This window comes from Ahaetulla prasina, chromosome 3, assembly GCF_028640845.1.
Source record: "Ahaetulla prasina isolate Xishuangbanna chromosome 3, ASM2864084v1, whole genome shotgun sequence".
Lineage (NCBI taxonomy): Eukaryota > Metazoa > Chordata > Lepidosauria > Squamata > Colubridae > Ahaetulla > Ahaetulla prasina.
Genome location: NC_080541.1, coordinates 85,194,806 through 85,324,440, shown reverse-complemented (window position 1 = coordinate 85,324,440; position 129,635 = coordinate 85,194,806). Strand labels below are relative to the sequence as shown.

Below are 129,635 nucleotides of genomic sequence, written 5' to 3'. Positions count from 1 at the left end.
GCCATCTGAAGCCCACTCCTTCTGGTACAATTTGCTTGATAAAAATAATATTTCTTTCTCATTTCACGTACCTGTCTGGGAATCTGCCTCAGAATGGCTATCTCCCTGCCCCTATAAGTCAGTGCCCCACTCCTATGTTTTCTAAAAATTTCATCTCTCGTCTCTCTTTTCACAAATTTGACATGAACCTCTCTAGGAACTGCATGCGTGCGTGCATATTGTGAATTAACTCTATAAACTCGATCCACATCCCAATTCATAAAATCAACACCTCTCCCAAGAAATTCTCCCAACAGTTTAGTCACAACATCTCTCAAGTCTTCTTGGTCCACTTCTTCCAAATTTTGAAACCTAAGGAAATAAGACATTTTATCCATCTGTAGTCCAAGCACAGCATTGCTTGTCGTCTCCCTCTTTTCTGCACTGCCCGCATCTCACCCTCAGACCTTCCACTTTCTGCTTATTTTCTGCTGAGACTTGTTGAGTATCCTTTAAATCCTTTTGGATAGTCACAATTTCTGCTCTTATTTCATCCAGTTTCTTGTCCATATTAGATAACTTTTCCAGAATTCTCTCCATTTCTCCAGCAGTTGGTCTCTGACCTTTTGCCATTTAAAAAAAAAAATTTTTTAAAATCCTCAGGCAAGCACAGTATCCTTATAATTTCCTCCGGATCCACCAGGGGGCACTCACAGGAGCAACGAGTCCAGAGTACAGTTAGTCAACCAGGAAGCCGAAGGGAAGTGATGTCATCAAGATTCTCATAGTGAAGGCGGAAGCTGGACGCCACCATTGTTCCCCAGAGGGAGGGGGGGCCTCAAACCCTCCCTCCTAAATTTCTCCATCACCTCTTTCTCCAGAGCTCCACAAAACCGGTAATCTTGTTATTTTAAGTTCTCCTCTCTCCAAAGTGATTCGTACTCCTTCCAGTCGCAGGGGAGAAAAAAACCCCCCGCACTCCGGAGTACTCCACTCACATTTGCCGATATCCCCTTCCCTTCTTCATTCCTCAATTCTTCTCCGTTCCCTGTTCACCACCAGGCTGCTGCAATTATAAATCCAAAGCCCCGGTGTCACGAGCACAGCGGCCCAGGCGGCGACCAAAATAATGGCGCGGCCTGTGGCCTCGAACCCCGCCGAGCCTAGGACGCGCCAGCATCGGTCCCCCCAGTCCTGTATATCGGCTGGGAGACCCCTGGCGAGCCGTCCGTGCGGCAGGTGTCCTTTTCGGAACACCTGGCCCCTAAGGGCCTCGGCGGCGGCCGGATTCGGACACTGGAGGCAGGAGAAGCCTTCCAGACGTCCGTTGCCACCGGATACCGGAAGTCGTCTCGCAATTTGATATGATTGACAGCCATTTTACCCTCACACATAGGTTATCCATATTTTTTAAATGTTTATTATTCTTAACATGCAAACAATAATACGTTTTTAAAAGGTGAAATGTAAATAAGATCCAAACCCAGGAAAGCCTAGCTAGGAAATTCAAAGGGTTTTCAAGTTTTAGGATTGAAATAAAATGTGTTTAGACAGTAAGTGAGCAAACACTTTAAGCCAGATGTTCTTTTAAATTTGGATACTGTTTACATAATTTACGTACAATGTTATTTACCGCTGTTAAGAAGAAAAGACATTGTATTTATCTTTCTAGTAATTATTCTTACAACTCTGTTATCAGGTGCTTCATTTCAACCCAGCAGAAGGAAATAAAAAATGTTCATATATTGTGTAACAAAGCCAAAAACAAATAAAATAAAGGAAGAGAGTAATTCTGCCATAAACACTGTATATAAATAAAATGTGCATGTACAGAGCGCATGATTTGTTCTATTTTTCACAGTACTCTTCCTTATTTTTGACAATATATCAGCATTTTTTTAACCATAGGAAGAACCAAGCTAGCTCCATTAATGCTTCTTTAAAGTTATCATTTTCAATCAGTTGTGAAAAATGATTTTATTCTAGAATGATTTTATGTTGTACTGAACCTGAAAACTTTGTGTGTGATGGCAACAGCGAGGGTGGTGGGAGTGGATTTTGATTCATGTTTTTAGTCACTAGGAGTTTTTTCCATAAATGTTTCTAATTCTTGAAGGAACATAAAAAGCTAGGTACAGTCTGATAAGAGAATTGGTTCAAACCATCTTTTCATTCGCGTGGGGCTGGCTTGAATTTTATTGGTCTTTTAAATTTCTTAAATTTTTAATATCAATTTTAAATGGGATTTTAGTTTTTTATATATTTTAAAGTTTCGGGCTAATTATAATAAGTTTTTTAATTTACATTTTAAATTGTACATTGTATTGTCTTTTTTACTTCTGCCTGTACACCGCCCTGAGTCCTTCGGGAGAAGGGCGGTATAAAAATCAAATAAAATAAATAAAATAAATAAATAAACCATCCAGGATATTGACTTTCATTACTTGTAACCTCATTATGATATAAAGACCATACCTCCTGAATATGAAGATCAGCTTTAACAAGATTGATGTTACGGACAAGTAATCAGGAACAGGGGTTGGATTCAAAGCACTAAGAGGTTATTCTTGTCATCTATATGCAAGAATGTAAAGCTAAATTGGCGCTAGAAAAGGGTAAATGGAATTCAAGCAGGACTGGACTTGGGTCCCTCATGGCTGTGCAATGACCAAGCAAAACTGGCGCTACAATAAGGGTCAGTAAAATTCATGGGGAACTAAACTTGAGTCCCTTGAGACTTTTCAATGAGTCTAAACTGATTATGTGTTTAACTGCACCCTCCAGCTCAGCCTGTTCATCTCCTACCATCGTACTAAGAATGTCTATGGAGATTCACAGTCATCCAGGCGCTGGTTGTCCCAAAGGTGCTTTTTCAAAAGGCAACTGACCTTTGTTGTTCCCTGAAGTTCTTTCGCTTCTCATCCAAGAAACGTCTTCAGTTCAGTTACAGAACTGAAGACGTTTCTTGCTCATACTAAGAATATTATGGGATGCTGTGGTACAGGGTCACCAACCTTTCAGACCTCAGAAACCACTAAATTCATAATTTTAAATCCCAAGGACCAGTAATATGATCTGCCTAATGACTGGCTGGGTGCATGTGGTTAGGTAGTCATGTGACTGGGTGGGCATGGCCAGCTCGATGTCACTCATGTCAAGGGGAGCCTCACCAACCTCTACTCGCCTCCTTCCCAGCCACTCCTTGCTTGCCTGCCTGGGCTGCTTAGGGCCCCAACAGAAAGCAGTTGTTGGAGCTAAGCAGCCACCATGAGAAAGAGTTGGCAAAACAGCTGGCCCAGTTCAAATTGGATCTGACCAAGAAGGAGGCTCAGCAGAAGCACCTCACTGAGGATTACGATCATAGGCTTTCCAAGCAGAGGGAAGACCTGCGGGAGTGAAAGGCCAGGTACCAGTGCCTGGTGGCTTAGCAGGCTGAGATGGTCAGCCAGTTCCAGGCCATGAGGCAGTCCCACTGGAACAAGGCCCTCCAACTCTTCGCCACCAGTGGCACTTCCTTCCAGCCTTCACCCAAAGCCTTGTACTAGGAGGCTGAAGCAGACTTCAAGTTGGATTTTCTACCCTCCCCCCACCCGACCCACACAAAAAGGCCCTGAAGAAGGAGACTTTCTGCAGCAACACAAATATTCATTGCATGTATCTGGCCTAAGGACCAAGTTTGAGGACTCCTGATCTAGTGCAATGTAAAAATGCAAATAATTTTGCAGTGGAAAACTTATGACCACCAGTTGGTGACCCCTGCTGTGGTATGTTATATGCTACAAATTAGAGTTGTGGAGCATGTGTTCTCCATCAGAGATATGTCAAATGATATTAACCTATGAAAGAACTCACTCCAAACTCAATATGTTCGAATTATATATCAAGCGATTCTCTATCTTTTTAAGCTGCTCCTCTATTGGATGAGGAGCCCTCCTTGCTTGTATATATAAATAAAGAGTAAAGTTTACCTTTCTGGCTTAGGTTCTGTTTGTGCCAGGCACACCATGCTAATGGATCTGCTGACATTTACGGATAACACATGTGCATGTGCTGTTACTTGTGTATGTGCATCTGAGCATAAACAAAGTATTCATTCAGTTTTACTGAATGAATACTTTGTTTATGCTCAGATGCACATAAATGTAAACATAAACAAACAGAAAGCTTTTATAATAACATAACTAGTTTTGATGAGATCTTAACAGGTTGAGATGACAATGTAACGTTGTAATGTAATTGAATCAATCTGATGAGGTTTTTTTATGTTAAAAATAAATTTTAAAAATTCTCAAAAAAAAAAAAAGTACTCATTCAAATCAATTGATAGTGTGAAGACCAACACTGTCTCTGTACATAGAGTCAAACTTTAGGCAAGATGAAATCTTCTGTGTTCCAGGAACAGATCTCTAAAATCAATCAATCCCATACTTACTTGCTTAAAACTACCAGTAGCATCTATAAAGAAAAAACATTTTCATGTATTAATGTGAGTAGCATATTTTTCTGTAAATTGTATTATTTCATTTTAAATGCATTCAAAAGCCTAATCTCCAAGATTATTGGGGAAATCATTCTAAACTGCAAAATGGTGTCTTAAAGGAATTTTGGAGGTTGCATGTCAGAATATTCTAACCTCCTAAACAAAATTAGAAACGTGGGGACCAAGAAGACAAAGGATGCTTTGGAAAGGGCTTAGACAAAGGCCTTTATGTTCTCATTTTCCTTCCTGTACCTGTATGTGAGCAGTCTAAGTGTAGGCATCTCTCATGGAATGAGAGGCAGAACTGACTGTCCCTTCTCCTGACTTCTTAGTCTGCTCAATTGTTTAGAAATGGGGATTACAACACCCAGGAAGAATATCAGGTGCACGAAGGAACAGGGCTGGGAATCTCAACAAGAAGGTTCCTTGCATTAGCGAACTGGTGTAACTCTCTGCTTTCAGGAGGAAAGCATCTTTTGAATGCTGATCTAATTGAATTGGGCTTCCATTCTACCAAGAGATAGGCTCTACAAACTCCTGCAATAGCACTTAGTTTGTTATCCACAACTACAAAGGAGGGTTTTTTTTAGAAAAATGTAATAATAATAATAATAATAATAATAATATTTTAATTTGTATACCGCCCTTCTCCCGAAGGACTCAGGGCGGTGAACAGGCAGATAAAATACAAACATACACAATAGCTAAAAATAACCCTTAAAAGAATGATTTAAATTTGCCCAAAAATTTAAAATAACAATACACCCCACAAAATTACAAAAATTTAAAAACCCATCAAATTCAATTAAAATTAAGAATAAAATCAAGCTAGTCCAACCATACGAAATAAATAGGTTTTAAGTTCGCGGCGAAAGGTCCTAAGGTCAGATAGTTGTCGAAGCCCGAGGGGAAGTTCGTTCCACAGGGTCGGAGCCCCCACAGAGAAGGCCCTCCCCCTGGGGGCCGCCAGTCGACACTGTTTGGCTGACGGCACCCTGAGGAGTCCCTCTCTGTGGGAACGCACCGGACGATGGGAGATAGAGGCCGGCAGTAGACGGTCCCGTAAATAGCCCGGCCCTAAGCCATGGAGCGCTTTAAAGGTGGTAACCAATACCTTGAAGCGCACCAATACCTTGAAGCGCATGTATTAAGATTGACTGTTTGATTTATGAGAAGAAAAACGTTATTCACTATCTGATTTGCCACAGCCTCTCATTGTGCCTTTCAGGCTTCTAGTTTAGACATTTCATGACATTTTTTCCCTTCGCGAAGCTTGGGTGGGTGTGGCCTGTGAGTAACGCATCCAGACCGCAGACCGCCAGTTTTACACCCCTGCTCTACAAGTTATGCAGGAAGCTGGAGGAGGAAGAAGCCTAAAGTACATTTGGTGCCCTGAGTTATTTATAAAAAATAATAAAGGCGGAATAAAAATAATAAAGAATATATCCGTGTTAGGAAATGGCTATTTGTCTAACTAGTTAGTCAGGCAATATATAAACCAACTATGTATGTTTGGAGTAAGAAAGGTATTACATTGCTTTAAAACTGTATTGCATCATCATGCATCCTGATTGGTTGAGCTCTGTAGCCAATGTACTTAAGGAAAGCTAAATTATAGTTTGTGGGGACACTACACCATTGTTACCTGCTGATATGCTGAAACTCTATGTTTGAGCTCTATGCATGATCTTTGCTTGATCATGGCTATTAATTGATTCTTTAATATTTACTGACTGTTGTGTATTGCACTGTGTTCTTGAAAGAAACTAAAGAAGATCTGGTTTGTTGTCCAAGTCTACGATTGGTAGGAAGACTTGATATTTGAAATATCCCTGGACTGACTTTATATGTGCATCACTTGGATTGTTTTTGGACTATACTTTTGCTTTTCCCTAAAAGTAAAATATTATCAAACCCCAGTTTGTTTGTATATTAACTGTTATTGTCCACAATCATTCTCAGTCGTTTTCATGCGTAATCTCAAAGGGTATTCTGCTCAATAGTCCACAACATTTGGTTGTGAGCCAAGATTACCCTTAACAATCCATAGTAGAATCTAACTTCTGGATGGGAAGATCCATAGAGCTTCTTCGGCATAATGTACAAATGCTTCAAGCCCGCCTTCTTCCAGGATTTCCCAGTTCCCAATCCCAGAAGGATTCATTCTGCTTAACTTTTCAAGATTAGTCAAAATCTGCTAGGATACCTTTCCTGTTAGTCTCTGGACAGTGTGGCACTACTTTTAATAATTTAATTTGATATTTTTAAAGTTTAACCGCTTATATATAAAATTATGATTAGTACCTGCTGGCCTTCCCACAAACAATAGAATATAGACCGGACCAAATCAATGCACGCCAGCCTCTTACATTTTCCAGGATGGCCTGTGGGCCAGATCCAATCACATCGCAGGCCTTGTGTTTGACACCCCTGATATAGACCATCATTTGTCCATATGCAAATATCTAAATTGCTTTGGGCTTCCATTCGACCAACAAATAGGCTCTGCAAACTACTGCAATAGCACTTAGTTTGTTATCCACAACTACTTAGGAGTTTTGGTTTTTTTTAGAAAAAATGTATTAAGATTGAATGTTTGATTTATGAGAAGAAAAATGTTATTCATCATCTAATTTGCCACAGCCCTCTCATTGTGCCTTCAGGCTTCTAGTTTAGATTCTTCAGTGCACTGTGACCCATGTTCTGAGCTTCTCCATCACGGGTGTCAAACACATGGCGTCCCATTGCCGTCACGTGATGTTTTGTGACATTTTTTCCCTTCGCGGAGCTTCGGTAGGTGTGGCCTGTAAGTGACACATCCAGACCACAGACCGCCAGTTTTACACCCCTGCTCTACAAGTTATGCAGGAAGCTGGAGGAGGAAGAGGTCTAAAGTACATTTAGTACCCTGAGTTATTTATAAAAAATAATAAGTACAAATAGGTTTATTAAGATAGCTAGAAATTATGTTGCAATGGTGTATTTCTGTTTATGGAGTGCCAAGGGAGATTGTGACTGTTTAAAGGGCCACTCCCATGAAATTTAAAGTGATAGTCATAAATATCTGCCTCTCCGCGTCCAAATTCCTCTCCTGCCCTTCCAGCCATTTCCTTCTTCTCTAACCAGTGATCTCTATTGCTCGTGGAGAGGCAGAGTGCTTGGAAGCTGTTAAGTCAAACCAGGGAAGACAGTACCCCAAAAATGTTCATTTTCCATCTTTCAGGATTTGTGGCAGCTTTGTCAGTGTTTCTCTCCAGCCAGACATCTCCAGTAACTGCCTTACCAGCTCAGAACACTACCTCTTCAAGGTACAACCATTGTATGTTTTTCTCTGTCTTGTTCCTGCAGGTGGAACAGGTGAGATTGACATAGCCCCATTTTAGGGCCCCATCGACCGCTTGCTGTGGCTCCCTTAGTTGGGACTCGTTGTGTAAATACTTAGATGTTCTGGTGATAGAGCTTTTCTAATATGGAAGGTAGCTTCCAGTTTTTCCAAAGATTTGTTGATGACACTGTTTGCAGAGAAGAGAGATAGAAATTCTCTTGAACAACAGAAAAATAATAAAATTTAGCGGAAGCCACAATGGGAGGCAAAACTAAAGCATCTATAATTTCAGAGTCTCCTAAATGGTTCATTAGGCTAGAGTGAGATTAGGCACTTTTTCTAGAATCTATTACTTAAAAGACACCTTTATCTTCTCTTTACTGAATTCTTTTTAATCCTCTTTCTGTTTGTTTCTTCTTTTACCACAAATATCTGTTCGCGTAATATTTGAGTGAGCCTATTTATAGCAGGGTTGCTTTGAAACAGGGATTCATCTGAATTCACAGGAAGGAGTTGCACTGTCTGATTAGAAAGATGTTTCTATTTTCTTCTAATTTTCTTTTTAAATTAGCATTTACAGTACTTAATATATGTAATCTAATTATATTACATTAATCCAAAAAAGCCTCAAAAACAGGTAAAAAAAGCCTCAAAAATGGGCCGAAAGTAGCCTAGAAAATGAGCTGAAAACAGCCTCGAAAACAGCCTGAAAAACGGGCTGAAAAAAGCCTCAAAAACAGCCAAAAAAAGGTTAGAAAAGGCAAAAAAAGAGGTGAAAAAAGGGCCGAAAATTGCACATGCAGAGGCCAAAAACTTTTTTTTTGTTTTCCTCTTCTAAATTTAGGTGCATCTTATAGTCTGAAAAATTAGATAGATAGATAGATAGATAGATAGATAGATAGATAGATAGATAGATAGATAGATAGATAGATAGATAGATAGATAGATAGAAAGAAAGAAAGAAAGAAAGAAATAGATATAGATAGTTCCCTTATATTTTGTCACCTAGGTTCTGTAAATCATATTCCTTAAAGCAAGTAGAATAATTGTTCAAACAGAACAAAAACATAGTTGCGTGGATGGGATGTTTTTTGGTCATCTCATTATCTAGGCGTTAATCTATGGTTTCTCTTACTATCTTTGTTTTCTAGGCTCGAAAACATGGGCAGCTTTTCTGTGGCGAACACCATTTTTGCCCTCAACCTCTTCAAGAAGCTTAGTGCAAATGATCCTCCCAACAATTTGTTTTTTTCTCCTTTGAGTATCTCTTCTGCACTGCTAATGGTCTTGTTGGGTGCCAGAAATAACACACAAGCTCAGATGTTAAAGGTATATCAACATACAATTTATCAAAAAGAAAAAAGGGATTGGCTAGGAGGTGGTCCCCACCCCAAAGCCAATTATGACAACATCTATTTATTTATTTATTATTTATTTATTATTTAAATTTCTATACCGCCCTTCTCCCGAAGGACTCAGGGCGGTTCACAGCTAAATAAAATACACAATAATGTTACAATATAAACACAATTAAAATACAATTAAAAAACTTATTCAATTGGGCCGAAATTAAAAATTTAGAATAAATAATAAAAACCCAATTAAAACCCATAAATTTAAAAAACTAACCCAGTCCTGCGCAGATGAATAAATGCGTTTTAAGCTCGCGACGAAAGGTTCGGAGGTCCGGAAGTTGACGGAGTCCCGGGGGGAGTTCGTTCCAAAGGGCGGGAGCCCCCACAGAGAAGGCCCTTCCCCTGGGCGTCGCCAGACGACACTGACGCGCCGACGGCACCCTGAGGAGTCCCTCTCTGTGAGAGCGCACGGGTCGGTGGGAGGTATTCGGTAGCAGTAGGCGGTCCCGTAAATAGCCCGGCCCTATGCCATGGAGCGCTTTGAATTTGATGGGTTTTTAAATTTTTATAATTTTGTGGGGTGTATTGTTATTTTAAATTTTTGGGCAAATTTAAATCATTCTTTTAAGGCCACCAGTTTTACACCCCTGGTCTACAAGTTATGCAGGAAGCTGGAGGAGGAAGAGGCCTGAGTTATTTATAAAAAATAATAAATACAAATAGGTTTATTAAGATAGCTAGAAATTATGTTGCAATGGTGTATTTCTGTTTATGGAGTGCCAAGGGAGATTGTGACTGTTTAAAGGGCCACTCCCATGAAAGGGGCCACTCCCATTTAAAGTGATAGTCATGAACATCCGCCTCTCCGCGTCTGTTCTGTCCTCCTCCGCCTCTGTACGAATGATGGCTTAATTAGCCGGCACTATCAGCTCTGGCGGCAAAAGAGCCAGCGTCTGCCAAGAGCCCTCGTTATCTTCCACGACGCTGGTGAGTCACAAACTTCAGCTCTAGTCAATCAGTGGATTTGCCTGTTACAAAGAGACACACCAGCTCTCGCTGCCTTTTATATCCTGTGGGGTGTGGCTCCATGACTCAGCACTTCCTAGGCCTGCCCCACCCTTGCTTCTGTTGTTCCCTCCTCTCCTGCCTACAAAACCTAGGATTCAACCAAGCCTGATTGCTGTCAGCTGGGTCTGCAGGCGTGGCCGGGGGGGGGGGAAAGAGTCAGGGGAAGGAGGCCTCGTTATCTCTTTCACTTGGCCTGCTTCTGGCTCCTGGAGCTGATCCAGGGAGGCCGGTGCTTCCGAGGTAAGTCCTGATGGCCCTTCCCCCTCACTGTCCAAGTCATTCTCTGGCAGCAGGCTCGGCTACAAGTCACTTCCAGGCATGGGACAGGTTCGGGGGCTGGAGTCACAACAGCGTCCAAATTCCTCTCCTGCCCTTCCAGCCATTTCCTTCTTCTCTAACCAGTGATCTCTATTGCTCGTGGAGAGGCAGAGTGCTTGGAAGCTGTTAAGTCAAACCAGGGAAGACACTACCCCAAAAATGTTCGTTTTCCATCTTTCAGGATTTGTGGCAGCTTTGTCAGTGTTTCTCTCCAGCCAGACGTCTCCAGTAACTGCTCTACCAGCTCAGAACACTACCTCTTCAAGGTACAACCATTGTATATTTCTCTCTGTCTTGTTCTAATTCATGCAGGTGCAACAGATCAGATTGACATAGCCCCATTTTAGGGCTGATTGATTGCTTGCTGTGGCTCCCTTGGTTGGGACTCGTTGTATAAATACTTAGATGTTCTGGTTATAGAGCTTTTCTAATATGGAAGGTAGCTTCTAGTTTTTCCAAAGATTTCTTGACAACACTGTTTGCAGAAAAGAGAGATAAAAATTCTCTTGAACAACAGAAAAATAATAAAATTTAGTGGAAGCCATAGTGGACATATTGGGAGGCAAAATTAAAGCATCTATAATTTCAGAATCTCCTAAATGGTTCATAAGGCTAGAGTGAGATTAGGCAATTTTTCTAGAATCTATTACTTAAAAGACACCTTTATCTTCTCTTTACTGAATTTTTTGTAGTCCTCTTTCTGTTTGTTTCATCTTTTACCATAAATATCTGTTTGCTTAATATTTGAGTCAACCTATTTATAGCAGGGTTGCTTTGAAACAAGGATTCATCTGAGTTCACAGGAAGGAGTTGCACTGTCTGACTAGAAAGATGTCTGTTTCTCTATTTTCTTCTAATATATGTAACCTAATTACATTAATCCAAAAAAGCCTCAAAAATGGGTCAAAAAAGCCTCAAAAATGGGCTGAAAAAAGCCCCAAAAATGGCCAAAAAAGGTTGGAAAAGGCAAAAAAAAAGAGGCGAAAAAAGGGCCAAAAATTGTGTATGCAAAGGCAAAACCTTTTTTTGTTGTTGTTTTCCTCTTCTAAATTTAGATGCACCTTATAGTTTGATAAATACGATAGATAGATAGATAGATAGATAGATAGATAGATAGATAGATAGATAGATAGATAGATAGATAGATAGATAGATAGAAGATAGATAGATAGAAAGAAAGAAATAGATACAGATAGTTCCCTTATATTTTGTCACCTACGTTCTGTAAATCACATTCCTTAAAGCAAGTAGAATAATTGTTCAAGTAGAACAAAAAAATAAGTGCCTGGATGGGATGTTCTTTGGTCATCTCATTATCTAGGAATTAATCTATGGTTTCTTGTACTATCTTTGTTTTCTAGGCTCGAAAACATGGGCAGCTTTTCCGTGGCGAACACCATTTTTGCTCTCAACCTCTTCAAGAAGCTTAGTGCAAATGATCCTCCCAACAATTTGTTTTTTTCTCCTTTGAGAATCTCTTCTGCACTGCTAATGGTCTTGTTGGGTGCCAGAAATAACACACAAGCTCAGATGTTAAAGGTATATCAACATACAATTTATCAAAAAGAAAAAAGGTATTGGCTAGGAGGTGGTCCCCACCCCAAAGCCAATTATGACAACATCTATTTATTTATGAAGTTTATATGATGCCCATTTTGCAATCATGCCACTGTGGGCGGCTAATCATCTGCTCTAAAAGATTCCAAGTACACCCATCACCTTAACCTGGCTCCACTCTCAAGATGATGCTGTTCGTGCAATTGCCAACTGTTTGATTAGCTTTTGAAAAAATGCAGCAAGCACAAGAGATGACACTATTATCGAGTTTCTTTAATTCTCCTCCCAATTCTCATCCAGATTTGAGATTCTGTTTGCATGAGGATGGGAGCAGCTCCTATTTGCTTGGAATGTAAACAGCATGCATAGAAAGTCTGATTGGGGTTCAGCTCTCTGTGCTTGACTTCTTCAAAGCCATTACGGCAATTGCTAATTATGGAAATAGCAATAGCACTCAGATTTATATACTACTTCATAGTGCTTTACAGCCCCCTCTAAGCAGTTTACAGAGTCAGCATATTGCCCCCAATAATCTGGGTCCTCATTTTACCCACCTCAGAAGGATGGAAGGCTGAGAAATCTTGAGCCGTTCAGAATCGAACTCCTGAAGTGAATGCAGCCTGCAGCACTGCATTCTAACCACTGTGCCATCACGGCTCTTAGCAAATAGTATTTTTTTGGACAAAAGTCCTTAACTTGAAGTCCCAGGATTTGAAAAATCATTTTTGTGGATCCTAGAGATGCCCTTTACCACAATTACCCCCAAATCAGGACAATTTAATGATATGCTGTGATAGAAAAAACATGCCACCTCCAGTTTAAGTCCTAAAACTGACTTCATTTTCTTTTAAATAAAAGGAACTCTGAAACGGGGGAATGGAGAGATCGACACAGAATCCTGGTTCTGGTACATGTTTGTGCTTCAATCCAGGATAGCCATCGCATTCATTTATTTCTCAAATATATAGACCGACCACCCAAAATCAAAACAGGTTTAATACAGTAAAAAAAACAAAAGACAATAATACAGGCTAACCAACAGAATCCACTCAAGGTGGATGCTTCTTAGCTTAGCATCTAAGGAAAAAAGCCAGTCCTTCAAGGCCCATTTGAAGGATGGTCAGGGGAACTTGAATCTCTGAGGCGAAATGGTTTCAAAGAGCAAATATTGTGACAGAGAAGGCAAAACATGGCACTGTTTTAAAGATGGCTCCTATAGCAAGTACAAGAACATTCCTTTTGCTTCTTAAAAAAATATTTTATACATGGAGGGGTTGCTCTTTATGATTTTGAAATCTATTTTTCTAGGAAAGGAACATTTGTGAAAATCCTCTATCTCTCTTGCTTCTCAGTCAAATTGATTTTCAAAGGAGATCAGTGACTAGGACTTTCGAAAATGAAGAAGTCCAAACATGGGCAGGAAAGTGAGGTCAAGCTTAACTTTTAGGACCTTTATGGACACCCGTACTGTATCAGTTTCCTTGGCAACAGTAAGGAATCATTTTCCTTTAAGGAAGGGTTTTTTAAAAAACAAATGTCAGCCTCCTATGTAAGCTTGGGATTCAAGCACTACCCAAATATTAACTAGGCCAAACACTGTTTGACTTTCATTAGCCATTAACTTTAAAAGCTATACATCTGCAGGTAATCCTTCAAAAAATTTACCTCCAAAATATGTAGAGATCATTTGAAATGTGTAAGGTTTCCCAGGGTCTGCTATTGTGGTATTACATTTTGAATTGATGTTAAACTTAATTTGATTAACCATATATCATTTATAGGTGTTATCTCTACCAAAAGATGGAGAGGTTCACCAAAGATTTGAGAAACTTATTTCTGATATCAACAAACCAGATGCCAATTATAGCCTCAGTCAGGTCAACCAGCTCTTCGGAGAAACATCGTATGATTTTCTTGCAGTAAGTGACATACATGTTGGAGAACTGGTTGGAAACAATCATAAATGCTTTGTTTGTTCTAATGTTTGTCTCTCATTGTAATTGCAGCTTGTCTCTAATAAAGTACCATATGTTCCTAGAGCTTTACTTGGTCCATTGAGTTATCTAAAGGGGAAATTTAAAAGTCTAGCTGCTTTTACTTGGAATGTTACAGGAACACTCAGTAAGGTGTTCCTAAATATAGAACTTTCAAATAAAAGTCATAAATAGAACCATGTGACCCATAATTGCCAGCTATACTCTTGAATAAACTATGTTATAGTTTATTCCATATAGTTCCTAATAGGATAATTCCATATAATTCCTAATATACTCTGATATACTTTTTCTAGACTATATTAATTATCCAATGCCATTGGTTGGTTTTAGGTAACATTCAGTGAAATAAAATAATGTTTCCAAATTGTTAGTTCATAGAAAAATGAGACAAAATCAATTTGTGTTTTTATTATTGCTTCTGTTATTAAGATGTCATTGTTTCTTTAGTCTTTTATAGAATCCACTCAGAGATTCTACCATTCAGGTCTGGAGAAACTTAACTTCAAACAAGGTTCAGAAGATTCAAGAAGACATATAAATGCCTGGGTAGAAGAAAAAACCTCAGGTGAGAATGATAATAAGAGTTAATGAGTAGCTGCATTAGGTAAGACATGCAATATTGTATATGCATGTTTGAGAGACAGACAAGTTAGGCAAACCCATCATAATTAACCATTACTTGCTAGATAGACATCCACCAAACCACAGATGAAATTCTAGCAAAGAATAGATGATTGGTTTTATTGATGGACACATCTGAGCATATTTCCATTATTTAACCTGCCTCTTGTTTAACTTGAAAGTGTGTGGCAACCTTACTAAATAATGATATAAGATGGGTGGATGGATGGAGGGATAGGGTTGGACTGGCCCTGAGGAAGCAAAAGCTATATTCCATCCTCAGTCAGAGGAACTCTCTGGATGATCGCCTTGAGCTCTGAAAGGAGAATCAAGATAGAAATCTAATAATTAAATTAAAATGAATTTATTTTGGCTTACCTACAAACATGTTCATGTTTTATTAAGTATTTCAATGTTATTTGCAAGAGGGGGGAGGGAGAGAGATGGAGAGAGGGAGGGAGAGAGGTTAAGAAATAATAAATCTTAAGAAATAATAAATGTCAATTAAAGCAGTTTTTTTAAAAAAAAAACTTTCAAAGGAAAAATTCAGGATCTGCTTGTCCCGGGAATAATTGATTCGCTTACAAAACTGGTTTTGGTGAATGCTATCTATTTCAAGGGAAACTGGGAAAATAAATTCAATAAAAATCACACAGAAGAACAGCCATTCTGGATTAATAAGGTATTAACAGACATTTTGAATATTTTAAATTGTGTTATTTTGTATATATCTGAAGCAAGTGTGGAATTAATTTGAAACATTCCTGTAGCAAAGAAATTGCTTACTCCTTCCATTTTATTGATCTTCATGGAAATGGATGAATCATGAAGATCCGTCATCTTAAATCCTTCAGGCTTTGTGTGTAGCTTTTCTATCATTGGAACTTTGCACAGAGATTTTTAGTGCAGCACCACTTTCACTAAATGTATATGATTAACCTCAATAACTGCGGAGGGATTAGTGAATATATTTGCTGAGTACATGGATCTATTATGTATTATCACCTGGAAGTATTCAATGGAGGAGGAACAGGCACAATATGTTTCTATGTTGCTCTCCACAAAGAAGGCTTGTTTTGATATTATGAACATCTGTTCATTTGAGTAAACTGCTGATTGAAACCATTGACCTGTGGTTCATTGCATTCTTTTGCTTTCAGAATTGATAATTCTCTTTTCTAAAGGTCATAATCTTTGTTTTTTAATTCTAATCCTTAATATTCTAAAATTATTCAAATTCTGTGAAAAGTAAATTATCACTATGTATAAAGACTGGAAAATCTGGTGGATGGCTGAGACATGATAAATGCTCATATACTGTAAATGCTTAGTTTGATTTAAAAAGTCAAAGCAAAAGATGAAAGATTTAAGCAGAGGAAAAAAACTGCTAAGGCTAAGTACATGATAGAATTATTTGCATTTCCTATTTATTTGAAAGATTACTTCTAACATACATTTTCCCCATTCATAGAAAGAAAGGAAAACAGTGCAGATGATGTTCAGGAAAGGAGTATACAACACGACCTACATATCAGCCTATCGGATTTCTGTTCTTGAGATTCCATATGCTGGTAGTGAGTTGAGCATATTTTTTCTGCTCCCTAATGAAATTGAAGATAGTTCTACTGGATTGGAAAAGGTGAGTTTTTCTTTCATGAAACAGAATTTAAGCCCTTGTCCATCTCTGGTACTAGCTGTATGCTGTCCTTTTTAATATTGAAGCTTGGCTTTCTGCAATTATAGTTAGTACTATTGGGCTGACTTGTATTTTCCCTTATTTTGAAAAGATGGAAAAATAAAAAAGGGTCTAAAAACATTAGCGAATGCATATGTAATTCAAAGTATTGTATACAGGGAGGTTCCATCTGCAGCTGTTGTGTACAAGGCAGTTGATAAGGTTGCCAATAATGTACAGTATTTCTTCTGGCATTATTAATATACAAGGGATTCAGTTCTTGATTCCTCAATTTATACTGTTTCATGTTGAAATAGCTATCAAGATTCATAGCTTGAAGGAAAGAATAAACAAGTTCATATAGTGGAGGTATTCTTTTGGGTGGGTATATGCCTTCAAGAAAGCTTCTGGCAACTGTCTGGACAAATCCAAGTAGTTTATCTGGAAACATTTTCAGAAATTGTTTGCCCTTGCCTGCTTTCTAGAGCTAAGAGTTTGATTGGCCCCAAATTATGGTCATGTGACTGGGTGGGTGTGGCCAACTTGTAAAATGTGGTGAAACTTGCTTAGCAACCAAAATTTGGGGCACAGTTGTGGTCATAAGCTCCCTCCCTCCCTCCCTCCCTCCCTCTTTCTTTCTTTCTCTCTCTCTCTCTCTTGTCTCTCTCTCTCCCTTCCTCTTTCTTTCTCTTTCTCTTTCTCTCTCTCCCTTCCTCTTTCCTTCTTTTTCTGTCTGTCTCTCACTCTCTCACACACACGCAAACACACACAAAACCTGGTCTAAACATAGCCCTTCCCAGGGAGTTTTCCTGCCGGGACGCTCCTGGCAGCAGCAACAGTGGCAGTGCGGCAGCAGCAGAGCTTGCCTGGGCTCTCCCCCACAATCCCAGAACTGCGCTGCGCCGGGGAGTTCTCCCACGTGGATGTTCCCGGCTGCAGCAGCAGCGTCAGAGCTTGCCTGGGCTCCCACGCCATTCCAGAACTGCGCTGCATCGTGGAGTTTTCCTGTGCGGCCACGGTGCCAATGGTGGCGGCAGTGGCAGAGCAGGGACCCGAAGGTGGATGGCTTGGCCCAGAAGCGGCGCGCTCTCCATCATGGGCTGGATGTGGGGTGGGGGGGGGGAAGGCAAGTGGGCAGCAGTCAGCCAAAGGCTCCGCAGAAGCCAAGCGCAAAAGTCAAGCACGCCACGCCCAAAAGGCAAGCGAGCCTTGCAGGTCCCCCCTGAGGCTGAGTACAGTGGGTCTCCCTCTCCCCCAACCACGGCCAGCATTGGCTTACTTTATAGATCCTCTCCCTGCATGGCAGGGCTGCCTTCCACGTGGCCTTCCACTTGCCTGCCTTCACTCATGGCTGCGGGCCGCAGATTGGTTGGGGGGGGGGCGTGACCAGCTAGAGATTGCTATTGGCTCTCCGAACCAGCCCCAATCTCCGCTACCTACTCGGCCGATCTAGTAGCATTTCACCCCTGGTTTGACACCCTTGAACTAGTGACTCTGCCAGGTGGATCTGGCTTATATTCCACATGTTTGTTAATAATGTATTGAGTTAGAAATTGATGCACTTTGAATATAAAGCTACACTTATATTTCTACTTTTTCTCCTGGTTCTGTGGTCTACATTTGTGACTTCCAGGATTTTTCTATCATTGTGAACACCTGCATCATACTTGTGTTAGTATCAGGATAGGTCATAGTGTCATATAAGCAGGAATTTCTTTCTCCTTTAATGCTTTTCATTTTATTTTAGCTGGAGAGAGAAATTACATATGAGAAATTAATGGACTGGATCAATCCAAAAAAGATGTTCTCAAGAGAAACTGAGGTCTCCTTGCCCAAATTTAAACTGGAAGAAAAATATGACCTGAAGCCTGTTCTGAGAAGCATGGGAATGACGGATGCATTTGATGAGAGCAAGGCAGATTTCTCTGGAATGTCAACTAACAATGATTTAGTCATATCTGAAGTTGTTCACAAATCATTCATAGAAATCAACGAAGAAGGCACTGAGGCAGCTGCTGCCACTGCTGTAATAACGGTAATTAAGAGTACAATGATTGCCAAATTCAAAGTTGACCATCCCTTCTTCTTTTATATTATGAAGCGATCTACAAACAGCATCCTATTCTTGGGTAGATTTAGTTCTCCATAATGGGTGCATCCAGCATATGTTGGTACAATGGCTCTGTCCCTTAATCCCTCATCAGATTTGTTTAAATCGTGTGGTACTGAACTTTCACTACCACACTTACCATCTTTTCTGTAATTAGGGTAGAGATAATTCCTTCGTAATACTCCATAATACTGGATTTTAATTCTTTCTTTCCAGGATAGAATCATTTTTAATCAATTCAAGAAAATAAGTTTTTATACAAGTATTCTGACTGGTAGAAAAATACTGCAAAATTGCTTTGTTTATAGGAATGTGGGCTGTGAGGAAATAGTTGCTAAGCATGAATCAAGGTATTACAACACAGATGTAACTACCAATATGTATTTGCCCAGTATACATTTCCATGTGATGATACAAGTAGAGTGAGCTCAGCTTCCATTGTGACATCATGTTTTTTCATTTGAGTGACATCATGGCTAGCTGTAGATGCCGCTGCTTGACTTATAATAGCAAGTGTACACAGTTCTAGAATGAGCAAACATTTTTGTGATCATCACTTAAATAAGCAGTTTGATTCTGTGCAACTCAAATATTTACAAATGCTATCTACCTTATATAATTCTTATTTTGCTGCAGTCTTTCATGTAATCAAAACTGAAATAAAAGAGCATTTGATTATGTTGCTTTCAAATTTCTTTAACAGTTGGTATGGTGATAAGACTCTTATCATCAAGATCAAGTGTCCCCAATGCCTACTTTGTGGCTCCATATCGGTCCATGGTAACCATTGAAAACTGGACCACACAAGCGTCAGATGAGCACGGAAAGCTTCATTTTCATATGCACAGGATTAGATTGAATGCACACACGCTTCCCTTCCCTCCCCCACCGTTGATCCATGACTGTTGATCCATGTAGTCAAAAGGTGGGGACCACTGCACAAACTTAAAAAAAAAAACCAATTAAAAATCATGAATGAATGAATTCAGTAATACAGCCAAAGGGAAACCAATAAGCACTGTACATCCAGTTAACAGAATAAAATGGAATAGAAGAACCAGTAATGTAAAAGTAAGGAGACATAGTACAGTATTAGCACTGTGAGAGATGGATTATCACTTTTGCTGGTTACATTTTCAATCAATTTATTACAGTCTTAGACCAGAGACCAGAAGAAATAAAAGCGCTCAATAAATATACAGTTAAACATTCTAGGATAAACTAAGAAATCTATAACTAAAATCTATACATGGTCTAACTATACTACAATCACAATCCATAAATTGTGTGGCCCATTGTAGGTTCAATGCTAAAAGAGAAAAGACATTTGTTACATAATATCACTATGATGGGGAAGAGACATGTTTGCAATGAATCCCCAATGCTGCTACATAGAATCTGGCCACCTGCACTGTAGTTATGGACTGTTCATCCTTAACCACTGAAGATAGGTAGTATCAGAACAGCCAGGATACCTAGCAGTTATTAGCAGAATATATTTTTCCTAATCTCTGTGTAAAAGGAACATCTAAGGAGCATGTGACCCACAATATCCACCTCTCCTGAGCCACAGAAACAGAATCTTTCCGTCAATGGCATCCTTTTATACTTGCCATACAGAACGGCTGATAGAAGTGCAGGGCACTGAGAGAGCGAAAATGCTTTCCAGTGGTTTGCTGACTCCAACTGACTAAGATAGCTGACAGGAGCAACAACACATCCAACGGCACCTGGAGCCAGGAACAGTGGAGCTTTCCCCAAGTCCGCCTGGCTCTCGATGCCCTCCACCCTTTTTCGCAAGATTTGTTTTGCTAAGTTGTAGCCCCTCTTGAGTATTGAAGCTGGGGAGAAGCGTAATTTGGCAAGGTTGGACTCGAGGAGAATTTGTCTTGGAGGATTAATGGAGTGCTGGTTACATTGTCTAGAGCTATTTCACCATCCCACAAAAGTCTTCTCTCTTCTAGGCAGCAGAAGGTGTTCTGTCGTGTGTAAAAGGAATGAGCTGGTATTCACTGAAATGACTTGGAAATTTTGCATAATAGTAATAATACCCTAAAAATTCACAATATAGCAGGACATACGTTATTAATAGTAATACAAAAATCAATTATCACCTAGTAGTGAAACTGCAGAATAACTAGATTCTTTACAATATAAAATGGAGAATCAGATGGTTGGGGACAATACGCTGACTTTCTAAACTGCTTGGAGAGGGCATGAAACGTATGTACTGTAAGTCTAAGTGCTATTGCTATTAAAAGTCACATGATTCACTTAACTGCAGCAATTTGCTTAACAACCTGGGAAAAGAGGACATAAAATGTGACACACTTAACTGCCTTCTTTAACAACAAAAACTCTGGACCTAATTAAGGTTTTAAGTCGAGGACTACTAACAATATATGCTGGCTTCTTCTATTGTGAACTCTCCCTAGTTTTTATAATGTATATAACTCAAAGCAGCAATTATACCTAATATTTTTCCCTCCCATTTTTAGCAATTTGATATGATTGACAGCCATTTTACCCTCACACATAGGTTATACATATTTTTTAAATGTTTATTATTCTTAACATGCAAACAATAATACATTTTTAAAAACTGAAATATAAATAAGATCCTGGGAAGCATAGCTAGGAAATTCAAAGGGTTTTCAAGTTTTAGGATTGAAATAAAATGTGTTTAGACAGTAAGTGAGCAAACTCTTTAAGCCAGATGTTCTTTTAAATTTGGATATTGTTTACATAATTTACGTACAATGTTATTTACCGCTGTTAAGAAGAAAAGACATTGTATTTATCTTTTTAGTAATTATTCTTAGAACTCTGTTATCAGGTGCTTCATTTCAACCCAGCAGAAGGAAATAAAAAATATTCATATATTGTGTAACAAAGCCAAAAACAAATAAAATAAAGGAAGAGAGTAATTCTGCCATAAACACTGTATATAAATAAAATGTGCATGTACAGAGCGCATGATTATCTATTTCCTGTTTTGTTCTATTTTTCAAAGTACTATTCCTTATTTTTGACAATATATCAGCATTTTTTTAACCATAGGAAGAACCAAACTAGCTCCATTAATGCTTTTTTAAAGTTATCATTTTCAATCAGTTGTGATAAATTATTTTATTCTAGAATGATTTTATGCTGTACTGAACCTGAAAACTTTGTGTGTGATGGCAACAGCGAGGGTGGTGGGGGTGGATTTTGATTCATTTTTTCAGTCACTAGGAGTTTCTTCCATAAATGTTTCTAATTCTTGGAGGAACATAAAAAGCTAGGTACAGCCTGATAAGAGAATTGGTTCAAACCATCCAGGATATTGACTTTCATTACTTGTAAACTCATCATGATATAAAGACCACACCTCCTGAATATGAAGATCAGCTTTAACAAGATTGATGTTACGGACAAGTAATCAGGAACAGGGGTTGAATTCAAAGCACTAAGAGATTAATCTTGCAAGAATGTAAAGCTAAATTGGCGCTAGAAAAGGGTAAATGGAATTCAAGCAGGACTGGACTTGGGTCCCTCATGGCTGTGCAATGACCAAACAAAACTGGCGCTACAATAAGGGTCAGTAAAATTCATGGGGAACTAAACTTGAGTCCCTTGAGACTTTTCAATGACTCTAAACTGATTATGTGTTTAACTGCACCCTCCAGCTCAGCCTGTTCATCTCCTACCATCGTACTAAGAATGTCTATGGAGATTCACAGTCATCCAGGCGCTGGTTGTCCCAAAGGTGCTTTTTCAAAAGGCAACTGACCTTTGTTGTTCCCTGACGTTCTTTCGCTTCTCATCCAAGAAACGTCTTCAGTTCACTTACAGAACTGAAGACGTTTCTTGCTCATACTAAGAATATTATGGGATGCTGTGGTACAGGGTCACCAACCTTTCAGACCTCAGAGACCACTAAATTCATAATTTTAAATCCCAAGGACCAGTAATATGATCTGCCTAATGACTGGCTGGGTGCATGTGGTTAGGTAGTCATGTGACTGGGTGGGCATGGCCAGCTCGATGTCACTCATGTCAAGGGGAGCCTCACCAACCTCTACTCGCCCCTCCCTTCCCAGCCACTCCTTGCTTGCCTGCCTGGGCTCCTTAGGGCCCCAACAGAAAGCAGTTGTTGGAGCTAAGCAGCCACCATGAGAAAGAGTTGGCAAAACAGCTGGCCCAGTTCAAATTGGATCTGACCAAGAAGGAGGCTCAGCAGAAGCACCTCACTGAGGATTACGATCATAGGCTTTCCAAGCAGAGGGAAGACCTGCGGGAGTGAAAGGCCAGGTACCAGCGCCTGGTGGCTTAGCAGGCTGAGATGGTCAGCCAGTTCCAGGCCATGAGGCAGTCCCACTGGAACAAGGCCCTCCAACTCTTCGCCACCAGTGGCACTTCCTTCCAGCCTTCGCCCAAAGCCTTGTACTAGGAGGCTGAAGCAGACTTCAAGTTGGATTTTCTACCCTCCCCCCACCCGACCCACACAAAAAGGCCCTGAAGAAGGAGACTTTCTGCAGCAACACAAATATTCATTCCATGTATCTGGCCTAAGGACCAAGTTTGAGGACTCCTGATCTAGTGCAATGTAAAAATGCAAATAATTTTGCAGTGGAAAACTTATGACCACCAGTTGGTGACCCCTGCTGTGGTATGTTATATGCTACAAATTAGAGTTGTGGCGCATGTGTTCTCCATCAGAGATATGTCAAATGATATTAACCTATGAAAGAACTCACTCCAAACTCAATATGTTCGAATTGTATATCAAGCGATTCTCTATCTTTTTAAGCTGCTCCTCTATTGGATGAGGAGCCCTCCTTGCTTGTATATATAAATAAAGAGTAAAGTTTACCTTTCTGGCTTAGGTTCTGTTTGTGCCAGGCACATCATGCTAATGGATCTGCTGACATTTACGGATAACACATGTGCATGTGCTCTTACTTGTGTATGTGCATCTGAGCATAAACAAAGTATTCATTCAGTTTTACTGAATGAATACTTTGTTTATGCTCAGATGCACATAAATGTAAACATAAACAAACAGAAAGCTTTTATAATAACATAACTAGTTTTGATGAGATCTTAACAGGTTGAGATGACAATTTGATTAGGAAATTGTATGGATACTTATTAGAAGTGAAATTGGAGGAAGAACAAGTAAAAGAGACAATGATTCCTTGGGGGTAAAAATTTTGGTCATGGGATAGATCTTGAGGCTTGGCAGACATTGTGGATGTATAATTATAAAATGACAATGTCTACAGCATTTAAAGAGAATTTGTACAAGATGTTTTACAGGTGGCCTTTACCCCCGACAAGAATTGCTAGAATGTTCAAGGACAAATCCGAAAAATGCTGGAAGTGTCATCGGATACCTGGATCATACTACCACATATGGTAGACATGTGTCGAAGTGAAAAGATACTGGACTAAAATACACACGTGGTTGGAAAAAATGATCAAAAAACATATTGACTTTAAGCCAGAAGTCTTTCTGTTGGGAATTATACTAGAGATATATACTAGAGACGTAAAATATTTGATTGTGAACATTATTACAGCAGCTAGGATTGTGTTTGCTAAAAATTGGAAAAATGAGAAGTTACCTCCGCAAGATGAAATAATTAGAAAAATGATGGAATGTGCAGAGATGAGTAAATTAACATTTGAAATTAGAGAGCAAAAAGATAAGCAATACAATAAAATATGGCATTTATTTTACCATTGGTTAGATGGAAAGATATGTTATAAAAGACAAATATAAGATATATCTTTGAAAGAGATGTTTATTCTGTGAATGCACAAGAAGATATATTAACACCCATGCAGCACGTTGTAATGTAATTGAATCAATCTGATGAGGTTTTTTTATGTTAAAAATTAATTTTAAAAATTCTCAAAAAAAAAAAAGTACTCATTCAAATCAATTGATAGTGTGAAGACCAACACTGTCTCTGTACAAAGAGTCAAACTTTAGGCAAGATGAAATCTTCTGTGTTCCAGGAACAGATCTCTGAAATCAATCAATCCCATACTTACTTGCTTAAAACTACCAGTAGCATCTATAAAGAAAAAACATTTTCATGTATTAATGTGAGTAGCATATTTTTCTGTAAACTGTATTATTTCATTTTAAATGCATTCAAAAGCCTAATCTCCAAGATTATTGGGGAAATCATTCTAAACTGCAAAATGGTGTCTTAAAGGAATTTTGGAGGTTGCATGTCAGAATATTCTAACCTCCTAAACAAAATTAGAAACATGGGGACCAAGAAGACAAAGGATGCTTTGGAAAGGGCTTAGACAAAGGCCTTTATGTTCTCATTTTCCTTCCTGTACCTGTATGTGAGCAGTCTAAGTGTGGCATCTCTCATGGAATGAGAGGCAGAACTGACTGTCCCTTCTTCTGACTTCTCAGTCTGCTCAATTGTTTAGAAATGGGGATTACAACACCCAGGAAGAATATCAGGTGCACGAAGGAACAGGGCTGGGAATCTCAACAAGAAGGTTCCTTGCATTAGGGAACTGGTGTAACTCTCTGCTTTTAGGAGGAAAGCATCTTTTGAATGCTGATCTAATTGATTTGGGCTTCCATTCTACCAAGAGATAGGCTCTACAAACTCCTGCAATAGCACTTAGTTTGTTATCCACAACTACAAAGGAGGTTTTTTTTTTAGAAAAATGTATTAAGATTGACTGTTTGATTTATGAGAAGAAAAACGTTATTCACCATCTGATTTGCCACAGCCTCTCATTGTGCCTTCAGGCTTCTAGTTTAGACATTTCATGACATTTTTTCCCTTCGCGGAGCTTGGGTAGGTGTGGCTTGTGAGTAATAATAATAATAATAATAATAATAATAATAATAATAATAATAATAATAATAATAATAATAATAATAATAATAATAATAATAATAATAATAATATTTTAATTTGTATACCGGACTCAGGGCGGTGAACAGTAACGCATCCAGACCGCAGACCGCCAGTTTTACACCCCTGATCTACAAGTTATGCAGGAAGCTGGAGGAGGAAGAAGCCTAAAGTACATTTGGTGCCCTGAGTTATTTATAAAAAATAATAAAGGCGGAATAAAAATAATAAAGAATATATCCGTGTTAGGAAATGGCTATTTGTCTAACTAGTTAGTCAGGCAATATATAAACCAACTATGTATGTTTGGAGTAAGAAAGGTATTACATTGCTTTAAAACTGTATTGCATCATCATGCATCCTGATTGGTTGAGCTCTGTAGCCAATGTACTTAAGGAAAGCTAAATTATAGTTTGTGGGGACACTACACCATTGTTACCTGCTGATATGCTGAACTCTATGTTTGAGCTCTATGCATGATCATTGCTTGATCATGGCTATTAATTGATTCTTTAATATTTACTGACTGTTGTGTATTGCACTGTGTTCTTGAAAGAAACTAAAGAAGATCTGGTTTGTTGTCCAAGTCTACGATTGGTAGGAAGGCTTGATATTTGAAATATCCCTGGACTGACTTTATATGTGCATCACTTGGATTGTTTTTGGACTATACTTTTGCTTTTCCCTAAAAGTAAAATATTATCAAACCCCAGTTTGTTTGTATATTAACTGTTATTGTCCACAATCATTCTCAGTCGTTTTCATGCGTAATCTCAAAGGGTATTCTGCTCAATAGTCCGCAACATTTGGTTGTGAGCCAAGATTACCCTTAACAATCCATAGTAGAGTCTAACTTCTGGATGGGAAGATCCATGGAGATTCTTCGGCATAATGTACAAATGCTTCAAGCCCGCCTTCTTCCAGGATTTCCCAGTTCCCAATCCCAGAAGATTCATCCTGCTTAACTTTTCAAGATTAGTCAAAATCTGCTAGGATACCTTTCCTGTTAGTCTCTGGACAGTGTGGCACTACTTTTAATAATTTAATTTGATATTTTTTAAAGTTTAACCGCTTATATATAAAATTATGATTAGTACCTGCTGGCCTTCCCACAAACAATAGAATATAGACCGGACCAAATCAATGCACGCCAGCCTCTTACATTTTCCAGGATGGCCTGTGGGCCAGATCCAATCACATCGCAGGCCTTGTGTTTGACACCCCTGATATAGACCATCATTTGTCCATATGCAAATATCTAAATTGCTTTGGGCTTCCATTCGACCAACAAATAGGCTCTACAAACTACTGCAATAGCACTTAGTTTGTTATCCACAACTACTTAGGAGTTTTGGTTTTTTTTAGAAAAAATGAATTAAGATTGAATGTTTGATTTATGAGAAGAAAAATGTTATTCATCATCTAATTTGCCACAGCCCTCTCATTGTGCCTTCAGGCTTCTAGTTTAGATTCTTCAGTGCACTGTGACCCATGTTCTGAGCTTCTCCATCACGGGTGTCAAACACATGGCGTCCCATTGCCGTCACGTGACATTTTGTGACATTTTTTCCCTTCGCGGAGCTTCGATGGGTGTGGCCTGTAAGTGACACATCCAGACCGCAGGCCGCCAGTTTTACACCCCTGCTCTACAAGTTATGCAGGAAGCTGGAGGAGGAAGAGGCCTAAAGTACATTTAGTACCCTGAGTTATTTATAAAAAATAATAAATACAAATAGGTTTATTAAGATAGCTAGAAATTATGTTGCAATGGTGTATTTCTGTTTATGGAGTGCCAAGGGAGATTGTGACTGTTTAAAGGGCCACTCCCATGAAATTTAAAGTGATAGTCATGAACATCCGCCTCTCCGCGTCTGTTCTGTCCTCCTCCGCCTCTGTACGAATGATGGCTTAATTAGCCGGCACTATCAGCTTTGGCGGCAAAAGAGCCAGCGTCTGCCAAGAGCCCTCATTATCTTCCACGACGCTGGTGAGTCACAAACTTCAGCTCTAGTCAATCAGTGGATTTGCCTGTTACAAAGAGACACACCAGCTCTCGCTGCCTTTTATATCCTGTGGGGTGTGGCTCCATGACTCAGCACTTTCTAGGCCTGCCCCACCCTTGCTTCTGTTGTTCCCTCCTCTCCTGCCTACGAAACCTAGGATTCAACCAAGCCTGATTGCTGTCAGCTGGGTCTGCAGGCGTGGCCGGGGGTGGGGGGAAGAGTCAGGGGAAGGAGGCCTCGTTATCTCTTTCACTTGGCCTGCTTCTGGCTCCTGGAGCTGATCCAGGGAGGCCGGTGCTTCCGAGGTAAGTCCTGATGGCCCTTCCCCTCACTGTCCAAGTCATTCTCTGGCAGCAGGCTCGGCTCCAAGTCACTTCCGGGCATGGGACAGGTTCGGGGGCTGGAGTCACAACAGCGTCCAAATTCCTCTCCTGCCCTTCCAGACATTTCCTTCTTCTCTAACCAGTGATCTCCATCGCTCGTGGAGAGGCAGAGTGCCTGGAAGCTGTTAAGTCAAACCAGCGAAGACAGTACCCCAAAAATGTTCATTTTCCATCTTTCAGGATTTGTTGCAGCTTTGTCAGTGTTTCTCTCCAGCCAGACGTCTCCAGTAACTGCTCTACCAGCTCAGAACACTACCTCTTCAAGGTACAACCATTGTATATTTCTCTCTGTCTTGTTCTAATTCATGCAGGTGCAACAGATCAGATTGACATAGCCCCATTTTAGGGCTGATTGATTGCTTGCTGTGGCTCCCTTGGTTGGGACTCGTTGTATAAATACTTAGATGTTCTGGTTATAGAGCTTTTCTAATATGGAAGGTAGCTTCTAGTTTTTCCAAAGATTTCTTGACAACACTGTTTGCAGAAAAGAGAGATAAAAATTCTCTTGAACAACAGAAAAATAATAAAATTTAGTGGAAGCCATAGTGGACATATTGGGAGGCAAAATTAAAGCATCTATAATTTCAGAATCTCCTAAATGGTTCATTAGGCTAGAGTGAGATTAGGCAATTTTTCTAGAATCTATTACTTAAAAGACACCTTTATCTTCTCTTTACTGAATTTTTTGTAGTCCTCTTTCTGTTTGTTTCATCTTTTACCATAAATATCTGTTTGCTTAATATTTGGATCAGCCTATTTATAGCAGGGTTGCTTTGAAACAAGGATTCATCTGAGTTCACAGGAAGGAGTTGCACTGTCTGACTAGAAAGATGTCTGTTTCTCTATTTTCTTCTAATATATGTAACCTAATTACATTAATCCAAAAAAGCCTCAAAAATGGGTCAAAAAAGCCTCAAAAATGGGCTGAAAAAAGCCCCAAAAACGGCCAAAAAAGGTTGGAAAAGGCAAAAAAAAAGAGGCGAAAAAAGGGCCAAAAATTGTGTATGCAAAGGCAAAACCTTTTTTTTTTTGTTGTTTTCCTCTTCTAAATTTAGATGCACCTTATAGTTTGATAAATACGATAGATAGATAGATAGATAGATAGATAGATAGATAGATAGATAGATAGATAGATAGATAGATAGATAGAAGATAGATAGATAGAAAGAAAGAAATAGATACAGATAGTTCCCTTATATTTTGTCACCTACGTTCTGTAAATCACATTCCTTAAAGCAAGTAGAATAATTGTTCAAGTAGAACAAAAAAATAAGTGCCTGGATGGGATGTTCTTTGGTCATCTCATTATCTAGGAATTAATCTATGGTTTCTTGTACTATCTTTGTTTTCTAGGCTCGAAAACATGGGCAGCTTTTCCGTGGCGAACACCATTTTTGCTCTCAACCTCTTCAAGAAGCTTAGTGCAAATGATCCTCCCAACAATTTGTTTTTTTCTCCTTTGAGAATCTCTTCTGCACTGCTAATGGTCTTGTTGGGTGCCAGAAATAACACACAAGCTCAGATGTTAAAGGTATATCAACATACAATTTATCAAAAAGAAAAAAGGTATTGGCTAGGAGGTGGTCCCCACCCCAAAGCCAATTATGACAACATCTATTTATTTATGAAGTTTATATGATGCCCATTTTGCAATCATGCCACTGTGGGCGGCTAATCATCTGCTCTAAAAGAATCCAAGTACACCCATCACCTTAACCTGGCTACACTCTCAAGATGATGCTGTTCGTGCAATTGCCAACTGTTTGATTAGCTTTTGAAAAAATGCAGCAAGCACAAGAGATGACACTATTATCGAGTTTTTTTAATTCTCCTCCCAATTCTCATCCAGATTTGAGATTCTGTTTGCATGAGGATGGGAGCAGCTCCTATTTGCTTGGAATGTAAACAGCATGCATAGAAAGTCTGATTGGGGTTCAGCTCTCTGTGCTTGACTTCTTCAAAGCCATTACGGCAATTGCTAATTATGGAAATAGCAATAGCACTCAGATTTATATACTACTTCATAGTGCTTTACAGCCCCCTCTAAGCAGTTTACAGAGTCAGCATATTGCCCCCAATAATCTGGGTCCTCATTTTACCCACCTCAGAAGGATGGAAGGCTGAGAAATCTTGAGCCGTTCAGAATCGAACTCCTGAAGTGAATGCAGCCTGCAGCACTGCATTCTAACCACTGTGCCATCACGGCTCTTAGCAAATAGTATTTTTTTGGACAAAAGTCCTTAACTTGAAGTCCCAGGATTTGAAAAATCATTTTTGTGGATCCTAGAGATGCCCTTTACTACAATTACCCCCAAATCAGGACAATTTAATGATATGCTGTGATAGAAAAAACATGCCACCTCCAGTTTAAGTCCTAAAACTGACTTCATTTTCTTTTAAATAAAAGGAACTCTGAAACGGGGGAATGGAGAGATCGACACAGAATCCTGGTTCTGGTACATGTTTGTGCTTCAATCCAGGATAGCCATCGCATTCATTTATTTCTCAAATATATAGACCGACCACCCAAAATCAAAACAGGTTTAATACAGTAAAAAAAACAAAAGACAATAATACTGGCTAACCAACAGAATCCACTCAAGGTGGATGCTTCTTAGCTTAGCATCTAAGGAAAAAAGCCAGTCCTTCAAGGCCCATTTGAAGGATGGTCAGGGGAACTTGAATCTCTGAGGCAAAATGGTTTCAAAGAGCAAATATTGTGACAGAGAAGGCAAAACATGGCACTGTTTTAAAGATGGCTCCTATAGCAAGTACAAGAACATTCCTTTTGCTTCTTAAAAAAATATTTTATACATGGAGGGGTTGCTCTTTATGATTTTGAAATCTATTTTTCTAGGAAAGGAACATTTGTGAAAATCCTCTATCTCTCTTGCTTCTCAGTCAAATTGATTTTCAAAGGAGATCAATGACTAGGACTTTCGAAAATGAAGAAGTCCAAACATGGGCAGGAAAGTGAGGTCAAGCTTAACTTTTAGGACCTTTATGGACACCCGTACTGTATCAGTTTCCTTGGCAACAGTAAGGAATCATTTTCCTTTAAGGAAGGGTTTTTTAAAAAACAAATGTCAGCCTCCTATGTAAGCTTGGGATTCAAGCACTACCCAAATATTAACTAGGCCAAACACTGTTTGACTTTCATTAGCCATTAACTTTAAAAGCTATATATCTGCAGGTAATCCTTCAAAAAATTTACCTCCAAAATATGTAGAGATCATTTGAAATGTGTAAGGTTTCCCAGGGTCTGCTATTGTGGTATTACATTTTGAATTGATGTTAAACTTAATTTGATTAACCATATATCATTTATAGGTGTTATCTCTACCAAAAGATGGAGAGGTTCACCAAAGATTTGAGAAACTTATTTCTGATATCAACAAATCAGATGCCAATTATGGCCTCAGTCTGGTCAACCAGCTCTTTGGAGAAACATCGTATGATTTTCTTGCAGTAAGTGACATGCATGTTGGAGAACTGGTTAGAAACAATCATAAATGCTTTGTTTGTTCTAATGTTGTCTCTCATTGTAATTGCAGCTTGTCTCTAATAAAGTACCATATGTTCCTACAGCTTTACTTGGTCCATTGAGTTATCTAAAGGGGAAATTTAAAAGTCTAGCTGCTTTTACTTGGAATGTTACAGGAACACTCAGTAAGATGTTCCTAAATATAGAACTTTCAAATAAAAGTCATAAATAGAACCATGTGACCCATAATTGCCAGCTATATTCTTGAATAAACTATGTTATAGTTTATTCCATATAGTTCTTAATAGGATAATTCCATATAATTCCTAATATACTCTGATATACTTTTTCTAGACTATATTAATTATCCAATGCCATTGGTTGGTTTTAGGTAACATTCAGTGAAATAAATAATGTTTCCAAATTGTTAGTTCATAGAAAAATGAGACAAAATCAATTTGTGTTTTTATTATTGCTTCTGTTATTAAGATGTCATTGTTTCTTTAGTCTTTTATAGAATCCACTCAGAGATTCTACCATTCAGGTCTGGAGAAACTTAACTTCAAACAAGGTTCAGAAGATTCAAGAAGACATATAAATGCCTGGGTAGAAGAAAAAACCTCAGGTGAGAATGATAATAAGAGTTAATGAGTAGCTGCATTAGGTAAGACATGCAATATTGTATGTGCATGTTTGAGAGACAGACAAGTTAGGCAAACCCACTATAGTTAACCATTAGTTGCTAGATAGACATCCACCAAACCACCAAATTCTAGCAAAGAATAGATGATTGGTTTTATTGATGGACACATCTGAGCATATTTCCATTATTTAACCTGCCTCTTGTTTAACTTGAATGTGTGTGGCAACCTTACTAAATAATGATATAAGATGGGCAACTATATAAACGTTAAGGGAGGGAGGATGGGTGGCTGGACGGAGGAAGGGATAGAGGTTGGACCAGGGGTGAAATGCTCCCAGATCGGAGGGGATCATGCGATCCAGTAGCGATGGCGGCTACTGGCTCGGAGGACCGGTAGCAAAAATCCCTGGCCTGGCCCCCTGCCTCTGCTGAGCCGTACCATCTGCACAGGGTTTTTTTTTTAACTTTTAAAAGCCGGTTTTGCTTCAGCTGAAACAGACCTTTAAAAGTAAAAAACAGCAGAACCTTACTTGTACTCTTACTTGTAGAAAACATGTTTTCTACAAGTAAGAGTAGAGATTCTAAGGCACTTACCTGATTACTGATGAACGCATGGCCACAGCCCGAAAGCAGTTTCAGTTTCAGCCCAGACAGAATCAATCGCTCAGTTAATCTATTTCCTCGGTGATCAACTGGCTGGCTTTGCTGACTGAGAAACTCTGGGATTTGAAGTCCAAAATAAAATAAAATAAAATAAAATAAAATAAAATAAAATATTTGTGCAGCTTTCTGAGATTTGGTGTGTTTCTGTAGTGTTTCACTCTAACTACACAAACACACAAAATCTCAGAAAGCTGTATGTGGCATATTGTGTGTGTGTGTGTGTGTTAGTTGTGTGCGCGTAAAGTGTGAAAGTTGGTTTTTGAACTTTTTGTGGTTGTGTGAAGTGTGAAGTGCAGCTGCTTTTACACTGTGTGTGAATCAGTTGTGTTGTGTTGTGTGTATGTATAAAGTGTGAAAGTTGGTTTTTGAGCTTTTTGTGGCTGTGTGAAGTGTGAAGTGCAGCTGCTTTTACATTGTGTGTGAGTCTGTTGTGTTGTGTGTGTGTAAAGTGTGAAAGTTGGTTTTTGGTACCTCTTATTGTTTTTTTATACTTTGTTTATTATTTTTATTATTTATTGTTATTGGCCATGCCCACCAAGCCATCTGACCACCAAGCCACGCCCACCAATTAAGCCACGCCCACAGAACCGATAGGGAAAATTTTTAGATTTCACCCTTGGGTTGGACTAACCCTGAGGAAGCAATTCCATCCTCAATCAGAGGAACTCTCTGGATGCCTTGAGCTCTGAAAGGAGAATCAAGATAGAAATCTAATAATTAAATTAAAATGAATTTATTTTGGCTTACCTACAAACATGTCCATGATTTACTAAGTATTTCAATGTTATTTGCAAGAAAGAGGGAGGGGGAAGGGAGGGAGGGAGAGATCCCCGAAGAATTTTTCATGCAACATTATGCATATAAAAGTATCTATCAATTAAAACAGTTTTTTTTAAAAAAAATCTTTCAAAGGTAAAATTCAAGATCTGCTTGTCCCAGGAGTAATTGATTCGCTTACAAAGCTGGTTTTGGTGAATGCTATCTATTTCAAGGGAAACTGGGCAGATAAATTCAACAAAGATTATACAATGAATAAGCCATTCTGGATTAGCAAGGTATTCATTTATTAACACAGTAAAAGAGACATTCTAAATGTTTTAAATTATATTATTTTACATATAACTGAAGCAAGTGTGGGATTAATTTGAAATATTCCTGCAGTAAAGAAACTGCCTGCCCCTTACATTTTTATCGATCCTCATGGAGATAGATGAATCACGAGATCAGTCATCTTTGAGTCCTTCAGACTTTGTGTGTAGCAATTCAGGCTTTTCTGTCATTGAAACTTTGCACAGGGATTTCTAGTCCAGCACTACTACTAATTCTATGTGATCAACTACAATAACTACGGAGTGTTTAGTGAATATATTTGCTGAGCATATGGGTCTCTTATGCATTATCACCTGGAAGTATTCAATGGAGGAGGAACAGGCACAATATATTTCTATGTTGCTCTCCACAAAGAAGGCTGGTTTTGATATAATGAATAAATAATTCATAATTCATTTCTCAAATTCATTTGAGATAACTGCTGATTAAAACCATTGACCTGTGCTTCATTGCATTCTTTTGCTCACAGAATTGATAATTCACATTTCTAAGTCATAATCCTTATCTGTTTTTTAAATCTAATCCTTAATATTCTAAAATTAGTCAAATTTTGGGAAAAGTAAATTATCACTATAAGTTATAAGGACTAAAAAATCTGGTGGGTGGCTGAGACATGATAAATGCTCATATATATGCTCAGTTTGATTTTAAAAGTCAAAGCAAAAGATGAAAGATTTAAGCAGAGGGGAAAATCCCCTAAGGCTAAATAAGTGATAGAATTATTTGCATTTCGTATTTCTTTGAAAGATTTCTTCTAATGTACGTTTCCCCCACTTGTAGAATGAAAGGAAAACAGTGCAGATGATGTTCAGGAAAGGAGAATACAATATGGCCCACATATCAGCCTATCGTACTTCCGTTCTTGAGATTCCATATTTTGATAATGAGTTGAGCATGATTATTCTGCTTCCTGATGAAATTGAAGATAATTCTACTGGATTGGAAAAGGTGAGTTTTTCTTTCATGAAACAGAATTTAAGCCCTTGTCCATCTCTGGTACTAGCTGTACTCTGTCCTTTTTTATATTGAAGCTTGGCTTTCTGCAATTATAGTTAGCACTATTGGGTTGACTTCCCTTATTTTGAAAAGATGCAACAAAAAGTCTAAAGAACACCGGCGAATGCATTTATATCTCAAAGTATTGTATACACAGGGTGATTCCATCAGTAGCTGTTGTGTACAAGGCAATTGATAAGCTTGCCAATAATGTATCTGTCAGGGTAGTGATTTAAGAGCTGACCAGCTGCTACGATGCTAGAATGATGCACTGATGTAATGATGGGAATGAATCAGCAAGATTTTTAGCTGTTATCCCTTTAAGAACATGTATAATAAGAAGAGGCCTCTCTCTTATTGTTCTTCCCTGCTGTAATTTTCTGATTATTTGACTTCTGCTTATAGTACATGTATGTATAATATATATTCTTTTGTAGATGAAACCACTTATTTATTATATACCCGTTTGCTGTTATTGCTCCTAGGTTGTCTCATGTAGTAAAGTTGTGTACACTCTGACAGTACAATATTTCTTCCGATATTACTAAGACATTACTAAGGGGTTAAGATTCGGTTTTACATTCTTCAATTTATATTGTTTCATGTTGATACAGCTACCAAGATTTGTAGCTTGAAGGAAAAAATAAACAAGTTCATATAGCTGAGGTATTCTTTTGCGTGGGTATGTGCCTTCAAGTAAGGTTTATCTTCTGGCAACTGTCTGGACAAATCCAAGTAGTTTATTTGGCAACATTTTCAGAAGTTGTTTGCCCTTGCCTGCTTCCTAGGGCTAGTGTGACTGGCCCCAAATTACCAACTCTAGTAATTCATATCAAAGTGATGATTTATAATCCAGTGCTTTTAACCACTATACCAAACTATATCTCATTGTTTACTTTTCTTTTAACATTTCTTTTAGCATAATTGTAAATTATTGGGTTTTCTGGAAGAAAAATTGGTATAAAATTTAACACAAACATGAATAAATTATAAAAATATTTCTTATCAGCACACAAGTTTGCTGTTTACAAACACACACACACACTTGTCTAGTGACTCTGCTAGGTGGCTCTTGCTTATGTTCCATATATTTGTTAAAGAATGTAATTGAGTTAGAAATTTGTGCATAAGCGCACAAAACGTGCCTACCATTCCTGTCCTATTGTTTTTCTTTTCTTCTTCCTATATACATATATGCTTATACCTCCTTATATTTACCCATATATGTGTTTATATATTATATAATCTTTTTGTATGATACCTACATATATTGTTATGACAAAATAAAATAAATAAAAAAATAAATTAATGTACTTTGAATATAAAACTTTTTTTTTTCCTGGTTCTAAGGTCTACACCATTTTTGTGACTTAATTATTTTTCCTAGTGTTCTAGGAAATACAAGAATTTGCAACTGTTTGTAAGATTTCAGGATTTTTCTGTCATTGTGAACACCTGCATCATACTTGTATTAGAATATCAGGATATATCATAGTGTCACATATCCAGGAATTTCTTTCTCCTTTAATGCTTTTCATCTTATTTTAGCTGGAGAGAGAAACTCAGGAACTGGATCAATCCAGAGATGACGGACCTAAGAGAAGTTGAACTCTCCTTTCCCAAATTTAAACTGGAAGAAAAATATGACCTGAAGCCTGTTCTGACAAGCATGGGAATGATGGATGCATTTGATGAGAGCAAGGCAGACTTCTCTAGAATGTCAACTAACAATGATTTAGTCATATCTGAAGTTGTTCACAAATCATTCATAGAAATCAACAAAGAAGGCACTGAGGCAGCTGCTGCCACTGCTGTAATAACGGTAATTAAGAGTACAATAATTGCAGAATTCAAAGCTGACCATCCCTTCCTCTTTTATGTTATCAAACGATCTACAAACAGCATCCTGTTCTTTGGTAGATTTAGCTCTCCATAATGGGTGCATCCAGCATATGATGGCACAATGGCTCTGTCCCTTAATCCCTCATCAGATTTGTTTAAATCGTGTGGTACTGAACTTTCACTACCACACTTACCATCTTCTCTGTAATTAGGGTAGAGATAATTCCTTCGTAATACTCCATAATAGTGGATTTTAATTCTTTCTTTCCAGGACAGAATCATTTTTAATCAATTCAAGAAAATAAATTTTTATACAAGTATTCTGATTAGTAGATAAATACTGCAAAATTGCTTTGTTTATAGAAATGTGGGTTGTGGGGGAATCGTTGCTAAGTATGAACGAAGGTATTACAACACAGATGTAACTACCAGTATGTATTTGCACAGGATACACTTCCATGTGATAATACAAGTACAGTCAGCTCAGTTTCCATTGTGATGTCATGTTTTGTCATTTGCGTGATGTCATGGCTAGCTGTAGATGCCTCTCCTGGGCTTATAGCAAGTATACACAGTGCTAGAATGAGCACACATACATATCTCTGTGATCATCATTTAAATAAGCAGTTTGATTCTATGTTACTCAAATATTTTCAAATGATATTTATCTTATATAATTCTTATTTTGCTGCAGTCTTTCATGTAATCAAAACTGAAATAAAAGAGCATTTGATTAAATTTATTTAACAGCTGGTATGGTGATAAGACATTTTATACCAAGGGTCCCCAACCCCTAGTTCGCAGCCCCATACTTGTCCATGGTCCATTGAAAACTGGACCACACAAGTGTCAGATAAGCATGCAAAGGTTCATTTGTATATGCATGGCTTTAGATTGAGTGCACAAACCCTTCCCCTCCCTCACCACTGTCGATCCATGTAATCAAAAGGTGGGGACCCCTGGTTTATATTATTCAGTCCCATATCACTGACATTCATCAGTTAAATCCAAATTGTATTCAGGTAGTCCTTGACTGTAATTGACCCCAGAATTATAGTTGTATGTTTTTGCAATTATAAGTCATGTGACTTATATCATTGATATAAGTGATATCATGTGACCAGATTCTGTGATACGATAGTTATTATGATGGTCATTACGTAAACATGCAGTTGTTAAGGAAATCCATTTTCCCCAATGGGCATTTTTTGCTGGAACTGGAAGTGAAAGCTGGAAATTGGGGGGAAAAGGGCCTCTTGTGGCTCAACAGACTAATGCAGTCTGTTATTAACACAGCTGCCTGCAATTACTGCAGGTTCTAGTCCCACCAGGCCCAAGGTTGACTCAGCCTTCCATCCTTTATAAGGTAGGTAAAATGAGGACCCAGATTGTTGGGGGCAATAAGTTGACTTTGTATATAAATATACAAATAGGATGAAGACTATTGCTAACATAGTGTAAGCCGCCCTGAGTCTTCGAAGAAGGGCGGGATATAAATGCGAATTTTTTTTAAAAAGTTGCAAATTGTGGTTATGGGACCACGGGATGCTACAAATAGCCATAAAGGTGAGTTAGTTGCCAAGCGTGCAAAATACAATCACACAACCACAAGATGTGTGCCTGGCTACATTAAATCTGAAACCACATCATAAGTAGCTCTGGGGAGGATTCTTAGTAACTTCGTTAAGTTGGAAGTCAATGATGACTGTAGGATAAAAAAAATATTTATTGGATTAATAAATAATAATAGCACGGAATGGATATCCATTTAAGCCAAATGTCCACTAAATTAAATTCATTATTTTAATATTGAAAATGGCAAGGTGGATAAAAAGACTGGTGGGTGTTGCCTCCCCTCTCTCTCCATCACAGCATGGCATATCCCAATGATCCATCTAATTCAGGGATGTCAAATTCAAGGCCTGTGGGCCAGATCCAGCCCTCAGGGTACTTAATTCCAGCCCATGGAGCCAGGCTGGAAATAGCAAAGGACTGGCCTGTGGTGCCTCTGGCAGCCTACACGGGGGGAGGGGGGGCTGTGCCATTTTCAGCCTGGACAGCCTCCTGCAGCACTTTGCCAGCTAAAATGGTGCACAGGAGGTTTCAGCTGTCCAGGCCAAAAATTTTGGCTGGCAGGTTGCTGCAGGAGGCATCTGTCCCATCTCCACAACCTGCTGGCCCGCAGAGAACTACAATGCTGATCCAGCCCTCAAAAAATCCAATTTGACACCCTGATCTAATTCCTCTCAAATCTTAACAACTGTTACCCTTTCTTTTCTGGCTGCCACATCCTGAGGAAGGACTTTTATCTTGATTCATCTACCTATGAGAGAGTTGGGTGTAGTGGTTAATGCATCGGACTAGAAACTGGGAGACCAAATTCTAGTTGTGCCTTATACATAAAGCCAGCTGGGTGACCTTGGGTCAGGCGTACTTTCTCAGTCTTAGGAAAGAGGCAAAGATTTCTGAAATCTTTCCAACAAAACTGAAAGGATTAACGCAGGAGATTGTCAGGAGTTAGCACTTCTCAAAAGCACACACACACACACACGCACATAAAGATCTATCAATGAATACACTAATTGATTAAATGTCTTATTGGCAGTTATATGTATGAGACACTGAACAGTTGAAAAAAAGGATACTTAAATAATCAGTGTGCTCATTAATGCAAAATGTTTCATTTGCAAGTAGCACATGATGGTTTAGACAATGTATGCTAATTGAGCAATCTGAATTAAGGTGTCTGTGTATAGGGCAGAGTTTGTCAATATTAATTGGGTACCTGATAGTACACTTTCATAAAGAAGCAGATTGCATAAAGTGCCACAAGTACGTCCTCATTTATTTGAAAGTCATACATAGTTATAAGGAGTCTCATTTGCATAGTAACTATCTTTCCTTCTACACTTAGCATGAAGATCAAGTTCATAGCGATTAACATGTAGCCTTATTTACAAGGATGCTATCAACATCCTGTCAAAATGATTTACTGCAGGGGTGTCCAAACTACGGCCCGCGGGCCAACTGCGGCCCACGGGTCAGTTTTTATTGGCCCGCAGCAAATTCTGGAAGTATAATTTAATATGGCCCTTTTCGCGCTGCGAGGCTCGCGGCTCCTCCCCATGGGCGGGGAATAATGAAGGGAGGGGGCAGAGGAGGTGGCGAGCGGGAAAGAGGCTGCTGGCCGTGCCTGCCCCCAGCAGTTCTACCCTCGCCTTCCTCGGGCCGCCTGGCGAGGCTCCTCGCGCCTCCCCATGTCGGACACGCGTGGCGGCAGTGACAGCCATCGAGAAACAGGTGAGGAGGCGGCAGCGCGAAGAGGCTGCTGGCGTGCCCGGCCCAGCAGTTCTATCTCGCCTTCCTCGGGCAGGGAATAGCGAAGGAGGGGAGGAGGAGGCAAGCGCGAAGAGGCTGCTGGCGTGCCCGGCCCAGCAGTTCTATCCTTGCCTTCCTCGGGCAGGGAATAACGAAGGGAGGGGAGGAGGCGGCAAGCGCGAAGAGGCTGCTGGCGTGCCCGGCCCAGCAGTTCTATCCTCGCCTTCCTCGGGCAGGGAATAACGAAGGGAGGGGCAGAGGAGGTGGCGGCGGGAAAGAGGCTGCTGGCCGTGCCTGCCCCAGCAGTTCTACCTCGCCTTCCTCGGGCCGCCTGGCGAGGCTCTCGCGCCTCCCATGTCGGACACGCGTGGCGGCAGTGACAGCCATCGAGAAACAGGTGAGGAGGCGGCAAGCGAAGAGGCTGCTGGCGTGCCCGGCCCAGCAGTTCTATCTCGCCTTCCTCGGGCAGGGAATAGCGAAGGAGGGGAGGAGGCGGCGGCAAGCGAAGAGGCTGCTGGCGTGCCCGGCCCAGCAGTTCTATCCTCACCTTCCTCGGGCAGGGAATAGCGAAGGAGGGGAGGAGGCGGCAAGCGCGAAGAGGCTGCTGGCGTGCCCGGCAGCAGTTCTATCTCGCCTTCCTCGGGCAGGGAATAACGAGGGAGGAGGAGGCGGCGGCAAGCGCGAAAGAGGCTGCTGGCCGTGCCCGGCCCAGCAGTTCTATCCTCGCCTTCCTCGGGCAGGCAATAACGAAGGGAGGGGGGGGAGGCGGCGGCAAGCGCGAAGAGGCTGCTGGCCGTGCCCGGCCCAGCAGTTCTATCCTCGCCTTCCTCAGGCAGGAATAACGGCGAGGGGAGGAGGAGGAGGCGGCGGCAAGCGCGAAGAGGCTGCTGGCCGTGCCCGGCCCAGCAGTTCTATCTCGCCTTCCTCAGGCAGGAATAACGAAGGGAGGGGAGGAGGCGGCGCAAGCGCGAAGAGGCTGCTGGCGTGCCCGGCCCAGCAGTTCTATCTCGCCTTCCTCGGGCAGGAATAACGAAGGAGGGGAGGCGGCAAGCGCGAAGAGGCTGCTGGCGTGCCCGCCCAGCAGTTCTATCCTCGCCTTCCTCAGGCAGGGAATAACGAAGGGAGGAGGAGGCGGCGGCAAGCGCTGAAGAGGCTGCTGCCCGTGCCCGGCCCAGCACTCCTACCCTCGCCTTCCCCAGGCCCCCTGGTGAGGCTCCTCGCGCCTCCACCCCTTGGGCAGGGAATAACGAAGGGAGTTTCAAGTTCATACCAAATACAAAACAAAAGCCAAGATCAGGGTGTCAAACTTGGTCTCTTTAAGACTTGTGGACTTCAGTTCCCAGAGTTCCTCAGCCAGCTTTGCTGGCTGAGGACTCTGGGAGTTAATCCACAAGTCTTAAGGACAAGTTTGACACCTAACAAGATGAATGAATATGAAACATTTTCCCCCCTTAAATGAAGATGATATCCACATATTGTTGCTTTTTAGTAGACTGACTGTATCCATCTGTATTGTAATGTCCCAGGTTTTCAGGCCTCTAATATAGTCCTAAATATTTACCACGAGTCATCAGAAATGGCAGCACCGAAGAAATGCAAGATAGCAAGTGAGTGTAGAAGATTTCAAACACGGTGGGAAAATGAATATTTCTTTAAAGAAATCAACGGAAAGTGTGTCTGTTTGATTTGCAATGAAGATGTTGCCGTGATGAAAGAGTATAATGTCCGTCGGCACTATGAGACCAAGCATCAGAGCTACGCATCGTACACAGGTGCCAAACGAGCACAGAAATTCAAGCAAATGGCAGCTAGCCTGCAAGCTCAACAACAGTTTTATTTCGTGCTAACAAAATACAGGAAAAGCATACAGCAGCAAGCTATGAAGTCGTAAAACTTATTGCCCAGCATGGCAAACCGTTCTCAGACGGTGATTTCATAAAGCAGCGCCTCATCAAAGTCACAGAAGTAATGTGCCCGGAAAAAGTGCAGGATTTCAACAATGTGACCTTATCCAGAAATACAGTGGTGCGGAGAATCGAGGACTTGTCAGCTAACCTGAAACTTCAGCTGAGAGAGAAAGCTTGTGCTTTTGATTTTTACTCGATAGCATGCGATGAGAGCACAGACGCCACAGACACCGCACAGCTTTTAATTTTTTTGCGGGGAGTCGATGATAATTTTTGCTGTCCGGAGGAGCTGCTTGATATGATGAGCCTAAAAGGCACAACGACAGGTGGAAATATTTTTGACGCTGTGTCAGAGGCAGTTGAAAAGATGGGGCTTAAATGGGACAAGCTCTGTGGAGTAACAACGGATGGAGCTCCGGCCATGACGGGTGAGCGCAAAGGAATGGCATCCATGGTGTGCGTCAAGGTAAAAGAGAGCGGAGGTGAGGCTGTTAGGATGCACTGTATAATCCACCAAGAAGCACTGTGTGCCAAGACTGTGCAGCTGGGCAATGTGATGAACACTGTTGTAAAAACTGTCAACATAATTCGAGCTAGAGGACTGTACCGCAGGAATTTCAAGCTTTCTTATCTGAGGTGGATGCTGAATGCGGGGATGTACTCTACCACTCTGATGTGCGCTGGCTCAGCCGTGGCTCTGTGCTGCAGCGGTTTTATTCGCTGAGATCAGAAATCGACAATTTTTTGAAAGAGAAGGACCGACCTCTTCATGAACTGAGTGACCCTCTGTGGCTGGCAGACCTGGCATTTTAGTTGATCTTACTCATCATCTGAATACACTGAACAAGAACCTACAAGGCAAAGAACAGCTGGTATCACACCTGTATGCGCACATGAAAGCCTTCTGTGTAAAGCTCCGCCTGTTTGAGACACAACTCTGAAGCTTTAATGCTGTACACTTCCCTCGCTGTCTGAAATCAAGTCTGCTTTTCCAAAGGCAGACCTTTCTGCTAAAAAGGAGAAATATGTTTCTGTAATTACATCTCTCGTGACAGAATTCAACCAGCGTTTTCAAGATTTTTCTGTCATTGAAAAACAAATCAAGCTGTTCTCGACCCCCTTCCTGGTGGATGAAGAAGAAGTGGAGGAGAGTCTGCAGTTAGAACTGATTGAAATGCAATGTGATGATTCTCTGAAGAGTCAACATCAGCTTCTCTCCCTCCCTGACTTCTATCAGAATTTGGATCATGCCAAGTTTCCTCTGATGAGAAGCCATGCAAAAAGAATGATGAGCCTGTTCGGCTCAACATACATATGTGAACAAACATTTTCTCTGTTAAATCAGAACAAAAGCAGACTGAGATCCAGAATGACTGATAGCCATCTCTGTGAAGTCCTTCGTGTCTCAACCACCAAACTTTCTCCTGACATCCCAGCCATCCTTCAATCCAAAGGACAGCATCACTGCTCCCACTGAGAGCAATGTTCTTCACATTATAGGCGAGTTAGAAATACACACAGTAATCATGTGTCAATATGTCACCTCTTGTGTGTGGCCCGGGCCACACATGAATTTACTAGGCTTATATACTGTTTGTTGTCCAGCCGCATGCCTTTCTGAATAATTATATTTAAAAATATTACATTAAAATCAACATAACACAAACGCACACGTACACAAACATAGAGATACACATGCACATATATATAACTCACACACATATAGTATACTTAAGCCTAAACTGTGCATAGGGACTACCCAGACGGCTGAAAAAAGTGATTTCTGACAGGTTCTCACACTTTTGACTGGTCCTCACACGTACAACTATCTTTACATTTTGCACCCTATCTTGTAACCGTGGTGAAGAGAAGCAGTTGTGAAATGAGTGATATGGTTGTTAAAAATGCTGCAATGGGCATAAATGTGAGGATGGTCATAAGTGTGAGGACTGGTCAAAAATTACTTTTTTTAGCCCTCTGAGTAGTTTCTATGCCCATAGCCACATCCACTCAGTCACATGAGCAGTTAGCCACGCCCACCAGTCACATGACCACCAAGCCACACCCCAAAATAACCCACGCCCATTCCCCCCCCCCCGCCCGTGGCCCGGGCCTTTGCTTATTTTTCTGTATTTGGCCCTCACTCAAAAAAGTTTGGACACCCCTGATTTACTGCTTCCTTTTCCCCATGATTCCTAGCTAAACAGTGTGGCTAAATGAAGCTGTGATAAAAGGACATCCATGCATATTGTATCATGCAATGTTTGATATCAGCATTATTAAAAATAATTTTGGTTGGGATCATTACTTTTATTTGTTTATTAGATTTGTGGGCATCTCTGGTCATAGTAGATTGAATGGCATACAAACCCAAGATTGCAATTTAATTAAAAATAAATGAGGTAGTATGGTTGTGTTAATCCATTTACTATAAATTTCTATCGATGGACTTCTGGCAGTGACGTCAGCACGAGTGGAACTAGGGAACAGGGCTCCATTCCTGAAGCTCAAATTTTCCCAGCCAGGAAGCCTAAAATCGGCACAATCAATCCCGGAGAGATTGATTTAAAAAAAAGGAATCTTCGAGGACCTCAGGAAAAAAAGAAATTCCCCTTGAAGTTTCAAGAGAAACCTCTTAATTCTGGTGGGGAAGAAACCAGCCATTTTGGCTGGCCCAAAGCACTGACAGCCGAGGAGTAGGAAGCAAAGATTGAGAAAACAACAGAATCACACTCAGTTGGAGAGAAAAACCCAAACAGGAGGTATAATTATATTGAAAAACAATGGAGCAAAGATATTGAGACTCCAAAGCTTGAGGCAGAAACACTGCCAAATAAATGTGGCGACTAGGAGAATGAGGAATGGAAGGAACACTTTGACAAGCAGTGACTGCAAAAGGTGAGACCAGAGGAAAAGAAGAAAGGAAACTCTGGCTGGATACATTCTGAGAATTGAGTGAAGCGGTGACTATAAATTAAATATATCTATTTTATTAAGGTTATTTTCCATAGTACTGTTAAATTTACGGAAGAAGTTAGACTGAGAGACTAAAGTGGAATTCTGAGACGTGGCGGATAATGGAGGCATAGAAGGGACTGAAGCAGAAAACAACAGAATTGGGAATATCTAATTAAGGTGTTGTGCCTCGCTCGCCCCCCTCTCCGCAGCCGGGCCCCTCTCATCTCCTGCTATCTCAGCCAGAGACTGATAGTGCAGAAGAATGTCCTGGCATGCCTCCAGCCCCCAGCCCTGGCACCATGCCCGGACAAACCGAGCAAACAAACCTCCCCGCAATAGCATATGCGCCTGAAGCCAGCCACGAGCTGGAATTGCCGGCAGCTGGGGACGAAATGATGCAGTGGATAGATCCACGCTTCCAGAGAATGGAAAGGCGATGTCAGCAAAAGGAAGGGAGGGGCAGGCCTGGATAAGTGCTGAGTCATGGAGCCACACCCCATGGCCTATATAAAGGATCTGCTTTCTGGCATCTTTGAGTCAGGCAAAGTCTAATTTGGATTGCTGAAGTCACATCCTGGTCTCCTGCCTGCCCTGAGAACTCTGACAGAACTTTGGCAAAGCTGCAGAGGCTTTGCGGCCACGCTTGATACGGACTTCCCCGACCCGGCCATCAGAGGAGGAGTGGGACACAACATAAGGCTATTGAAATTGGACATTTTGGACATTTTTGGAGACTGATAATAAACTTTACAAGTGGAGAGAATCGAAGTGGAAGACAGGAGGGAAAAAAAGGGGGAGGACTAGACAGAGAATGATGCAAGATTGAGAGAAGAATATATGTAAGTAAAGAGCAAAGATACTTTCACCTTATAGAATATAATAAATATTAAGAGTTAAATATAAGATAAACAGTAAAATATACAAATTAATGAGTGTATAGAGTTTTGTACAGCTAAGCAATTATTGAATCATTGAATAAACTATTGAAATATATATGATTAGTGTTAGTAGAAAATGAATTATTAGTAATTGTTATTAACTATTGATATTTGATTATTGACTATTTGAAAATTAATTCTGTGTAGTTTATATTTATTTCCATATATTTTTATAACTATATATAGAAAGAGATACTATATTGAACATAAGTATATAAATTTATAGCTTCTCGTATAACTATATAGATAAGCAAACCATATATAGCCACAAATAAGTACACAGAAGTACAAAGAATATAGATATATAGAAAATAAGAATATTGATGCTATATAGATTAAATTTAAAAATTATATTAGGAAAGAGACTTGACGATTTTCAAAATTAATACGTTTGAAATTCCTATAATTAAATTATTGGACGATAATTTGGAAGAACTTACTTCAGATAGGAAAAATGAAAAGTACAGGTACAACAACAATAACCAAAATAAGTAAGAAAACAGCTCCAAACCCCACATCCATTACATCCTCACCAGCACAGCAGAGATAAATAGAAAGTATGCTTGGAGCAGATAAATCAGGTTCTACATCCAACATACAAAGCATCCAATCTACATTGCTGATGACACAGGAGGCAATGACTAAAACACAAAAAACCATTGTGAACAACCACGAGGAGACAAAAAAGAATCATGAGGATCTTAAATCATGATGGAAAAATGATGGAAAATATTTTAAAAAATGGATGATAAAATAGAAAAAATTCAACAGAACATTTCCAGAAACAAACAAAGGATTCAAACAGTGGAATTAAAAATGGAACAAATGGATAAGAAAATAGAGCTAATGGAACAAAAACAGGTACTAATTAGTAGAGATCTAGAAGAATCAATTGTGTTTCTGGAAATGGAGAAAGCATCATTTTATCTTAGATTTCAAAATATCACAGAAAACAAAGAAGACTTAGGGGAAATAATGATGGAAATCCTAGCAGAAGTGACACAAAGAGATAAGGAAGACATACGGAGAGACATTGACGAGGTGTATTATTATTATGCATTATAATTATTATTAAAATTATGCATGTAGGCACAAATTGCCAAAGGAAGTACATATTAGGTTCACCAAAAAAACAATAAAGGATGAAATTTATAAAAAAATGAGAAGAATCGATATTATACAAAGGAAATGAAATAATAACTCTTAAACGAATCCTAAGACAAGTAAGAGAAGAAATTACAACTTCCTCACATCACAATTGAATAAATATAAAATCATGTTCCAATGGCTAATATCTGAAGGTATCTTAATCTCCTGGCAGGAGAAAAAAATTAGGATAGACATATTAGACAAGGCCCAGGAGTTCTTTGAGCATCACTTTGCCTTAGAGGAAGAACAAGAGAGTAGGGAGGAAATCCAGAGCAAATATCAGGAAGAATATCAGCTGGAGAGAATGAAGGGGAACAAGAGGAAAAAAGAAAACTGGAAAAGGAACGATCGGAGAAAAAACAAAATTATTGATCTCAATTTATGCACCAAATAATAATCAAAATGAATTTTATAGAAAGATATATAACAAAGTAAAAGAATTAGAATATGAAAACATTTGCCTAATTGGTGACTTTAATGCGATTATGGATGTGAAAAAAGATTATCAAAGCGACAAGAAAAACAAAATTAAGAAAAAGACACTACCAGACACATTTCATGAGATGATACATGAATTAAGCCTTCAAGATACATGGAGGGAGATAAACAAAAAAAAAAAAAACAATGCACACATAGTCCATATTAATCATGGTCTAGAATAGATATGGTATGGATGACGACACAACTTAGAAATGATGTAGAAGAAGTGGAAATAATGACAAACATATGGGTGTATCGTAATCCATTAAGAGTAAAATGGAAAGGCCAAAGGAAAAGAAAAAGTTGGATGATGAATAAAGAAATATTAAAAGATAAAGAATATGTCCAAATGATTGAAAATGAAATGAATATATTTTTAGGATAAACACAAAAGAAGAAACATCACTCCAAAACCTTTGGGACACCGCAAAAGCATACATAAGAGGTCTATCAATTGCTTACACAGTGAAGAAAAATAAAAATAAAAAACAAGAATGAGACAATTTGATAAAAGAACTCAAAAAATGGGAGTCAATTCTGCAGAAGGAACCCCAAAACAAAAAGATTAAAGAAAAATAGATTTGATAAAACATAAAATTAATCTGACCACACAAACAGGTGGCACGGAAAATTAAATTTGCAAAGCAAAACCACTTTGAACATGCAAACAAACCGTGACAATGGCTGGCATACAAATTGAAAAAAAGAGAAAGAGAAAAAAAATGATACATCAATTACAGGACGAGAAAGGAGAGATACGTTACAGAAATAAAGACAAAAAAAACATAGCAAAAAAATTCTTTGAAAACCTATATGCACAAGAGAATATACCCGAAGTTGTTAAACGATATTTAGACAAGATAGATGTAATCAAATTAGAGGAGACACAGCGGGAGATATTAAATGGGACAATTAGCATGACTGTTGTGGTCCATCAGCAGCCTACGGAGCTGGCAATGGAGTCGGACAGTGACGAGGCTGAGGTGAGGCCAGGGCCATCGGGAAGTGAGGTGTGGACTACAGAGCCTCCAGAGACTGATAGTAGTGAGGCAGAGGAACAGGAGGAGCCTGTTCCTAATGCACTCATGAGAAGAGCTGCCAGAAGGCAAGAGCAGCTCAAGCAGAGAGGACAACTCGGGAATAGGGCCAAGAGATGATTGGCTCCTCCCATAAGGCTTAAAACAGCAGCACCGGCGTTGTTTTCCAGCACCGGCGTTTGAGCTTTGCTGGAAAACAACGTTGTAGCTGCATCTTTGTTTCGTCTTCTGCTTCGTCTAAGTCTTTGTTTTTGTGGCTTCTGGATGTTTGCCAGGAAGGGCCTTTGGCAGTTTGCCTAATTGGACTAAGGTTTGTGAGATAACTGAGATATTTGTGTTGGGAGGCATTTGTTTTACTTTGAGTTGAACGACGCTGGGAATGAAGTAATTCCCAGCTGTTCGAATAAAGTTTGTTTGTTTTTCCATGGACTAAGTTTATTACTACCTACTTCGGCCTGGGTCACAACAATGACAGAATTAATGGAGGCAAGGAAAAAACAGAAAAACAACAAAACACCAGGTCCAAAAGGATTCCCGGCAGAATTTTATAAGACCTGTCAACAACCATTAGATGAAATTTTACTAGAAATCTTTAATGAAACACTTTTGAAGGCCAGAATACCCAATTCATGGACAGAAGCCATTATTACGCTTATCCCAAAAGAAGAGACAGATCAACTCCAAATCAAAAACTATAGACCCATATCACTATTAGACGTACATTATAAATTATTTACATCAATAATTTCGGAAAGACTAAAAGTAATAAATGAATATATCCATCCTGACCAGAACAGCTTCATGACAAAAAGGCAAATGAAAAACAACATGAGAATTATTATAGATGTATTCGAATATTACAAAGGAAACAAATGGCATTAATATTCTTGGTTGCACAAAAAGCTTTTGACAATTTAAATTGGAGATTCCTGACTTTACAATTAGAAAACATGAAATTCGGAGATAAATTTACAAACATGGTAAAAAAACTATACTTAACAAATAGCAAAGATAGCAATAAAAGGAGATACGACTGAACAATTCACAATCACAAAAGGAGTGAGACAGGGATGCCCTTTATCCCCTTTATTGTTCATTTTAATACTAGAGATACTGTTAAATAAAATCAGAAGCGATAATGAAATAAAAGGATTGAAAGTAAAAAAAGAGGAATACAAACTGCAAGCTTTTGCTGACAACCTGGTCTTCATCTTAGAACAACCGATATTGACAGGACCCAAATTATTAATGCAAATAGAAGAATATGAGAAGGTAGCAGGACTTAAAATTAATAGGTTCAAAACAAAGGCATTAACAAAAAATCTTACAAAACAGCAGGAGAAAGAATTAGAAGACAGAATGAGTATACAAACGACAAAAAAAAAATCTAGGAATATGGCTAACAAATAAAGGTTCATCAATCAAAGAAGATAATTATAATAAACTAACACAGCAGATAAAGAAAGATTTGGAAACTTGGAGCAAATTACAATTACCGTATATACTCGAGTATAAGCCGAGTTTTTCAGCACGTTTTTTGTGCTGAAAAACGTCCCCTCGGCTTATACTCGAGTATATACGGCTTATACTCGAGTTTTTTTTTTTTTCGTTTTTTTCACATTATACCGGCCGGCGCGAACTTGGCGGGCTTTTGCTTTAGCGGGGGGGAGCCCTGCCGGTGCAGTGAGAGGCGGGCGGGAGCCGCCAGCCTTCTCGGCCGAGGGAGGGAGGGTTTCGCCGACCGGTAGGTGCCTCATTTCCCACCCTCGGCTTATACTCGAGTCCCCAGTTTACCCCAGTTTTTGGGGTAAAATTGGGGACCTCGGCTTATACTCGGATCGGCTTATATTCGAGTATATACGGTATCTTTTCTAGGGAAAATAGCATCAGTTAAAATAAATGTGCTACCAAGAATACTATTTCTATTCCAAGTAATACCTATAAAATTAGGGAAAAACTTTTTTAAAGACCTAAACAAACTAATAGCGAATTATATTTGGCAGGGGAAAAAATCAAGGCTCAAAATACAATCATTACAAAATAGTAGAGAAAGAGGAGGATTCGGACTTCCAGATTGGGAAACTTATTACTAAGCAACATCATTAATATGAATTAAGGATAGGATGGAATTAAAAAATAAAAGAATCTTAACATTAGAGGGACATGATCTACAAAGACAGTGGCACGTTTTTCTATGGGAGGGAAAAAGTAGACAACATGGATATTTTCAATAACATTTAATTAGAAAAGCACTGCTACAGATATGGCAAGGGATAAAAAAGAATCTCTATGATAAAATTCCGGAATGGTTATCCACAATGGAGGCACAAATCTAGCCAAACACATTAGACATTGACAAAATGAAAAGATATAAAGATTTGTTAAATAGTCAAGGGGAACTGAAAAAAGGCAGGAATTAAAAGAACTGAGTACAGACACTGATTGGTGGCTTTATATGCAAATTAAATTTAGATACAAGGTGGATTTGATAGAATACGGATTTCAAAAAGAAGTATATGAATTGGACTAAATTCTCCAAGGCACAGAAGTCAAATTGATAAAAAAAAATTATAATTATTTATTAAGATACAAATTGAAAGAGGAGATAGTCAAAGAAAATATGATAATTCGGGCAAAAAAATTTGGGTACAACATCAAATTGGACAAATGGGAGAAATTATGGAACAAAAATTATAAATTAACAATGTCTTTGCCCTATAAAGAAAATATGTACAAAATGTTCTATAGGTGGCATTTGCCACCAGCTAGATTGGCAAAGATGTTCCCCAATACCTCGCCATTATGTTGGAAATGCAAACAGCAAAAGGGAACATATGACCACATGTGGCGGTCCTGTCACAAAGCAAAACAACATTGGAGCAAAATTAAATCACAACTAGAAGAAATTATTAAACAAAATATAGAAATGAGGCCAGAAACATTTTTATTAGGAATACTTTCAGGGTCATATGAAAAAGAAATACGGTATTTAATTATTCATATAATTACCACAGCACCAATAGTTTACGCATATAATTGGGGAAAAAATAATATACCAACCGAAGATAATGTAATTAGAAAAATTTTGGAATGTGTGGAAATGGATAAGCTTATGAAGGAGATACAAGAAAAAGGGAAAATAGAATATTACCTAGTATGGGAGAAATGATATAAATGGTTGGAGGAAGGAAAAAAAAACAAGGAAAGATTAAATAATGGTTGAAATAGGAGTAGAAATATAAGAACAAATAGGAGGAAACAAAAATTGTTGAAAGGAAATTGTGTACACGTTTATGTATATGTATATATGTAAATAAAATAATTAATATTAGAAATATATGTATAAAAAATACATTAGGATTAGGGAGAAAAAAATGCATAAATATTGGTTACCGACGCAAAACAGTTGAAAAGAAAAAAGACAAGGAAAGATTAAATAATGGTTGAAATAGGAGTAGAAATATAAGAATAAATAGGAGGAAACAAAAATTGTTGAAAGGAAATTGTGTACACGTTTATATCTATGTATATATGTAAATAAAACAATATTAGAAATATATGTATAAAAGATACATTAGGATTAGGGAGAAAAAATGCATAAGTATTGGTTACCGATGCAAAACTTTTGAAAAGAAAAAAGTGTTAAAATTTCTTTTTGTTTTAAAAAAATGTTTAACAAAAATATTTTTTAAAAAACAATATTTTAAAAAAATACCGATGAACTAAAGCCAGTAGAAAGTTGCTGGCAGGATGAATAAACAGAAAGTAAATTGCTTTATGAGGTAGAGGGGCCTGAGAGAGAGTAACTGGCAAACAATCACCCAGTGAGATCTTTCTGATTCTATTTGGTTATCTGAACAATTGCACCACACTGCCACTTAGTGTTTACTTATATTAATATCTTACATTATACACTTTTACATTATTTGCATTTATTTACATTGTTACTTCTTTTAACACTTTGAAATACTTATTCCTTTCCTGAAAACAATAGTTTTCTTTCACATATACTCCATTCTGTGCTGACACAACTGCTTTCTGAAGAATTTTTTTTTCTCTCTCTCTCTAATGGTAGTGGAGAAATGAAGGATTTGTGACTGAAGTTGCAGTCTGTATCTACTTACAAAGAAATAAGCCTTGTAAGATTAGCGCAGTGGTGGCAAAACCTGGCATGTCAAAAATTTGGAAAATGCCTAACTTTGACTCTTCTGGTACGTTATCTCCCCAAACAAAAGAGAAACAATTTTCTGTCTCCCCACCATCTGAGATACCCTGAAGAGTGACATTTGGTGACAGTGCCAAGGCTGGTCCAAAAGTAGAGGTCCAGGCCTCGATTTTAGCTCTAGTGCCACCTCCGCCAGTCAAAAAGTCCACCTTGAGCCATTCTCCAAGGCTCGCAAACTTTGGGAAGCGGCGTAATTGCCCCATGACCCAATGCTCCAGAGGATTTGCTGCATGCTGTTTAACTTCAGAGCATTTTTTCTTTCTATTAACTGCCCATCCATTGTCTCCCAAGGCTGCTCAAAATCACATAAGGCCTTCGTTCTTGAAGCAGCTTCAGAGAATGCTTTTCTGTGGTCTCTGCAGCCTCTGCAAAACCTCACAAAAGCAAGTCCCATTCTTGTGTAATTGTCAGAGTACACAGGAGAGCATGCCTCTCTTGCAACTTCGGGAGGGTTTGGAAGCTGCACAAGAGCACAGCTGATTCTCACATAGCCTCTGCAGTCTCTGAAAATGTGAGAATGGCCATGCTTTCAAGAATAGCAGTTGTCAGGTGTTGGTAAAATGCTGTTGTGTCGCCCTAAATGTCACGCCATGTCACCTTTGGCATGCATGTCATAGATTTGCCAACACTAGATTAGGCTGTCGTATTTGGCTGCAAAAATCCAGACAGCCACTAGTAGGAAGAGTTAAGAGCTTTCTTTCTTTGTGGTCATTTAGGAACTACCTGTAGTTTTGGAGCTCAGATATAGTAGTGTATCAACCATATAAATATCCATAAGATTGTTAAATGAGTAAAGAAAGATCTATAAGAGTAATTATCACAATTTCAATATAGTATCCTAGATGACACTGAGACTTATTTCTGCGTACATAAAAGAACTTTCATTTTCTTTTTTTCCAAAATTTGTGTCACCTGCAGTTTGGGGGAAAGCTCATTGCTGCCATCCTTAATGAGGGAATGGCATGGATAAATCAGATATGCAAATTAAGTCTTTAGCTAAACTAAGAAAAAAAAACCAGAGTGGGCAGTGACAGTACTCCAACCTTCAACCAGAAAGCCTGTATCATACAATAAAATACTGAATTTTGAGGCTTCCGTTCTGACAGACTGCGTGCTCAAGCCCTAGCTTAGTACACTTTTACTATAATTTGCAAGAAGTAAGGATGCAATGGGTTATATTGAAGCGATAGCTTCTTTAGAGGTTTAGCCAGCCAATTTAGTCATGCAGAATTTGACTATGCCACAGCAATTAGGCTTGATGGCGTAGTTCAGGAGGGGGCAACTATGGCCCCTTTATAACCTGTAGATTGCAGCTCAGGTCATGAAACTCAGGAATTCTAAGGGTTGAAGTCCACAGGTCATAAAGGGGCCATAATTACCCATCCCTGGTGTAGTTGAACTTACAATTCTCCTTGTTGAACTGTTTCAGGGTAGTGTGATTGGTGGACTTCAGGGAAGCAAAGTCAACAGGACCCTCTTCTATTGTCTGAGTGGCTTTTAAATATTTCCTTCACTAAAAAAGAAAGCCTAATTACAGTTGAACTGGATTTTTCTTTCCCAAACAGATTTTGGATCCTAACTTTGAAATCAGTAAAGTACACACAGAAAAAAAGCATTTTTTTTTCCTCTTTTCCAAAACTGAAGGAAAAGGTGCAGTGGAAGAAGATCCCTTAATATAATGAATGGTGATCGAAAAAATATCAAGGATAACCACCGAACAGGATATTTGCCGAGGTGATTGATAGCACTAGGACATAACAGTTGGTCACAGTCAGTTGGTCGCACCAATTCATGGAAGTCACGGGGATCGATGGCTATTAGTCTCTATGACAGTGTGACTGTCTCGGAAAGACATGTGCTGAGGCTTCCTGGTGCAGCTAGTTGGCTGCTGGGCTAGATGGACCAAGGGCATTGCTTATTTTCTTAGGATTTATTCCAATACTGCCTTGATTCCTAATTTCAAGTTTCTCTTGCTGTAAGGAAGCCTGAGAAGGATCATTTTTAAGGTTAAGTTCAGAATAATTCCCAGAAATATCAGATATAGAATACTTGAAGGGTGCATGAAGAAGGAGAATTTCATTCATACAAAGCTGAAATAATGAAAACAATGGTCAATAAAGAACACCTAAATTAAAAAGGTAATGTTATAGAACAGGGGTGTCAAACTCAAGGCCCAGGGTCCCTTAGATCTGGCCTGTGGGGCCGCCCTGGAAACAGCAAATGACCGGCCTGTGGTGCTTCTGCCAGTGAAAACAGGTTCCTGAGCTCCGTTGTCACTGGCAGAGGGTTGCAGGAGGCTGTGGCAGTCGAAAATGGAGCTCGGGAGCCTGTTTTCGCTGGCAGAAGCACCAAAGAACACCACAGGTGCCTCCGACAGGATTAACGTTGAGCTGGCCACGTGCCCCCCCCTACCCCCTACCCCGAGAACAAAGACAACCCTGATGCCACCCTCAATGAAATCGAGTTTGACACCCCTGCTATAGAAGATACTATGGATGTGAACAAAAGATAATGTGACAATTTATCTGTCAAAAGGATTTACTATCTATTGTAAACCAAACTATCAATCTGCAACTGTCTTATTAAAATTAAATAATCGGTGATGTATTTGGTTTCCCTTGAGTCTTTCTAATAAGAAGTACTAGCCACAGTACTGCTTATATGAACTGAAGAGGAAAGATACCAGTTATTAATATACTCTGCTCTAAAGTTACAAATGTAAGCAGCACTAGAAATTATGGCACATTTTCCAGATGTCTTTGTTTTTTGCACTTTTAAATTGAAATGGATAAATATGAACCTGATTGGGGGGGAAGGGGTTCAAACACATAATTAATTTGACATGAATCTAGCAAACCACTTTGTTAAGCAACTCAAAACTTGACAAACGATGCTTTCTCTGTTACTGCACTTTGGGCATTCATAAATAAAATTGAAAAATCATTTGCCTTTTTAACTGGGCTGCTATGAACCTTTTACAGAGAGCTAGGTGAGACAGTCGCTATGTGACTTGGCTCCTGTATTACTCAACCTAGTGATCAGTGATCTCTTATACTGGTATCATTAAAATATTTGGGCAAACAGTGGGCTCATTTAAGATGAGTTCTAGTGAAATTCCTCTGGGTGCAGCAACCGCTGAGTCAGCCTAAGGAGTGAACAGTGCAATTGATCTTAAAGTAATCTTTGCACATAGACCATCATTTGTTCACATGCAAATATCTAAATTGCTTTGGGCTTCCATTCCACCAAAAAACAGGCTGTAGGAATTGCAGCAATAGTGTTATGTATTGATGTCTTGTACCTTTAAATATTTGGGCGGGAAACAAGCACGTTGCTGATTGGTTGAAGCCGCCAGTTGAACTGTATATAAGGAGAGGTTTTTCCCCAGTCACGCTGCTGGGTTCACCCTATATTAAAGAGCTGTTGTCACTACCCTGGTCTCCAGCCTCGTTACTTCCCGAACTTAACACTGGCGACGAAGGTGGGATCTCGAGGCTAAGGAGCACCAGAACCGAGCTGAAGCACGATAGAACCGAACCCAGCAACTCAGGGCAGAAAACGCGGAGATGGCCAGCTACACTCCGCCCGCACCGTTTGACCCAGCCAGAGAGAAATGGGGAACGTACATGACCCGTTTCGAAAGCTTCTTAGAAGCCAACGAACTGCAAGGAGTTCCAGATAACCGCAAAAGGGCTTATTTCTTGAGCCACTGCGGTCCCGAGGTCATCGACATTGCGGAAGCCCTGGCAGAGCCAACGCCGGTACAATCGGTATCGTGGCAAACTCTGCAAACCCTGCTTAAAAACCATTTCGCGCCGACGCCGTCCAAATACGTGCGGCGTTTTGAATTTGGTGAGCGCAGACAGCTAGAGGGCGAATCCCTCAGCGACTACATGGCCGCCCTGCGGAAAGCCTCCAAGGACTGTGGGTACCGAGACTTGGACGAGGCGCTGCTAGAGCAACTCATCCGTGGGGTCAGAGACATCCGTTTGCGAAGGCGGCTGCTATCAAAGAGCAACCTAACGCTGGCAAACGCTCTGGACGAAGCCAGAGCCCATGAGATGTCTACCCAAGCCGCGGAGACTCTGCAAAAGCCGCTCGCAACGAAGGCGAACACGAGACCAACCCCTGTACACGACGTACGTGAAGAGGCCCAGACCGATTCAGACGGTGGGGATGAGGAAGGGGTTTGTCGTACCGAGAAACGGGACAAAGGCGACAGAGAGGACTGCGGAAGTTGCGGAGGGCAACACCAGCGCCAACATTGCAAATTTAAGGACGCTACATGTCGGCGGTGCGAGAGGAAGGGGCATCTGGCTCAAGTCTGTCGAGCACCTCAACCTTCCCGCCGAAAATTCAAACCGGCCAATCAGAGCACGGGATCGGCAAGGCGACCCGTGATTGGCTCAAACAAGAAAGGCGCGAACTTGAATCGCACGACTGTAATCATAGGCCGCGCCGAAACCAAGGTGGAGAAGAAAATCTTCACCAAACCCAGAATAGAGGGAGTGCCGTGCCGACTAGAAGTAGACACCGGGTCAGCGATCACAATCATGTCCTGGGACACTTTTGCGAAAGCTTTGCCCAAGGTCGCAAAACGCCATCTGCAAAAGCAACGTCTACGAGTCCACGACTACCAAGGGAATCGCATCCCTGTTCGAGGGACCACCTCCGTCCGAGTCGAGTACGGACCACATAAGAAGACCCTGCCCATCACAATCGTCGAAGGAACCCTGCCGAGTTTGTTGGGGCTAGACTGGTTCCGCGCGTTGGGCATGGGAGTGACTGGCATCTACAGAAGTGTCGTTAATCTTAAAGATGCACTCATGAGTGAATACGAAGACATGTTCAAGGACTGCCTGGGCAAGTACAAGGGGACCCCTATTTCCTTTAAGTCCAGATCTCTCAACCACTGACCAGAGACAAAAATCAGGTCCAGAGTGCCACCCCAATGTGAGTAGGGCCATCAACTACTTGGGTCAGGTCCAAGGCCGTCATGGAAGCCATGAACTCCCGAGCTGCCGTCGATGACGAGCCGGACGAAGGCAAGTTAAAGTCCCCATGACTAAAAGTCTGGGGTCTCAACTGCCACCCGCCAGCATCTCCAGGAGCTCGGGCAGGGCGGCTGTCACGCAGCAAGGAGCCAGGTACGTGATCAGCAAACCCATCTGACACCTATGACCCCATCTCACAAAGAGGGATTCGCACCCGGCAATCTGAGGTACAGTGGTCTCCCTCGGTTCTAGACTCTCTCTAATCACAACCGCCACCCCCCCACCCCTACCCTGAGCCCTCGGCTGATGGAATGCACGGAAACCCGGCGGGCACATCTCCACAAGGGGCACACCCCCTTCCGTGCCCAGCCAGGTTTCCGTAACGCCTATAAGGTCCGCAGCGCCCCCCTGAATAAGGTTATAGTGGTTATAGAACAACATAATCTTCAAGGTTGACATTATATAGATTATGTAACAATCTTCAAGGTTGACATTATATAGATTATGTAACAATAAGCCTGGATCATTTTGACTGGGAGAATGGGAATGAGATATAAGAGGCATTTAATATTTGGCTTCCTTACCATCATAGCAGTTAATCCCTGGAGGGAGAAATGTGTCTGAGAATTTGTAAAACTAGAATAAACTGGAGAGTGGAATTACTCACTATCTCACCATGCCTTCCCTAATAGAATAAGGACATCAATAGGTAAATTGAGGAAGACCTTTCCCCCCTTCTAAATACAGGAAAACTGTGACAGATAAACTCGGTTTGAGTTAGAATTAGAGGCAGCATCAAGGGGTGACATGTAAATCTAGGTTAATCAAACAGTTCAGCCATGCTCTATTAATGTGCTAAAAGGCTTATTATCAGTACTTGAAAGGCTTGTTTAGCTGCCTCTTATATTAACTAATTAGCATATTACAAGCACAGAGGCAAAATGGTGCCTCTACCAGATAATGAAAAAATAAAAGCAAGGAGGGTACCCTTCGCTCTGAAGCCCAAGATTGATAGGGAGTTAGACAAGTTAATAAGGCAGGGGATATTGGTACCAGTAGACCATGCTAAATGGGAGACGCCAATCGTCACCCCTGTAAAACAAGACGGGTCAATTAGAATCTGCGCTGATTACAAGGCAACGTTAAACAAAGCCTTGCAAAAAAGCGCATACCCAGTTCCTGTGGTGCAACACTTGCTACACTCGTTGGGACAAGGGCAGGTTTTCGCTAAATTAGATTTAGCACAAGCCTTGCAGAGTCCTGCTCCACAAGGAAGTGGCAGCGGTGCGAGAGGAAGGGGCATCTGGCTCAAGTCTGTCGAGCACCTCAACCTTCCCGCCGAAAATTCAAACCGGCCAATCAGAGCACGGGATCGGCAAGGCGACCCGTGATTGGCTCAAACAAGAAAGGCGCGAACTTGAATCGCACGACAGTGATCATAGGCCGCGCCGGAACCCGGGTGGAGAAGAAAATTTTCACCAAACCCAGAATCGAGGGAGTGCCGTGCCGACTAGAAGTAGACACCGGGTCAGCGATCACAATCATGTCCTGGGACACTTTCGTGAAAGCTTTGCCCAAAGTCGCAAAACGCCATCTGCAAAAGCAATGCCTACGGGTCCACGATTACCAAGGGAATCGCATCCCTGTTCGAGGGACCACCTCCGTCCGAGTCGAGTACGGACCCCATAAGAAGACCCTGCCCATCACAATCGTCGAAGGAACCCTGCCGAGTTTGTTGGGACTAGACTGGTTCCGCGCGTTGGGCATGGGAGTGACTGGCATCTACAGAAGTGTCGTTAATCTTAAAGATGCACTCATGAGTGAATACGAAGACATGTTCAAGGACTGCCTGGGCAAGTACAAGGGGACCCCTATTTCCTTTAAGTCCAGATCTCTCAACCACTGACCTGAGACAAAAATCAGGTCCAGAGTGCCACCCCCAATGTGAGTAGGGCCATCAACTACTTGGGTCAGGTCCAAGGCCGTCATGGAAGCCATGAACTCCCGAGCTGCCGTCGGTGACGAGCCGGACGAAGGCAAGGTAAAGTCCCCATGACTAAAAGTCTGGGGTCTCAACTGCCACCCGCCAGCATCTCCAGGAGCTCGGGCAGGGCAGCTGTCACGCAGCAAGGAGCCAGTGCGTGATCAGCAAACCCATCTGACACCTATGACCCCATCTCACAAAGAGGGATTCGCACCCGGCAATCTGAGGTACAGTGGTCTCCCTCGGTTCTAGACTCTCTCTAATCACAACCGCCACCCCCCCACCCCTACCCTGAGCCCTCGGCTGATGGAATGCACGGGAACCCGGCGGGCACATCTCCACAAGGGGCACACCCCCTTCCGTGCCCAGCCAGGTTTCCGTAACGCCTATAAGGTCCGCAGCGCCCCCCTGAATAAGGTTATAGTGGTTATAGAACAACATAATCTTCAAGGTTGACATTATATAGATTATGTAACAATCTTCAAGGTTGACATTATATAGATTATGTAACAATAAGCCTGGATCATTTTGACTGGGAGAATGGGAATGAGATATAAGAGGCATTTAATATTTGGCTTCCTTACCATCATAGCAGTTAATCCCTGGAGGGAGAAATGTGTCTGAGAATTTGTAAAACTAGAATAAACTGGAGAGTGGAATTACTCACTATCTCACCATGCCTTCCCTAATAGAATAAGGACATCAATAGGTAAATTGAGGAAGACCTTTCCCCCCTTCTAAATACAGGAAAACTGTGACAGATAAACTCGGTTTGAGTTAGAATTAGAGGCAGCATCAAGGGGTGACATGTAAATCTAGGTTAATCAAACAGTTCAGCCATGCTCTATTAATGTGCTAAAAGGCTTATTATCAGTACTTGAAAGGCTTGTTTAGCTGCCTCTTATATTAACTAATTAGCATATTACAAGCACAGAGGCAAAATGGTGCCTCTACCAGATAATGAAAAAAATAAAAGCATGACCATATGAAAGCTTTTATTAGCAGAAACAATTACAAACCTGTAATGTCCAGTGGTAACAGAATCAGCAACAGACAACTGGCAGAACTTGGTTCCTTTTTACCAGTTTAAATCAGTTAAAGTGTGCTGGCTGAGGAATTCTGGGAGTTGAAGTCCGCACAGCTTAAAGTTGCCAAGGTTGAGAAACACTGTTCTAGACTGCTTTTTGAATAGAGGCCTGGCTCACTTTCAAAAATGCAGTAAACTAACATTTATCAGCAGCCTGCTAAGCACTTTTAAAAGTATTGGTCATTCATTATGCAGACAGATGTCACTGCAGAAACCAGCTTCCAACTTTCCCTTCACTTGAAGCCAAAATAATTTTGGAAGGAACTTTCTAGTTAGCAGGAGGGGCCTGGAGCAGCAGCTGAGAAATAAATCCCGCACCCCATCCTCCTCCTCCTTACTTCCCAAAAGTAAAGTGTGACTCAAAGTTTTGCAGGAAGAATTTGGTAAATTAGCCGATTCAGATAGAAAGCGTTCTGTAACTGCCTTCGCTGTGACCATACAGATCTTTATAGATCAAAATCAGCACTTACTATTGTATTCGGAAACCTATCACTGACCAATGTAGGGTCAAAAACATAGGTACACTGTGATACAGTACTAGCAGTAATGCCTGCCAGTAATTGAGCTGCTGCAATTTATCTCAGTTGCAGCTTTTGAATGATCTTCAAAAGTAGCTCCATGTAAAGTGTCTTGCAATAGTCCAATGGAGAAGTGATAAGAGCAAGGGGTCAGTGTTGAGAGATTCCTATCTCTTAGTAAAATGGCACTGCTTTCCAGGAATGTCTTCAAGGTTTGAGACAAAATTTCCAAACCTAGTTGTAGTTTCTGGATCTGTGTTCTGTTTCATAGAAGCTATGGCCATAATAAATGCCATATTCTTTTATGTGCAAAATATTTCATTGGTTTAGCATTCATATGTAGAGATATATGTTCTATATACAGTAAGTAATAAAGGAGGGGGCTTGGTGCTACATATGCCTTTTTGTCCCCGGGGTGAGTGTGGCACCAGGTCTGTTCCAAAACTTAATGGAGCGACTCCTGCAAGGGCTCCCCGGGGTAGTTCCCTATTTTGATGATGTGTTGGTGTCAGCAGAAAATTTAGAGGAACTTGGGGAGCGGTTGAAAAAAGTTCTGAGCATTTTCCGGTCAGCCGGACTAAAGCTTAAAGAGAAAAAATGCCAAATAGGGGTAGAATCCGTAGAGTTTCTGGGCTACAGAATAGACAAAGAAGGAATTCACCCCACCGAGAGCAAGGTTAAAGCAATCAGAAAGGCTCCAGCGCCCAAAAACAAAACAGAGCTACAGGCTTTCCTGGGTCTAGTGAACTTTTACGCGGTCTTTTTAAAAAATAAGGCAACCGTTGCCGAGCCGCTACATAAGTTGCTAGGAAAAAAGGCTGTTTGGTCCTGGGGAAAGTCAGAAGCCAGGGCTTTCGAAGCAGTAAAAAACCTACTCTCGAGTGATAGTCTGCTAATGCAGTACCACAGCAAAATGCCATTGGTTCTAGTATGTGACGCTTCCCCTTACGGAGTGGGGGCTGTGCTCAGCCACAGGCTCCCAAATGGCACAGAAGCCCCAATAGCATTCTATTCCAGAACAATGTCCCCAGACGAGAGGAACTATAGCCAGCTGGATAGGGAAGCCCTAGCTATAGTGTCTGGGGTAAAGAAGTTTCATGAATACGTGTTCGGCAGAAACTTCGAAATTGTGACTGACCATAGACCACTGCTAGGGCTATTGGCTGGCGACCGGCCCACGCCGGCGGCTCTCTCACCCCGGTTGACCAGGTGGACTATCTTTTTAGCTGCCTCTTATATTAACTAATTAGCATATTACAAGCACAGAGGCAAAATGGTGCCTCTACCAGATAATGAAAAAAATAAAAGCATGACCATATGAAAGCTTTTATTAGCAGAAACAATTACAAACCTGTAATGTCCAGTGGTAACAGAATCAGCAACAGACAACTGGCAGAACTTGGTTCCTTTTTACCAGTTTAAATCAGTTAAAGTGTGCTGGCTGAGGAATTCTGGGAGTTGAAGTCCGCACAGCTTAAAGTTGCCAAGGTTGAGAAACACTGTTCTAGACTGCTTTTTGAATAGAGGCCTGGCTCACTTTCAAAAATGCAGTAAACTAACATTTATCAGCAGCCTGCTAAGCACTTTTAAAAGTATTGGTCATTCATTATGCAGACAGATGTCACTGCAGAAACCAGCTTCCAACTTCCTTCACTTGAAGCCAAAATAATTTTGGAAGGAACTTTCTAGTTAGCAGGAGGGGCCTGGAGCAGCAGCTGAGAAATAAATCCCGCACCCCATCCTCCTCCTCCTTACTTCCCAAAAGTAAAGTGTGACTCAAAGTTTTGCAGGAAGAATTTGGTAAATTAGCCGATTCAGATAGAAAGCGTTCTGTAACTGCCTTCGCTGTGACCATACAGATCTTTATAGATCAAAATCAGCACTTACTATTGTATTCGGAAACCTATCACTGACCAATGTAGGGTCAAAAACATAGGTACACTGTGATACAGTACTAGCAGTAATGCCTGCCAGTAATTGAGCTGCTGCAATTTATCTCAGTTGCAGCTTTTGAATGATCTTCAAAAGTAGCTCCATGTAAAGTGTCTTGCAATAGTCCAATGGAGAAGTGATAAGAGCAAGGGGTCAGTGTTGAGAGATTCCTATCTCTTAGTAAAATGGCACTGCTTTCCAGGAATGTCTTCAAGGTTTGAGACAAAATTTCCAAACCTAGTTGTAGTTTCTGGATCTGTGTTCTGTTTCATAGAAGCTATGGCCATAATAAATGCCATATTCTTTTATGTGCAAAATATTTCATTGGTTTAGCATTCATATGTAGAGATATATGTTCTATATACAGTAAGTAATAAAGGAGGGGGCTTGGTGCTACATATGCCTTTTTGTCCCCGGCATTTACATTCCCACTGGTGCTACCCCAACTTCCTTCTTCAATGGAAGATAGAGGGTAAATTTTCTTATCCTGCTGGATGTGCTTAAAAACCTTTCCACAGCTGGGAATTTTGCATGGATAATTTTATTCCACTTTCAGATCCTCCTCAGAAAACTAGTTTGCATTTGTTGTTTTTAAAAAGCTGGCGGGAAAATGGGTTAGCACCAGGGGTGGGTTCTACTTACCTTTACTACCGTTATGCATCGTACCCGCACGCTTGCCTTGATCTCGCACACGTGCTCTTCTGCATATGCACAGAAGCTTCTGCGCATTTGCAGATCACCTATGATGACAAGAGGTCTGGAGCTGAAGGAATTTGTAAAAAAACGTGGGGAACTCTCGGCTCAAGGGGGGTGCCTGCTATGGGGCGATCGCGTGGTGATCCCGGAGAAATTGAGGGAAAAGGTATTGGACCTCCTCCACGAGGGTCACCCAGGGATCATAAGGATGAAAGGGCTAGCAAGAAGCTATGTTTGGTGGCCACTAATGGACTCAGAAATTGCTGAGAGGGTAGGGAAATGCCAGGCGTGCCAAGAGTCCAGACCTCTACCCCCAACGGCCCCAGTCAGGGAATGGGAAAAACCCCAAGGGCCCTGGTCGAGAATCCACATTGATTTTGCTGGCCCTTTTCACGGCCAAACTTTCCTAGTGGTAGTCGACGCTTTCTCTAAATGGTTGGAAATCATTCTCATGAGATCCATGACAGCCGAGGCAGTAATCGCAGCCCTGCGGCACCTATTCGCAACCCACGGGTTGCCTGACACCCTCGTATCCGACAATGGCCCGCAATTCACGGCAACCCAGTTTGAGGAATACCTGGCAGACGAGGGCATCCGACATGCCCTCTCTGCACCTTTCCACCCTGCGTCGAATGGCCTTGCAGAGCGTTCCGTCCGGAGCGCTAAGGAGGCATTGTCCAGACTCAAGCCAGGCGACTGGCAAACAAAGATAGATTTCTTCCTGGCCGTTCAGCATAGAACCCCCAGCACTGCTACAGGCAGAAGCCCCGCCGAATTATTGATGGAACGGAAACTCCGGTGCCCACTGGACCGGTTAAATCCCCATTACACACCAGAGGGTTACAAGGGGGAACTGGAAAAAACGAGAGAAATGGGCATAGGCGACCGAGTGTGGGCCCGCAACTATGGGGACGGCCCAAGTTGGCTAGCAGGGCAAATTATAAAAGCAACCGGTCCAAAATCATACTTAGTTGAGTTAATAGACAACCGCGTATGGAGGCGCCACATAGATCAGATAAGGAAACGAATAGCCGAACAACCCGAGCTAAATGAGACAGATCATGACCACTCATTATTTGAACCCACAGCTGACCAAAACCCGGGGGAGGCGCAAGACTTAGCTGAGTTCCCGGAGGTCCAGCGACGCCATCAGGTTCCCGATGGAAACAGCAGGGAAAACTCTGCAAGTAATCCAAGGCCGGATGGCCTAGAAAAAGAGTCTGCAAGTAATCCAGGGCCGGTTGGCCTAGAGAAAGAGCTAGGAGGAGCAAACAGCCCCTCCGACCAGCTCAACCCACTCCCAAAGACTGAACCGCGCAGGTCTGAACGAATCAGGAGACGCCCAGGTTATTTGCGTGACTACGTCGAAAAATAACATGTAAATAATATGTAAATAGAGGTAAAGTGTTTTCTGGGAGGGGAGGAGTGTTATGTATTGATGTCTTGTACCTTTAAATATTTGGGCGGGAAACAAGCACGTTGCTGATTGGTTGAAGCCGCCAGTTGAACTGTATATAAGGAGAGGTTTTTCCCCAGTCACGCTGCTGGGTTCACCCTATATTAAAGAGCTGTTGTCACTACCCTGGTCTCCAGCCTCGTTACTTCCCGAACTTAACAAATAGCACTTACCGGTACTTTGTTTTCCACAACTAGCTTGGGATTCTTTGTTGTTGTTGTTGTTTAGGAAAATATATTAACTTTAAATGGATGACTTGGGAGAAAACCGTTATTTATGTTTTTTCCACTGTCTGATTCGCCACAATCCCTCTGATTGTGTCCTCAGTTTAGATTCTAGTTGCATTTTAGACCCATGTTCTGAATCCCTACACGCCTGTGTGGGGAAAATTGGAATTGAAGTTGACGAAGAAGAATAAGGTACGTTTGCAGTCTTGAATTACTGATAAAACAAATAATAAAGATGGAATAAAAATCATAAAATAACCCATTAAGAGTCTTAAGATCTGGCTGGAAAGACTCATCCATCCTTGGCATAGTATACAAATACCTTCTCCCAGGACACTTCTCTCTCATTTCAGTCTATCCTTGCAGTTGGTCATAGGATTCATCCCGTTTAGTTTTGTAATTGTTAGCTGCGAAGTCCTGTCCGACCCATTGCGACCCCATGGACAACATTCCTCCAGGCATTCCTGTCCTCTACCATCCTCTGGAGTCCATTTAAGCTCACGCCTATTGTTTCAGTGACTCCATCCAGCCACCTCATTCTCTGTCATCCATTTCTTCTTTTGCCCTCAATCTTTCCCAGCATTAGGCTCTTCTCCAGTGAGTCCTTCCTTCTCATTAGGTGGCCAAAGTATTTTGAGTTTCATCTTCAGGATCTGACCTTCTAAGGAGCAGTCAGGGTTGATCTCCTCTAGGACTGACTGGTTTGTTCGCCTAGTTCAGGAGTCTGCAAACTTGGCTCCTTTAAGACTTGTGGACTTCAACTCCCAGAGTTCCTCAGCCAGCTTTGCTGGTTTGCAGACCCCTGGCCTATCTATCTATCTATCTATCTATCTATCTATCTATCTATCTATCTATCTATCTATCTATGTATTTATTTATTTGTCACAACAGTGTATTTAAGCATAAGTATGAAATAATTGTTGGAAGAAATATCCATCTGGGTTCAGTTCCAAGTGGGGACAAAGACACTGGAAACATGGAGGCTGCTTGGAAAGATGGTTTAATGGTGGCCAGGATCACATGGCTTGAGATCCTGAACAGAAAAAAACTGAGATCCTGTGTGCTCCTGGCTTTATGCTTTTTCTGAGCTTTGAACTTTCTGGGGCACAGGAAGAGTACCCTGATTGGCTGTCAGACTCCCAGGGGGTGGGGGTCTTAGCTCGCCTTGCTGGCTGATGTAATCTTCCCAGGTGCCATGTGGTGAGTTTCAGTTGCTATTGTGTTGCAAATGATGGTTGACAAAGGTGGGGGGAAATGAATGAGCTTGGTTGAGGCTTTAATGGCCCATTGACAAAGGTGGGGGGGAGTCAGGAAGCTGCTTTTTCTTTAAAACATGTTTCTCCATTTCTCATCCAGGGAAATATAATATTCTGCCTTTTTAAATATTTTCTAAAATATTTCATTCTTCTAGGAGGGGGGTGGGTGCTAAATTCCTACATAACTATACGATATATAAGCATATATATAATCATAAGTATGTAATAACTATATGAAATTGGATACAATCAAAGGGAACATTAGGACAGGAACGATAGGCACGTTGGTGCTCTTATGCACGCCCCTTACACGCCTAGTTTAATCAAAACCTGCCAGGAAGCCTTTATTGCAGGGATCTCCAACCTTGGCAACTTTAAGCCTGGAGGACTTCAACTCCCAGAATTCAGCTTTGCTGGCTGGGGAATTCTGGGAGTTGAAGTCCACCAGAGTTAAAGTTCCCAAGGTGGGAGACCCGTTTTATTGCTAATGTCTGGACAGTGTGATTAATAAAAAGAGCACACCACCTACAAGCCAGAGCGCCTTGAACACTTCTGCGAATCTCTCCGCATTTCTTTGCCAACCGTGACAAGGACACATTTCCAAGGAATCGTGGAACACTTTCCCTGCCAGCCATTCCCGCACCTGCTCAGTGCAAACGGTTAGGCAAGCTATCGCCCGGGGCTGGAAGCCCACGCCCTGGAGGTTCCCTTTTTAAAGGGATGGCGAAACCCGACCGCTCTTCCTCAACCGCCGGCTTAAGCAGCACATTCGCACTTCGTCCCCCCTCCTCCGCCTGGGAGGATATTGCAGAGAGGTAGGCGGAAGGGAGGAAGCTTGTACCAAGTGGCTGAAGCAATTTTGCTCCGGCCTGCAGATTGCAAATCCGAGAGAGAGAGAGACAGAGAGAGAGCTCTTTTAGGCCTCTTTCCAGGAAAGTTAGTTTAAATAAAAAAAAACTTTCCTCTAGGCCAAAAATAAAGAAGAAGAAGAAGAAGCAGCAGCTTTCACCCGCCGTTTGGAATTCAGAACTGCAGGGAAAGTCCAAAAGGCGTTCGCAGCTCGGCTGCCGGGTTGCTTTGCAGCCTTTAATTGAAACGAGGCGTGGATCAGTGGTTCGTAGCTGCAAAGGGAGGTTGTGACTTTAAATAAAGGCCTCTCCCAGGAAGTTTAAAGGGCTAGACGTGGAACATCTGCTTTTCCGCGCCTGGGTTCCTTTCCTGCCCTTCCTCCTTCCCTATTTCTCTCTCTCTCTCTCTTTCACACACACACACACACACTTAGAAGGGGCGGAGTGCAATTAGGCTGTTGAGTCAACCCAGGCTGGGAAGAATCTCAACGTTAAATCATTTTGCTTCTTCCAGGATATCTTGCAGGTCCGCCGGCGTTTCTCCCCAGCCAGACGTCTCCAGTAACTGCCCTACCAACCCAGAATACTACCTTTGTAACTCAGGTACGACCGTTGTACGTCTCTCTCTCTCTCTCTCTCCAGCAGGTGCCACAGGGTGAGATTGACATAAAGCGCCCGATATGGACAGTTTGCTGGGGCTCCCTTGGTGGGGAGCTTGATTGACAGTTTGCTGGGGCTCCCTTGATTGACACATTGTTGTATGAATGCTTAACGTAGGCAGGTGATAGAGTCGCCCTTGGCACCTTGGAAACACCTCACTAAAGAGAGGTGCGTTTCAGTCAGTTGTGGAGCCTAAGCCAGCTTTTGCACTTTGTAGGTGTAGTGTGCGGCTGTGCGTTTGGAGTTCCTTGTTGCATGGTATATAAATCGTCCCATGATGGGTTTCTTGTTGGATAGGAAGAGGAGAGAAGTTAGGGCTGCCCAGTTGGGATTCTCAATTCCCTATGTCCTGATATGACTGCTGTTTGTGAAGCTGTATTGTTGCATTGAGCAGAGGAGTTGCCACCCCCACCCCCCAATATCTGGCAGAATGAAAAACTTAATGGAATTTAATAAACTTGCTACTTTCCTACTCTTTATCTTACATATACTGGCATGGCCGGTTTATGATTGTTGCTTTGTTCCTTAATATGGAAGCTAACTTTTGATTTTTTTTCTAAAATTTCTTGACTACACTGCAGAAAAAACATTCTACTTTTTTTCTCCACATACCCTGTTGTTATCTTTGGGGTTATATATGAACCTTGAAGTGGGGTTTATAGTGTCCTTATATTTGGCCCACTAAGTTTTTTTTTTTTTTTTTTTTTTTTAATTTGCATTTATATCCCGCCCTTCTCCGAAGACTCAGGGCGGCTTACACTATGTCAAGCAATAGTCTTCATCCATTTGTATATTATATACAAAGTCAACTTATTGCCCCCAACAATCTGGGTCCTCATTTTACCTACCTTATAAAGGATGGAAGGCTGAGTCAACCTTGGGCCTGGTGGGACTTGAACCTGCAGTAATTGCAAGCAGCTGCTGTTAATAACAGACTGTCTTACCAGTCTGAGCCACCAGAGGCTGTTAGATCTGTTAGATCGTATTCCTTAAAGCAAGTAGAATGATTGCTCAAGTAGAACAAAAAAAAATTAGTTCCTTGGGTGGGGTGTTTCAGTCATTATCTAGGAGATAATCTGTGGTTTATTGTATATGTTCTCTAGGCTTGAAAACATGGACAATCTTTCTTCAGCAAACACCACCTTTGCCCTCAACCTCTTCAAGAAGCTTAGTGCAAATGATCCTACCAAGAACTTGTTTTTTTCCCCTTTGAGTATATCTTCTGCACTGCTTATGGTCTTGTTGGGTGCCAAAGGTAACACAGAAGCTCAGATGCTAAAGGTATATCAAGATACATTTTATTAAAAAAAAAGGGGGGGTTGGCTAAGAGGGGGTCCCTATCCTTGATAGCCAATTATGACAACAACTAATTTATTTATTAAATTTAAATGCAGCCTATTTTGCAGTCGTGCAACTTTAGGTGACTATGACCTGCTCGAGAAAGTTCCAAATGAACCTATCAACTTAAAAATTCCTAAGAAGAGGCTGTTTGTGCAGTTGCCAACTGTCTGATTAGCTTTTGAAAAATGCAGCATGCGGAAGGGGTACCATTGTTATCCGGACTCTTTAGCTCTGCTCCCAATGCAATTCTTATCCACATGTGGGATTCTTATTTGCATGAGGAGGGGAGCAGCTGCTGTTTGCTTAGAATGCAAATAGAATGGATAGGAAGTACAATAGGGATTCAGCCGCTCTAGGCCTAACTTTTTAAAAGCCACAGATGTTAACTATGTAAATAGTATTATTTGGGACAAAAGTCCTTAACTTGAAGTTCCAGGATTTGAAAATCCATTTTTGTGGATATTCTTCACCACAATAATCAAAAATCAGAAGGACAATTTACTGACATGCTGTGGTAGGAAAAACATCCTACCTCCAGTATAAGACCTAAAATTGACATTTAAAAAAAAAAATAGGAACTCTGAAGTTGGGGAGTTGGGAGATGGACAAAGAATCTTGGTTCGGGCACATGTTTATGCTTCAATCCAGGATACCCATAGCATTCATTTATTTCTCAAATTTATAGACTGCCCAGAGTCATTATTCATTATGAATTTTTAAAAATGCAAAATACAATAAAAAGAAAAAAGAAAAAAATGACACAGGCCTATGCAACACATTAACAGAATCCACCTAAGATACATGCTTCTTAGCTCTGTACCTGCAGGGAAAAACAGTTCTTCAAAGCCCATTGAAGCTTGGATGGCAAGCTTGGGCTATGGATGGCATAGTCAGGGGAACTTGAACCTCAAAGGGGAAATGGCTCCAGAGCACAAGTATGATGAAGAAGGCAAAACATGGCACTAAAGATGGGACCTGGAGAAACTCTGTCGTATCCTATTGAAACAATGGGAGACAGGTGGCTGTGGAACTAAATGCCATGTTATAGGTAGCAATCAACCTTGAATATCATTCAGACAGCTATGGGTAACTTGCACAGCTGGGGCAGCAGAGGTGTGCCTATACCTGCCTATATTGCTCCATTCTGGACCAGCTTCAGTTTCCAAGTGGCCTTCAAGAGTAGCTCTAAGAGGTGCTCTTTACAGCAGCCGACTTATGGAGTGAGTGACTGAGAGAAGGGATTCCCAGTCTAGGAAAAGGTGTGGTTTGTGCACCAGACAAATCTAGACAAAGCACCCTCCCAAGCCACTGCTGACACCTGCAATGACTATTGAGTCCAAGAAGATCCCAAATCATGCACAGGTTCTGTCTAAAGGAGCTCCACCCCATTCAGACTTAAAGTTGGAAAGTTCTGGTGCCAGGAGAACCAGAAACATGTAATCACTCAGTCTTGAGCTTAAGCCTGTTCCTGGCCATCCAAACCCCAGTGCTTATGTCAGGCACTGGGACATGACCTTGATAATGTCCACCTCACACCAGTCTTCCTAGAAGTATTCAAAAAGCATTTGCCTTCAAAAGTGCTGCCTACCATTACCCTAAGAAATACTTTCTATTATAAATTTGGGGTAAGGCTGCCCTTATACAATGATTCAATTTGCTCAAAAGTTTATATAAAGAGTAAAATTAGGTACAAGAGTGTTCCTTCTGCCTTTTAAAAATACTTTATGCATGGCAGCATACTCTTTGTGCTTTAAAAACCTTCTTTTCCAAGGAAGGGACATTTCTGAAAATCTTCTCTCTCTCTTGCTTGTCCATCAAATTGATTTCCAAAGGAGATCAATGACTAGACTTTCAAACTTGTGAAGTCCAAATATGTACAGTCAAGTCAAGTCAAGCTTTACTTTTAGGGACTTTATGGACACCTATACTGAATGAGTTTTCGTAGCAACTGCAGGGAAGTGGTTTCCTGTAAGGAAAGTTTTTTCTTCTTCTTGTACTCTACAAGCTTGGTGTTCAAACATTATCCAAATACTAAGTAGACTCAACCCTGATTAGCTTTGAAGCCTAGATCTGGTCGGCTATTAACTTAAAAAGCTATACATCTGCAAGCCAAAAGTTAGCTCCAAATTATATGGGAGACCATTTGTAAGTTTTTCCAAGGTTTGCTGTTGTTGCATTACATATTGAATTGATTTTAAACATAATTTGATCATCCATATATCTCTTATAGGTGCTCTCTGTATCCAAAGATAGAGAGGTTCACCAAAAATTTGAGAAACTTATTTCTGAAATCAACAAACCTGGTGCCAATTATATCCTCAGTCTAGCCAACCGGCTGTTTGGAGAAACATCATACAATTTTCTTGCAGTAAGTTACATACATGTTAAAGAATTGGCTGGAAATAAGCAAAAATGTTCTGTGTGTTCCAATGTTTGCTTATCTCATTGCAATTGCAGCTTGGCTCTATAAAGTATCTAATGCTCCTATAGCTATAACTTGGTCTATTGAGTTATCTGAAGGGGGAATTAAAAGGCCAGCTGCTTTTACTGGGAATGTTACAGGAATACCCAGTAAGATTTTAGCATCCTAAATATAGAACTCTCAGGAAAAGGCAACTGTGTGACCAATAATTGCCAGATACAGTTTTGAATAAGCAAACTGTATTAGCTATCCAATAGCACTGGTTATTTGTAAAGTGTATTCAGCCTAATAAATAATGTTTTCAGATTGTTAAGTTCATAGAAAAAAGAGACAAAATCAATTCTTGTTTTTATTACTGTTTCTGTTATTGAGATGTCATTGTTTCTTAAGTCATTTATAGAATCCACTGAGAAATTCTACCATGCAGGTCTGGAGAAACTTAACTTCAAACAAGCTTCAGAAGATTCGAGAAAACATATAAACGCCTGGGTGGAAGAAAAAACCTCAGGTGAGAATGATAATAAGAGTTAATTAGTAGCTGCATTAAGTAAGACATGCAATATTGTGTGTGCATGTGAGAGAGACAGACAAGTCAGGCAAAACCACAGTTAACCCTTTACTTGCTACGTAGAAGCCCATCAAACCTTTGACGAAATTCTAGCCAAGAATAGATTATTGGTTTTATTGATGGACACATCTGAACAGATTCCTGTTATTTAACTTGTCTGTTGTTTAATTTGTGTGTGTGTGTGGTAATCTTACTAAATAACGATATAAGATGGGTAATTATATAAATGTTAAGGGAGGGAGGAGGGAGGGAGGGAGGGAAGTAGATGGGTAGGTTGGACTGGCCCTGAGGAAGCAAAAGCTATATTTCATCCTCAGTCAGAGGAGCTCTCTAGGTGAACTCCTTGAGCTCCCGAAGGAGAATCAAGAGAGAAATCTAATAATTAAATAAAAATGGCTTTATTTTGGCTTACCTCCAAACATGTCCATGATTTACTAAGTACTAAATTTAGTAAGTTATTGCAGATAGATAGATAGATAGATAGACAGACAGACAGACCTTTAGAAACAATAAATCTTACAAGTGGCATCCTAAGATATTTTGTGCAATATTATCCATATAAAAGTATTTATCAATTTAAAAAGTTTTTTTTAAACTCTCAAAAAGGAAAAATTCAGGATCTGCTTGTCCCTGGAATAATTAATTCGCTTACAAGACTGGTTTTGGTGAATGCTATCTATTTCAAGGGAAACTGGGAAAATAAATTCAACAAAAATCACACAGAAGAACAGCCATTCTGGATTAATAAGGTATTAACAGACATTTTGAATATTTTAAAGTGTGTTATTTTGTATATATCTGAAGCAAGTGTGGAATTAATTTGAAACATTCCTGTAGCAAAGAAATTGCTTACTCCTTCCATTTTATTGGTCTTCATGGAAATGGATGAATCATGTAGACATTCAGACTTTTCAGTCATTGAAACTTTGCTCAGGGATTTTTAGTGTAGAACCACTCCCACTAAGTCTGTATGATTAACCACTATAACTAAGGAGTGATTAGTGAATATGTTTGCTTAGTGTGGGGTTCTTTTATGTATTATCGCCTGGAAGTATTTGATGGAGAAGGAATAGGCACAATAACAAGGTTCTGGTTACCACCTTTAAAGCGCTCCATGGCTTAGGGCCCGGGTACTTACGGGACCGCCTGCTGTTACCTTATGCCTCCCATCGACCCGTACGCTCTCACAGAGAGGGTCTTCTCAGGGTGCTGTCCGCCAAGCAATGCCGGCTGGCGGCCCCCAGGGGAAGGGCCTTCTCTGTTGGAGCACCTACTCTCTGGAACGACCTTCCCCCCGGTTTGCGCCAAATATCTGACCTTCGGACCTTTCGGCGGGAATTAAAAACTCATTTATTCATTCAAGCGGGACTGGACTGATTTTTTAGATTTTTTAAATTTCTAAATTTTAAATTTTAAATTTTTAAATCTTCTGTAATTTTATATGGGGTATTTTAGGTTGGTCAATTTGACGGTTTTAATTCGGCCACTATTGAATAGGTATTTTAAATTGATTTTTAACTTTGTATACTTATTGCTTTTTATCTTGGCTGTACACCGCCCTGAGTCCTTCGGGAGAAGGGCGGTATAAAAGTTTAATTAATAAATAAATAAATAAATAAATAAACTTTCTCTGCTGCTATTCATGAAGAAAGCTAGTTTTAGTATTGTAAACATCTGTTCATTGGAGAAAACTGCTGGTTAAAAACACAGCGCAGCTCACCTTGCATGAGTGGCAGGCCAGTGGACACTCATGCCTGTCCACCAGCCCACCACATGCAAGTCGTGTTGCGCACGTGGTTACCAACCTACCACTTGAGCAAATTCTGCATACCCCCCAGTTCCCCTCTCCCCCCCCCACAGCCTGACTGCCAAGCTGCTGCTATAAACAGTATAGACAAGTATAGTATAGATAAGAGATAGTGCAACCCTATGGTGCAGCCAGAACAATCGGGAGCTGAATACTCTTAAAACTGTAGAGATGATAGTAGATTTTAGAAGAAGCTCTCCTATTCTACCACCTCTTGCAATATTAGGCAACTCAGTATCAGCAGTAGAGACCTTACCTTTTCTAGGTTCTATTATCTCCAAGACTTGACACGGACACCTAACATTAAAATCATCATTAAAAAGGCACAACAAAGAAGGTTCTTCCTGTGTCAACTAAAAAAGCTCAGATTGCCCAAGGATCTGCTGATACAGTTCTACAGAGGAATTATTGAGTCATTTATACCTCAGTAACTGTCTGGTTTGGCACAGCTACCGAACAGGACAGGTACAGACTTCAACTGATAGATAGGACTGCAGAAATAAGAATTGCAACTAGCCTGGCTTCTATTGAGGATCTGTATACTGCAATGAACCAGAAAGAGGGCTGAAAAAATATCTACAGACCCCTCACATCCTGGACATATTCTATTTCAACTTCTCCCATCAGGACACCGCTATGGAACATGTCAAAACAACTGGACATAAAGATAGCTTTTTTTCATGTTTCATCTTTTCTCATTTTTCCTACTACCTTTTCCTCCCCTGAAAATAAGCTGTCCCTGAAAATATTTAAACCCATGTGCAGCCGGTCCTTGCCATTTCCTCTGGTTGTGATTAGGGAGACAGAGCTGGAAATCAGGTTAAGACGGCAAGAGGATCCCTGTCTTGCTCCATGTGCCCCAAAATAATAAGACCTCCCTGAAAATAAGGCCAAGCGTTCATTTCGGGGTTCAAAAACATATAAGACAGGTTCTTATTTTTGAGGAAACATGGTATTGGTTTCTTATGATTTATCAATTGTTTGTAACATTTGATTGATTATTGTAACTATGATTTATGATCTGTGACCTATTACTTGCTGTTTATATGTACACTGTGAGGTTATATATTAGAGACAAATTCCAAATTTCACACTTGGTCAGTAAAGAATTCTATTCTAATTTGATTGAAAAGTTGAAGCAAAAGATGAAAGGTTTAAAGAGAGGTAGGGACACACAAGACTGAATAAGTGATAGAATTATTTGTATTTCCTATTTATTTGAAATATTTCTTCTAACATACATATTCTTCACTTGTAGAATGAAAAAAAAACTGTACAGATGATGTTCAAGAAAGCGAAATACAACATGACCTACATATCGGACTATCAGACTTCAATTCTTGAGATTCCATATGTTGATAATGAGTTGAGCATGATCATTATGCTCCCTCAAAAGATTGAAGATAACTCTACTGGATTGGAAAAGGTGAGTTCTTTCATGAAACAGAATTTAAGCCCTTGTCCACCTGAAAACAGTACAAGAGAGTCATTAAGAACTAGTTGTTTGAGATGGATTATGCTAGTATTGTATCCTGGCACAAACAAAGGAGGACTATATTGTCTGAAATAAACCAAGCCCTGTGGAGTCCATCTCCAAAGGATGAGACGGATGGGATCTGGAAAAGAGTTTTCTCAGAAATATTCTCTCAGCTACCTCATAGCCTTTCCATAGGCATCAGACTAGTGTCCATTCTTGTCTTTTTGATATAAGCCCCAAACCATGTTCTGCACATTGACAAGGTAATGTTGTCTCTGATAATTGTATAGGTTGTCCTTGACTTAATGACCATTCATTTAGTGACCATTGAAAATCATGACATTGCTGAAAAAAACCTGGTCCTCATACTTACGACTGTCACATCATTCCCCCCCATGTTCACATGATTGCAGATTAGATAAACAACTCACATTTACAACTGATTGCAGTATCCTGCAATCACATGATCATGATTTGTGACCTTTTATGCCAAATTTCCAGCAAAAAAACCCCATTTCATTTGCACTTGGAACAACCACAGATTCTTTACTGTGGTGATTCTGTTAACATCCATCATAAAAATTATAAAATTGGGTCCAGATTGACTTACGACCACAATGACTTACAACAGAAATTCCGATCCCAGTTGTTGTGGTCATAAGTAAGACTACCTGTAGTTACTATTTTAGCAGCAATTATTTTATATATTCTTATTCTTATATTATTTTATATTCTTGTATAATATAAAGATACAAGATATAAAACATCTTGTATTTGTTCTTAGCTGTGTTTTACTTAAAATTGGAGAAGTGTAGCTATGCTGTAACTTAAGAGGTTTTAGAGTTAAGAAAATCAATACAAAATATTCAACTATTAAAATTGTCCAAGATCCTAGCAATGCCTAATAAGCAATGCCTGACATCGGATGAAATTTTTTTGCAGTCTGAAGTGGAAATTTAGATTGGAAAAAAATATGGAATGCTAGCTTAAGCACATCGGGTCACTGAGATAGCTTTATGAAAGTCTTTATGAGTGTTGGAGGAAAGTTGAAATTTCTCCTATTTCACTTGAAAGGTAATATATAAAATAGTGTTACAGGTGTTATGAAATTGTGTGTGTGTTATCCATAATTAATTTATCTTTTGATTTCCACTGGCAAATGAATCTTTATATTTCATGTAGGATGACAATAATTTCAATTTTAACAATCAAAGTAATTGGCCTTTATATGTCCAAAATGGAGGATATACAGACATTTGCTTCTTTTTCTTGGCAAGCTTCAAAATACCTTTTACTGCTCTCTAACAATGCTCTATATTTGATAAAAGTCAGTAGAAGCTATTAAGAAAACAGGTACGGATATGGTTCTAAGTAAGGTCTACCCTATTTTTGTCACTTTCCTCTAAAGTTCTAGAAGGAAATAGAAGAATTTGCAACAGCTTGTAAGATTTCAGGATAAGATTTTTATCACCGCATCATATTTCTTCTACTAGAGTGAAATTATCGGGATAAGTCATAGTGTCCTACAACCAGAAATTCCTTTTTTCTTTAATGCTTTTCATCTTATTTTAGCTGGAGAGAGAAATTACATATGAGAAACTCATGGACTGGATCAATCCAGAGATGATGGACCTAAGAGAAGTTGAACTCTCCTTTCCCAAATTTAAACTGGAAGAAAAATATGACCTGAAGCCTGTTCTGAGAAGCATGGGAATGACGGATGCATTTGATGAGGGCAAAGTAGACTTCTCTGGAATGTCAACTAACAATGATTTAGTCATATCTGAAGTCGTTCACAAATCATTCATAGAAGTCAACGAAGAAGGCACTGAGGCAGCTGCTGCAACTGCTGCAGTCATGATGTTGCGGTGTGCAATGTTTGTGCCAGAATTCAAAGTTGACCATCCCTTCCTCTTTTTCATTATCCAGCGGTTTACAAAGAGTATCCTGTTCTTTGGTAGGTGTTGTTCTCCGTAAATGGGTGCATTCTGCCTATGTTGATTAAATGCCTTAATTCTTCCTCAGTTTTTTTTATAAGCCACTCTTCTAAGAACTCTCGTCGCCACACATTTGATTTTCTCTGTATTTGGGGTATACTTCCTTCAAGTCATATTTGATTTTAATTCTTCCTTTCCAGGATAGAATTATCTTTCATGAATTCAAGGAAATAATTTTAGTACAAGGTTCCAGTGCTCTGATTAATAGATAAATCCTGCACAATTGCTTTGGGATGTATGGGGATTTGGGATGCGGGGGAAAAGTGACTAAGCAAGAATCAAGGTTTCACAACATACGCTCTGTATACGTTTCCATCTGATGATACATGTTACTGTACAGTCAATTCAACTTGCTGTGGGACATTATGATTTGTCGTTTTTGTGATATCATGGCTAGCCATGGATGTCGCTGCTGAGCTTATAATAACAAGTGTAAACAGTGCTAGAATGAATACACATAACACATTTTGGTGGTTATAAATAAGAATGCAGTTGAGAAATATGACTCCTATCTTGGAACTCAAATGTATGGATCATTTAATCAAGCAGTTTTATTGTGTGCAATTCAGATATGTACAAATGATATTTACCTTATACAGTTCTTACTTTGATGCAGATTTTCATGTATTCAGAACTGAAATAAATGCATTTGATTGTTGCTGTCAAATTTATTATAAGCTAGTGTGGTGAGAGAACATTGGATTTACTCAGCTCACGTATCACTGAAATGGATTAAATTTACACACTTTGAACCATCATTTATTAACTCTATTGCAATAGGCTGAGATTACACAATACACTAAGCCAAAACTAAACAAATCACTTAACATGCATGAAAATGACAAATACGTTGAAAGATTTATTTATTATAGCGTATGTAAGTTTAGTTCTACACAAAAGCAGGGATTTTATCTTGCATAATTGTAAGGTAATTAAACAAAGATAATGATAGGTCCTCAGTATAAAATTGTAGATTGGAGAAAAGGGATAGAGCGACATATCTTAGATTTGGGTTATCCTTCTTGTGTTAGAAGGTTGGAACAAAATAGTCTAGACGCCTCTTTCAATTTTAGCAAAAGCTGAAACAGATTATTATCTTCCCTCTTCTGTAGGGTAGTTTGTTAAATTTAAGTAACTTGAGATGATAGAATTTTTTTTTTTTTGGAAAACTTACTGAGGTCATGAGAACCTGAATGAAAATTCTAAAGGTTCAATTGATGTTGCAATACAATGGAGCAAATTCACTGGCATAAACTGAAGCCCTCTGTCATTTGTTGTCTGCAATGAAATAGTTTCGTTATTCTACAGAAAATTAATTCAAAAGCAATGTGAATAGCAGCAATCTTGGTTGTGATATCCCTGGCCTCAATGTGATTGAAGGCCACATCAGCATTATGGTTGCCCTCAAAATGCCAGTAGCCCCAGTTCATCACAACTAGGTGGGTGTGGCTGGCTTGACACCACTCGGCCTCGTCAGGATGGAACAACCATACTGGCTAACTTGACCGGACAGTTTGGTGCCCCACAAGCCTCCCCAAACTGCTGGCACACACACACACACACACATTCCAAGTTTGGGGACTTTTATCTACAGAGGAAGGAGAGGGCCTTCTCCCCAAGCCCAGTCATTATTGACAGGTTGTTAGCACAGATGTGGATAAAAGTCTCCAAGCTTGGAATGGTGTGCCACTGCACGCTGTTGGCTCATACTTAATTGGTTGAACACCAAGACTCCTCTTACAGTTACTGAAGCCTGATTTCTCCCAGTCTATATGTGTGCTTTTGGTTTATCTTCCATAAGGGTAAGCCTTTACTTTACATTGAGTTTCATTTTGTTAGTTAGGGCCCAGTGTTCAAGTCTGTCAAGATCCGTCTGGATCTTGAGCCTATCATCTAGGGCCATGATGGCGAACCTACGGCGTGCCACAGGTGGCACATGGAGCCATTTTTGTGGGTACGCGAGCTGTCTCCCTAGATTAGCTCCGCTGTGTGTGTGTGCATGGCTCCCGCCAGCCAGCTGATTTCCAGGTCTGCTGTGCATGCGGGAGATGTGTGTGCATGCCCATGCCACCCCACCCCTCCCAGGAGTCTCAATCCCATTTTGGATGCCGGGTAAGTACAAGGCTCACACAGAGACTCTGGGAGGGCAAAAAAAGGGGCCTACCGGAAGTCCAAAAACGGGCGATTTCTGGCCTCCAGAGGGCCGGGGAAGGCTGTTTTTGCCCACCTGGAGGTTCCAGGAAAGCCTCCAGACCCTCCAGAGCCTCTGGAAGGCAAAAAATGGATCTACTGGAAGGCTTCAGGGAAGCCTGCTAGGCCCAGAATGGGGTGCAGGGGGAATGGGCACATGCTCAGGGGGCGGGGCAGCATGGGTCACACATGTGCGGTGTGGTGGGGTGCACAGGGGACATTGCATTATGGGTGTGGCCATGGGTGCATCCCCCCCGCGCTCCCTGCTTTTGGCACGCAATGGTAAAAAGGTTTGCCATCACTGATCTAAGGTGTTGGCTATTCCTGCCAGCTTAGTATCATCTGCAAATTTGATAAGATCCCATTCTATTCCCTCATCTAAGTCATTTATGAAGATATTGAAGAGTACTGTGCTTAAGATGGACTACTTACTTTCCTCCATGTGGACGTAGTACCATTAAGGACTACTTGTTGAGTACAGTTTGTCAGCCAGTTACAAATCCATCTGATGGCAATGCTATTTATCCCATTTTTTCAAACCTTACCAAGAAGTAGGTTGTGGTCTACCTTGTTGAACGCCTTGCTGAAGTCTAAGTATACTGCATCCACAGCATTTTGCTGGTCTACTAATTTAGTCACAATGTCAAAGAATGAAATAAGATTGGTTTGGCTTGATTTGTTTTTAACAAACCTGTGCTGACTTCTAGTTGTTATTTTACTCATTTCTAATGTTTGCAGATCTGTTTTTTCGTTATTTTTTTCCAGTATCTTCCCCTGTATTGATGTTAGAGTGATGGGTCTGTAGTTTTCTGGGTCTGTTTTTTTCCCTTTTTTGAAGATGGGAACCACAACAGCTCTTTTCCAGTCCTCTGGTAGTTCCCCAATGCTCCAGGTTTTTGAAAGATATGGTACAGTGGTTCTGAGATGACATCTGTCAGATCAGCAGTGAAATGCTCCCAGTTCAGACTGGTTTGGCCGATCCGGTAGCGATTGCGGTGGGTGGTTTGGTGAACCGGTAGCAGTGGTGGTGCAAGGCTCCGCCCACCCGCCTGTTGTCATCACTTCCTGGTTTTAACTAGGAAGTAATATGTTTTTTTCCCTATGCGCATGCACAGGTTTTGCACATGCAGAGGTTTTGCACATGCACAGGTTTTGCACATGCACAGGTTTTGTGCATGCACAGAGGGTCCGTACGCACATGTGACACGTGCACTTCGGAATCGGTAACGAAGGTAAGTAGATTTCACCCCTGTGTCAGGTCCTTTAGAATTCTGGGATGTAATTCATCAGGCCCCGATGATTTACATTCATCAAGATCAGACAGATGTTCTCTTACCATTTTTTATTTTATTTTAACTTTTATTTATAGTCTGTCTTTTACAGTTGTTTTTAGCAGGTGGGGCTATAGTTTCCTTTTGCATGAAGGCAGATGCAAAGCATGAATTAAGTAGTTCTGCTTTCTCTCTGCTGCCTGCCTGTTATTTCCTTTGTGGTCTTCTCTCTTTAGCAAACTGACTGTTTCCTTAATTTTTTTCTTGTTATTTATATGTTCAAAAAACATTTTTTATTATTAGCTTTGACTTTGGGTGCAAATCTTTATTTATTCTGAGTCTTTGCTTTCCTAACTTCCCGACAAGACTACATATATCGGAGCCTTTAAGAACGAGTTCTCTTCTGTCGGTTTCTCACCTCCGTTTGGCTTCTGCTTCTCCTGACACTTTCGGTTTTCCTTCTCTCCATCCAATCACCCACCCGTTTCCCTCTTCCTCGTCTCCCCCCCCTCTTTCCTTTCCTCCCCTCTCCTTCCTCTCCTTCCCTTTCAGCGAGCTTGTGCTGGGGCAGTGGGCTAAGTGCGTGTATTGGAGGCATTGTGCGGAGGTGAGCAAATTGATAACAACCCCACCCTTCCTCCGATTCTGCTCTTCTCACGCTTTCCAAGTCTCCAAGCCTGTTTGGTTCTCTTCCCTTATCTCTTCCCTTACCAGCCAGTGAAAGTCAGAGTCTTGGGGCTTTGCCGTCTCGCCAGCTCCAGAGAACGCCCGGCGCTCCTTTCTTCGCAAAGTCAAGACCCGGGATCTCTGCGGCTGTGGCTCTGTGCGCATCCAACCCACCTTCAGCGTCGCCGCTGGTCTTCTCTTGGCAGGTAAGGGCGGGTCCCGCGGCCGTCGCTTGTTGCTGTTCAAAGCTTGCGCTTGCTCTCCGGTGGTCGTTGTTCGTTATTAGTGGTCTGATTTTAAAGATATCTGAAAAGTAATTTTCTTCCTTTCTTTTTGCTTGTTTTCAAGCTTTCCCGTTCGTCACTATGGATAAACTGGCTAATGCAAACTCGCAGTTTGCTCTGGATCTTTTCCAAAAATTGAAGGAAGCCCACCCAACCGGCAACGTTTTCTTTTCTCCGCTCAGTTTATCGTCCGCCCTGGCCATGGTCGTCTTAGGGGCCCGGGGTAACACAGCCTCGCAACTCTTGAAGGTCAGCAGATTTTTCTGACATGTTAGTCCGGTTGCTACGAGGAATTGTGGCTATTTGTAAGGAGAGTTGTATTTTAAATGCTGTATATTGGAAACCGTCTCTAGTTTAGCGATGAATCATGGTCTTAAAATGTATTAAGTAAATCGCCAGATTAAGTTAGGACTTCCAAAAAATTAGGAAGGGGCAGGATCAGTAATGTTGCTTCTTTTGTAATTTACCCCAGGGTTTTACTAGTGAACTAGTTTGCTGAACAAACAATTTTCAAGAGAATAAGGAACTCTTGAAGGTCAGCAGATATTTTTCTGACATGTTAGCATAGCTGCTATGAAGAATTGTGGCTCTTATTTAAGGAGAGTTATATTTTAAGTGCTGTATATTGGAAAGACCGTAGGAAGAAGTTATGTTTGGAATTAAGAGAGGCAGAGACTCGATACAGATTCTGTAACTGATATCCTAAGGTAATTTTGAATAAAGGAACTTTTTTTCTCACTTCCCCAAGACAAAATATATAGTAAACACATTCAGACTTTGGTAAATCCCCAATTTTTCCTTGTATATATATATATAAAATCCATCGTATTAATCTTACTGTATGTGCCTCCTTTAAGAAGGACTCTGCAAAGAGTGGTCCATCATACTCTTTGTTTATGTATGCTTTCTACCTGTGAGTGTGTAGATTTCTGAAATGTCTCCATTGTTCTTAGACAAAATTATTTTTGCACTAACCCTAACTTCAGTGTTGTTATTGGTACTAAATTAGGACTTATCTTTTCCATGCAGACACTTCATTTTGATGGTGTTGAAGACCTTCATTCAGTATTTCACACGCTCAACGCTAAAATTAACCAGAGCAATGCACCTTATATATTGAAACTTGCTAATAGGTTGTATGGAGAAAAAACTTTCAACTTTTCATCTGTAAGTAGATTGCTATATAAATAAAAGTCAATATAGGCCACCGGAATGGCTTTATAGGTCAATTTCACATTTTATTAGACTATGATATTCATCAATACAGTTATCCTTTGCTTTAAGTGAATCTTTAATCTCTCTTAATTAGGTCTGCTATCGTCAGCCCAGCCCAGAGATGATACAGTGAGATCCAATCACATCCAGTCATTCATTTTCTTACACCTAATGGATAGAATCTAGCCAAATGAAGGTTATAACCACCTAACCTACTACCAATATATCCTGAGAGATTCCAGGGTGTGGCTACTCTGATCCTCTTCACCTCTCCCAGCTCCATTTTGGGACTGCACAGTCTCTAAAACTGGGTGTCTCTCTGGGAAAACACCGTGTTTTGCTAAAATTTCCTAACCCCCCACTCCCATAGCTTTTCCGGGTGCACATTCCATCACAGCTAAGAGATATGCAGTTTTACAGGTTCATTCTTTTTCTCTTTTTTATCCACATAGAGTCATGTTTCTTGTGAGATGTAGAAGTATTGCAGCTAATGTTATTAGATAGATCCAGATTCTTCAATTAGGTTTGAATTATATTATACATAAAAATTGGATGTATAATATGCATCTCTTTTCAGAAGAATAAATTTTCCTCAAAGGCCATTCTGTTCAGGGTACATTTCAGTCAAAACAAATAATGCTAATCTCATGGTTAAAGTACTGAAGAAGGCTAGCGGTTTTCAGCTTAAGCACGGTTATCCTGACAGTGAATTGGAAAACTTCAACACAGACTGTGCCAGCCTTTTAGAAAGAGACATGTTTCATTATGCTATTGTGAGTGCTTACTTAAATGCAGTTAGAAAATTCTACAGCATGAATGATGAAAGCAAAGGCTGCCAAGCTGGAACAGGGAGTTTAATTGGATCTCTGATTGATTGGAGATGATAATTCCTATTATCATTACTTGGAACCCTGACAGTAAATGCTTCTCCTCCTGCTATCCATAATAATTATATTTATTTTATAATTCATAAATATTATATATCTTATTTTGCTAGGATTTCTTGACTAGCACCCAGAATTTGTATGGAGCTGAATTATCGACAGTGGATTTCTCAAATGCTCCAGACAAGGCAAAAAAGGAAATTAACCAATGGGTTGAACAGCAGACTGAAGGTGAGATTTTAAAAAAATTTACAACAATAGTTTTATCTTTCTTGGGTTTACATGATAGTCAGACCCTTACTTTTATTTGCCATACTGTTGCCATAAAATAATTGATAAAAGAGAAAGCAAAATAATTGTTTGGAACAGTTAATTTTATAGAATGGGTTCTTTGTATACTGTTTAATAAGGGATCCAGTTAGCAGCATGTAATTTGAGAATAATTTCAGAGCAGAAATGTACATTTAAGAAAATAAAAATAGAAAAACACATTTTCTATTAGTCTCATTGATCTAGTAATATTATTTAGGCCTCAGTTCCTTGCACAGCTAATTAACAGTGACATTTCTCCGTCAAGGTAAAATCCACGAATTGTTATCTGAAGGATCCATTAAGGTTGGAGCTTGGCTGTGCTCTGATTGGATGGGGGTTTTTTGTGCTCTGATTGGCTGGGGGTGTGTCCTGTTTGGGTGGGGGCTTGGTTGTGCTCAGATTAGTCTGAGTTGCAGGGGGATTTGAGCTGGTGAGCTGCACTGCTGCTGTTTGGCTTCGTGTTCGTGGTCGTGCTACATCTTCGTAGTGGGTGTCAGTCTGCTGCATGTATGGATTGGAGGGGTTTGAAATGGCTAATGTTGCAGCTGCGGTCTGGCTTCTGGTCCTTGGTCGTGCTTCCTGATCAGTGTGGGTTTGGGTGTGCTTTCTGGGTGGATGTGTGGTGGTGACATCCTGTGTGGACCTCGTGAGTGTGGGTCTGGTGTCATTCCTCGTGTTAGGGACACGTTTGTCAATAAGGGCAGGTTTCCAAATGGCTGGTAGGCGGGAGGTATCATCTCGTTTGTTCATGCTGTGTGGGCGTTTTTTTATCTCGATGGCTTCTCTGATTATTCTGTTGTTAAAGTGTTCAGTTTTGGCGATAGTTCTGGTCTTTTTAAAGTCAATATCGTGTCCTGTGACTTTAAAGTGTTGGACCAGGGAAGAAGTTGGTTCCTCTTTTTTGAATGAGTTCTTGTGTTCTTCAATGCGCGCACTTATTCTTCTGTTGGTTTGTCCAATGTATGTGGTGGGGCAGGCGGTGCATGGGATTTCATATACTCCTTGATTTTCTAACTCAATTTTGTCTTTGGGGTTTCTTAGGATGGTGGATATTTTTTGGTTTGTGCAGAATGCTGTCTTGATGTTATGTTTGTGGAGGATCTTGCTGATTCTGTCTGTGGTGCCTTTTATATATGGGAGGAGGGCTGTGCCATTTTCTTGCTCTCTGTCTTGGGTTTTAGTGGGGGGTTCTTTTTGGATTAGTTTGGTAATCTTATTTCTCTGGAATCCATTGGATGTTAGTACGTTTGTGAGAGTGTGTAGTTCGGTTTTTAGGTGTTGTTCGTCAGCTAAGCATTTTGTTCTAGAGATGAGTGTCTTGGCTACGGAGTTGATCTGTGCTGGGTGGTGGTGTGAGAGTGCATGCAGATAGCGGTTTGTGTGTGTTTTCTTCTGGTAGATGGTGTGTCCTAGGGAGCCATTGGGTTTCTTGTAGACTAAGACATCTAGGAAGGGAAGTTGGTTGTTAACTTCTGTTTCCATGGTGAACTGTATTTTGGGGTGTAGGCTATTGAGGTGTGTGAGGAAGTTTTCAAGTTTTTCTTTCCCGTGTGGCCAGATTATGAAGGTGTCGTCTATGTATCTGAGCCAGAGTTTGGGTTTGTGATCAGATTTTTCTAGTGCTTGGGTTTCAAAGTGTTCCATGTAGAGGTTGGCAATGACAGGTGAGAGGGGTGATCCCATGGGTGCGCCTTCTATTTGTTTGTATTTTTGTCCGTTAAAGATGAAGTATGTGTTGGATAGGCAGTGGTTGGTCAGATCTAGGATGTGCTTGGGGGGGTTATATTTGTTTTGGATAGCTGTCAAGGCTTCTTTGATTGGCACTTGGGTGAAGAGGGATATGACATCAAAGCTCACGAGTAGGTCGCTGGGCTGTAAGTTTTGTTTCTTTATGATCTCTATGAACTGGAATGAGTTTTTACGTGTGAGGCGATGGATTCTGCATAGGGCTGTAGTTGTTTGGCGAGAAATTTGGCTAGGTTTTGTAGAGGTGAGCCTATGGAGCTGACTATGGGTCTGAGTGGGGTTCCTTCTTTGTGTATCTTGGGGAGGCCGTAGAGCTTAGGGCATCTGGATGATTTCTCTCTGGGAATGATTCTTTGTTGGATTTCTTCGCTGATGGGGGAGGCTTTTATTTTGGATCTAGTGGTTTTTTCTAGGTAGGTGGTGGGGTCTGTTTTTAGGGGTTTGTATGCAGGGTCTTGGAGTAGGTTGGTTAATTTGGTTTGGTAGTCAGATGTGTTCATAACCACCGTGGCGTTCCCCTTGTCTGCTGGTAGGATTATTATGCTGGTGTCTTTTTTCAAGTTAAGTAGTGCTGTCTGTTCCTCTTTGGGTAAGTTGCTTTTGGGTGGCTTGCTGCTGCAGAGGATGTTGGTGATTTCGAGTCTGATTTTGTTAGCGTCATCGGGGTTGATTTTGGTCAGGCTGGTTTCAACTCCACATATAATGGTCTCACCATCCACCCAGAAAGCACACCCAAACCCACACTGATCAGGAAGCACGACCAAGGACCAGAAGCCAGACCGCAGCTACAACATTAGCCATTTCAAACCCCTCCAATCCATACATGCAGCAGACTGACACCCACTATGAAGATGTAGCACGACCACGAACACGAAGCCAAACAGCAGCAGTGCAGCTCACCAGCTCAGATCCCCCTGCAACTCAGACTAATTTGAGCACAACCAAGCCCCCACCCAAACAGGACACACCCCCAGCCAATCAGAGCACAAAAAAACCCCACATCCAATCAGAGCACAGCCAAGCTCCCACCCAATCAGTTCAAACCCCCACTAGCAGTTAAAAGGAAGAAACAGCTGCGATCACACATTGCTCCCAGAAGCACGGTTGAAGCCTGAAGATGACGAATGAGACTTCGTCGAAACGTCGCCAAGACACTTCCAATTTTACGCGGGAGAAAACCCGAATAACCAAAGACCTATATATATATATATATATATATATATATATATATATATATATATATATATATAATATCCATCGTATTAATCTTACTGTATGTGCCTCCTTTAAGAAGGACTCTGCAAAGAGTGGTCCATCGTACTCTTTGTTTATGTATGCTTTCTACCTGCGAATCTGTAGATTTCTGAAATGTCCCCATTGTTCTTAGACAAAATTATTTTGCACTAACCCTAACTTCACTGTTGTTATTGGTACTAAGTTAGGACTTTTCTTTTCCATGCAGACACTTCATTTTGATGGTGTTGAAGACCTTCATTCAGTATTTCACACGCTCAATGCTAAAATTAACTGGAGCAATGCACCTTATATTCTGAAACTTGCTAATAGGTTGTATGGAGAAAAAACTTTCAACTTTTTGCCTGTAAGTAGATTGCTATATAAATAAAAATAAATATGGGCCACCGGAATGGCTTTATAGGTCAATTTCAAATTTTATTAGACTATGATATTCATCAATACAGTTATCCTTTGCTTTAAATGAATATTTAATCTCTCTTAATTTTGTCAAAGCAGGTATCTGTTTGACAAAATCGCTCAGCTTCGGGACGGTCTGGACCAAAACTGGGTAGTTTCGGGCGAGGTGACGGAGGCTAGTCTTGTTGAGACCATCTGGGAGGAGTTTGACCCTGTGGCTCCCGAGGACATGGACAGGTTGCTGGGGCGGCTGAATGCCACCACATGTTTATTGGACCCGTGTCCCTCCTGGTTGGTGCTGGCCACCCGGGAGGTTACGAGGCTGGCTCAGGGGATTGTTAACGCTTCTCTGAGGGAGGTGTTGTTCCCACCGCCTTGAAAGAGGCGGTGGTGAGACCTCCTCAAGAAGCCTTCCTGGACCCAGCTGTTTTGAGTAACTATCGTCCAGTCTCCAACCTTCGCTTTGTGGCGAAGGTTGTTGAGAGTGTGGTGGCACACCAGTTACCCCAGTACCTGGATGAATCTGTCTATCTAGACCCGTTCCAGTCCGGTTTCCGACCCGGGTACAGCACTGAGACAGCTTTGGTCGCATTGGTGGATGACCTCTGGAGGGCCCGGGATAGAGGTTATTCCTCTGCCCTGGTTCTCCTTGATCTCTCAGCGGCTTTTGATACCATCGACCATGGTATCCTGCTGCGACGGTTGGGGGGATTGGGTGTGGGAGGCACCGTACTTCGGTGGTTCTCATCCTATCTCTCCGACCGATCGCAGACGGTGTTGGCAGGGGGGCAGAGGTCGACCTCGAGGCGCCTCCTTTGTGGGGTGCCACAGGGGTCGGTTCTCTCGCCTCTTCTGTTCAACATCTATATGAAGTCGCTGGGCGAGGTCATCAGTGGTTTTGGGGTGAGTTATCAACTGTACGCGGATGACACCCAGCTGTACATTTCCACCCCTGACCACCCCAATGAAGCTGTTGAAGTGTTGTCTCGGTGTGTGGAGGCCGTACGGGTCTGGATGGGGAGAAACAGGCTCAAGCTCAACCCCTCCAAGACTGAGTGGCTGTGGATGCCGGCATCCCAGTCAGCGGTTGCAGCTGACTGTTGGAGGCGAATCATTGGCCCCAATGGAGAGGGTGCGCAATTTGGGGGTTCTCCTGGATGGACGGTTGTCCTTTGAAGATCATTTGGCGACCGTCTCCAGGAGAGCTTTTTACCAGGTTCGCCTGGTCCGCCAGTTGCGCCCCTTTCTAGACCGGGATGCCTTATGCACGGTCACTCATGCCCTCGTCACTTCTCGCCTGGACTACTGTAACGCTCTCTACATGGGGCTCCCCTTGAGGTGCACCCGGAGACTTCAGTTAGTTCAGAATGCAGCCGCGGGTGATAGAGGAGCCACTCGTGGCTCCCATATAACACCGATCCTGCGCAGGCTGCACTGGCTACCTGTGGTTTTCGAGTGCACTTCAGTATTTCACACTCAACGCTAAAATTAACCAGAGCAATGCACCTTATATATTGAAACTTGCTAATAGGTTGTATGGAGAAAAAACTTTCAACTTTTCATCTGTAAGTAGATTGCTATATAAATAAAAGTCAATATAGGCCACCGGAATGGCTTTATAGGTCAATTTCACATTTTATTAGACTATGATATTCATCAATACAGTTATCCTTTGCTTTAAGTGAATCTTTAATCTCTCTTAATTAGGTCTGCTATGGTCAGCCCAGCCCAGAGATGATACAGTGAGATCCAATCACATCCAGTCATTCATTTTCTTACACCTAATGGACAGAATCTAGCCAAATGAAGGTTATAACCACCTAACCTACTACCAAAATATCCTGAGATATTCCAGGGTGTGGCTACTCTGAGTCTCTTCCCCTCTCCCCGCTCCATTTTGGGACTGCACAGTCTCTTAATCTGGGTGTCTCTCTGGGAAAACAGCGTGTTTTGCTAAAATTTCCTAACCCCCCACCCCCATAGCTTCTCCGGGTACACATTCCATCACAGCTATGAAATATGCAGTTTTACAGGTTCATTCTTTTTCTCTCTTTTATCCACATAGAGTCATGTTTCTTGTGAGATGTAGGAGTATTGCAGCTAATGTTATTAGATAGATCCAGATTCTTCAATTAGGTTTGAATTATATTATACATAAAAATTGGATGTATAATATGCTTCTCTTTTCAGAAGAATAAACTTTCCTCAAAGGCCATTCTGTTCAGGGTACATTTCGGTCGAAACAAATGATGCTAATCTCATGGTTAAAGTACTGAAGAAGGCTAGCGGTTTTCAGCTTAAGCACGGTTATCCTGACAGTGAATTGGAAAACTTCAACACAGACTGTGCCAGCCTTTTAGAAAGAGACATGTTTCATTATGCTATTGTGAGTGCTTACTTAAATGCAGTTAGAAAATTCTACAGCATGAATGATGAAAGCAAAGGCTGCCAAGCTGGAACAGGGAGTTTAATTGGATCTCTGATTGATTGGAGATGATAATTCCTATTATCATTACTTGGAACCCTGACAGTAAATGCTTCTCCTCCTGCTATCCATAATAATTATATTTATTTTATAATTCATAAATATTATATATCTTATTTTGCTAGGATTTCTTGACTAGCACCCAGAATTTGTATGGAGCTGAATTATCGACAGTGGATTTCTCAAATGCTCCAGACAAGGCAAAAAAGGAAATTAACCAATGGGTTGAACAGCAGACTGAAGGTGAGATTTTAAAAAAATTTACAACAATAGTTTTATCTTTTCTTGGGTTTACATGATAGTCAGACCCTTACTTTTATTTGCCATACTGTTGCCATAAAATAATTGATAAAAGAGAAAGCAAAATAATTGTTTGGAACAGTTAATTTTATAGAATGGGTTCTTTTTGTATACTGTTTAATAAGGGATCCAGTTAGCAGCATGTAATTTGAGAATAATTTCAGAGCAGAAATGTACATTTAAGAAAATAAAAATAGAAAAACACATTTTCTATTAGTCTCATTGATCTAGTAATATTATTTAGGCCTCAGTTCCTTGCACAGCTAATTAACAGTGACATTTCTCCGTCAAGGTAAAATCCACGAATTGTTATCTGAAGGATCCATTAATGAAATGACTAAATTGGTTTTAGTGAATGCTGTTTACTTTAAAGGCAACTGGGCAAAGCCATTTAAAGAAGAAGATACTGAAGAGAAGCCTTTTAGACTAAATAAGGTAAATATTTTTTTGTCTCTCTTCTGTAACAATAGCTTGTTGTTTAGGCATGAGTAGGAATAAGCACTCATGAAGCATCAGATCCAAGCTTTTATGATAGCGCTGAACACATAACCCTAACTTATCTGTAGTCATCTTTTTGAAGCCTTATATATGAAGCTTCCTTTGAGCCTAATCACTAGATACAAATCTCAACTTTCCCATAAATTAAACTTAATTCCATTCTGAAATGTTTTACTGAATTTAGCATTGTCATTTGCTGTAATACATGAAGGAAAACAATAAAGCAGTTTTTTTAAATATTATAGGTAGGGTTTTTTACCTTGGTTTATCGTAATTTTTAAATTGGTTTAGATGTTCTGTTTATCCTTAACCTGGAAATGAATTTCATTTAGCTTAACAGAGTTGTATGATTCCAAAAAACAGCTATATATTAATATAGTTTTGCAAAAGATTCACTTCCGAGAACTAGTTCTATCAATTTCAGCATATACATCCAGAATGTTATTTCTTTGTTGTTTGATAAGCTCCTCACTGTAATATTCTTAAAATAATGCAGAGAGAAAAGAAGAATGTGAAGATGATGTTTATGAAAGAGATACTTCCTTTTGGTTATATATCTGAATGCAAGTGTCGTGTGCTGGAACTGCCATACAAGGGAAAGGATCTTAGCATGATCATCCTTTTGCCTGACAGCATTGAGGATAATTCCACGGGCCTGGAACAGGTGATTCTATTGTTTCCTGCTATTGCTATAAAATTATTGTCCTAAACAAAATTATTTTAAATACGACGTGAATACTTGGTAGCATCACCCATACGCATAGACAAAGTTGTGGTTTATGTGATGCATTGAGTGACTCCACAGTGAGGTTCTGAAGAGAGGCTGCCTTATCCTGGGCATCTCCAGAAAATCTTCAATCTCTACCTTTTTTTACTAGACACTATGAATCCCTAATCATCTTGGCTGAAAGAGTTGAAAACAGATTAGATCTGGATTAGATTTAAATAGTATCTTAAATAGTAAACAGTATCTATAAAATAAATGCTTTTTATGTTATGTTTGGACAGGACAACCATAATTTTGCCTGAAAATACCCATATTTTTCGGAGTATAAGACGCACCTTTTTACCCCCAAAAAGAGGTTGAAAATCTGGGTGCGTCTTATACTCCGAATGTAGTCACGCCCACCCACCACCCACCACCCTTTGGACATTTTTGACCTCCGCGTGTTGCATTTTGGGCGGTTCCAGGTGGCGGGGATCTGAGTCGGGGCACAGCCTAAGGAACGAGCTCTTTGGACGGTCTGGGTGTGGGGGAATCTGCCTGGCGGCTTTGGTGAACAACCGAGGCGAGCCCCACAGTTTGCAGCTGGTTCCCCCTCTGGCCGCCCAGAGGGCAGCTCAGGGGAGACAATGGTCACAATGACTTCACTCGCCAGTACTGTGAAGAGCCATTGCCACCGTCTAAGCCCTCTGCACCTGGGAGCCCCTAAGCGAAACTTCCCTCCATTCCAGTACCACCGCCCATTGGCCTGATGCAATTCACAGAGCTGGATTTCAGGCGGCGGCCGGTTTCCCTCCAATGTGCTTCAGGGAACCAGGGAGGAAAGCATTTTCAGGTGGCAGCGCCAGCCGCACGGCATGCTTTTGGATTCGGGGAGCAAAGCACTTTGCATAGCATAGCAGGGAATGGGGGTGGGAGGTTGATCAGTCGTTTGAAGGGGAGGGGAAAGATGCACGCTCTTAACTGCATGTGCTGTGGTCAGTGTTGGAGAAGGAGAGGCGGAGGAGCTGGGGGTGTTGGGGAAGGAAGGTGAAAGGCAATATCCCTGAGCTTTCATGGGTGGGCGTCACTTTTGCCAATGTGGATTCCTCGGGTCACACCTCCCCTCTCCAGAGGCAGTTCCGAAAGGAACTCGCCTCTTTCCGAGGCAGTGCTTTGCATAGCATAGCAGGGAATGAGGGTGGGGGATTGATCAGTCGTTTGAAGGGGAGGGGGAAGATGCACCCGAATAAAATCTCCACCGTCAAACGGGTTTCGAAGGACGTGGCTGACTACTTCTACAAGAGATACGGGAAGGACCCAGTCTGACAAGTCGGGGGGGGGGGGAGGCGCCTTCCTGGACGAGGCCGGCTTTGGCCCTGGCTTCCTTCTTGGTGTGATCCCCTCTACTTTGGGGTGGGTGGTGTAAGGAGAAAGGAAGGCAAGGCGAAGAATACCAGGCAGATGGAACTGCTTATGGTATGCTCTTGCAGAGAAGGGAGTGAGCCTTCCACCTCTGCAGGAGGTGTCATTTCTCACACTGTTGCAAAGTTGGCATTTCACCTCGCTGGTATGTTGCCACATTTGTCAGTTTCCTCTGGTATTCCTTCGCTTTTCCTTCCTTGCCACCAGGCAGATTCCCCCGCCCCCAGACCATCCCGAAGAGGCTCGTTCCTCAGGCTGTGCCCTGATACCCCCACACACAGCATGCGAGGGATTTCTTCAGGGAGAGCGAGTAGCAGCACCACCTTAAATGCTGGTAGGCAGACGTAGAATTCTTATTTTCTTGTTTTCCTCCTCCAAAATTAAGGTGTATCTTATACTCCGAAAAATACAGTACTTTTTAAAAAATTATGTTTACTACTACTAATGTTTATGCTATAAATTCTGCATTAATTTTTTTCCCATCTGAACATCTGTTAAAGCTGCAAATAGTTTAGCATGTGGCAGAAACCATCTTGCACTCAGTTCACTGCCATATTTTTATTGTCTCCCATAGAGAAAGTCAATGTCTGGGGTAGAGAAATGTGCTTCCTGGCTCTGCAAATTTATTCATACTAAAGTCAGAGGTGTTTCATTTTTTTCAGCAAGGAATTTCTCTGTGCTGAAATGCAAATATTGTGGCACAGTGATGCAAATGATTACTTCTCTTTCTTTGCCGTTTTAGCTGGAGAAACAGCTTACTTTGGAAAAACTGCAAGAGTGGACAAAGCCCAAAAATATGAATTCCGGCGCTGAAATCCATGTACATCTACCTAAATTTCAGCTGGAAGAAAACTATGACCTTAACTCTTACTTTGCAGCATTGGGGCTAATAGATGTGTTTGACAGTGGCAAGGCTGATTTGTCTGGAATGTCAGGAGCTCAGGATCTCCATGTGTCTAAAATTGTCCACAAGTCCTTTCTGGAAGTAAATGAAGCGGGCACTGAAGCAGCAGCAGCTACTGGTGTTACATCTGTGCCTTACTGTCTGCTCATGGGGAAGGATTTTAATGCTGATCATCCTTTCCTGTTTTTTATCCGTCATAATCCAATGAACGCTATACTTTTCCTTGGTAGATTTGCTTCTCCATAAAGAATTCTTCGTAAGTCATAAAACTGACTGCCAGTCTCCTAACAAATACGTATGTCTGTGCTTGCTTGGGGGAATTGCCATGAACAAGTTCGGTTCCTCCAGACGTTTTCCATCTTTGATTTTCTTGACCTCCTGAGACAGTTAATAGATTTTGTGTAACACTTTGCTCTAAAGCATGAGTCATGCTCTGGCCATGCCCACGCCCAGCTTACCAAAGGGGGAAAAAAGTCGTGATACGTCATGATGCCATGACAATGTGAATTTGACTCCCCTGCTTTAAAGGGTAGCCATCTCTAATTTAGGACATTCAGCTGTGTTTGACTGCAGTTCCTTTAATTTCCAGGTACCTAGGAATTCTGGGGATTGTAGTTTGAGCTGTCTAGAAGCCATCAGGCAGCTACCGTGCATTGTATTTGTAAAACAAATAACACATGATTTACTGGAATAAAGTTGGCTTTCATTCAGTATAATGTAAGAGTCTTTGGTCCAGACTCTTTGGTCCTGAAAAATCATTGATAATATAGAATCCAGAAAGTGACTTCTTTTTTCTTCTTAAAAATGCAAAGCAATTAGGCATTTGTCTTAGCAAGTACCTTATGAGGAATTATGATACAACTTTTCTTATCATTCAGTAAATGCAGAATTGTTGACATACGAATCACCAGTGACCTTAATTTATTAATATTTGATATTTTTTGTCCACATTCACTCTCCTCAGTAAATCTGAAGTACATATTGTTGTCCATCCTTTCAGGCATTGATTTTATTAAAGATAGGTGTGAAATAAATTCTAAGGACATTTTGAAGAGATTGAAAGACTAGCTGTGAATATGAACAAACACAAGTAGAAGTCCCTGTTCAGATTACATCTTGGTGGTAAAGGAGGAAGGGTCAACATCTCTCCATTCTTACTGTGTTTGTATACTGCCATTCTAGTCATATTCAATTTTAATAGTTTCTTTCCAGGATAGAATTATCTTTCATGAATTCAAGGAAATAATTTTAGTACAAGGTTCCAGTGCTCTGATTAATAGATAAATCCTGCACAATTGCTTTGAGATGTATGGGAATTTGGGATGCGGGGGAGAAGTGACTAAGCATGAATCAAGGTTTCACAACATATGCTCTGTATACGTTTCCATCTGATGATACATGTTACTCTACAGTCAATTCAACTTGCTGTGGGACATTATGATTTGTCGTTTTTGTGATATCATGGCTAGCCATGGATGTCGCTGCTGAGCTTATAATAACAAGTGTAAACAGTGCTAGAATGAATACACATAACACATTTTGGTGGTTATAAATAAGAATGCAGTTGAGAAATAGCTGCACCAAACAACGAAGGGCTATATCAGGAGTGTCAAACTCGGCTTCAATTTGGCCACATCCGGGTTGTGCTTGACCTCAAGGGGCTGGGATGGGCATGGCCAGGGTGGACATTTGCTGAGATATGAGAACCTGAATGAAAATTCAGGTTGCATTGATGTTTCAAGTACAATGGAGCACATTCATTGGCATAAGCAGACGAAGCCCTCTGTCATTTGTTGTCTACAATGAAATCTGTTTTCATGATTCTACAGAAAATTAATTCAAAAGCAATGTGAATAGCAGCAACCTTGGTTGTGATATCCCTGGCCTCTAAAACAAGGGTGTCAAACAGTTGTCTCATATTTAATTGGTTGTCCACTAAGACCCCAAGATTCCGCACTCATTGCTATTAAGCCTCGTTTCTTCTCCCACGCTATATTTGTACTTTTGGTTTTTCTTTCCTAAGTGTAAGCCTTTATTTTTCTCTACATTGAATTTCATTTTGTTAGTTAGGGCCCAGTGTTCAAGTCTGTCAAGATCAATCTGGATCTTCAACCTATCACCTAGAGTGTTGGCTATTCCCACTCGGGTAGTATCATCTGCAAATTTGATAAGTTCCACTTCTATTCCCTCAACTAAGTCATTTATTGAAGAGTACTGTGCTTAAAATGGACTACTTACTTCCCTCCATCTAGAAATAGTACCATTAAGGACTACTTGTTGAGTACAGTTACAAATCCATCTGATGGTGATGCTATTTATCCTATTTTTTCAAAGCTTACCAAGAAGTGGACTGTGGTCTACTTGTTGAATGCCTTGCTGAAGTCTAAGTATACTATGTCCACAGCATTTCTCTGGTCTACTGATTTAGTCACTATGTCAAAGAATGAAATATTTTATTTTAACTTTTATTTCTAGTCTGTCTTTTACAGCTATGTTTTTCGTAGGTGGGGCTATAGTTTCTTTTTGCATGAAGGCGGATGAGTTAAGCAGCTCTGCTTTCTCTCTGCTGCCTGTTACTTCCTTTGCTGTTTCCCTGATTTTTTTTCTTGTTATTTATAGGTTGAAAGAAACTTAATTATCTTTGACTTTTGTTTTAAAACTGTTCATTCTGAGCCTTTGCTTTCCTGACTTCCTGACAAGACTACATATATTGGAGCCTTTAAGAACAAAGTCTCTTCTGTAGGTTTCTCACCCCCGTCTGGCTTCTGCTGCTACTTTCGGTTTCCTTTCCTTTCCTCTCCCCCTACCCTCGCTTTATCCCCCTCCCCTTCTTCTTCGCCTCTCCTCTCCCTTCCTTCCTTTCAGTTCAGCGAGTTTATGCAGCTATGGGGGTGGTGGAGTGGGGTGGTTAAGTGCGTGTATTGGAGGCATTGTGCGGATGTGAAGAAATAGCAACCCCACCCTTCCTCCTACTCTCGCTCCTCTGAAGTCTTCCAACTCTCTTAAGACTGCCTGGTTCTGATCTCTTCCCCTGCCAGCCGGTGACGGTCAGGGTCCCAGGGCGCTACCGCCTCGCCAGTTCCAGAGTCCCCCCCCCCAGCGCTCCCTTCCTCGCAACATCAGGACCAGGGATCTGTGCGGCTGTGGCTCTGTGCGCATCCAACCCACCTTCAGCATCACCCCTGATATTCTCTCGGTTGGTAAGGGCGGGTCCCGCTTGTTGCCGTTTAAAGCTTGCGCTTGCTCTCCGGTGGTTGTTGCTCGGGATTGGTCCATAGTAGATTGGTCCATTATGGATTTTAAAGGTGCCTCCGAAATATTCATTCTTTCTTCCTTCCTCCCACCCACCCTCCCTTCCTCCCTTCTTGTTTTCAAGCTTTCCCGTTCGTCACTATGGATAAACTGGCTGATGCAAACTCGCAGTTTGCTTTGGATCTTTTCCAAAAGTTGAAGGAAGCCCACCCAACCGGCAACGTTTTCTTTTCTCCGCTCAGTTTATCGTCCGCACTGGCCATGGTCGTCTTAGGGGCCCGGGGTAACACAGCCTCGCAACTCTTGAAGGTCAGCAGAGATTTTTCTGATACGTTAGCATGGCTGCTACGAGGAATTGTGGCTCTTTTGTAAGTAGAGTTGAATTTTAAGTGCTGTATATTGGAAAGACCGTCTCTAGTTAAGGGATGAATCATCGTCTTAAAATGTATTAAGTAAATCGCCAGATTTCGTTAGGACTTCCAAGCAGTTAGTAAGAGACAAGGTCAGTAATGTTCTTTCGTGATTTACCCCAGGGTTTTACTAGTGATCTGCTGAACAAACGATTTCCAAGAGAATTAGGGTGAAAGATAGATAAATAAGTGATATAGTTAGGTAGCTACTATCATCAGCTAGCTAGCCAGATGATGATGGAGGGAGGGAGGCAGATGGAGAGATGGAGAAATGATCGAGATGATGGAGAGAGAAGGTAGGTAGGTGATAGATAGATAGATAGATAGATAGATAGATAGATAGATAGATAGATAGATAGATAGATAGATAGATAGATAGATAGCCATCCAATTTTCTATCGCTAAAGTTGGCCTTTTGATCAGCAGTTCTTGGAATTGTATTTTTAATTGACAGGTTACACTCTGAGAAAGTTAAGTTTGAAAACCCTTGGTTTAGATTTTCAACATATAGTCCAACCTGTGTGGAATAAGGATGTAGGAACAAAATTGATATACAAAACATACAAAGAAGTAATACTCTCTTTTTTTTTTGCCATGCCTCAACCAAACTCAGCATATAGACTCATGTCATTGTCTGCAATGCTATGCTCATGGACCCAATTACAGTAGTAGGTTGTGATAAATGAAAGCAATAGCTCTTTCCCCAAAAATGTTTAGCTTCTATGGGGAATTTATTTATTTATTTATTTATTTTATTAAATTTTTATACCGCCCTTCTCCCGAAGGACTCAGGGCGGTGTACAGCCAAGATAAAACATGAAATATATACAAATTAAAACATTTAAAACCTAGCAAATTACAAAAAGGCTGATAGTTAAAATTTAGTTTTAAAATTTTAGAAATATTAATAAAACCCCAAATTAAAATTTAACACTATTATGCCAGTCCCGCTTGAATAAATAGGTGTGTTTTGAGCTCACGACGGAAGGTCCGAAGATCAGGCACTTGACGTAAGCCAGGGGGAAGTTCATTCCAGAGCGTCGGTGCCCCCAGAGAGAAGGCCCTGCTCCTGGGGGCCGCCAGCCGACACTGTTTGGCGGACAGCACCCTGAGGAGACCCTCTCTGTGAGAGCGTACGGGTCGGTGGGAGGCATACGGTAACAGCAGGCGGTCTCGTAAGTACCCGGGCCCTAAGCCATGGAGCGCTTTAAAGGTGGTAACCAAAATCTTGAAGCGCACCCGGAAAACCACAGGAAGCCAGTGCAGCCTACGGAGTAATGGTGTTACGTGGGAGCCACGAGCGGCTCCTGTTACCACTCGCGCAGCCGCATTCTGGACTAACTGTAGCCTCCGGGTGCACCTCAAGGGCAGCCCCATGTAGAGAGCATTGCAGTAATCCAACCTAGATGTAACCAGAGCGTGAGTGACCGTGCATAAGGCATCCCGGTCAAGGAAGGGACGCAACTGGCGGACCAAGCGAACTTGGTAAAAGGCCCTCCTGGAGACGGCCGCCAGATGTTCATCAAAGGACAGCCGTCCATCCAGGAGGACGCCCAAGTTGCGAACCACCTCCTTTGGGGCCACTAACTCGCCCCCAACAGTCAGCCGCGGATGCAGCTGACTGTACCGGGGTGCCGGCATCCACAGCCACTCCGTCTTGGAGGGATTGAGCTTGAGTCTGTTTCTCCCCATCCAGACCCGTACAGCTTCCAGACACCGGGACAGCACTTCGACCGCTTGGTTGGGGTGGTCCGGGGTGGAAAGGTACAGCTGAGTATCATCAGCGTACAGATATTAATATTAATATTAATATTAATATTGTAATCTCCAAATGACAGAGTGTCAGCTCCTCATACTAAATGTACAAATGGAAAATACACATTTTGATGCTCTCCATTGCACACAAAGGAAACATCATCTATCCTCTTGTTATTCTTTATCAAAAATCATTTGTTATGAAAATCAGACTAACATTCAACTTTTTCCTTATCCATATCAGTTTCTTTTCTGCTGTAATTTACATGGATTCTATAACTGATACCTTAAGGTCATTTTGAATAAAGTCATCTGCTTAGTCACTTTCCTAAGACAAAATATATGGTAAACACATTCAGGCTTTGGTAAATCCATAATTTTTCCTTGTATATGTATAAGCCATCGTATTAATCTTAGATATTGTATGCACCTTTTTAAAAATGAAACCTAAGTTTGCAGAGAATGGTCCCTCGTACTATTTGTTTATGTATGCTTTCTACCTGCGAATCTGTAGATTTCTGAAATGTCTCCATTGTTCTTAGACAAAATTATTTTTGAACTAACCAGTTCTTATTGGTACTAAGTTAGGATTTATCTTTTCCTTGCAGGCACTTCATTTTGATGGTGTTGAAGACCTTCATTCAGTATTTCACCTGCTCAATGCAAAAATTAACCAGCGCAATGCACCCTATATTCTGAAACTTGCTAATAGATTGTATGGGGAAAAAACTTTCAACTTTTCATCTGTAAGTAGATTGCTAAATAAATAAACATCAATAATGTATGGGTCATCAGAATGACTTTATAGGTCTATTTCAAATTTTATTAGACTATGATATTTATCAATACAGTTATCCTTTGCTTTAAGTGAATCTTTCTTTAATCTCTCTTAATTAGGTCTGCTATGGTCAGCCCAGCCCAAAGATAATACAGTGAGATCCATTCATATCCATTCATATCCAGTCATTCATTTTCTTACCTAACGGACAGAGTCTTGCCAAATGAAAATTATAGCTACCTAACCTACTCTATCCTGAGAGATTCCAGGGTATGGCTACCCTGAACCTCTTCCCCCACCCCCCTCCATTTTAGGACTGCACAGTCTCTTAATCTGGGTTTCTCTCTCTCTGGAAAAACCTCACCCATCATTGCTTCTCCTGGTGGACATTCCATCACAGTTTTGAAATACGCAGTTTTACAGGTTCATTGAATCTCTAATTGATTGAAGATGATTTTATTTATTTGTTGGTTGGTTGGTTGATTATTTGTTTGTTTCTTTCTTTTATTTATTTATTAATTAAATGTAAATGCTTCCCTTCTTGCTATCAATAATAATTCTATTTATTTTATTATTTTATAATTTATTTTATCATTTATGAATATTATATGTCTTATTTTGCTAGGATTTCTTGACTAGCACCCAGAATTTGTATGGTGCTGAATTATCCACAGTGGATTTCTTAAATGCTCCAGACAAGGCAAAAAAGGAAATTAACCAATGGGTTGAACAGCAGACTGAAGGTGAGATTTTTTTAAAAAATAACAACTATAGTTTTATCTTGTCTTTGGTCTACCTCAGGGGTGTCAAACTCATGTCATCGTGGTGGCGTCACGTGACATATCTGGACTTTCCCCCTCCCTTTGCTAAACCAGGTATAGGCGTGGCCAGAGCATGACGCATCCGGCCCACGGGCCATGACAGCCCTGGTCTACATAATAGTCAAACCTTTACTTTTATCTTCCATAATGCTGCCATAAAATACCAATTTCAGGAATTGATAAAAGAGAAAACACAATAATAGTTTGCAGCAGTTAAACTTACAGAACTGTGGTTGCACAGTGGTTAATAAAGGATCCAGTCAGCAGCCTGTAACTTTTTTTTTTAATTTGCATTTATATCCCGCCCTTCTCCGAAGACTCAGGGCGGCTTACACTATGTTAGCAATAGTCTTCATCCTATTTGTATATTTATATACAAATTTACAAACTTGATAAAAGTATTTTATTTTTCATCAGACTTGTGATAAAAGGCATCACAAGTCTGATGAAAAAGAAAGTTTGAGAATAACCCACAGATACTTATTGATTAGATTGATTTTTCTTTATAGAAGTGGTTAGTTTATATTATTATAGAAAAGTAAAAGTTGAGGTTCAATGTTAATGCTTTATTCAATTGCAACAGAGGGAGTTGGAAGTTAGCGCCTTTATTTCTTTTCTATCCTCTCTTCCTCATTTCTCTTTTCCCTTCCCCACCCCTCTGTGTACCCTGTTTCCCTGAGACTAAGACCTATAGCAAAAATAAGCCCTAGCATGTTTTTGTACGTGCGTGCCTAAGCCCTGCCCCAAAATAAGCCCTACTTAAGAGCCTGCACAGCTGGCCACCTGCCCATTCTTTCTGGTTGGGGGCCCTGAGGTAAACCAATGCAAGGCACATGGGGCAGCTCCACCTGCCTCACCTCATGGCCGCAGCAGTGGCACCGCTGCATTATTCAGCCACCTGCTCTGTTGCAGCCACGAGCAAGCAGAAGAAGTGGGCTGGCAGCCATACGGAGTTCTGCTGGACGAAGCTGCTGGTGCTGTGGCCATGAGGCATAGTAGGTGTTGGGGCATCGGTGGCCTGGCTGCGAGGGCCCTGAGGTAAGCTGGTGCAGGGCACATAGGGCAGCTTCATCCCTCCTGCCTTGTGGCAGTGGCACTGGTACACTCCACGCCTCCTGCCCCACTGTGAACAAGCAGAAGTAGTGGGCCTCTTATACATCAAAAAAAAAAGACAACCCCTGAAAATAAGCCCTAGTGCTTAATCAGGGACCCGGTCTTATTTTTGGGTCCCTAAATTTGCTTTTGTATTTTTGTCTTCTATTCTATAAGGAAGCTGTGGTCTGCCCTCTTCTTAAGAAACCATCACTGGATTCCACCCTGTTGGGTAACTTCTGATCCGTCTCCAATCTTCCCTTTTTGGGGAAGGTTGTTGAGAAGGTGGTTGCATGGCAGCTTCAGAGGTTTGTAGATGAAACGGAATATCTAGACCCTTCCAGTCAGGATTCAGGCCTGGATTTGGGACAGAAATGGCATTGGTCACACTTTTGGATGATCTCTGGTGGGAGCGGGATGGGGGTAGTGCATCCATCTTTCTCTACTTAACCTCTCAGCTGCTTTTGATACCATCAACCATCATATTTTCCTGGAGCGGCTTTGGGGGATGGGAGTGGGAGGCCTTGTGCTATCCTGGTTCACTTCTTTCCTCTGTGGCCGCTCTCAGTCAGTGTTAATGGGAGGGGAGAGAGCCAGGCCTCGCCCACTGCTTTGTGGGGTTCTGCAGGGCTCAGTAGTCTCTCCGGTCCTGTTCAAAATTTATATGAAGCTTTGGGTGAGATCATCCGAAGGTGGCGGTCGTGGCCAGGAGGCCCTTTGTGCTAGTTGTGGGCCAGTTGCACCCTTTCCTGGAACAACAATCCCTACTCATAGTCACTCATGCCCTAGTCACTTCCAGTCTTGACTATTGCAACATGCCTTGCATGGGGCTGCCCTTGAAGAGCATCTGGAAGCTGCAGTTAGTGCAAAATACAGTGGTCCACATGGTTTTGTGCAGACCCCAGTGTTCACATGTATCACCTCTCCTGCGGGAGTTGCATTGGCTACTGATTTGCTTCCAGGTACAATTCAAGGTGCTGGTTGTCAACTTTAAAGCCCTTCACAGCTTGCGACCAAGTTATCTGAGGGACCATCTCTGGCCGGTCACATCTACCTGACCCATCAGAACGGGAGGCAGGGAATGTTGTGGGTCCCATCCCCTAGGGAGATACACTTGGTGGGATCCAGAAGAAGGGCCTTCTCTGAGGTGGCCCCCTCTCTCCGGAACATCATCTCCCCAGAGATTTAGAATGGCCTCCACTCTAGCACTCTTCTGGAAGGCACTGAAGCAGGGGTGAAAGGTAAAATTTCTTACTACCGGTTCTGTGGGCATGGCTTGGTGGGGGGTAATGTGACTGGGTGGGCGTGGCCAACTTTTTTTTTACTTTTAAAAGCATTTTTTCTACAACCGCTTCAGCTGAAAAAATGCTTTTAAAAGTTAAAAAAAAGCCTCTGATGATCACGCGACTCAGCTGGGATCGTCAGAGGCTTTTAAAACCTCTTCAGCCGAAGAGGTTGTAGAAAAAATGCTTTTAAAAGGTTCCTCTGATGATCCCAGCTGAGCCGCGTGATCATCAGAAGCTTTTTTTTTTGGCGAAGAAAAAATACTTTTAAAAGTAAAAAAAAACAACCCTCTGATGATTGCTCAGCTGGGCATGGGGGGGGGCAGGGATTTCTGCTATCGATTCTCTGAACCACCCGCCGCCATCACTACCGGATCACGTGATCCAGTCCAAACCAGGAGAATTTCACCCCTGCACTGAAGATCTGGTTCTGCCAGCAGGCCTGGGAAACCCAGAGCAGGATGGAGCCCATTAAATGGCTCATGTGAGGTGCTATCACCGGGGTGGGGGTGGGGTGATTTTATTATATTATTACAGTATATGACTCTTCTTATTAGTTTTATTGTTTTTATATGAGGTTTTATACTCTGTAAGCCGCCTTGAGTTGCCATGTGCGAATAGGCGGCAATATAAATTCAATAAATAAAGAAATTATTAATTAATAAAAGAATTTAAGCTTGAGAGAACAACCCACAGATCCTGTACATAGGACAAAATAAATGAATGTTCCATATTGTCCTTGCCCTTAAAGTATCTCCCAAGAGATACAGGTAGTCCTCAACATATGACCACAATTGACCCCAAAATTTATTTTGCTAAGTAAGACATTTATAAAGTGAATTTTGCCCTATTTTATGACTTTTCTTGCCTCAGTTGTTAAGTGAATTACTGCACTTATTAAATTAGTAACATAGTTGTTAAGTGAATCTGGCTTCCCAATTGAATAATAATAATAATAATAATAATAATAATATTTTAATTTGTATACCGCCCTTCTCCCGAAGGACTCAGGGCGGTGAACAGGCAGATAAAATACAAACATACACAATAGCTAAAAACAACCCTTAAAAGAATGATTTAAATTTGCCCAAAAATTTAAAATAACAATACACCCCACAAAATTACAAAAATTTAAAAACCCATCAAATTCAATTAAAATTAAGAATAAAATCAAGCTAGTCCAGCCATACAAAATAAATAGGTTTTAAGTTCGCGGCGAAAGGTCCTAAGGTCAGATAGTTGTCGAAGCCCGAGGGGAAGTTCGTTCCACAGGGTCGGAGCCCCCACAGAGAAGGCCCTCCCCCTGGGGGCCGCCAGTCGACACTGTTTGGCTGACGGCACCCTGAGGAGTCCCTCTCTGTGGGAACGCACCGGACGATGGGAGATAGAGGCCGGCAGTAGACGGTCCCGTAAATAGCCCGGCCCTAAGCCATGGAGCGCTTTAAAGGTGGTAACCAATACCTTGAAGCGCACCCAGAAGACAACAGGTAGCCAGTGCAGTCTGCACAGGATAGGTGTTACGTGGGAGCTCCGAGCCGCTCCCTCAATAACCCGCGCAGCCGCATTCTGGACTAGCTGAAGTCTCCGGGTGCTCTTCAAGGGGAGCCCCATGTAGAGAGCATTGCAGTAGTCCAGGCGAGAAGTTACGAGAGCATGAGTGACCGTGCATAAGGCATCCCGGTCCAGGAAGGGACGCAACTGGCGGATCAGGCGAACCTGATAAAAAGCTCTCCTGGAGACGGTCGCCAAATGGTCTTCAAAGGACAACCGACCATCCAGGAGCACGCCCAAGTTGCGTACCTTCTCCATCGGGGCCAGTGACTCACCCCCGACAGACAGCCGCATCTGCAGCTGACTGTACCGAGGTGCCGGCATCCACAGCCACTCCGTCTTGGAGGGATTAAGTTTGAGCCTGTTCCTCCCCATCCAGACCCGTACGGCTTTGCTGACTTTGCTTATCAAAAGGTGATCACATCACTCCGAGACACTGCAACCGTCATAAACATGAGTCAGTTGCCAAGCATCTGAATTTTGATCATGTGACCATGGGGATGCTGTAACAGTTGTAAATGTGAAAAATGGTCATAAGTCACTTTTTCAGAGATGTTGCAATTTCAAATGGTCACTAAATGAACTGTTGTAAGTCGAGGTCTACCTGTACTTAGAAGTCGACATTTCATATTAATGCATCTTCTTAATTCAATTCACATTCTTTTATTTATTAAATGTATATGCTGCTTATCTCACTGTTATAGCGATTTTGAGGATCTGATACAATGATAACAAAAAAGGAAACACAATACAAACTAATTAAAATTTAGAAAGAATAAACAGACCAAAAACCAATAAGACAGGAGGATGGGGATCTACTCTCTTTCCCATCAGCCACACCCACCATAGAACCTTCCTGTCGGGGCTCCAGACCAGCCAACAGAGTCAGATTTTAAGACTCTTCCAGAAGGCCAGGAGTGTTTGGGCCGATGTTACCTCAGCAAGTGAATATTAAAAACACTGACTGTTTTGACTAATATTTTTATTAAAAAGAGGATTTTACTTTAAATTGGGGTAATTTTAGGTTTGGCTAGTCTAGAGAAAAGAAGGACTAGGAGTGACATAATAGCATTATTCCAGTATTTTGAGAGGTTACCATAAAGAGGAGGGAATCAACTTATTGACCAAAGCACCTGTAGGCAGGACAAGAAACAATGGATGGAAACTAATCCAGGAGAGAAACAATCTGGAACTAAGGAGAAACTTCTTAACACTTAGGACAATTAACCAGTGGAACAGCTTCCCTTCAGAAGTTGTAGCTGCTTCATCACTGGAGGTTTTTAAGAAGATACTAGACAGTCAGTTGTCTGAAATGGTATAAGGCCATGATGGCGAACCTATGGCATGCATGCCACAGGGGGCATATGGAGCCGTATCAGTGGGCATATGAGCTCAGTTGATTTTCAGGCCTTCTGGGCCCACAGGAAATGGCTGTTTCCGGCCTCCAGGGCAGTGGGGAAGGCAATTTTCACCCTCCCCAGGCTCCTAGAAAGGCTCTGGAGCCTGGGGAGGGCGAAAAATGGGCTTACCGGGCCCACCATGTCCTCACGTGCCAAAAGCGGGGCGAGCGCTGGGGATTCATGCACATATGCGGGGGGACGACGACATAGAATTATGTGTGGGCAGACGTCCCCGCAACCCCGCCCCCATGCTCCTTCCGTTTTTTGGCACATGATGGCAAAAAGGTTAGCCATCACTGGTATAGTGTCTCCTGCTTGAGCAGGCGGTTGGAGTAAAAGACCTCCAGGATCCCTTCCAGCTCTATTCTGATTGATTGGTTGATTGATTTGATTGATTCTGGAGATGTGGCACCTTAAGCACATGACAGAAATGGCCAGTGCCATTTACAGCAGCTTTTGCTAATTCAGGATTTTTATAAAGAAAAATATTTACAAGTTAATTGCAGAGGGGAAATGTACATTTAAGAAGTGCATTTAGATTAATCTCATAATTAACAGTGAAATTTCTCCATCAAGGTAAAATCCCAGAGTTGTTATCTGAAGGATCCATCAATGAAATCACTAAATTGGTTTTGGTGAATGCTGTCTACTTTAAAGGCAGCTGGGCAAAGGCATTTAAAGAAAAAGATACTGAAGACAAGCCTTTTAGACTAAATAAGGTAAATGATTTTTTTGTCTCTCTTCTGTAACAAAAAGCTTGTTGTTTAGGCAGGTGTAGCAAGAGCCACTCTCATGAAGCATCCTCATAATCCTAACTTATCTGTAGTCATGTTTTTGAAGCTTTATCTCAGTTCCTTTGACCCTAATCATTAGTTACAAATCTCAACTTTCCCATAAATTAAACCTAATTCCATTTTGAAATGTTTTTGGGAAATAGTGGGTAAGTTGTCTATTTGCTCTAATACATGAAGGAAAACAATAAAGCAGTTTTTATTTATTTTTATACTATAAGTAGGTTTTTTCCCTTGATTTATTTATTTATTTATTTTTGTAAATAATTTTTATTTCCATTTTTCAACATCATATTTATATACAATCTATTATCCATCATTAATCATTAATTTTTATTTATTACTAATTCAGGCCTGCCCAACTGCCACTTCCTTGCTACACAACTTCCCTCTCTACCCTCTACTACCTTCCCTTATCCTTCATCCCCTTCACTTTACTACTTCCTCTCCTCCTTCTCCACTCCTCCCTTCTTCCACCCTATCTCACCCTCTTATTCCCCTCCTCCTTCTCTGCACTTTCCTATCTACTTTCTTCCCTCCTTCTACTCCTCTCTCCTTTTCTTGAAATGGCAGTCGAGCATCCCCAATATCATTTTAAATTTTTAAATTCATATCTTCTAAGATTACTGTACATTAATAATCAGTCCATGTATCACTTGTTGATTCATTTTCCCCCCCCCTCCTCCCCTTCCCCCGGACTTCCCAGAGCAAATACCGGGTATTATAACCACCAATCACAAGCTAGAGTATACAAAATATACATACCCTCCCACCTTAGAAAAAATTTAAAACTATAAATCCCCTCACAATAAAAATAAAAAGATAGGAAAGAATAATAAAAAAAGAGAAAAGAAACAATACCAACTTCACGTATTACTTCTTCTTACAGTCCTTTTTTTTTTTTAAATTAATCCATCTTCTCAAATTCAGTTTTTTTTTCCCCTTTCCCCACTTGTATATTCCTTCAAATTTCATAAGTCTGTTTCTCAAATCACAGTCCATCTTCTCGAACTCAAATTTTTGTCACTTATATATTTCTTCAATTGCCATAACATTTAATGTCCATTCTTCTTACAGTCCATTTTAAAAATTAGTCCATCTTCTAAAGTTCAATTTTTTTATTTATTTCCCCCCCCCACTTGTATATTCCTTCAAGTTTCATAAGTCCATTTCTTAAATTACAATCCAGCTTCTCAAATTCAGGTTTTCATCACTTATATATTTCTTCAATTGTCATAAAATTTAATATTCAATCTTCCAATACTACTCCATCAATCAAATATCAAGCAAATAATCATTTAAACTACATCCACAATATAACAGTAAACAGTTAGAATCATTACATCCACATTATCTAAATTCATAAATTTCACTTTCCAACCTTCACAATTGAGTAATATCATCCGATAGATTTATACCATACAAATAGCAAATAACACAAATCCTATAATTTATATCCTAAACAAATCAATTCCAAAAATTAACCATAATCATCCTATTCACATCTTAAACATTCCTCCCCTCTCCCATTCTATTTTCCCTCATTTCCAAACCAGTTAACTTAGCATCTAACAACAAAGGATTCCCACTCTTTAAAACATTAATATAAAAATGTCTCGCTTTCATAACTGAATTAAGAAAATACTTTCTACCTCTAAAATTCACTGACAAACCCATTGGGACTTCCCATCTAAAATGTATCTGATATTTCTTAAGCTCATCCACCAAAAAAACAAATTCTCTTCTGTTTCTTAGCATTTTAGGAGGAATTTCCTTCATCATTTTTATATCTTGTCCCAATATCTGAAATTTATTTTTATAAAAGGCTTGCAAAATTTCATACCTAACCTTTTTAGTTGTAAAATAAATAACCACATCCCTAGGTACTCTATTTTGTCTTGCCCACCAAGAATTAACACGATAAATTCTTTCAATATTAGTCTCAAAATCTTCTGGCTCCACACCCTTTATCTGTGCAAAGGCTTGCGTAAAAATCTCCTTTAAATTTTCCTTCCTATTTTGTTTCAACCCCCTCACCCTTATAGCATATTCCATTAATCTATATTGTAATATTACTCTTTCTTCATCTGCCCTATCTACCTTTGCCTTTATATCTTCCATCTTATTATCTAAGTTCCAATTGTTTTGATTTTTTTGAATTTCTTCTATTTTCCTTTGCAGCTCTAAATTAGCTTTATTAAATTCTGCAAGATCATCCTGCATCTGAATACAAGAACTTAATATTTGCGCAATTGCATCCTTTACCATTTTCATTTCCCTCTTCTGTTCTTCCACCACTTCCTTGAAATCCAACATCTCTTTCTCTATTTCATCAAATTTTTGATCTATTTCTCTCTCCAAAAACTCCTGTAAAAATTTTTTTACTTCCTTTTTGATTTCTTCTTTTAATTTTTGAATCTGAGCTGAAGAAATTTCAGCTGAAATTTCAAAGTTTTTAATAACTTATATATTTCTTCAATTGTCATAAAATTTAATATTCAATCTTCCAATACTACTCCATCAATCAAATATCAAGCAAATAATCATTTAAACTACATCCACAATATAACAGTAAACAGTTAGAATCATTACATCCACATTATCTAAATTCATAAATTTCACTTTCCAACCTTCACAATTGAGTAATATCATCCGATAGATTTATACCATACAAATAGCAAATAACACAAATCCTATAATTTATATCCTAAACAAATCAATTCCAAAAATTAACCATAATCATCCTATTCACATCTTAAACATTCCTCCCCTCTCCCATTCTATTTTCCCTCATTTCCAAACCAGTTAACTTAGCATCTAACAACAAAGGATTCCCACTCTTTAAAACATTAATATAAAAATGTCTCGCTTTCATAACTGAATTAAGAAAATACTTTCTACCTCTAAAATTCACTGACAAACCCATTGGGACTTCCCATCTAAAATGTATCTGATATTTCTTAAGCTCATCCACCAAAAAAACAAATTCTCTTCTGTTTCTTAGCATTTTAGGAGGAATTTCCTTCATCATTTTTATATCTTGTCCCAATATCTGAAATTTATTTTTATAAAAGGCTTGCAAAATTTCATACCTAACCGTTTTAGTTGTAAAATAAATAACCACATCCCTAGGTACTCTATTTTGTCTTGCCCACCAAGAATTAACACGATAAATTCTTTCAATATTAGTCTCAAAATCTTCTGGCTCCACACCCTTTATCTGTGCAAAGGCTTGCGTAAAAATCTCCTTTAAATTTTCCTTCCTGTTTTGTTTCAACCCCCTCACCCTTATAGCATATTCCATTAATCTATATTGTAATATTACTCTTTCTTCATCTGCCCTATCTACCTTTGCCTTTATATCTTCCATCTTATTATCTAAGTTCCAATTGTTTTGATTTTTTTGAATATCTTCTATTTTCCTTTGCAGCTCTAAATTAGCTTTATTAAATTCTGCAAGATCGTCCTGCATCTGAATACAAGAACTTAATATTTGCGCAATTGCATCCTTTACCATTTTCATTTCCCTCTTCTGTTCTTCCACCACTTCCTTGAAATCCAACATCTCTTTCTCTATTTCATCAAATTTTTGATCTATTTCTCTCTCCAAAAACTCCTGTAAAAATTTTTTTACTTCCTTTTTGATTTCTTCTTTTAATTTTTGAATCTGAGCTGAAGAAATTTCAGCTGAAATTTCAAAGTTTTTAATAACTTTTGGCACTATTTGCTTAAAAGCCATTTAAAAAAAAAAGGGATAGCTTAATAATAGACCACAAAAAAGAGAAAGAAAATTTTTTTTTAAAAGACAATTTCAAAAAAACCTATCTTCTAAATCACTATAATCCCAAGGAAGATGAAAAAATATAAATCATAAGATTCTCATTTCTTCCAATTAGTCAGTATCTTCCTATATATCTTCTTTTTCAACACACTTTTGGCACTATTTGCTTAAAAGCCATTTAAAATATATATATATATATATATATATATATATATATATATATATATATATATATATATATATATATATATATATAACTTAATAACAAGTCAAGAGAAAAGGAAAAATATTTAGAAAAGAAAAAATTTCAGAAAAATTTCAGTATAATCCCAAAAAAAGAAAAAATATAAATCATAAAATTCTCATATCTTCCGTTTAGCCAGTATGTTTCTATGTATCTTCTTTCTTCTATTTCAACACTAGCTGTTAGTAAGCATTTCTACTTTCGTTTTCAGAGCACACATTCCACAAAACCGCCATTTGCTTTCTTCTCTCCTATCTTCGCAGCCAATAAATCCTCAGGGTCTCACAATCTTCTTACAAACAGGTGTTAGAACTCCAGTTTTTGCTCCGTCCACGTTCCAATCCATCATTAAATCAATTCCTGTCGTGGAAATTGGACACTTCGTTTGTTCGCCATAAAGGCAAAAGCCTCTCCTAGCCAGGAGCTTATCAGGTTTTAGAAGGAGAACTTCCCACCAGCTTTAAAAGCTTATTAGGGCATCTCAACCTCGAACCTAATTGCTCAACTTTCCTCCTTCGCCCGAAGGAAAGAATCCAAGCTGTTGGACTCAGATTTATGATGTCCTAACAGCTTTACAGACTAGGGAGTTAGCAGCTAAATCATAGCTGCTTCTTCACGAAGCGGAGCCAAACCCGGAAGACCCCTTGATTTATTTTTAAGTTGGTTTAGATGTTCTGTTTATCCTTATCTGGAAATGAATTTCATTTAGCTTAATAGAGTTCCAAAGAACAGCTGTATATTAATAAAGTTTTGCAAAGATTCACTTCCCAGAACTAGTTCTATCAGTTTCAGCATGTACCTACAGAACCTTTATTTCTTTGTTGTTTGATAAGATCTTCACTGTAATATTCTTAAAATAATGCAGAGAGAAAAGAAGACTGTGAAGATGATGTTTATGAAAGAGATACTTCCTTTTGGTTATATCCCTGAATGCAAGTGTCGTGTGCTGGAACTGCCATACAAAGGAAAGGATCTTAGCATGATCATCCTTTTGCCTGACAGCATTGAAGATAATTCCACAGGCCTGGAACAGGTGATTCTATTGTTTCCTGCTATTGCTATAAAATTATTGTCCTAAACAAAATTATTCTAAATACAACATGAATACTTGGTAGGATCACCCATACGCATAGACAAAGTTGTGGTTTATGTGATGCACTGAGTGGCTCCACAGTGAAGAGAGGCTGCCTTATCCTGGGCATCTCCAGAAAATCTTCTAGAGTTCTCTACCTTTTTGTACCAGACACTATGAATCCCTAATCATCTAGGCTGAAAGAGTTGAAAACAGATTAGATCTGCATTAGTTTTTTTTTAAATTTGAATTTATATCCCGCCCTTCTCCGAAGACTCAGGGCGGCTTACACAGTGTTAAGCAATAGTCTTCATCCATTTGTATATTATATACAAAGTCAACTTTTATTGCCCCCAACAATCTGGGTCCTCATTTTACCTACCTTATGAAGGATGGAAGGCTGAGTCAACCTTGGGCCTGGTGGGACTTGAACTTGCAGTAATTGCAAGTTAAATAGTATCTTAAATAGTAAACAGTAAGGTATCTATAAAATAAATGCTTTTTATGTTACCTTTGGACAGGACAACCACGGTTTTCCTATGAAAATACTTTTTTTAAAAAAGTCTGTTTACTTCTAATAATGTTTATGCTATAAGCTCTGCATTATTTTTCTTCTGTTATTTTTTTATTTTTTATTCTCTGCATTATTTTTTCTTCTGTTAAAGCTGCAGATAGTTTAGCATGTGCCAGAAACCATCTTGCACTCAGTTCAATGCCATGTTTTTATTGTCTGCCATAGAGAAAGACCATGTCTGGGGTAGAGAAATGTGCTCCCTGGCTCTGCAAATTCATTCATCCTGAAGCCAGAGGTGTTCTGTTTTTCAGCAAGGAATTTCTCTGTGCTGAAATGAAAATATTGTGGCACAGTGATTACAAATGATTACTTCTGTTTCTTTGCCTTTTTAGCTGGAGAAGCAGCTCACTTTGGAAAAACTGCAAGAATGGACAAAGCCCAAAAATATGAATTCCGGCGTGGACGTCTATGTAAATCTACCTAAATTTCAACTGGAAGAAAACTATGATCTTAACTCTCACTTTGCAGCATTGGGGCTAGTAGATGTGTTTGACAGTGGAAAGGCTGATTTGTCTGGAATGTCGGGAGCTCAGGATCTCCATGTGTCTAAAATTGTTCACAAGTCCTTTCTGGAAGTAAATGAAGCGGGCACTGAAGCAGCAGCAGCTACTGGTGTTACATATATGCCTTGCTGTCTGATCATGGGGAAGGATTTTAATGCTGATCATCCTTTCCTATTTTTTATCCGTCATAATCCAACAAACACTATACTTTTCCTTGGTAGATTTGCTTCTCCATAGAGTGTATCTTAAGTCATAAAACCAACTTCCAGCCTCCTATAATATACACGTTTCCCTGCCTGCTTGGGAGAATTGCCATGAACAAGTTGAGTTTCTCCAGATGTTTTCCATCTTCGGTTTTCTTGAACTCCTGAGTCTGTTAACAGGTTTTATGTGACACCCCTGCTCTAAAGGGTAGCCATCTCTAATCTAAGACATTCAGGTGTGTTTGATTGCAGTTCCTTTAATTTCCAACTAGCTAGGAATTCTGGGGATTTTAGTTTGAGCCCTTGGAAGCCATTAGGCAAAAGTATTTGTAAAACGAATAACACATGAATTACTAGAATACAGTTGGCCTTCATTCAATATAATGTAAGAGTCTTTGGTCCTTGAAAATCATTGATAATATAGAATCCCGAAAGTGACTTCTTTTTTGTTCTTACAAATGCAAAGCCATTTGGTACGTGTCTTAGTAAGTACCGTGTTTCTCAGAAAATAAGACCAAATCTTATTTTCTTTTAGACTTGAAAGTAAACACTTGGGCTTATTTTCGAGGCAGTCTTACTTTTTTTGAGGTGCAGCAGGCCAGACACGGTGAGCTGGATGTGCCGTGGATGCACCATCGCCTCCATTCCAAACTTTCAGTGTTTGGAATGGAGGCTTTTTGGCAAACAGGAGGAAAATGGGAGGGGGGAATTTTTCCTGCCTGCCATCCTTTCCTCAGTATGTGCTAAGCTTGAGGAATGGATGACAGGCAGGAAAATCCCCCCCCCCATTTTCTTCCCATTCACCAAAAACCATCTCACAAGCCTCCCAAAAAGAGAGGGGAAAAGCAAAGGAGCTGATCGCAAAGTAGCCATTTTCAGGGAAGCAGACCAACAAGCAGAATCGCTGCACCCAGAAAGAGAAGGGCGCTGCCCCAAGGGGTCAGTGGGCTGCAGCTGCAGCCGGACAGATCCCCCCTCCACACCTGCGCCACCATTCATGCTGGCCACGAGCATCCCCCCAGACTTATTTTCAGGGTGGGGTAATATTAGGCCGATACCCAAAAAATTAGGGTTGGGCTTATTATTGGCATGGGTCGTGTTTTTGGAGAAACCCGGTACCTTATGAGGAATTACGGTGTAACTTTTCTTATCATTCAGTAAATGCAGAATTGTTGACATACGAATCATCACTGACCTCAATCTACTATTTTATTTTATTTTATTGATATTTTTTGTCCACATTCTCTCTGCACAGTAAATCTGAACTATATATTGTTGTCCATCCTTCAGGCATTGATTTTATTGAAGGAAGGTGTCAGATAAAGAAATTCTAATGTCAGTTTGAAGAGTTTGAAAGACTAGCTGTGTATATGAACAAACACAAGTAGGAGTCCCTGTTCAAATTACATCTTGGTGATAAAGAAGGCAGTGTCAATATCCCTCCATCCTTACTGTGTTTGTAGACTGCGATTCTAGTCACATTAAATTTTAAGTCTTTCTTTTGGAATAGAATTATCTTTTTTTTAATTTTATTTTTATTACAATTTTTTTCATAACAATTGTACATATTCAACAAAACCATGACATTATTGTTTATTTTGGATCTACCTTCCATATAATTTCTATATACATTATAAACAACTAATCATCAATAGCCTTATATATATATTGTTTTCTATTTCTATTGATTGTCCATGTGTATCAATTTTCCCAGACCGCATAGTATTCTGAATCTTCTTTTTCTTGTAGTTCTATGGTAAGCCTATCCATTTCTGTGCAATCATATACTTTTTGGATAATCAGACTCTGGTGGTATGTTACTGAGTTTCCAATATTGCACAAATGCAATCCTTTCCGCTGTTAGAATGTGCAAAATCAAATATCTTATTTTTTTTATCAAGTTTTATCTTAAACATTCCCAAGATAAATGTTTCTGGATTCAGTTCAATTTAGCATTTTGTTATCTCTTGTAACCATCCCTGTATCTTAACCCAGTACTTTTTCGCTTCGTGGCACGTCCACCAGGCATGAAAGAAGGTACCTTGATGTTGATTACATTTCCACCACTTTGGACTTAGATTCGGGTACATTTTGACCAACTTAGCTGGTGCTAGGTGCCAGCGGTAAAGCATTTTATATTGATTTCTTTGTAAGCAATAGTTTTGGTTAATTTTAAATTTTTATTCCAGATTATTTCCCAATTATCTAAATCTGTATTGTACCCTATGTTCTTTGCCCATGCAATCATCGGTTCTTTCACCGCCTCTTCCATTCTATCAAACTCTAGTAGGTATTTGTATAATTTAGATATTAATTTTCTTTCTGGGCCTATCAATAATTTGTCTAGTTGATTTGGTTCCATATCAATTCCAAATTCTTCCATGTCTTTCTTATATCTGGATTTCAATTGTAAATATGGCCACCAATCTATCAATATTCCCTGTTCCTTTAATGTCTGAATATTTTTGAGTTTTCCCTGTTTGTCTAATATTTCCGAATATCTTGGCATCTTACTTATGTCTAGTGTGTTGGGGTGGATCATATTACTATGCAGTCAATTCAGCTTGCCTTAGGACATCATAGTTTGTCATTTTTCTGATGTCATGGCCGGCCATGGTTGCCTCTGCTGAGCTTGTAATAAGTGTAAAAGATGCTAGAATGTGTATGTGTGTGCACACAGCATGCCAAAGGAGACATTCTTCTCCCAATCCCAGACATTTTTGGTATTTCCCTGTCTGGCATCCCCTCCCAGCAAAGCAGGAGGTGGAGGATGCTGCTGCTGCTGCGTGTGGAAACGTGGAGTAGAAAATGTGCAGGAAGCAGTTTCCTCTGAGTCCAACATCTGCCTTGACAGATCTCTGGAGACCAAGAGGAGGCAGCAGTGGAGCAATGCTTCCTCATCCTGCAGGAGGAAGTCTGGCCCTTCTCGAAAGTTAATCCCTGGGTCCAACCGTCTGTGATAAGGATGCTGGCTTCTTGGGGCAGCTTTCCCTCATGCAGTTCTCCCGCCACCTCTCCTCATCTCCAGAGATCTGTCAAAGCAGAATTTGGACTCATAGGAAACTGCTTCCTATAAACTTTCTCCTCCATTCTTCCACATGCAGCAGCGTAGTCCTCCACCTCCTGTGGGGTCAGGCAAGGCTGGAATGGGGGATCCAGACATCTTCAGCAGAGGGAGGTGAGACCAGAGCAATCACTAAAGCCTAATCCACAGAGGAGCCTCACCGTCCTTTTCATGCCATGCAGAGTACCCCTGGACAGCGGCACGCGCTTTCCGGAGCCCTGGGCAGTGGAAGGCAAATGCCCAGCCCAGCCCTTGAGCTCCCAAGGCACTGGGACTCTGCAGCCCAGCCTGGCTTCCCCAGAGGGCGCCCAGCTGTGTTTACCTCCTGCTTGAGGCTGCTGTTGCTGCTGTGCTCACTCTCCTTGGCCAGGTTGCTCATGGTGGGTGTGGGAGGGCAAAATGTTGCTCAGAAGAAGCCCATTCCCTCTTCATGCGAGGATCCAGCTTTGTAATTTAGGCATCCTCAGCAATAGGATGGGAAACCACCAGAAGGCCATGGGGAGGGGATGGCGAATAGGCAGCAGGGCGGCTGGTGGTCAAGTTCTAAGGCAGGAATTCCTTCAGACCCTCCCTCCCTCCCATTCCCATCTCCCTCCCTCCATCCCTTCCTTCTCATTCCCATTTCCTTCCTTCCTTTGTGCTCAGGAGAGGAACAAGGGGAGGGGGAGAGATTGGCAGCACTGCCGGTGACTCTGCCACCAGCGGCCAAGGCTTTTCCAGTGAGGTGCTGCACCTGCCACTTCAGGCCTATCCCCTGGGTGTGCGCACAGGAGGTGATGAACGCACAGCGGCTGAAGTCCTGGGTGAAAGGAAAGTGCTGCAAACACACAGAGGGCGGGACAGCGAATGCCCCTCACTGGCTCCAGGGCAGCTCCACGGATCGAAGGCTGACTATTCCAGCCCAGATGGCTGCCACCAAGTATTTCAGTTTTTTCTTCTGATAAATTTACAGATATTTCTAAAATGTCTGTAAATTTATCATAATAATTTACATAATTTGCAGACATAATTTACATAATTTACAGTAAATGTCTGTAAAAACCGTCTGCGCACAAAATCCAATCGCGCTTTCTATAATTTTGTAAACAGCAAAGTTAAAGACTCGAGATCCATCCCACCCCTAAAAGGATCTAACGGTAAAGAATGTAATGATGAAACAGTTAAAGCAAATCTCTTTAACACATTCTTTGGCTCAGTCTTTGTTAACAGTAATGGCTCACACCCAAAATTCCCCAGTCCTACCAAAAATGATTACGACGATCAACACAAATAGATTTCACAGAAAATAATGTTGAAAAGGCCCTTTGCAGACTGAATCCGTCTCTATCTATTGGACCTGATGGTCTTTCTTAAAAAAGCTTTCCACTGTTACAGCAAAACCCCTAAGCATAATCTTTAAAAAATCTTTCAGGAACAGCTCCCTTCCCAAACTATGGTCACTAGGCACGGTCCTAGTTGAAAATTACAGACCAATTTCTTTATGCTGCGTCACCTGCAAAGTAATGGAATCAATCATCAACCAATCCATCAGCCTCTACCTTGAAACAAACAACCTACTCTCTAATAAACAATTTGGTTTCAGGAAAAAATTATCCTGTAATTTAGAACTTCTTCACTGCAAAAACATATGGACGACAAATCTTGATCAGGGCAAAGCAATAGATGCAATATACCTAGACTTCTGTAAAGCTTTTAACTCAGTGGTACATGACAAACTTCTTCTAAAACGAAAATCCTATGGCATCTCCGGGCCCCTCCATAATTGGATAACAGCGTTCCTGTCAAACAGACACAAGGGGTCAAAATAGCCAATGCCCTATCAAATCCTGTTCCTGTCAATAGCGGTGTCCCCCAAGGCAGCGTTCTAGGACCAGCACTCTTCATATTATACATTAATGATCTCTGCGACCATATTATAAGTAATTGTGTTCTCTTCGCCGATGATGTTAAACTATTTAACACTACCAACAATGCGGTTACCCTTCAAAAAGACCTTGACTTTGTGTCGGAATGATCAAAACTTTGGCAACTCCAAATCTCAACCACCAAATGCTCTGTCATTGGAAAAAAAAATCAGAACACTAAATACAAGCTTGATGGACATTACCTAGTAGATGACCCTCACCCTGGCAAAGACCTTGGAGTTTTCATATGAAACGATCTAAGTGCCAAAGCCCACTGCAACTACATCGCCAAAAAGGCTTTAAGAGTTGTAAATTTAATCTTGAGTAGCTTCTTCTCCAGAAAGATTACACTACTAACCAGAGCATACAAAACATTTGCTAGACCAATTCTCGAATACAGCTCGCCTGTCTGGAACCCACACCTCATTTCGGACATTAATACAATTGAACGTGTCCAGAAATAGTTCACAAGAAGAGTTCTCCACTCCTCTGATCACAACAAAATACCTTATGCCACCAGACTTGAAATCCTGGGTTTAGAAAATTTAGAACTCCGTCGCCTTCGGCATGACCCGAGTATAACTCATAAAATGACCTGCTACAATGTTCTTCCTGTCGAAGACTACTTCAGCTTCAATTGCAACAATACACGAGCACACAATAGATTTAAACTTAATGTTAACCGCTCCAATCTTGATTGCAGAAAATATGACTTCAGTAACAGAGTTGTTAATGCCTGGAATGCACTACCTGACTCTGTGGTCTCTTCCCAAAATCCCCAAAGCTTTAACCAAAGACTATCTACTATTGACCTCACCCCATTCCTCAGAGGTCTATAAAGGGCGTGCATAAGAGCACCAGCGTGCCTACCGTTCCTGTCCTAATGTTCCCTTTGATTGTATCCAATTTGTATGGTTATTTCATGGTTATACTTATATATACTATTGTGTTTCACAAATAAATAAATAAATAAATAAATAAATAAATAAATAAATAAATAAATAAATAAATAAATAAATAAAAATAAAATTCTCTTTCCACTTTGTCATCACAGGGTAACGAATGTAATTTAACGAGGAAAAAATGAATCCAGAATCAGGCTGAAGTGTAATAAAATTGACAAAAGTGAAGGGGCTCTGAATATCTTCTTAAAGCTCTGTAGATAATATTTATAATTGCAGTGAACATACACCCTTTATTATAAAAGATAGCAATCCTTTAGATTTATTTCATCATGTTGCTCTTGAATTTTCCTCTGTAAAACAAAAGTATAAACAATTATTACTATTTTTAATCTTGTGAACTTCCTTCAGATCTGCCCCTTTTTTCTGTTTGTCCTTTTATATTTTCCAAGAAATAAAGTGATTACTGTATCTACATTCCATTTCACCTACATTCCACTCTACATTCCATTCTCAATCACCTGGCAGGTGGTTGAGAAACGACCAAAATTTTCTGAAAATATATTGGAGGTGGCGTATAAGAGAATAACAGAATTGGAAGGGACCTTGTAGGTCATCTAGTCCAACCCCCCACCCAAGCAGGAGACCCTACACCTTTTCTGACAGATGGCAGTCCGGTCTGTTCTTGAAAGCTTCCAGTGGTGAGGCTTCCACAACTTCTGAAGGCAATTAAAATTTGAAATGATATTGGGGCTGCCCGACTGCCATTTCAGAAAGAAAGGGAGAGAGGAGTAGAAGGAGGGAAGAAAGTAGGTACGAAAGAGTTGAGAAGGAGGAAGGGAAGTAGTAAAGTGAAGGAGATGAAGGAGGGGAAAGTAGTAGAGGGTAGAGAGAGGTGGTGAAGAAAGGAAGTGGCAGTCGGGCAGGCCCGAATCAGCAATAAATAAAAATTAATGATTAATGATGGACAATAGACAATAAATATGATGTTGGAAAATGGAAATATTTTTTTTTATATATTAAAAAAAAATTATTACTATTTTTAATCCTTGTGAACTTCCTTCAGATTTGCCACTTTTTTCTGTTTGTCCTTTTATTTTTTCCAAGAAATAAAGTGATTACTGTATCTACATTCCATTTCTCTGGCAGGTGGTTGAGAAACAACCCAAATTTTCTGAAAATATACTGGGGGTGGCGTATAAGAGAATAACAGAATTGGAAGGGACCTTGTAGGTCATCTAGTCCAACCCCCCACCCAAGCAGGAGACCCTACACCCTTTCTGACAGATGGCAGTCCAGTCTCTTCTTGAAAGCTTCCAGTGGTGAGGCTTCCATAACTTCTGAAGGCAAACTGTTCCATTGGTTGATTGTTCTCACTGTCAGAAAATTTCTTCTTATTTCTAGGTTGAATCTCTCTTTGATTGGTTTCCACCCATTATTCCTTGTCTGGCCTTTGGATGCTTTGGAAAATAAGTTGACCCCCTCCTCTCTATGACAGCCCCTCAAATATTGGAACATGCTATTATATCTCCTCTGGTCCTTCTCTTCATTAGATTAGCCATGCCAAGTACTTGCAACCATTCATTGTATGTTTTAGCCTCCAGTCCCCTAATCATCTTTGTTGCTCTTCTCTGAACTCTTTCTAGAGTTTCAACATCTTGTTATAGTGTGATGACCAAAAGTGGATTCAGTATTCTAGGTGTGGTCTTACTAAGGCTTTATAGAGTGGTATTAGTACCTCACTTGATCTTGATTGATCCCTCTGTTAATGCAATCCTAAATTGTTTTGGATTTTTGTCTGCAACAGTGCAGACACTGTTGGCTCATATATAAGTGGTTGTCCAGTAAGACTCCAAATTCCCTCTCACAGTTACTGGCATTAAGTCTGGTTTCTCTCAATGTGTACATTTAGTTTGTCTTGCCAAGTATAAGACTTTAATTTTCTCTACATTGAATTTCATTTTGTTAGTTAGGGCCCAGTGTTTAAATCTGTTAAGATCCATCTGGATCTTAAGCCTATCATCTAGGAAAATAGTCACTAACCAGTGGATGTGACTTAATGAAATGTGTAAGTAAATATTAGGAAATGAATAAAAATTATGAAAAAAGAACATTCGGGCATTTAAGTAAGAAAAATGTATTTGAATATATTGAATTGTATAAGATATGATATGGCCAATACTCTGTTCATAAATCATGTATGTGTATAGGGGGGAAACTAAAAAATCAATAAAAACTTGTTCTTAAAAAATGCAAGTAGCGCTTCGCACCAGGCACTTTCTCTTGGGCCTCCCATCTGGAGGCCTCACAAAAGCAGAAAGGTAGGCCCAAAAGGCAACTGAGCCTCTCCCCCTTCCAGTGGCCTGTGGGATTTAAAATTATGAATTTGGTGGTCCATGAGGTCCAAAAGGTAAGAGACCCCAATCTAGGGTCTTGGCTATTCCTGCCAACTTAGTGCCATCCGCAGTTTTAATAAGTCCCCCTTCTATTCCCTCATCCAGATAGTTTATGAAGATATTGAAGAGTATTGGGTCTAAGATGGAACCTTCTTGTACCCCACTGCTTACTTCCCTCCATGTAGATGTAGTACCCTTAAGGACTATGCGTTGAGGATGATTTGACAGGCAGTTACAAATCCATCTGATGGTGATGCTAACTATCTCACTTTTTTCTAGCCTACCAAGAAGTGGGCTGTGGTCTACCTTGTTGAATGCCTTGCTGAAGTCTAAATATACTATGTCCACAGCATTTCTCTGATCTACTAATTTGGTCATTATGTCAAAGAATGAAATAAGATTGGTTTGGTGTGATCTGTTTTTAACAAACTGTGCTGACTTCTAGTTATTACTTTACTCATTTCTAGACATTCGCAGATGTTTTTTGATTATTTTTTTCCAGTAACTTCCCGTGTATTAATATTAGGGTGATTGGTCTGTAGTTTCCTTGGTCTCCTTTTTCCCCTTTTTTGAAGATGGGAACCACATGAGCTCTATTCCAGTCCTTTGGGAGTTCCCTGATGCTCCAGGATTTTTGAAAGATATGGTACAGTGGTTCTGATATGACCTCTGCCAGCTCCTTTAGAACTCTAGGATTTAATCCGTCAGGTCCCAGTGAGTTATATTCATCAACATCAGACAGGTGTTCCCTAACCATATTTTTGTGTGCTTGTTTTAACTTTTATTTCTAGTCTATCTATGGATATATCATTGGTTCAGGTTTTCTTAGGCCTCACAGCCGTGAGAACTTGACTTAACCTTTTTCAGTGCTACATGACAGAAATGATTTATGGTACCCATAGCATTGCATCCTCAAGTTAAGTTTTGCTTTCCCTGAGTTAGGTTTCTAGTTTTGCTTTCCCTGAGTTAGGTTTCTAGTTTTGCTTTCCCTGAGTTAGGTTTCTATTCAGGTGAAATGTATGATTTCTTGTAAAACAGGTGGTATTTTGCTAACACGTATACTCTGACGCTCGCTGATTGCTAACTTTCTATATGCTGCTTGCTTGCTTGCTGTAGTTACCCCTCCCTGTAAAAACTGCTTAATAAAAGGGGACACAACATCGCCCCGGGCCCTCCCCCTTTTCGTGCTCTCTCATCTTGAAAAACTTCTGGTGTGGTGTCTTTTATTCGACTTCTTTCGTCCTTGCGAGGACCCCCTAAATTGTCTTGGCGAGGGCTGAGACTCGTTCCTGCGGGAACCCAGGACAACATCAACAGGGAACCTTGGGTAACAAATACGTGTTGCAGACCAGCTGCGACATCTATCTTTTGCAGCTATGTTTTTGGTAGGTGGGGCTATAGATTCTTTTTGCATGAAGACAGATGCAAAGAATGAGTTAAGAAGCTCTGCTTTCTCTCTGCTGCCTGTTAACTTCCTTTGCTGTTTCCTTGATCTTTTTTCTTGTTATTTATAGGTTGAAAGAAAGTTTAATAATTATCTTTGACTTTTGTTTTAAAACTTTGTTCCTTCTGAGCCTTTGCTTTCCTGACTTGCTGACAAGACTACATATATTGGAGCCTTTAAGAGCAAGTTCCCTTCTGTAGGTTTCTCACCCCCGCCTGGCTTCTGCTGCTACTTTCGGTTTTCCTTCCCTCTCCCCCACCCCCGCTTCTCCCCCTCCTCTTCGCTTCTCCTTTCCCTTCCTTTCCGTTCAGTTCAGCGACCTTGTGCAGCTGTGGGGGGGTGTCTAAGTGCGTTTACTGGAGGCGTTGTGCTGATGTGAAGAAATAGATAGCAACCCCGCCCTTCCTCCTACTCTCGCTCCTCTGAAGCCTTCCAACTCTCCAAGCCTGCCTGGTTCAGATCTCTTCCCCTACCAGCCGGTGAAGGTCAGAGTCCCAAGGCGCTACCGCCTCGCCAGTTCCAGAGCCCCCCGCCCCCAGCGCTCCCTTCCTCGCAACGTCAAGACCCGGGATCTGTGCGGCTGTGGCTCTGTGAGCATCCAACCCACCTTCAGCATCGCCGCTGGTCTTCTCTCGGCAGGTAAGGGCGGCTCCCGCGGCCGTCACTTGTTGCCCTTTAAATCTTGCGCTTGCTCTCCGGTGGTCGTTGCTCGGGATTGGTACTCTGATTTTTACAGGTGGGTCGGGAAGTAATTTTCTTTCTTTGTTTCTGCTTGTATCCAAGCTTTTCCGTTCGTCACTATGGATAAACTGGCTGATGCAAACTCGCAGTTTGCTCTGGATCTTTTCCAAAAGTTGAAGGCAGACCACCCAACAGGCAACGTTTTCTTTTCTCCGCTCAGTTTATCGTCCGCCCTGGCCATGGTCGTCTTAGGGGCCCGGGGTAACACAGCCTCGCAACTCTTGAAGGTCAGCAGAGATTTTTCTGACATGTTAGCATAGCTGCTAGAGGAATTGTGGCTCTTATTTAAGGAGAGTTGTATTTTAAGTGCTGTATATTTGAAGGACTGTCTCTAGTACGGAGAAGTTATGTTTGGATTTAAGTGAGACGGAGAGTCGATACAGATTCTGTAACTGATATCCTAAGATAATTTTGAATAAAGCAGCTTTTTTTTCTCACTTCCCCAAGACACAATATATAGTAAACACATTCAGACTTTGGTAAATCCCCAATTTTCACACACACACACACACACACACACCCATTGTATTAATCTTACAGTATGCGCCTCGATTAAGATGAAATTTAAGTCTGCAAAGAGTGGTCCCTCCTACTCTTTGTTTATGTATGCTTTCTACCTGTGAGTGTGTAGATTTCTGAAATGTCTCCATTGTTCTTAGACAAAATTATTTTTGCACTAACCCTAATTTCACTTTTGTTATTGGTACTAAGTTAGGACTTATCTTTTCCATGCAGACACTTCATTTTGATGGTGTTGAAGACCTTCATTCAGTATTTCACGCGCTCAATGCTAAAATTAACCAGAGCAATGCACCTTATATTCTGAAACTTGCTAATAGATTGTATGGAGAAAAAACTTTCAACTTTTTGTCTGTAAGTAGATTGCTATATAATAAACATCAATCTGTGCCACCGGAATGGCTTTATAGATCAATTTCAAATTTTATTAGACTATGATATTCATCAATACAGTTATCCTTTGCTTTAAGTGAATCTTTAATCTCTCTTAATTAGGTCTGCTATGGTCAGTCCAGCCCAGAGATGATACAGTGAGATCCAATCACATCCAGTCATTCATTTTCTTACACCTAATGGACAGAATCTTGCCAAATGAAGGTTGTAGACACCTAACCTACTCTATCCTGAGAGATTCCAGGGTGTGGCTACCCTGAACCTCTTCCCCCATCCCCCTCCATTTTAGGACTGCACAGTCTCTTAATCTGGGTGTTTCTCTCTGGGAAAACTTGGTATTTTGCTAAAATTCCCCCACCTTACCCCTCACTGATTCTCCAGGTGGACATTCCATCACAGCTTTGCAATATGCAGTTTTACAGGTTCATTGTATCACTAATTGATTGAAAATGATTTTATTTATTTATTTGTTGGTTGATTATTACTTGTTTGTTTTTTCATTTATTTATTAAATGTAAATGCTTTCCTTCTTGCTATCCATAATAATTCTATTTATTTTATAATTTTATAATTTATTTTATCATTTGTGAATATTATATGTCTTATTTTGCTAGGATTTCCTGACGAGCACCCAGAATTTGTATGGAGCTGAATTATCCACAGTAGATTTCTCAAATGCTCCAGACAAGGCAAAAAAGGAAATTAACCAATGGGTTGAACAGCAGACTGAAGGTGAGATTTTTTTAAAAAAATAACAACTATAGTTTTATCTTTTCTTGGGTCTACCTCAGGGGTGTCAACTCATGTCATCATGGTGGTGTCACGTGACATATCTGGACTTTCCCCCCCACTTTGCTAAACCACATATGGGCGTGGCCAGAGCGTGAAGCATCTGGCCACAGTCCATGGGTTTGACAGCCCTGGTCTGCATAATAGTCAAACCTTTACTTTCATTTTCCATAATGCTGCCATAAAATACCAATTTCAGGAATTGATAAAAGAGAAAACACAATAATAGTTTGCAGCAGTTAAACTTACAGAACTGTGGTTGTACAGTGGTTAATAATGGATCAAGTCAGCAGCCCGTAACTTGATAAAAGGTATTTTGGGTTTGCCTAACAAGTCTAGTGAAAAAGAAAGTTTGCGAATAACCCACAGATAATTACCGATTTGATTGCTTTGTCTTTATAGAAATGGCTAGTTTATACTATTATAGAAAAGTAAAAGTTGAGGTTCAATGTTAATGCTTTATTCTATTGCCTTTCTAGAAAGTCTCTGGAGCCTGGGAAAAGCAAAAAATGGGCTTACTGGTCCCACAGGAAGTCGGCAAACAGGCCGTTTCCGACCTCCAGAGGGCCTCCAGGGCAGTGGAGAAGGCAGTTTCACCTCCCAGGCTCCTAGAAAGGCTCTGGAGCCTAGGGAGGGTGAAAAATGGGCCTAACGGGCCCACTGTGTCATCATGTGCCAAAAGTGGAGCGAGCACTGGGGAGTCTTGCGTGCATGTGGGGGAGGCACATAGAATTATGGGTGTGGGCAGACGCGCACGCGACCCCCCCCCCATGCTCCCCCTGTTTTTTGGCACGTGCTGGCAAAAAGGTTAGCCATCACTGGTATAGTCTCCTGCTTGAGCAGGGGGTTGGAGTAAAAGACCTCCAGGATCCCTTCCAGCTCTATTCTGATTGATTGATTGATTGATTGATTGATTGATTGATTGATTGATTGATTTGATTGATTCTGGAGATGTAGCACCTTAAGCACATGACAGAAATGGCCAGTGCCATTTACAGCATCTTTTGCTAATTCAGGATTTTTTTAAAGAAAAATATTTACAAGATAATTGCAGAGGGGAAATGTACATTTAAGAAGTGCATTCAGATTAATCTCATAATTAACAGTGAAATTTCTCCATCAAGGTAAAATCCCAGAGTTGTTACCTGAAGGATCCATCAATGAAATGACTAAATTGGTTTTGGTGAATGCTGTCTACTTTAAAGGCAGCTGGGCAAAGCCATTTAAAGAAAAAGATACTGAAGACAAGCCTTTTAGACTAAATAAGGTAAATGATTTTTTTTGTCTCTCTTCTGTAACAAAAAGCTTGTTGTTTAGGCAGGTGTAGCAAGAGCCACTCTCATGAAGCATCATCATAATCCTAACTTATCTGTAGTCAAGTTTTTGAAGCCTTATGTCAGTTCCTTTGACACTAATCACTAGTAACAAATCTCAACTTTCCCATAATTCCATTCTGAAATGTTTTTGGGAATTAGTGGGTAACTTGTCTATTTGCTCTAATACATGAAGGAAAACAATAAAGCAGTTTTTATTTATCTTTATACTATAAGTAGGTTTTTTTCCTGATTTTTTTTTTAAATTGGTTTAGATGTTCTGTTTATCCTTATCTGGAAATGCATTTCATTTAGCTTAATAGAGTTGTATAATTCCAAAAAACAGCTATATATTAATAAAGTTTTGCAAAGACTCACTTTCCAGAACTAGTTCTATCAATTTCAGCATATACATACAAAAGCTTTATTTCTTTGTTTTTTGATAAGCTCTTCACTGTAATATTCTTTAAATAATGCAGACAGAAAAGAAGAATGTGAAGATGATGTTTCTGAAAAAGATACTTCCTTATGGTTATATCCCTGAATGCAAGTGTCATGTGCTGGAACTGCCATACAAGGGAAAGGATCTTAGCATGATCATCCTTTTGCCTGACAGCATTGAGGATAATTCCACAGGCCTGGAACAGGTGATTCTATTGTTTCCTGCTAGTGCTAAAAATTATTGTCCTAAACAAAATTATTCTAAATACGACATGGATACTTGATAGGATCACCCATACGCATAGACAAAGTTGTGGTTTATGTGATGCATTGAGTGGCTCCACAGTGAGGTTCTGAAGAGAGGCTGCCTTATCCTGGGCATCTCCAGAAAATCTTCAAGAGTTCTCTGCCTTTTTGTACCAGAAAAGAATTGAAAACAGATTAGATCTGGATTAGATTTAAATAGTTTCTTAAATAGTAAAGAGTAAGGTATCTATAAAATAAGTGCTTTTTATGTTACCTTTGGACAGGACAACCATAGTTTTGCCTGAAAATACTTTTTTAAAAATTATGTTTACTACTAATAATGTTTATGCTATAAACTCTGCATTAATTTTTTCCCATCTGAACATCTGTTAAAGCTGCAAATAGTTTAGCATGTGGCAGAAACCATCTTGCACTCAGTTCAATGCCATATTTTTATTGTCTGCCATAGAGAAAGACCATGTCTGGGGTAGAGAAATGTGCTCTCTGGTGTTGCAAATTCATTCATATTGAAGTCAGAGATGTTCTGTTTTTCAGCAAGGAGTTTCTCTGTGCTGAATGCAAATATTGTGGCACAGTGATGCAAATGATTACTTCTCTCTCTTTGCCTTTTTAGCTGGAGAAGCAGCTTACTTTGGAAAAACTGCAAGAATGGACACAGCCAAAATATATGAAATCTGGCGCTGAAATCCATGTACATCTACCTAAATTTCAACTGGAAGAAAACTATGATCTTAACTCTTACTTTGCAGCATTGGGGCTAGTAGATGTGTTTGACAGTGGCAAGGCTGATCTGTCTGGAATGTCAGGAGCTCAGGATCTCCATGTGTCTAAAATTGTTCACAAGTCCTTTCTGGAAGTAAATGAAGTAGGCACTGAAGCAGCAGCAGCTACTGTTGTTACAGGTTTGGGTTGCTGTCTGCTCATGGGGAAGGATTTTAATGCTGATCATCCTTTCCTATTTTTTATCCGTCATAATCCAACAAACGCGATACTTTTCCTTGGTAGATTTGCTTCTCCATAAAGAGTATTATAAGTCATAAAACCAACTACATTTTTTGCAACTACATCGCAAAAAAGGCTTTAAGAGTTGTAAACTTAATCTTGCGTAGCTTCTTCTCCAAAAAACACTACGCTGCTAACCAGAGCATATAAAACATTTGCTAGACCAATTCTTGAATACAGCTCACAAGCGTGCCTACCATTCCTGTCCTATTGTTTCCTTTCGTTATAATCAATTAATATAGTTATTACATACTCATACTTATATGTATGGTTATATATTGTATAGTTATTGTATGCTTATGCTTATATATACTGTGTGACAAAATAAATAAATAAAAAATAAATAAAATAAAATAAACTTCCAGCCTCCTATAATGTACACATTTCTCTGCCTGCTTGAGAGAATTGCCATGAACGAATTGGGTTCCTCCAGATGTTTTCCATCTTTGATTTTCTTGAACTCCTGAGTCTGTTAACAGGTTTTATGTGACACCCCTGCTCTAAAGAGTAGCCATCTCTAATCTAGGATTTTCAGGTGTGTTTGATGGAATTCCTTAAATTTCCAACTGGCTAGGAATTCTGGGGATTGTAGTTTGAGCCCTTGGAAGCCATCAGGCAAAGGTATTTGTAAAACGAATAACACAT

The 129,635-nt window shown here is 40.5% G+C and overlaps 6 protein-coding genes across 10 annotated transcripts; all 6 read left to right on the top strand.

Moving 5' to 3' along the window:
- The first annotated feature begins 9,993 nt into the window (after window positions 1-9,993).
- LOC131194020 (leukocyte elastase inhibitor-like) lies at window positions 9,994-19,140 on the top strand. The gene is made up of 7 exons (XM_058174556.1): window positions 9,994-10,791; window positions 11,887-12,064; window positions 13,864-14,001; window positions 14,527-14,644; window positions 15,240-15,382; window positions 16,172-16,339; window positions 18,123-19,140. Exons 1-7 carry the CDS (start codon window positions 10,685-10,687, stop codon window positions 18,522-18,524), a joined length of 1,254 nt encoding a protein of 417 aa, XP_058030539.1. The 5' UTR covers window positions 9,994-10,684; the 3' UTR covers window positions 18,525-19,140.
- A 9,968-nt stretch (window positions 19,141-29,108) lies between these two features.
- Window positions 29,109-36,303, top strand: LOC131194023 (leukocyte elastase inhibitor-like). Its single transcript, XM_058174564.1, has 6 exons — window positions 29,109-29,280; window positions 31,080-31,217; window positions 31,741-31,858; window positions 33,452-33,594; window positions 34,430-34,597; window positions 36,194-36,303. Exons 1-6 carry the CDS (start codon window positions 29,113-29,115, stop codon window positions 36,251-36,253), a joined length of 795 nt encoding a protein of 264 aa, XP_058030547.1. The 5' UTR covers window positions 29,109-29,112; the 3' UTR covers window positions 36,254-36,303.
- A 31,015-nt stretch (window positions 36,304-67,318) lies between these two features.
- On the top strand, window positions 67,319-78,427 carry LOC131194022 (serpin B6-like). Of its 3 annotated transcripts, none has more exons than XM_058174561.1 (8): window positions 67,319-67,464; window positions 68,012-68,100; window positions 69,261-69,438; window positions 71,729-71,866; window positions 72,311-72,428; window positions 73,095-73,237; window positions 75,554-75,721; window positions 77,345-78,427. In XM_058174561.1, the coding sequence occupies exons 3-8, from the start codon at window positions 69,271-69,273 to the stop codon at window positions 77,747-77,749; spliced, it is 1,140 nt and encodes a 379-aa protein (XP_058030544.1). In that variant the 5' UTR covers window positions 67,319-67,464; window positions 68,012-68,100; window positions 69,261-69,270; the 3' UTR covers window positions 77,750-78,427. The 3 variants fall into 3 exon arrangements, with proteins under 3 accessions (XP_058030544.1, XP_058030546.1, XP_058030543.1); XM_058174563.1 differs by lacking the exon at window positions 67,319-67,464 and adding an exon at window positions 67,500-67,762; XM_058174560.1 differs by lacking the exon at window positions 67,319-67,464 and having other exon boundaries at window positions 67,785-68,100.
- Window positions 78,428-81,753: 3,326 nt separating this feature from the next.
- On the top strand, window positions 81,754-95,012 carry LOC131194024 (leukocyte elastase inhibitor-like). Its single transcript, XM_058174565.1, has 7 exons — window positions 81,754-82,102; window positions 82,245-82,429; window positions 87,800-87,937; window positions 90,601-90,718; window positions 91,068-91,210; window positions 91,770-91,937; window positions 94,144-95,012. The coding sequence occupies exons 2-7, from the start codon at window positions 82,262-82,264 to the stop codon at window positions 94,549-94,551; spliced, it is 1,143 nt and encodes a 380-aa protein (XP_058030548.1). The 5' UTR covers window positions 81,754-82,102; window positions 82,245-82,261; the 3' UTR covers window positions 94,552-95,012.
- Window positions 95,013-97,306: 2,294 nt separating this feature from the next.
- LOC131194021 (leukocyte elastase inhibitor-like) lies at window positions 97,307-115,379 on the top strand. 3 transcript variants are annotated; one of them, XM_058174558.1, is made up of 7 exons: window positions 97,307-97,501; window positions 97,682-97,866; window positions 100,331-100,468; window positions 101,126-101,243; window positions 107,224-107,366; window positions 112,329-112,496; window positions 113,442-115,379. In XM_058174558.1, the coding sequence occupies exons 2-7, from the start codon at window positions 97,699-97,701 to the stop codon at window positions 113,847-113,849; spliced, it is 1,143 nt and encodes a 380-aa protein (XP_058030541.1). In that variant the 5' UTR covers window positions 97,307-97,501; window positions 97,682-97,698; the 3' UTR covers window positions 113,850-115,379. The 3 variants fall into 3 exon arrangements, with proteins under 3 accessions (XP_058030541.1, XP_058030540.1, XP_058030542.1); XM_058174557.1 differs by having other exon boundaries at window positions 97,331-97,505; XM_058174559.1 differs by lacking the exon at window positions 97,307-97,501 and having other exon boundaries at window positions 97,802-97,925.
- Window positions 115,380-123,842: 8,463 nt separating this feature from the next.
- Window positions 123,843-129,348, top strand: LOC131195856 (leukocyte elastase inhibitor-like). Its single transcript, XM_058178137.1, has 7 exons — window positions 123,843-124,164; window positions 124,309-124,493; window positions 125,002-125,139; window positions 125,793-125,910; window positions 127,092-127,234; window positions 127,760-127,927; window positions 128,602-129,348. Exons 2-7 carry the CDS (start codon window positions 124,326-124,328, stop codon window positions 129,007-129,009), a joined length of 1,143 nt encoding a protein of 380 aa, XP_058034120.1. The 5' UTR covers window positions 123,843-124,164; window positions 124,309-124,325; the 3' UTR covers window positions 129,010-129,348.
- The last annotated feature ends 287 nt before the right edge of the window (window positions 129,349-129,635 follow it).

What these genes read in the sequence shown, in the direction of transcription:
- LOC131194020 (XM_058174556.1), top strand. Translation starts at nt 10,685, where the DNA reads ATGTTCGTTTTCCATCTTTCAGGATTTGTGGCAGCTTTGTCAGTGTTT. An exon ending in CAGAACACTACCTCTTCAAG is followed by an intron (nt 10,792 to 11,886) that starts GTACAACCATTG and finishes TTTGTTTTCTAG; the next exon opens with GCTCGAAAACATGGGCAGCT. An exon ending in AGCCATTCTGGATTAATAAG is followed by an intron (nt 15,383 to 16,171) that starts GTATTAACAGAC and finishes CCCCATTCATAG; the next exon opens with AAAGAAAGGAAAACAGTGCA.
- LOC131194023 (XM_058174564.1), top strand. Translation starts at nt 29,113, where the DNA reads ATGGGCAGCTTTTCCGTGGCGAACACCATTTTTGCTCTCAACCTCTTC. An exon ending in GGTAGAAGAAAAAACCTCAG is followed by an intron (nt 31,859 to 33,451) that starts GTGAGAATGATA and finishes AATCTTTCAAAG; the next exon opens with GTAAAATTCAAGATCTGCTT. An exon ending in AGCCATTCTGGATTAGCAAG is followed by an intron (nt 33,595 to 34,429) that starts GTATTCATTTAT and finishes CCCCACTTGTAG; the next exon opens with AATGAAAGGAAAACAGTGCA.
- LOC131194022 (XM_058174561.1), top strand. Translation starts at nt 69,271, where the DNA reads ATGGACAATCTTTCTTCAGCAAACACCACCTTTGCCCTCAACCTCTTC. An exon ending in GGTGGAAGAAAAAACCTCAG is followed by an intron (nt 72,429 to 73,094) that starts GTGAGAATGATA and finishes ACTCTCAAAAAG; the next exon opens with GAAAAATTCAGGATCTGCTT. An exon ending in AGCCATTCTGGATTAATAAG is followed by an intron (nt 73,238 to 75,553) that starts GTATTAACAGAC and finishes CTTCACTTGTAG; the next exon opens with AATGAAAAAAAAACTGTACA.
- LOC131194024 (XM_058174565.1), top strand. Translation starts at nt 82,262, where the DNA reads ATGGATAAACTGGCTAATGCAAACTCGCAGTTTGCTCTGGATCTTTTC. An exon ending in CAGCCTCGCAACTCTTGAAG is followed by an intron (nt 82,430 to 87,799) that starts GTCAGCAGATTT and finishes TTTTCCATGCAG; the next exon opens with ACACTTCATTTTGATGGTGT. An exon ending in AAACTTTCAACTTTTTGCCT is followed by an intron (nt 87,938 to 90,600) that starts GTAAGTAGATTG and finishes TTATTTTGCTAG; the next exon opens with GATTTCTTGACTAGCACCCA.
- LOC131194021 (XM_058174558.1), top strand. Translation starts at nt 97,699, where the DNA reads ATGGATAAACTGGCTGATGCAAACTCGCAGTTTGCTTTGGATCTTTTC. An exon ending in CAGCCTCGCAACTCTTGAAG is followed by an intron (nt 97,867 to 100,330) that starts GTCAGCAGAGAT and finishes TTTTCCTTGCAG; the next exon opens with GCACTTCATTTTGATGGTGT. An exon ending in AGCCTTTTAGACTAAATAAG is followed by an intron (nt 107,367 to 112,328) that starts GTAAATGATTTT and finishes AAAATAATGCAG; the next exon opens with AGAGAAAAGAAGACTGTGAA.
- LOC131195856 (XM_058178137.1), top strand. Translation starts at nt 124,326, where the DNA reads ATGGATAAACTGGCTGATGCAAACTCGCAGTTTGCTCTGGATCTTTTC. An exon ending in CAGCCTCGCAACTCTTGAAG is followed by an intron (nt 124,494 to 125,001) that starts GTCAGCAGAGAT and finishes TTTTCCATGCAG; the next exon opens with ACACTTCATTTTGATGGTGT. An exon ending in GGTTGAACAGCAGACTGAAG is followed by an intron (nt 125,911 to 127,091) that starts GTGAGATTTTTT and finishes TTCTCCATCAAG; the next exon opens with GTAAAATCCCAGAGTTGTTA.